Source organism: Wolffia australiana, chromosome 4, assembly GCF_029677425.1.
Source record: "Wolffia australiana isolate 7733 chromosome 4, ASM2967742v1".
NCBI lineage: Eukaryota > Viridiplantae > Streptophyta > Magnoliopsida > Alismatales > Araceae > Wolffia > Wolffia australiana.
In genome coordinates, this window is record NC_135838.1 from 20,645,336 (window position 1) to 20,785,453 (window position 140,118).

At 42.7% G+C, this 140,118-nt stretch overlaps 14 protein-coding genes across 18 annotated transcripts; 4 read left to right on the forward strand and 10 right to left on the reverse strand.

The window, feature by feature from the left end:
- Positions 1-2,151: 2,151 nt before the first annotated feature.
- Positions 2,152-7,205, reverse strand: LOC144702310 (flavodoxin family protein / radical SAM domain-containing protein). The gene is made up of 9 exons (XM_078574314.1): positions 6,381-7,205; positions 5,638-5,753; positions 5,386-5,561; positions 5,123-5,313; positions 4,609-4,695; positions 4,091-4,248; positions 3,817-4,024; positions 3,600-3,748; positions 2,152-2,571 (listed from the first exon to the last, which is right to left on the reverse strand). Exons 1-9 carry the CDS (start codon positions 7,203-7,205, stop codon positions 2,568-2,570), a joined length of 1,914 nt encoding a protein of 637 aa, XP_078430440.1. The 3' UTR covers positions 2,152-2,567.
- Positions 7,206-7,255: 50 nt separating this feature from the next.
- LOC144702309 (S-adenosyl-L-methionine-dependent methyltransferases superfamily protein) lies at positions 7,256-12,237 on the reverse strand. 2 transcript variants are annotated; one of them, XM_078574313.1, is made up of 9 exons: positions 12,105-12,237; positions 11,260-12,004; positions 11,051-11,200; positions 10,716-10,986; positions 10,533-10,625; positions 9,701-9,875; positions 9,384-9,629; positions 7,575-7,769; positions 7,256-7,499 (listed from the first exon to the last, which is right to left on the reverse strand). In XM_078574313.1, exons 2-9 carry the CDS (start codon positions 11,989-11,991, stop codon positions 7,301-7,303), a joined length of 2,061 nt encoding a protein of 686 aa, XP_078430439.1. In that variant the 5' UTR covers positions 11,992-12,004; positions 12,105-12,237; the 3' UTR covers positions 7,256-7,300. The 2 variants fall into 2 exon arrangements, with proteins under 2 accessions (XP_078430439.1, XP_078430438.1); XM_078574312.1 differs by having other exon boundaries at positions 7,256-7,769.
- On the forward strand, positions 12,185-13,414 carry LOC144702311 (Leucine carboxyl methyltransferase). Its single transcript, XM_078574315.1, has 2 exons — positions 12,185-12,620; positions 12,700-13,414. The coding sequence occupies exons 1-2, from the start codon at positions 12,185-12,187 to the stop codon at positions 13,290-13,292; spliced, it is 1,029 nt and encodes a 342-aa protein (XP_078430441.1). The 3' UTR covers positions 13,293-13,414.
- Positions 13,415-13,746: 332 nt separating this feature from the next.
- On the reverse strand, positions 13,747-20,742 carry LOC144702312 (plasma membrane fusion protein). The gene is made up of 6 exons (XM_078574316.1): positions 20,524-20,742; positions 20,246-20,353; positions 20,023-20,150; positions 19,784-19,884; positions 14,325-14,384; positions 13,747-13,988 (listed from the first exon to the last, which is right to left on the reverse strand). The coding sequence occupies exons 1-6, from the start codon at positions 20,717-20,719 to the stop codon at positions 13,904-13,906; spliced, it is 678 nt and encodes a 225-aa protein (XP_078430442.1). The 5' UTR covers positions 20,720-20,742; the 3' UTR covers positions 13,747-13,903.
- A 446-nt stretch (positions 20,743-21,188) lies between these two features.
- On the forward strand, positions 21,189-24,786 carry LOC144702313 (uncharacterized). The gene is made up of 8 exons (XM_078574317.1): positions 21,189-21,329; positions 23,321-23,399; positions 23,609-23,662; positions 23,754-23,845; positions 23,926-24,039; positions 24,292-24,359; positions 24,443-24,554; positions 24,627-24,786. The coding sequence occupies exons 1-8, from the start codon at positions 21,276-21,278 to the stop codon at positions 24,720-24,722; spliced, it is 669 nt and encodes a 222-aa protein (XP_078430443.1). The 5' UTR covers positions 21,189-21,275; the 3' UTR covers positions 24,723-24,786.
- Position 24,787: 1 nt separating this feature from the next.
- Positions 24,788-25,526, reverse strand: LOC144702315 (uncharacterized). The gene has a single exon (XM_078574323.1). It carries the CDS (start codon positions 25,524-25,526, stop codon positions 24,864-24,866), a length of 663 nt encoding a protein of 220 aa, XP_078430449.1. The 3' UTR covers positions 24,788-24,863.
- Positions 25,527-25,559: 33 nt separating this feature from the next.
- Positions 25,560-27,443, reverse strand: LOC144702314 (Ribosomal protein L2 family). Of its 4 annotated transcripts, none has more exons than XM_078574321.1 (4): positions 27,286-27,443; positions 26,388-26,449; positions 26,261-26,322; positions 25,560-26,175 (listed from the first exon to the last, which is right to left on the reverse strand). In XM_078574321.1, exons 2-4 carry the CDS (start codon positions 26,408-26,410, stop codon positions 25,625-25,627), a joined length of 636 nt encoding a protein of 211 aa, XP_078430447.1. In that variant the 5' UTR covers positions 26,411-26,449; positions 27,286-27,443; the 3' UTR covers positions 25,560-25,624. The 4 variants fall into 4 exon arrangements, with proteins under 4 accessions (XP_078430447.1, XP_078430445.1, XP_078430448.1 ...); XM_078574319.1 differs by having other exon boundaries at positions 25,560-26,179; XM_078574322.1 differs by having other exon boundaries at positions 27,282-27,437.
- A 3,931-nt stretch (positions 27,444-31,374) lies between these two features.
- On the reverse strand, positions 31,375-34,515 carry EMB2219 (Mitochondrial transcription termination factor family protein). The gene is made up of 6 exons (XM_078574325.1): positions 33,437-34,515; positions 32,961-33,366; positions 32,670-32,885; positions 32,211-32,318; positions 31,843-32,117; positions 31,375-31,747 (listed from the first exon to the last, which is right to left on the reverse strand). The coding sequence occupies exons 1-6, from the start codon at positions 34,120-34,122 to the stop codon at positions 31,528-31,530; spliced, it is 1,911 nt and encodes a 636-aa protein (XP_078430451.1). The 5' UTR covers positions 34,123-34,515; the 3' UTR covers positions 31,375-31,527.
- Positions 34,516-36,563: 2,048 nt separating this feature from the next.
- On the reverse strand, positions 36,564-69,373 carry LOC144702316 (AP-1 complex subunit gamma-2-like). The gene is made up of 18 exons (XM_078574324.1): positions 69,156-69,373; positions 68,764-69,066; positions 68,476-68,617; positions 67,392-67,565; positions 64,439-64,618; positions 63,093-63,247; positions 60,457-60,547; positions 48,856-49,019; positions 47,690-47,744; positions 46,609-46,731; positions 46,434-46,529; positions 45,522-45,649; positions 38,174-38,278; positions 37,802-38,079; positions 37,437-37,697; positions 37,163-37,338; positions 36,984-37,088; positions 36,564-36,881 (listed from the first exon to the last, which is right to left on the reverse strand). The coding sequence occupies exons 1-18, from the start codon at positions 69,185-69,187 to the stop codon at positions 36,786-36,788; spliced, it is 2,664 nt and encodes an 887-aa protein (XP_078430450.1). The 5' UTR covers positions 69,188-69,373; the 3' UTR covers positions 36,564-36,785.
- Positions 69,374-91,764: 22,391 nt separating this feature from the next.
- LOC144702321 (FAD/NAD(P)-binding oxidoreductase family protein) lies at positions 91,765-108,572 on the reverse strand. The gene is made up of 16 exons (XM_078574328.1): positions 108,156-108,572; positions 107,907-108,068; positions 107,652-107,831; positions 107,470-107,527; positions 101,654-101,704; positions 98,443-98,525; positions 98,147-98,234; positions 97,616-97,657; positions 97,459-97,533; positions 97,259-97,327; positions 94,891-95,006; positions 92,916-93,028; positions 92,443-92,522; positions 92,230-92,350; positions 92,081-92,147; positions 91,765-92,005 (listed from the first exon to the last, which is right to left on the reverse strand). Exons 1-16 carry the CDS (start codon positions 108,428-108,430, stop codon positions 91,867-91,869), a joined length of 1,719 nt encoding a protein of 572 aa, XP_078430454.1. The 5' UTR covers positions 108,431-108,572; the 3' UTR covers positions 91,765-91,866.
- A 130-nt stretch (positions 108,573-108,702) lies between these two features.
- On the reverse strand, positions 108,703-112,707 carry LOC144702320 (putative LRR receptor-like serine/threonine-protein kinase At2g16250). The gene is made up of 4 exons (XM_078574327.1): positions 109,975-112,707; positions 109,764-109,886; positions 109,656-109,678; positions 108,703-109,593 (listed from the first exon to the last, which is right to left on the reverse strand). The coding sequence occupies exons 1-4, from the start codon at positions 111,771-111,773 to the stop codon at positions 109,019-109,021; spliced, it is 2,520 nt and encodes an 839-aa protein (XP_078430453.1). The 5' UTR covers positions 111,774-112,707; the 3' UTR covers positions 108,703-109,018.
- Positions 112,708-113,505: 798 nt separating this feature from the next.
- Positions 113,506-114,378, forward strand: LOC144702323 (glycine-rich RNA-binding protein GRP1A-like). Its single transcript, XM_078574331.1, has 2 exons — positions 113,506-113,717; positions 113,811-114,378. Exons 1-2 carry the CDS (start codon positions 113,604-113,606, stop codon positions 114,204-114,206), a joined length of 510 nt encoding a protein of 169 aa, XP_078430457.1. The 5' UTR covers positions 113,506-113,603; the 3' UTR covers positions 114,207-114,378.
- LOC144702322 (uncharacterized) lies at positions 113,810-117,124 on the reverse strand. The gene is made up of 9 exons (XM_078574329.1): positions 117,020-117,124; positions 116,496-116,567; positions 116,295-116,369; positions 115,485-115,568; positions 115,158-115,227; positions 114,987-115,078; positions 114,860-114,901; positions 114,609-114,689; positions 113,810-114,512 (listed from the first exon to the last, which is right to left on the reverse strand). The coding sequence occupies exons 1-9, from the start codon at positions 117,047-117,049 to the stop codon at positions 114,438-114,440; spliced, it is 621 nt and encodes a 206-aa protein (XP_078430455.1). The 5' UTR covers positions 117,050-117,124; the 3' UTR covers positions 113,810-114,437.
- Positions 117,125-117,232: 108 nt separating this feature from the next.
- Positions 117,233-123,866, forward strand: LOC144702318 (uncharacterized). The gene is made up of 9 exons (XM_078574326.1): positions 117,233-118,193; positions 119,114-119,319; positions 120,080-120,206; positions 120,284-120,352; positions 120,857-121,006; positions 121,215-121,316; positions 121,401-121,675; positions 121,903-123,076; positions 123,187-123,866. The coding sequence occupies exons 1-9, from the start codon at positions 117,330-117,332 to the stop codon at positions 123,727-123,729; spliced, it is 3,510 nt and encodes a 1,169-aa protein (XP_078430452.1). The 5' UTR covers positions 117,233-117,329; the 3' UTR covers positions 123,730-123,866.
- Positions 123,867-140,118: the final 16,252 nt, after the last annotated feature.

Here is a 140,118-nt window from a genome sequence, read left to right on the forward strand (position 1 = left end):
TTATCCAGACCCAAGTAAAAATATGGTGTTTCATTCATGTTATATATTGTGACACAACTGGAGTATCGAACGTCAAATAGTCTTCTCAAACTGGCATTATTTCTGGCTGAGACTGATTGAGTGGTAATATCATGGTGTTTTCTTGTTGATTTAATTTAATATCACTCAATATAGGAAATGCATTTAATATGTCATAAAAATTTTAAATATGAATGGCTTCTATCCATTTGAGAAAATATCCTACTACCATACAAGTCCAGAAACGAGTTGCATATTTTAGGGATGATACGAGCAACATGACACATAAAACACAAGGCTTTATTTAATTATATTCTCCAAAAACTCAGAAGCCATTGTAATTTTCAAATCATGATGCACTTCGTAAAAAATATAAAATATTTTTAGGTTTTTAGACATATAAAGCACAAATTTCTGTTAGAAATTTTGAATGCAGGTACTTACCTTTAAAGATCAGTTCTGCTAAAAAACTGATTACAATGCAATTCTACCATAACTTTTAAAAAACTGATTACAATGCTTTACTTTCAGATCCCAAAATAATTTTTTATTTCACCCATCAGAGCTTTAACTTTTAACAAGCACTTCACTACATGTGCACACCCTAATATTTTTCTTTTTGCACGTTATTAATTACTCATCAAGACAATTTTGATAAATTAGACACATTGAACCTCAAAATGTAATGAAGACAAATAGCAATCCAATAACTTGCACAACCTCCCTTATTTATAATATCTAACTTTAAGTTCGTAAAAAAATAAAAAACATTCATTTTGCCCCCATTAATATTTGAACTTATTAGTATCTAACATCAAAATCAAGGTATAGCGTGCAACCTTCCATCTCCTATCTTGGGACTACAATGCAATTCAACCATAACCTGTACTGCAATCTTATTGTTCCAATACTCAGTGATTTGCCAGAACCAACATTCTTGCAGATGATTCTGCCATGCATTATCTTCTCATTCAGAGTAAGAGCTGTGTAGTCATTACACCCTAACTTTCAGGCCTTTGGTCAGTCACTAGCCAAAGCCCTCCGCACAAATAAAACTACAGTATTACATTTATTTTGGTGAATGTTAAGCTTCATGATCCACCATTAGAAGGCTTCCCCCTCCTACATACATATTCTAAGCATCTGACCATCAATTAAAATACTGTTAGTTATTCATAGCCCCATCTAGTGTTCGCTGTCCCGATATCCGTCCGATATCCAGTATCGGCCAACCGATATCCGATATCCAGAAAAAATGGGACAGTTCCGGATATCGGGCGATATCTGTCTATCAGGGGTTAGACAGATACCATCTGACATAGCATTGGATAGTTTATATCACATAAGTGGATTTTAATTTGTATTCAATGCTCGTTATTATATAGTAACAAAATTTTTTTATCTTTCCATATGGGATAAAGGGATCCGACCACAAAACCAGAATCCCTTTATCCCATATGGAACAAATAAAAAAAAGTAACGTGTATATAATAACTTAGTTGTATAACCAAATAATTATTTCTTCTGGTGCCCCCTTGCCAACGTTACCCTGCGAAATATGAAATATCAGTCGACCATATTTTTAGAGAAACATGGTTTCCTGTGCTTCTCATATTTTTAGAGAGAGGCATGAAAAGCTAGAGAGAGGGGGAGGGGGAGAGGGATAGAGCGAGAACTAGAGAGAGAGAGGGGGAGAAAGGGAGAGGGAAGAGGGCGAGAGAGAGAGAGAGAGAGAGAGGGAGAGAGGGAGAGGGAGAGGGCGAGAACGAGAGAGAGACTGAGATAAGTGTATACGATGCGGATATCGAAAACTGATATCTGCATCCGATATCCGGTACCGTCATCTGTCCCCCTCAGACGGGAGACGGATGCCGGTATCAGACGGATACCGGTATCGGATATCAGCACTGTAGCAACTGATATCCGATATCCGGATATTGGAAAAAACGGATACCGGAAAATTCATTTCTGGTATCCGGTTCAGCATCCGTCCCAATACCGGTATCCGATACCGGCATCAGGACGTTATCCTCATCATTCAAAACGTTATCCTCACATGGCCTCTCAGCTGTCACATCCAAAAGCAACCTCTCTCTCTCCCCATTAGAAGAGGATAGGGAGCACACATAAACCTGACGTGGAATCATCCTGTAGGCCAGCCTCTGAAAAGCTTAGTCATAACTGAAAGTGAGGGAAAAGAGAAGGGGAGAGATGAGAAAGCAGAAGCAAGAGGGGCAGATAAGCCCAGTTCAGATGAAATTAAAGAGGAAACGGGGGCGACCCAGGAAGATGGTGGTGGAGAAACTGCAAGAGCAAGAAGAAGAAAGGGGGGAGGATGAGAAAGAAGTTGAGAAGAAGAGGAGAGAGGAAGAGGGGGAAGGAACGGAGCAGGCTTGTTCGTTGATGGCGGGGGAGGAAGCAGAGGAGAAGCCTCGGACCCGAGCCAGGAGGAAAGGGAAACCTCGCAAGTCCTCCTGACTGAACTCTTTCTTTTGCGCTGATTATTGCTCTTAATCCCATTTATCTGCTTGTTCTTGTGAGCTCCTCCATTATCTGCTTCCAAAGAAAGGAGACGTGAGAGGCGTTATCGAGGAACAGTAAGAGGGCGAGAGAGTGAGGGAGGGAAGAATAGGAATGGAGAAGGCGAGTGGGCGTGTGTGGGAGGAAGAGAGACGGGGGAAGAAAGAGGTGGGAGGGAGAGAGAGAGAGACGGAGAAAAGAAAACGAGAGAGAGAGAGGGGAGGGGGGAAGAGAATGTGAGAGGGAGAGAGAGAGAAGGAGAAAGAAGAAACGAGAGAGAGAGCGAGAGAGAGGGAGGAAGAGAAAGTGAGAGAGAGGAGTGGGAGGAGGAGAGTGAGATAGAGGGCGGGAGATAAGAGAAAGAGAGGAAGTGAGAGAGAGAGAGAGAGAGAGAGAAAGAGAGGTAGAGAAAGTGAGCGAGAGAGAGAGAGTGAGAGAGAGAGGTAGAGAAAGTGAGAGCAAGAGTGAGAGAGAGAGGTAGAGAAAGAGAGAGCGAGAGAGAGAGAGAGTGTGAGAGAAAGAGAGAGCGAGAGAGAGAGAGAGAGAGAGAGAGAGAGAGAGAGAGAGAGAGAGAGAGGAAGTGAGAGAGAGAGGTAGCGAAAGTGAGAGAGAGAGGGAGAGAAAGTGAGAGAGAGAGGTAGAGAAAGTGAGAGAGAGAGAGAGATAGAGAGAGAGAGAGGGAGGAAGAGAGAGGATAAAGAGAAATAGAGGAAGGTAGAGAAAGTGAGAGAGAGAGAGGGGGTGGTGAAGAAAGAGAGAGCGAGAGAGAGAGAGAGAGAAGGGGCAGTCGAGAAAGTGAGAGCGAGAGACAGGGAGGTGAAGTGTGTGTGAGAGAGAGAGGGCGGTCGAGAAAGTGAGAGAGAGAGACAGGGAGGTAGATAAAGAGTGAGAGAGAGGGATGTAGAGAAAGTGAGAGAAAGAGGGCGGTGGGGAAAGTGAGAGAGACAGGGAAGTAGAGAAAGTGAGACAGAGAGAGAGGTAGAGAAAGTTAGAGAGAGAGAGAGAAAAGGAAGAGACTATGAGTTAGAGAGAAGTAAGAGAGAGAGGGAGAGAGGAAGAACCTGGAGCCGAGTGCGGCAGCTCCATGGCGGCGTTCCTTCCTAAAGCGACGTTGGAGGGGGTCGAAGCCGCCCTCCTCTGCACCATAAACAGCCCACGAAGGCGTTGGGGCCATATAATCCGCGCTACTGAAACTCGACCCAGAAGCCACCTGCAGCTTTCGCTTAGATCAGCTAAGAAGATCAAATCAAGGGTCAACGACAAAACGGTCAAAATTACCAGGTCTTGGAATTTCTCGTAGTCGATCCACGTGTGCCACTGACCGTTGACTTTGAACTTGTCCACCCTGGCTAGAAGAACGCAGCAAGAGTGGACGTGCTCGCAGGCGACCTCGTAAACGCCGCTCTTCAAAGCCAAAGCTTCGGAGAAGGACTTCACGTCCGAGTGCCAAGGGACGTTCTCCATCGTCAGCTTGGAGGTGGCCGTGCTACCGATTTAATCGTTAATTAAACAGAATTAAGAGATTAAAGGGAGAGAGCAAGAAGAAGCTCACGATCCACAGTAAGTGACGCCTTTGATTTCGATGAAATCGGGCTCCCCAAGAGCCAGTAACTCAGAGTAAGCGTCAATTTCTTCTGCATTCCAGCCTTTGACCAACGTCAAGCGGTAGACAGTCCGTTGTTCTTTCTGCCGAAGAGCTTTCAAAGATTCCTGCCATTTCAATAGGAATGAAGAAATTTCAGCGTCTGCTGATGATGACGAAAACCATATTCATCATTGAAAACCCAACATTATTTTCAGCATCTTCTCTGCAGCTTGGGAGATGGTGACGATTTTGTCATCATCATCCTGACGCAGATGAATGACAATGACGATTTCGTCATCGATTCTCATCATGAGAGCGAGTTTCCCGAAGGAACAATGACAAGACAAAATCGGCATTTTCATCCGGGAGAGGACAAGAGCCGGGGAAAATGAGAGATAACTTGCTATCTTTCATCATTGTCCTCTGGTCTTCATCATCAGAGCCGGCAAACACTAGTTGAGGGTACAACGGAAGAGATGACTCACTGTGAATCGCTCCCAGAAATCAGCGAACAGAGGCCTATCAATGGCCTTCAGGCTATCCCTTGTAGCAGCATCCACGCTGACATAAAGCTGTAAAACAAAGACATAGATGGGTAAGTGAGAAAACCTCCTAATAAGGGATATTGCATTGACGTCAACATCATCCGCCAACGTTTGAAGTTGACGATGATGTCGAGGAGCTTTAGGGTAGTTGACGATGATGTAAGTTGATATTGACAGGGTGTCATGGACGGTTGACGCCGTCCTTCAGCCCTCAACTAAGTGAAATTCTAAGTTAAAGAAATCTTCAACCTAGTTAACTTTAGTGTCAACCGGCCTAGTTGAAGATGACCTTGATGGAAAAGTAAGGACGGTTAACAGTGACGGCAATGTTGACGCCAAATGACGTTCATGATGCCATTGACGCACCATCAACCAATATCATCATCAATGTCAACATCAACTGAATAGCAAAAACACCTGAATTATGGGGCAAAATTTTGGGTAACTGGACAACCTGAGTAATGGGCCTCAAGTCTCTGATTTTATCTGGGAACTGGGCATTGGTGACGAGGAAAGTTGAGATTTGCCTGCGATGCAGCTCATCAACAAGGGAGTTGATCTCCGGATACATAATGGGTTCGCCCACAAGAGACAAGGCGCAGTGCCTGGGAGAAAGACCCTCCAAGAATTGCTCCTCCCTGACCCCTAAATAGATAAATTAAGGCCACAAAATCTTAGCCAGGGAACAAAGTTTCAAAGTCTTTAAGAGATATTTACCTGGCACCCCCTTCATTTGCCTTATCATCTTCGTGTGTTGATCCAGGGCCCCAGCGACGATTTCCAAAGGCCCATCCATCTCCCACAGCCAACTCTTTCCCACCGGATTCGTGTGATGTCTCCAACAGAAGACACATTTATTCGCACAAGCCAAACTCGGAGTCGCTTCCATGCAACTAACAAATATTGCAACCAAAATGTCAAGAAATCCAAAGAAAAAAGGGAAGAAAGAACAGGGAGGAGAACTCTCACCGATGACTTTCTATGCCATAAAAGGAGTGCTTGTAGCATCCACCGCGGCCTCTGAGCTGTGACTTGGTCCATCTGCATAGTTTGACTCCACTATGTGAACCAATAATCTTGTACCCCTGCATGTATGAAATAGGCATGAGATGAAGATCATGAAAATCGAATCAAATAATGTTCAGATAATTACGCGCGTGTAAATAACTACAAACGGCCCCTCTGTCAATGAGGAGTTTTGCCTCCCTTCTACCAAAACCCTTCCGATAATTACGAAATAACATTCAAATTAACGAGGCATGTTTAAATCACTACAAAAGACCCCACTTTTTGGGAGTCATTTGAGTAGATTTCGAACGCTTTACATCTCCACTACGAAAAATCCTTTAGATTACAACCGAATACTAATCAGATTAATGAGTCAGGTATAAATTACAACAGACGACTCCTCTCTTAGGGAGTAACCTGAGTAGTTCTGTACACTTTAGATGATTACTACCAAAAACCATTCAGGTTACTACCAAAACATTACTGAAGACTAAATCAGGCATGTTTAAATTACTATAGACGATCCCGCTCTAAGGTGCTAATCGAAGGAGTTTCACAAAAACTATCTTCACATTACAACCACAAAAAACCCATCAGACTACTCACAAATAACATGCAAATCACCAAGGACACTCGCCTCTCTTCCGATTTCTACAACCAAAAACTCTTCCAAGTTGAAATTCAGTGACGTAAAAGGAAAATACCTGTTTCTCCAAGTTGGTTCTTATGATCGGAGTCACCATCACTTTCCTTCCACCAACCAGGGAGCTCTTCTTCCCATTTCTCGACGTCGCCGAAGACTGCTTCCTCGACGGCGCTTTACCAGCAATGTCCTCAAGATCAACAACCGCAGTCTCAGACACCTCGTCTTCATCCTGCTCCTCGCTGTAGTAATCCTCCTCCGATCCTGCAAGAGAAAACTGAGAAAAAGAGACCCCCGGATCGCCTCCGTTCAGCGATCGAACCACCTTCCCGCACCAATCCTCGAACACCAAATCCACATCGCCAGCGTCGACGTCCCCCTCGCCGAGGGGAACCATCTCGAGCGCGCCGAGCGCGCCCATCCACCGCGCGAACCCCCGCGCGGCGGCGTTGAAATCACCACCGTACGATCTCGATCCGACGCCGAACACGGCGAACCGGCAGCGGCGGAGCAGCATCGATCCGACTCTGAAGTCGTCGGCGCTCTCGCTGAGCCACCGCGCGAGGAACGCCGCGTTCGGCGGGGGCTTCCCGTCCTCCCATGTCGACGCCACCACCAGCACGACGCTCTCCTTTTGAAGATCCTCCGGCTCGTAGCTCCGCGGATCGACGAGGTCGAAATCCTGGCCGTTGGATTCGAGAACCGATCGAAGACGCCTGGCGAGCGCCTCCGAAGTCCCCGTCTCCGACGCGAAGAAGATCTTCCCTCTCCGCTTGCTCGCCGCCGCGAGCCGCCGCTGGCGCGCGCGGCGGTACTTGCAGAACAAGTAGACGGAAGACAAGGAGAAGACCGCCACCAGCGCCAGGCGCGCGGAGACCGGCCGCATCCTCGGAAAAACCCTAATTCCTGTTTTTTCGTTTTTCAGAGAGAAGAAGACATTAGAATTTAGGACTTTGAATAAAGAATTGACACACGAACAGTTCATGGCCGCCAGGCGGTCTTCTGCGCGCAGATCAGGCCTTCGCCATCCATGGCGTAGGTCATCCTGATCTCCCAGCGGAGGGAGCGGAGAAGGCCTTCGAGCGGGCGAGAGATCTCGACCTTGTCGCGGACGATGATCCAACCGCCGGGCCTCAAAATCCGGTCAATTTCCGCCACGATCGCGACTGGCTGCCTGCATCTGAAGAACACCAAGAACAGGGATTGAGCGGGGAGAGAAGAGGACGGATTTTTTTGGAGGAGAGGGCAGACGAACCTGATCTTGCGCTGGGAGAAGAGGTGATCGGCGTGGAGGAGATCGTAAGATCTGGGGAAAGAGCTGAAAGGCTCGCACCAGTCGTGGTAGACGCCCAAGAGACCACGCTCGAAGATGATCGGGAGGGTTTTCGGGGCTCGGACGGGAACCACGTTCATCACCCACACGCTCAGCGGCTCCAGAGCCGCCGCGAACCTGCGAAGAAGACGGTCAGCGAAGCTGATGACGACTTCGGTTGACGATTTTGTTTCGACGACCGTTCATGAAAGCTTGTAAAGGGATGACGGTTGACGGAAAGACGGCACGGAGAAGTATGCTAGGAGGATGGCATTAAGGGACCCAAGGGAAGGAAGGCATGGGATCTCATTCTCCGAGGTCAGGACGGATGACTGATGCCGGTATAGTGCAGGGACGCAGACGGGACAATTTCTTCGTCCCAAGACGAAAAAATTGTCCCATCCAAGGATACAGACGAATTTTGGGACGAAAATTCGTCCCAGGGACCACCGAACGGGACGGTTATTGTCATGTGGGATGAAAAAACCGTCCATCCAGAGGTCTCGGACGATGGACAGACGAATCTGGGTGGAAAACCACCGGATTCACATCCGACGGTTGAGATGTTGCCATGTGGCCTTGCAATGACAATGTAAATCAAAGTCCCTGTATTTTTATGTGTGTGCAAATGAACGCCCCTCAGAAATAATTGTACATATGTCCCTTTGCGTTCTGTCTTCTCAGTAATTCCCTAAAAAACTTCAAAAAAATCCATATTAATATATTAAAAATATAAATTGAGTTTTTTTCGTCCGGGACAAATTTTTATCCTGGACGGGACAAAAAACCATCCCGATATCACTGGACGGGACGGTTTTTATTGTTGGACGAAACACCGTCCCGTCCTTCGTCCCTGAACTTACTCTGGGTGTCGGACGGCACGAAATTCGTCCCGTCCCGTCCTTCGCCCACGTCCAGGACGATTCGGAACTATAGATGCCGGCAAGGGATGGAACAGAAGGCATGGGCTTTCGTTCTCCAAGGTCAGGACGGATGACTGATGTGGGCAAGGCACGGAACGGAAGGCATGGGCTTTCGTCCTCCGAGGTCAGGATGGATGACTGATGCAGGTAAGGCACGGAACAGAAGGCATGGGCTTTCATTCTCCGAGGTCAGGACCGATGAGTGATGCCGGCAAGGGACAGAACAGAAGGCATGGGCTTTCATTCTCCGAGGTCAGGACTGATGACTGATGCCGGCAGGGGACGGAACGGAAGGCATGGGCTTTCGTTCTCCAAGGTCAGGATGGATGACTGATGCTGATAAGGGACAAAACAGAAGGTATGGGCTTTTGTCCTCTGAGGTCAGGACGGATGACTGATACGGGTAATTCACACATGGGCTTTCCTCCTCCGAGGTCAGGATGGATGACTGATAAGGGACGGAACAGAAGGCATGGGTTTTCATTTTCCAAGGTCAGAACGGATGACAGATGCTGGTAAGGAACAGAGTGGAAGGCATGGGCTTTCGTCATCCAAGGTCAGGATGGATGGCTAATGCCGGTAAGGGGCAGAATAAAAGACATGGTCATGACATAGAACTGACACTGGTAACTGGTAAGGGCCATAATGACGAATGACTGATACTGGTAAGGGACGGAACGCAAGATGGATCGTCATCCAGCAGCTAGTCAGACAAAGATGAGGGATGGAATGGTGGCATGATGACGATTCGGGTTCCGTCCCGATCCGTTTGTCATCCGTCAACGGACCTTGTCGAACAGAAAAGAACGACGGAGAAGGAGATTTATACCCGCCGAAGTTGGCTGTCATGTCCATCACGTTCCTGATCCTCGGCCAGTCGACGCCGAGCCCGGTGAGGTAGGACCGGTTGAGGGTGGCTCGCCACCGGTCCGTGTCGGCCAGGATTCTCTCCTTAGAATCGGCGAGCCACTCAGGGAAGTGATCGAGCCGCTTGGGCCACTCCTCGGGCCAGTCCGAGCCACGTTCCTCAATAGCAGTTGGGATCGTGTGTAGGCAACTTCTGATTGGCTTATACCTGAAGACGATCAATGAGCAAAAATCAGAGATAAAGATTGCGAAATTAATTAACGGGTAAGTGAGGGTTACCATGCAGAGTCTGGCGCTTCGTCTGGCGGACAGAGGGGAGGCTTCTTCGTGCCTCGTAGCTCGTACACGTCGTTGGAAGAAGGTTTCTGGTAAATTTTTATTCCAAATTCGTTTTCCTCGTCGTTTCTCTGTGCAAGGACGTTCCAGCTCAGCGAGGCAGTCCGAGCTGAGAGGCCTGAAAAATCAAGGGATGAAGATTGCGGCATCAATTAAGGTTTGCCCGTTCTGACAATCGTGTCTGATAAATATTAGAGAATTCTCAGACGGATGAAAGATCGTCATCCTGTTCCACCAAGCGGCGTGGACAGCGGATCGTCTGGATTCTAAACACAACCACCGACACTACCCCTCTTACAATAATACCATCCGTTCCACCCCGTCCCGTTCCGTCCAAAGGTCAGAACGGTGGACAGTCCAAACGGTACCGGTACCGTTTGGGACGGAAAAAAAAACCGTGGACGGATGTGTCCCGTCCGGGCCGTCCATAACGGTTCCCTCCAACTTTTCTCATAATGATAATCGATACCGTTACTGTAGATATCATTATCCGCTATCCAGTGCAATCGTATTGGTTGAAGATAAGATTGATAAAATGATTATTTTTAAGAAACAATGACATGCTGTTAATTTGAAATGAGTAATCCTGGATCTACATAACCGTTGAATTCGGTTGAGTCTTCCCCTCAATTTTGTTCATCGATATCCGGTTTCGCTATCGTCATACTTGGAGGATATCTCAGTCCGATATCTATAATTGCATTTTTTTCAGATATCGGATACCGGATATCATCATGCATGAAGTTCAGAGGGTAAGTGAAGGGTGCGAGAAGACCTTCCTCGACGGCGGCATCGCCTTGCTTCAACGACAAGAGGAAGTAGCCGCCGGGTCTCAGAACTCGGTTCATCTCCAAGAGCGGCTTCCCACCTGAATCGCCATCAAAATCCGGCCCCATTATGAAAAAACCCAAGGAAAAAAATCGCAAAGAGAAGCTCCAGATAGATATATGATAGATACCTCTTGAATGCCATGACACACCGCAATCCGAGCAATGTATGGCGTCGAAGACTGCGCTTGGGAAGGGAAGCCGTCTCCTGGCCAAGTTTGCGACTATGGCAGGGAATCCACGCTCAAGGGAGAGCTGGGTCAAGTCTGTCTGATCTACCATCAGCCCTAGAGAAATTGTGAGGACGCCCTTGTCGACAAGGGCACCCACGAAACCAAAGTCGGCGCTCTGAATGTCTAAAACCATTCGGATGTTCTTCCCAAATTCGATGTCCGGTGCTGTCTGACGACAACGGAAGAAATCTTAGAAAAATCTCTACTAACATGGTAAAATAGAAGAAGCTCACCTCTTCGATGAAATCAATGTACCGGGGGCCGGCATCCTCTGGAACTGAGTCGTTGCGGGGGAACAGAAGAAGATCGCCTTGGAGTCTGAGCCATTGGTGAGATTTGATGTAGGCGGAGAGCATCGGATGAGCCACGTTTGGGAAGAAGATCTGCAAACAGCAAAGTTAATCAAATCAAGCAAAAAAGAGAAGAATTTGGCGAGAGTTACCTGAGAACGGCTTTCAGGCCAAGAGATTGGCGGCTTGTAACCGGGAGGAAGATGAACAAGGCAGAGAGGAGTAGGCCTCGGGCAACTCCTCTCGTGGTGACGATGGCCTTGAAATTTTCCAGATCCGGGGACTTCCAGATCGACGCAGGGAATGTAATGCGGACCCTTCTTCGGGCCGCAAGATCTCCAACTGTATCTAGCAGATGGATCGAACACCGGCCCAGGTTTCCCAACGGGCTCCTCCACTGTTTGTTCTTTTTCTTCTTCTTCTTCATCTTCTTCTTCTCTTCCAATCTCAGCGTCGTCGCCGTCTTCCGATTCTTGTTCCCCGATGAATTCCTCTTCACTGACAACTTCCTCGGCTTCTTCTGTTTTCTCTTCTTCTTCAGGGGGGTTCTCTTGTTCTACATCGACTTGGACCGCTTCATTGGGCTTATGGGTATTACCACCGCTCTTGGGAACGTCTTCTCTTTCCTTCTTCTTCGCCGGGGGGGGCTGATTACGGGAGGAAATCGGAGTCTGAACGGAAACCGACGGGCCTTTCACAGCAAGCTGTCCTCGCTCGCCGACATCGCCGAAGCTGCTTCTCCAGCTCGAGACTGCAGAAGAGGGAGACGACAGCGCAGACCAAACGACGGTGAACACAAGCCCTAGAAGGACGGCCACGCAGACCTTGGCGGAGAATCCGACCCTTCTCCGTCTGATCCTCGCCCAGAATTTCGCGATCGCCATAGCTCAACAACACCTACAGAGGAACTGCGGAAGTCAGCCAAGATCTCAAAGACAAAAGTAGACGCCAGATGAAGAATTCAGTTCGGGCCCGGAAGAAAACCCGACCCGCTTACCCAGATCCGAAGCTTCAGCCTCCAAAGCATTTCGTGGCTCTGTTTCTCTCCTCTATCCGCCGCGCAAAGGCCCACCAGCCATGGCTATCTCCTCTTTGAAAAAGATGAACGGGGGAGGGCTTCTCGGACACGCCGCCAGGGAAAAACCCATGTCGGCGGTGGCGGTGGAGCTTACTTGGCCGGATGAGTTGGAGCTTCCCGGACTTCTGAAAGAGGAAAAGGTGAAGTCTTTGTTCGCCACCATTAACAGCGAGTGGAGCGCTCTGCTGCGGTCGGCCTGCCAGACCGCCGCCGGGCGCGCGCTGTGGAAGAAGATCGTCGGCGACCCGCTGGCCGAGATCCTCGCCGGCGAGGACTGCCTCAGAAACCTGCACAAGAAGATCATCGATGATCAGATACGCCGTTCGAGGGAAGTCTCCGGCGTGATCATAGCCGTCCGAACTCTCTGGTTCGACTCCAAGCTAACCTCTGCCGTCGATAACTTCGGCCCTGCCCAGGTCGTCCTCCTCGGCGCCGGTAAAGAACCTCTTTGTCAAAGAACTGAAAAAAAAAAAACCAAAAGAATTTAGGCGAATTAATCGGAGTTTTTCTTCAGGGATGGACACGCGGGCTTACCGGATGGGCTGCTTGGAGCTCTGCAGCGTCTTCGAGGTGGACTTTCCTGAGCTTCTGGAGACGAAGGAAGCGCTCTTAAGACAAGCTCTGGGCTCGGGCGAAGATTCTAGAGTTCGACTGGCAAGAGTTGCCGCGGATATTACCGAGGGAGGGTGGCTGGAGAAGTTAAAGAGAAGTGGGTTCGACCCGGAGAAGAAGACGGTGTGGGTTTTGGAAGGGATTCTGTACTACCTCTCCAGCTCTTGCGCGATGGAGGTGCTAAAGTTGATAGCGGGGAACTGCGTGGCGACTCGGTCTGTTCTTCTGGCCGACTTCATGAACGAGTCCTGCGGATCGCTCTCCGATTCCAACTCGTTTCAGTTTCTCTGTGACTGGCCTGATCTGTTGCTGCCAAGCTTGGGTTTTGCCAAGGCGACCGTGTCGCAGATTGGAGACCCGGATGCCCATTTTGGGTTGATGTATGATCCGGAGAATCTGTTCAACAGGCTGAGGAGGGTGCCGAGGACGTTGCGGACGAACCCGGATGACGGATCTCCTTGTCGAAGGCTTTATCTTGTGGAGGCTTCTGGCTAGGCCACGTGGACTAGCCGTTGAGTCTTGGAGGGGGCCGCCCGATTTATACGCGTCTATACTGCTTCTGGTTCATTTGTAACAGAAAAGATAATTTTAATTATCATGAAAAACATTCATCTTGATGAAGAGAAATCCAACAATAAATTCTTAGCTAGGAAAACTTGCCTCTGGGCGTTGCAGTTGGGCGTCGGTGGTCGAAGGGCTTTGCTCCCGCTTGAAGTAAAGTGATCCAATAAGTAAAAAAATTAGGGTATCAACGAAACCGATTTAGGTAGACCCTTTTGCTATTGAATCTTCATTTTGCAGAATGAAAGATTAGTCGCGTAAGCGAGCCATGAACACTGACCGCAGTATGATTAATTAGAAAAAATAATATTTTCCCAGAGACGTAATTAATATGTTAAAGAGGATAAAGGGGAAGAAGTTTCTGAATAGAAGAGACTGAAGGGCTCAATTATTCGAACGCGGCTGCAGTTACAGCATTTTTCTTTCTTCGCGGTCAACCACAGTAATTGGCATGACAAATGAACATAATCCATGCAGGATTAAAAACCTCAGGAAAAATAGCAGCTATAATACAAGCGAGTTGAAGTGGAAACAGTGAGACGGCTTCAGGCGCCTAGGCAGTCTTTAATACTTTCCTCAAACTTTCCCAGCGCAAAAATGGTATCGTTTAGGCCGACTTTGACCTTCTCCCTGCAAAACATAAAAACAAGGGTCATGTGTTGTTCAACTGCGAAGGTGCTTAAGTTCGAAAATAGCAATCAAAGCCAGCTAAATCTTAGTTTTGCCAGCATAAATATGACACTGGAAAAAGAATTGGCAGCAGCATCAACTACTATGATGGTAACGTAGATTGCAAGTGATTTCAACATAGCTAAATGGGAGGCCATGTCTCGGTGCATCTTAAAATCTTAAAAAACCCCGCAATTTGTTAACTACCAGAACGTTTGATTCTATTATCACATTAGAAGATGAACTAGCACCTGAACAAGAAGCGAGGAAAACCACTGCCTTGGGATTCAAACGTACCTGTCAGTCTCGATTTGCAGATCAGCTTCATTTATCATCTTTCCAAGAAGTGTGAAAGACCTGAAAGAAAAAATTAACACAATGACTGAGCCATTTATTTACATTAATATCTCCGGACAAATCGAAACTTATTCTGAACACAAAATCAAAGTTGCCTTAATTACTGAGCAGTGCTCTTTCGCTTCTTCAAAGCAAAGGTTCCCTTCTCCACTTCATTCTAGTATTATTTGAATGATTTTGATACTAACCTGGATCTAGGCTCGTATCGGAGGGACAGTAGTGGACGAGGCGAGATGGAATTTCCCGGGGTAGAGAGGTGAAACGGGAAGGATCGGAGAGGGGGTCGAGCAGAGGGATAGGGATCGGCCGAGGACGAGCCTCCTGAAGACGTGGTGAGGTAGAGACGATCACGAGGGCAGGGGATTGTAGAGGGAGAGAAGGAGACCAGACCCAGACGAGGAGAGGGGAGACAAGAAGACCTTACTTCAATATACTTCCTCTTCTTGGCTGCCCTCCTAAGGGGAGGGCATCCCTATTTAAAGGAAATACATAATCACCAAATGACTGAAATGCCCCTGCGGGCTAACACGACTAATTTACCCCCTAGGATCCTATCAGATTTCTACACACATTTTTGGATATCGAGGGTGTTTTAAAGAACGATGGGGCTGATTGCCAGGAAGTTGTCTTTGATTCCATTGATAGGAATCTGGGTTGTGTCGGGGAACATGAGATGAAGAATGATAAGAATTGCGATTCTTATCAGAGAGAGGATGGAAAAGGAGGAGAAGATCCAGTAATGAGCATCAGTAGAGGGAGGGTGATACAATCCCCATCATATATAGGGGCAGTCTCGTCATGTTAATCCATAAGGGGAGTTTAGTCATTTGGCACAAATGTATTTCATTTCAATAGGACAGGCCTCCCTTTAGGGAGGCAGCGATGAAATATCAATGCATGGCATTTAGCTATCTGACAAAGTCCATTCCACCGCTATCTTTCCTCTGCCGACGTCCACCCTTTAGGCGACCTCTATTCTGCCTGCCTCTCATCATGTCATAATCCAATCCAGTTCCTTGTCTCTGTGCTGACAACAAATCCCAGCGTCTTCTTCCTCCTTCCCATCCTCTCCCCAATATGAACTTGTGATTTTTTATTACAGGGAAATGCCGGGATGGACGTCAGCTAGAGGAGAGGAGAGGTCCCAGCAAAATGGATGTTGCTCAGGGAAAGGTCACCACAAGCAGGATGGACATCCAGCGGGGCGGACAGAGAGGAAGACCAATTTTGATTAATCTCCTAGTCCAGCCTCCCAAGTGAAAAGCTACAACAATTCAAAGAGAGAAACATTCTAAAACAGTAATGACAAAAACGCCCTCTGAGGGCGAGATTACAAACGAAATTTTACATACAATGGGGATCTTATCAAAGAGGTAGCAGGGAACAATGGAAAGCAGGAAGCTCTTGGATGAGTCTAAAGGGAGAGGAACTGTTAGAATCCTGATGAGATAACCGATTCTTGAAATTGTAGGGTTATAAATACCCCCTTGTAAGGTCATTGGAGGGACTTTTGATGAATGATTACCTTGTGGTTTCTTGGCACAAGTAGCTGCATCCGGCTTTTGTGAGGGCAAGAACTCCCAATTCGGAGGTTGTTGAGAGTTTCTTCACCTATCGCTCTCTCTTACCTCTTCCATCCCTCCTATTTTCCTCTCTATCCCTCATCCTGTTTCTTGATTTTGTTAGATCTCCATGGGGATCGTAATATTGGTATCAGAGCAGAAGTTCTTGCGACCTGTAGCAACAGAGCTGGATTCATATGCCAGCATCCAGCGAAGTCTGCAAACTGTAGAGCAATTTTTGTTGGAATTGATGCAAATGTATCGTCAACCTCAACTGATCAAGGAGGAAAAGAAGATTGCAGCAATCACTGCTGTTTCTGCCGTGTCGGCAATTCCAGCCACCACTGATCCAAGATTCGCAGCTGTCAACACTTCATCTGCAGAAGCTGCATCAGGCTACGCTCCAAGATTTGCCACCGCCAACACGTCACCTGCAGAAGCCACATTAGGCGAAGCTCCAACAGCCGCTCCAAGATTCCCTGCCACAGGCACATCCTCCGCAGAAGCTGCATTAGGCGATGATCCAACAACCACTCCAAGATTCACTGCCGCAAATGCATCACCTGCAGAAGTCGCATCAGGTTACGCCAAAACAGCCTGTGCCGCTCCAAGAGCTGGCACCACTGAAGTTTTCTTTTGGAGCTGCCACAACTTCTACAGACGCTGGCATAATTAATGTTTTATCTGCCACTGTTGCATCCTCTATAGACGCTGCATCAGCCGCCACTCCCAGATCTGCCCCTGCAGAAACTACATCTGTCGCCAATTCAACCACCGTAGCAGTGTTGTCTACCCATGTTCGACCGTGGCCCAAAGCGGATGCCCATCGTGGGTTGATCGCGGTCCGAACGCCCTCCATCGCGGGTCGATCGCAGACCGAATGCCATAAACAGTGGGTTGACAACGGCCCGGCCGCGCGGTCACCGCAGGTCGACTGCGATCTGACCACGCTTCCGCCAAGGGTCGACCGCGGCCCGACTGCACTTCCACCGCGGGTCGACCGCGGTCCGACTGCCAGGCACCAACGGTCCCAACGGCTGCGAGCCCACAGGCCGCCGCCCCGACAGCTGCAGCCCCAACGGACGCAGCCGTGACGGCTGCCACCCTGAGGGTCATCGCCTGGGCTGCCCTGGGGACATTTCGACTCGAGGGGAACGGCGACCACCGCCGCAGCTGTGGGTGCCACGGGCAGTGCCGTCGCAGCCGTGGGCACCGCGGGCGGCACCGCCGCCGCCGTGAACCACGCGGGCAGAGCCGCCGCCACCCCAGGCTCGCCATGGGTGCCCCTCGACCAGGGTGTCTGCCCTAGGCCGAGTCGGGCCTCGAGGTTGAGCCAGTCCTGCCCGGCCCATCACAAGAAGGCCCGCCAGCGTGAGCTAACGGGCCTGCTCCAGGGAGAAACAGGCCGGACGCGGGTTTCCCTTCCCCAGCCGGCCCGACCCTCCCTCAAACGGGCCAAATGGGGCGGGCAACTCAGAAAACGGCCCAATACAAGGTCTCTCCCCAAAACGGGCCCGTCCCCGGCTTCCCTGGACAACCTGGGCTGTCCTAAAGAAGCTACGGAATGCCCTCCATCGGGCCCGATCAGGCCCAGTCATGGCCGCATCGCCAAGGGTCCAGCAACGCATGAACTAGCGAAGCGTTCCTGGCGCCGGCGACCACCCAATCCAAGCAGCACTGCACCAACTTCTGCCTCATTCCATTGCTTCCACCATGGCTGCCGCCTCCGCTGTGACTGCCATTTACCCAGCAGTGCCGCCGCCTCTGCAATGACTGCCGCTTCCTACCATAGACTCTACATCTGCCATGTTCGACGCCCTCCGCCATGGCCTCTGCCTCTAGGATCGATTGGAGAACCCTAAAGGATCTGCCACAGACCACCCTTGACACCATAACGGGTCAGCCAGGGCTGGGAAACTGCTGCAACTGCCGTGCAGCCGCAAATTCAGCAACAGCTTGAGAACAAGCTGTGTTTTCAGGGGGGAAAGTATTGATACGACCCCAACGTATCTAGGGTCTTTTTCATCATTGAGCCCAATAGGGGCATTTAGGTCATTTGGACCTCTTTGTAATTTCTTTCCCCGCCCTCTGTGGAAATCAAGTTGCCAAGCCACCTTCGTCAAGGCGCCACCACCATCATGACGACCGGCTGCTTTTACTGCCACTGCCACCGACACACCTGTAACAATGACTGTCTGTCACAAATTAAGATTCAGGAAACCCATCTGAAGGAACGGACTGCAAAATTGGCCCATGCGCTAAACTTCGGGCCAAAGCAAAGAAATACCTTCACTGGCGACTCAAAGTTGGGGCCACCTCTTGAGGCCCAACAGGGGAATACAATCCATGACCCAGGGCCACAACCGACCCAACATTTTCCTATCATGATCCAGCTGAGATGCTACTGCGGTTAGCTGCCTCTGCACCGCACGTCACTCCATCTACTGCTGAAGTCACCATTGCACAGCCATCTTCTTCCACTGTTGCCACCACTGTGCTACCTGATGTCATCTACCTCCGCCGATGCCAAATCCATGTCCAATTTTGTCTGCCAAGTCTTTCATTTTTGTTGTGGCTGCCACCATGATACACGATAGCACTGCCACTGCACTACCAGGTGGCACCATCCCTGTGGGAGTCATCTCTCTCTATTGCCAGTTGCCACCCAGTTGCCATGGTTGCCATCTTCATGCCACCAGCCAAAGACAGCAATGCTTTCTACATCAATGCCATAGCTGCAGCTGTCTCCATTGAATGCACCTCCACCGAAAACAACACCATTACCACCTTTGTTTTCAAGGCAGCCATTAATGCAATCTACGATTCCAGCTTGACCCATTCCTATGTCAACTGGCAATCAAATAATGGATCTAGGGGATCCTTTTGAACCGCTTGAGGACAAGCTGTCACCGAAGGGGGAAGTATTGTTAGAGTCCTGATGAGATAACCGATGCTTGAAATTGTAGGGTTATAAATGCCCCTTTGTAAGGTCATTAGAGGGTCTTTTGATGATTACCCGGTAATTTCTTTGCACGAGTAGCTGTATCCGGCTTTCATGAGGGCAAGAACTCCCGATTCGAAGGTTCTTGAGAGTTTGTTCACCTATCGGTCTCTCTTACCTCTTCCATCCCTCCTATTTTCCTCTCTATCCCTTGTCCCGTTTGTTGATTTTGTGAGATCTCCATGGGGATCGTAACAGGAACCCAAGAGAGAGGATGCAAAAGAAGGAACATTGGTAATATTTCAACTACTAGCACCCTCAATCACTGAAGAAATGGAGTATAGATTCATACTTCCGAATCAATCTGCTACTGTAAGCTCTCACCTCTAGGCAGAGAATTGTCCCTCACTCGAATATTCATGGGAAGCTGAGAAAGCCGTCTCCCAGGAACTTCTGAATTTTCACACAGAGGATAAGGTGAATCCGCAAGGGGGAGGCGATTTCCACAACAATCCATCCAGAGGTATTCTTTCATTGCGTCCGATTTATACACAAATACCATTAGGCCATTGCCTCTCATCCTGGATTAAACTAAATTATTTTGTTTCCCAAATTGAACTTGGACATAGCCATACAAACTTCGGTTATACCATACAAGAGGTTTCTTCTTCCATAAAATAGTTTATTAATTATTTGATTTCGTCTCACACATAATAAGATAAAGAGAGGGCTTCAGCAGATACGTGTAATTCATATGGATTTATGTAAGCAGGCACAAAGATGAGGTAGGAGCAGTTGTGCTGGATTTTCACAGGCAACTGTAATATATGATCAATATGCTCAAATTTAAGGTGGAGAATTAGAAAGGAAAGCCAGCGACAGAGAATAACGAGAACCTTATGAGCGTATCAAGCTTTGTCTCGGCTTCCAACGTAATAGGATCATACTTATCAAGCAATGAGGCAGCATTCTTCAGAATCAAACGAAACGTACAAACCTGATAAAAAAAAAGGTTTTCGCAACTTGAACTTACGCTCAGAATTTGCAGCATGAAAATATAAATGTAATAAACAATGATGACCACATGAATGATTTGAATCGAACGAATGCAGGAATCCATTGAAAAACAAAAGACCTCAACTCCTGTGCTTGCTTGGAATGCCACAATCGAGCTCCGATCTTCAACAACGCAATCTCTTGCCGCCGCGCTAACTAAATTGCGCACCTGTCCAGGATCCTTGAACGGGGATTCGGGATCTCTGGCTGCCAGCGGAGGACCAAAAAAACTCATAATGATTGGTCGACAGACTTCGACGAGAGCAAGAGATAGCTGGAAGTCAAGTTATGATAATCCATACAGAGAAAGAGATAGGCCGACTGAAGGCTTCGACGAGAGGCATCGATAGGAGCGAGGACGAAACGAGCAGCGTTCTTCTTCTGATCTTTCAACCATTCCTTCGGCCCAGCTGACAAAAGATACAACATTGACATTCAAAATCAAAACACTATTGAAATTCAAAATCAAAACAATACTGAAATTCAAAATCAAAACAATACTGAAATTCAAAATCAAAACAATATTGAAATTCAAAATTGAATCAAAAGGGAAATTGCCATAATGTTATGCAGACTTAACGGATGCCGAAAGAAATGGCCGAAGCTTGAGGACAGCATTCAGAGATGATCAAAGGAACGCTAAGAGAGAGCAGCCATGCGGAGGCACTCCTGCGCCCTACTTCTACTGGAAGAAGAGCTTCTCTTTCGCCTTTCGAAGCCCGGCGAGGTGGCAGCGGAGGTACACTGATGGAGGAGACGACTCGAACTCCACCCATTTCACAATCGATTTGACGTTTTCTCTGCAGAGTTCATCGATTTGACTGTAGCAATGGCTCGGCGTTTCGATCCGATCGACCGAAATATCGATAGGATCGGGTGAATCGCTCATGGAACAACCCATTCCTGATCCGACCCAATGGATCGATCGAGAAAGTAGATCGAATTGATCGATGGGGCCCACCAGAGTTTTTAAAATATAAATATTTGTGAGAAAATCCTCGATCTACCGGTTTACCACGTGGCATAATTCGATTGCATAAACGCCGACCCGTTCGAATGTTCCCATCCGTTCGATCTGTTCGACGATCATGATCTGACCGTTTATTGAATTGTGATCTGGGAATCCAGATCGATCGAATCTCTCGATCGTGTCCGGTTAGTGTCAGAATAAGCCCAATCGGCCCAATACATAAAAAAATACCGTTATAAATATATATATATATTTAAAGTGTAAATTTATGTTTTCACTCCAGAATTATATCACAAGGCCTTCGCATCTTCGGCATCGCGTTGAAGACTCTGTAACAGAGGGGAAATTGGTCTTCGCCTGCCATGGCAGGGACCTTGGCTCGGCAAACTCTTCTTGCCTTACGCGCCCGTCAATTGGTAAGATCTGGATGTCAATCGATGTTGTAGATAATGGATGGTTCCGTATTTCTCCAACTGTTTTCATTTGATCGAGAAAACCCTAGCCATTCTGGATGCCCCTGCTGTGTCAGTGGTGTCTCGGGTCTTTTGTGAATTATTTGATCCAGATAGTTTATGGATAGTTGATTTCAAAAAGGAAATTTGAGCGGGCAGTTCTCCGGTTGTTATGGTTTTAATCATCTGAGAGGGATATCATTGTCATTCCAGCTTGGAGACCTACTTGAAACTTCCTTTTATAATAATTGACATCAGAGATGTTAATTTTTGATTCTATGCGTCTCGTACAGATGCACAATTCTCAGCGTATTCCGCGTTCTCCGTATGTTTCGTCATTGTGCCACCCTATTCTTTGATAATTAATTTATCGGCTCTCCACCGCGCGTTGGGAGACTGAGAGCTTTCTCTGCGTCTTTTCTTGGTATTTTGGCTGGGTCAGTTCACTAGGCATCAAGATCAAGACAGATTGATTCCGCTTTCTTAGGTGATGGCATATATTATTTTGAAGCATCATATAAAATTGTTTGTTTTCTTCAAATAATTCGATATACCCAGTGTATGAAACGTACCTTGATGTAGTTTCGTATTGGGAAAGGTGGAGAAAGGGGAAGGGTAGATGTCCCCGAGGTTGGAGATAGAGTGGAAATGACCGAAGGAAAGTTGGAGAGAGCGTTCTCCGCTCCTTGCTTGAGAATTAAGCAACTTAACCTAAAACACCAATTGGCTAAAATGACCCTAATGAGCTAAATTTCAAAGATACCTTTGGGGGTAAAGGATCGTCTGTGTATTTATTCCATCCCATAGTTTTCATACTTAAAATGATTCCTCCTATTCTTCTGCCCAATTCTCCTTAAACTACCCGGATTACTTTTTACCTTTTCACAAAGTCAAGTGAAACTCCGTGACACTTATCTTTCCCCTCTTAAACTTTTAAATAAAATTTTCTAATATCTTGCATACTTATCCCTAGAATATTAACTGAAGCTTTACCTATACTTGGGAGACCATCCGTTTATACTTGTATTTGTGGGAGTCTGATTCGCTTATTTTTAGAAATAAGAATAGAAAAGAAACCGATTGGGGGGGGCTAGGGATCAGATTGGAGGGAAGCCGGCTAAAGATCTGGTGAGGTGATATCAGGGTTAGGGGATTGCTGGATGGTCGAGGGGACTTGACCTAGATGGAGAGGATCAAGACAGTGAACCAAGCTGCCGACCTTACCTTGATTATTGACTGCCCTCCATGCATGACAAATTAAGCAACCTAACCTATAACACCAAATGGCTACAATGACCCTAGTGGACTAAAATTTGAAAAATAACCTTGGGAGTAAAGCGTTGTTTCTGTGTATTTATTCAATCCCATAGTTTTCATTCTAAAAAGGATTTCTCCTATTCTTCTGCCCGATTCTCCTTAAATTACCCGGATTACTTTTATTTTTTCTCAAAGTCGAGTGAAACTCCGCGACACTTACCTTTCCCTTCATAAAGTTTTAAATAAGATTATCTAATATCTAGCATAGTTTTCCCTAGAATATTAACTGATGCTTTACCACCTATACTTGGGAAACCTTCCGGTTATTCTTATATTTGCGGGAGTCGGATGCGCATCTTTCTAGAAATAAGAAGATATGGGTGTTTTTTCCTTTATCAGATAAGGAATTTTTTGTTAAAGTTTCTGTTCCTTGGGCACTACTTTGGTACCATTTGCACAAGAAAGTCGTTCTATCATGGTAAGACCAATTGATGATGGTGATATTATCATGGTCAGTACAAGAAATAGCAAATTATCTAATATCGTGGGATGTCGCTGAGGGTATTACAGAGGCGTTTAGTTTCTAGAGTTTCTGGTTAGCTGTGAGCAGCGTTATTGCTTTATGGGTCCCTTTATGACTACTGGGGATATTACGTTTTCTTAAATCTAATAGCAATTTTCCTTTACTCATTTCATAGGCCTTAGGCGGTCCGTCTTCGCAGGCGCTGGCTGGTTCTTGGCATCGGTTTGAAGCCCAGCGGTTTTCAACTTTGAAAGGTTGGTCTAGCTGTCTCAATTTTCGTCTGGTTTTATGTTTTGTACTCCGAGAAGTCCAGTTTCGAATCACATTGCTTACTGATCTGATGTCTTAAGCACTTTTCTGACTTGCCGATAAGTTGTGTTTTGCTAAAACGAAGGCGTTTATTTTCCATGGATTTTATTAATGCTTCCCCATATTGATCTGGTTTATACTTGCAATTTCTCAGAAGATGAAGAGAGAGAACAGCTTGCCAAGGAGATATCCAAAGACTGGAGCGCCGGTACTTGTCATCTGGACTAATATTCTCTGGTACAATACATTATTTTTCCTTTCTTGTATTGACTGCGACTGGTGCTTTCGAATTCTTGCAGTTTTTGAGAGAAGTATAAACACGCTGTTTTTAACTGAGATGGTCAGAGGCCTGATGCTGACGCTCAAGTATTTCTTCGAAAGAAAAGTCACTGTAAGATGCATCGCCCACTTTAATATCAATTTTTAAACGGATTTCACGGAGCTTAATCCCAGTGATTGATCTATGTTTAGATCAATTACCCTTTCGAGAAAGGACCTCTGAGCCCCCGGTTCCGTGGCGAGCACGCCCTCCGCCGCTACCCCACTGGTGAAGAGCGTTGCATCGCTTGTAAGCTATGCGAAGCTGTGAGTTCCCTATATTTAAATTTCATTAATCTTTACTTGAAATCAAAAGTCAATCAACAATTCAAAATTCCGTAAATTCACGGTACGAAGTGAACTCAGTTTCCATCTTTCTTTTACAATGTCATTTAAATTCAGATGAATCTTCCGGAAGTCATTTTGTGTCGGATAAACATGACATTTTTGAAAAGGTTCTGGAATGAAGAAACCAAACATTGTAAAAGAAGAGTTAACCATTCTTCTCTGCATGATCAGGTCTGCCCCGCGCAGGCCATCACGATTGAGGCCGAAGAACGTGAAGACGGGAGCCGCCGAACCACGAGGCGCGTACTCTTGCATTTTTTCCGATCTCATCAGGCAAACCGAACTCAATTTCTCTTTTTTCCCTGTATTTTTGTCTTCGCAGGTACGACATCGACATGACCAAATGCATCTACTGCGGATTCTGCCAAGAGGCTTGCCCCGTCGACGCGATCGTGGAAGGCCCCAACTTTGAATTCGCCACAGAGACCCACGAGGTGGGTTTAAACATTCAAACCTCTTCTTCATCATCAATTCCCCATCATTCCAACATCAATCTCTCTACCCAGGAGCTGCTCTACGACAAGGAGAAGCTTCTAGAGAACGGGGACCGCTGGGAGACCGAGATCTCCGAGAACCTCCGATCCGAGAGCCTCTACCGGTGAGACTCACTCACCCTTTTCCCCTTCCAGCCAGCCGCAGAATTAATAAATCAGAACCGTTTCTTCCCTTTCGTGAACTCGGAACTCGGATTCATCCAAAAAAAGAGTTTAAAAAAAAAAAAAAAATTGTTTCTAAAACATAAACTACCCGTCTCGGGGGGCGAAGCGGTAGACGACGACGCCGAGTCTTGCGCCGGGGGGAGGGGGGTCGGCGTGCAGAACGGAGACGTGGAAGGCCTTCCTGGCCTTGCGGAAGAAGACGGCGTCCTTCTTCCACCTTCTCAAATGGGCCATGACGAGCACGGCCCGGCCCACTACCAAGCGCCGAAGAGTCGTCAGCAGAGGGTCGAACAGATGCTCGTGGTAAACCACGTCAGAGGCGAGCACGAGGTCGACCTCTTCCTCGACCGCCAAGTCCTCCTCTCGCCCCCACTCCAGCCGCCGCACCACGGCGGCGCCGCCGCGCGCCGCCACCGCCCCGGCGTTGACCTCCACGTTGAACCGGAGGTTGTCCAGCACGTGGCCCATGTCCGTCAGGACGACGTCGCCGCCGAGCAGCGCGGCGGCCGCGATGCCCACAAGACCCGTTCCCGAGCCCAGCTCGAGGATCCTCAGCCGCGGCGACCGCCCCCGGCCCAGTGACGTCAGCACCCGGTCCGGGTCCCGGTCCAGGAGCGAGACCAGCGACGTGGCCGCCGGCCAGAGCTGGAACGACAGCCCCTGCGACGGCCGCTGCCGTATCGTCAGCGTCTCCCCCAGTGACGTCAGCTCCTGCTCTATCTCCGCCGCCGCTTCCTCGCCCTCCATCTCCGCCGCCGCTCCCTCGTCGAGTCTCGGGGAAATATATAAAGGTAGGAGAAATAAAAAGGTTTTTAAAGTAATGGGCTTGGGCTTGGGCTTTATTGTTAATGGGCTTTTTTACGGATGACGGTACGGTAGCCGGACTTGGTGGGCTTGCCCCAGGGGGTGACGGAGGGGCGGCCGCCTTTGGTGCGGCCCTCACCGCCGCCGTGGGGGTGGTCCACGGGGTTCATGGCCACCCCGCGGACCACGGGCCGGCGGCCGAGCCAGCGGCTGTTGCCGGCCTTGGCCAGCTTCCGCCGGGCGTGGCCCGGGTTCGAGCCCACGCCGACCGTGGCTCGGCACCGCGAGTCCACCTCCTTCTCCTCCCCGGACGGCAGCCGCAGCCGGCACGTGTCCCCCGGCTCCTTCACCACCTTCGCGAAGGTCCCCGCCGCACGTGCCAGCTTCGCGCCCTGCCCCGGCCGGCACTCCACGTCGTGCACCCACGTGCCCATCCGCATGCTCCGCAGCGGCAGGCAGTTCCCCACGTGCGAGTTCGGGTCCAGGATCCCGTGCCGCTGCGCCGCCCCCGGCGTGACCTCGGCTCGGTCGCAGTTCATCACCACCGCGCCCACCTCCACACCGTCGCTCGCCAGTATGTACGAGTACAAATCTTTCTGGCACCCAAATTAATTAAAATCAAAATACCCAAATTAATAAAAAACAGTGAAGTAGTGAACGAGGGAAGAAATCTTCACCTCGAGTTTGGCCTCCGGAGTTGACTCGGTCAACCATCGGCGCGCCAGAGCGCCAGAAGGATCTGAAATCGCCAGGCAGGAGATGAGAAAGGGATTTATTTGATGCGATGCGGGTGAAATTACTCGCCTTTTGTGATCAACCGTCTGCATATCGACTTTGATAGGTTGAACATGGTGATTGCCTTCGGGCTGTTTGGGAAATCAGACGATACGGATTAAGCATGACAAAATGAATAATGGGTTTGTAGTTTTGCCCTTTTGATTCGATGACTATCTATGGCACATCTATCTAGTGGAGGGTAATATACAATGCGAATAAGTCGAGGATGGGAGCACAGCGCAGCCCAATCGAGATTGATCTAAGAAATGAAAAACTAGAAAGAAGGAGAAAAAAAAAGTCATGGATTTTGCGGTCTAGATGACACAGGATGTACTGTCCCACAACATTATCAGAATGCAGAGAAATTTTTGATGACGAATCGAGATTAAAGTAAGAAACTGAGTATTCGTTGTCCCTTTAAATTGATAAATTTCCCTTCTTCAAGAATGAATTGACAAGATTGTTGAACAACATGCGATATAGAATCTAAATCAAGAATCAACACAAGATGACTTAGCAGAAAATGAGTTCCAACACCTGACAAGAATAACCCAAATTAACAGTGCAAACGGAGACTCCCTCCACAAATAACTAAGTTCCCGAAACCATGAGGTAATGCATTGTTTTGAAATAAATGGGATAAAACAATAGGAGATTGATAGGGCTTCCACGGATTGAAAAGACATTATTGAATAAATCAGGCTCCGATGACGAAAGAGGGCTCTAGACTTCAGGATTCTGATGAGAGTCACAAAGAAAATGGTAGAAACAGAGAGGAATGAAAGAAAAAAGCCGACAGGGCAATAGAGAGAAACCCTCGAATCAAACACACACAAGCCGCGGAAGACGAATACAGGCCTCAACCGGAAAATGCTAAGAACAAGAAAGAAAGAGGATCTTCGAAGTCCACGAGAGATTTACCCACCACTGTCGAGTGAAGATCAAAAGATAGTTGAGACCGCTGGAAGACGGGGCAGGCAGTAGTGAAATCGAAAATCGACAATTTCCAGTACCCCGACGGGAAACCTGCAGAGAGCCAGAGAGCTACGAACTTCGACGGACGAAATCCAGTCCAGAAATCGACGATTTGAGAAGCCCCATCGCGAGCCTATTAAGCCCATTAATTAACGGCCCAGTCACAAGGATGTAGCGCTAACGAAGTTAGTCATAAATATCATTATTCTTCGTGAAAGGGATGATGATAATAATAATAACAGTATATTAATGTGTAATCTCTCAAACGAATAAATCCTATCTTACCACTTATATTTTTTCCTTGGAGCAAGTGGGTGGGGTACATTGCATTGCTCTGGAGTGAGTAGATCCAGTTTTCTGACACAAATGTTTCTAAAAATGTTCCAAGTGACATTGGCAGTGAAGCTTCGCTGGGAAAATTTTTGGTTGTAGTTTATCTATCAATCTGTCTATTGTTATAAATATTCCTTTAAGCATGTGTTCTAAATATTCCTATTAGAAGGATACTTGAGAAGGTCATCAAAGTTTCCGGTTAGGATATGACTATGTAGCCTCACTCATAAGATGAGTATGGCTGGTCCCAGAGGCATTAGTGTGGAGAAACAAAGGATAGATAGTGGGTGTGCTTCAGTGGAAGAGTTCACTTATAAATCCCTAAATGGTTATAAATTAAACTATAAATCAGGTTGGTTCACTTCATGGTCATGGAAGTGGTCCTTATACCTGAGACACCAAAGATGTCTTATGGATGGACTGTTGTACTTTGACTGTCTAGTTCAAAATCTTATAATTCAAAGTAGTATTTATTGGGGAGCAACAATAATTTCAGGAAGATGATTGATAAGTCAACATGGTATCCCACTCCCTTAGTATAAGAGGAGACAGCTCAACCAAGATGATGTAATGAAGTCCTTGACATGTATCACTCAAGGTGCCAAGAAATCACAGATGCAATCTCTGCCCATGCAAGTTAAATCATGGTTTCATTGATGTCCTTTTGATTCCATTTCAAGTCTTTCATGGCAAGAATTACATTTATTTCATCCATATCAAGGACCTATAACCCATAGTCTCCTCTTTTGGAAACTTTTCATAGAAGCCTTGTAATTTGACTCAGTACACCAATGTTAATAAATTTTATGTGCGCGGCCATCTTGCTCCATTGGTCAGTCTACTTAATAAATTTAATGGATCAATAATATTATTTGGTTTGATTAATTAACTTTACCAATATATGGATTAAATAAGGAAGGATTTATTTACCCTACTTGATAGGTTCAATCAGTAACCCTTGGTACCAAGCTGCACTTCATGCTCTAGAAGTTATTGAGTATCATATAATATCTTTTATGGACCATTTACCATGATAATTTATTGTGTTCATATAATCCTTCATCCACCCTAGACTACCTAATGGCATAGGGTATGGTTTGCCATCAAACCCTAACCCATCATTCTAGTTAGTACTCACGCATATTGGAAACCAATTTAGGACCCTTCCTCCAATATTTTACACTACCATAATGAGGGAATTAAATGCATTTTCTTCCTTGAGTCAATCTCCTCTTCTACCGAGGGCAGATAATCCCATCTTGACCATCCAACCACCTTTGTTGACTACTTTTGATATCTGAGCTAAGACAGATTTAAATCTCATGATTTGGGATTTACAAGTCATAATGAAAAACAATTATCTATCCCCACAATGTCGTTGGCCTCTCATGTCATAGGGCCACTTACACGACTATGACATTATTCAACCTGGTTACTACTTAGATATATATAATGAGTGTCTCTATAATACTGAATTCTTTCCCTAAGTGAACTCTTTCCTTAAAAATATTTTCTCATCCATCATTAGTGTCTCTATAATAATGGACACATGATTTACCATGCTTATTTTAAAAGTATTTGATTGTTGTTATTTCAATTTCCATCTCAAATATCCTCTGAATAGAAATATTTAAGCATAGTTTTAAAAACTCAGGCCAATGCATTATCATATCATCGTAATTCACTTTTTCATAGAATATATTCAAGGACTTCATTATACGCATCACATGAGAATAATAATAAATAAAGATTAAGTTTAATGACCTTAAATGGTACAGAAAAGTGTGATTTTCTTGAGCTGCACATAATATCCATCAATATGTACGGATAAACTAAAAACAATTTAGTTTTGCCTATACCTTCGGGACATGTGATGGAGATTGGTATATCATTTCCTATTGACATCTTCTATTGGTTGGTTTAAATATATTAAATATTAATTTATCTAGGTATTTGAATTGGATATTTAAAAAGTTAGTTAGTAAATACTATAAAGATTACAGAGTCCTAAACTAGACTGGTACATGGGCTCAAAGGGTCACACACACAAGGTTCGATAGACAATGAATGGTATACTTAAAAGTATGAAGGTTTTGTGAAAAAACTTCATTAAACATATGTTTACGTGCATTCATAATACTCATTTAGATTTAATTTTTAATCATTACACGCATCGAATATTTTTTGAAAATTCATCATTTAGTTTATTCATGATCAATCTTTTTTTTAATTTTTATAATTAAATATCAAATAATACACATGAAAATAAATATGAAATTATTGAAGAACTTTCCTTGAGTCTTATAATTTTTTGGAATTTATTTTTTTTGCATTTTCAAATACCTGCTTGTCAATAAATGTATGTAAGGCTTTGATTTGTTGACTTATTTTGAATCTTATCATCGGGTTGTCAAGCAGACTTAGAGGACATAAAGTGCCAGTGGAAGCAGGCTTATGAGTTGCTTAGCGAGTCAACAGAGCAGGAAAATTGCTGGATCATTGGTTGGATCAACTCAACCTGGACTCAATCAATGTGAATTTAAGTTTGTGAGTGATATGGCTGATAGTTATGGGTCACATCTCCATGGAAGTTCAAGGATACAGAAAATCCCTATTGAACAATTTGGATCAGGTTCCCAGATTAATTTCAATGTAAAAGACTTTATCAACCCTATTTCTTCTTCTCACTGTGGTTTATCTAAATAGATCGAACCTATGAGATGAAAGATCAATATATTTTGTTTTGTGGAAAACTGACAATTAGATGAATACAAAGTGTAACATTTTGTAAATTGGTGCTTTGAGGAGGGATAAAAGTGAACTTCAATCAATAGCTCTACAAGTTGAGGTGGAAAAAGCGAGAAGTCGAGATCTGACAACGATACATATGTTTTTCAGTGTCTTCCACATTTTTTATTTATTTCTAAGTAGCTTGCCATATATCTTGAGCCTTAATTTCAATTATATGCATATTAGATTGGTACACAAATCCCCATATTTTCTGCACTTTCCTTATTTTGTACTTGTAGACTTGGGGGACTTAAGTACCTTTAGTATTCAACCATATGTTATAAAATGTTTTTAGTTAAATAAGCTCTATTTTTTAATTAATTAATGTAATTACAAGCTCATAGTATTAAAATTATGATTCTAAATAATATAAACATATTTAAAATTATATATATTATTGCTACTGGTGATAAAACTTCAAAATGTTAGCTAACTAGAACATGGACTGACTGTCAGTAAAAGTGATCAGGATTGTTCAGGGCCAGAAAAATTTTAAATATGTAAAAGGTTATCAATTGAAAAAGGGAAATAAATGTATATACATTAAGATAAATTTTACTTGGAAAATTTCCCATAAATTTGCATCGTTAAAGTCATCTTATAGTCATCTATATTGCTTAATTTAGAACATTAAACTCATACGTATAAAACATAAAAACGTAACCCTTAACTTCAGTATTCTCTTACCCCAGTTAAGATTTTCTTTTTTCATAAGTTTGTTTATTTACACATGTCTTACAGTTCTCAATGATCAAGTAAAAAGATTCAACTGACAGCACTTTAGAATAAATTCAAACTATTCAAGGTATATCTTATAATGAACAAATAACAATCATTTAAGTTCCAAGTGTTTTTAACGTCACATTTTCGTATACGCATTGTATGCGGCGTATAAATTAGATCCTCAAAATTCAACTTACAGCACAATGAACACTACTTTTATTTTTTCAATTTTTGTACCATCAATGTCTATATTATACCAACATAAACACAATCAATTACAGTGGCCAACTGCTCACTTATCAAGAAGGCTCTTTCCCGGGAAAATTTCTGGAAAGTATACTGAGGATCAATCAGCTGTCGTTGACTTCTGGGTCAACATTGGGCAGGAGACTTCCCCTGCGCCGAGTGATTCGAATCTCTTGCGCTTCTCAATCGCCTCCCTCACTCTCTGCTCAAACACCTCGTCAGAGCCCGGCAGCATATACCGCAGCTTAAAGTTAATCTGATTTGCCACCAGACTCTTGTGCCGTGGTATAATTCTTCCTTCCAGAGAGTAGCTGAAGAACCTGTCCAGAGAAGAGAAATAAGAAAAGATCCAGAAAAAAATGACAAGAAAATAAATGGGTAATACAAGGCTGAATAAGATATGAAGAACACTAGCCTGGGGAACTCAATGAGATCCTGCAGGGGCCGGACCATGACCCGTCTCAGGTACCGGTACTTCGGACGAAGAACATCGAGATTATATTTCAGCAACATTGGGAAATCGGCGATCATCTCCCCCAAACTTTGGGGGGGAATTCCCAAAGATAAGAAGTATTTCACGTTGACGTCAAGCTTCTCTGTAATGCTGCACCCAATCAGCTCCGGCTCCAAAGCCAACACCTTTCCAATATTCTCTCTGCTGACCCCGGCTCTCGTCATCAAGAACACAACCTGCGGTATAGAGAAATTGACGGTCGAGATCATCTTAAAGAAAGGAATTTGTGATGGGGATGAATAAATCCACGTCGTAGAGAAATGACAGACCACTGGCTGTATTTTCCTGTGGAGATTGTATGTAAGTATTGGTGGAAACTTGACGATTACCCCGCCGAGAGCTTCTGACCGGACGCCCATGTCCTGAAGAAATCTTACCTAGAAACAAAACAGGACAAAGAAAGTCAACTAGGTTGATTTCTAAGTGGGGGATCGTTGACCCATTAACACAGACGCGCAGTAACAATTAATGGGTCAATTATGTGGAGTGGGCAGATGGGGAGGGAGAGAGAACCATTTTTTGTTCACGGTTTTTCTTCAATACACATAATAGTTCTAACGATAAGTCCATAGCTATTTGATTGAGAAACCGATCTATCAAACTTATAAGTTTTTTTTCAACCCATCGAAAACTGCTTGATCCATTTAAGATCCTCCCAGTCAAGGAGGATATTAAAAACAAAGATGATCAAGAAATAAGAACCCAGGTCAAAAAAAGTGAGGAATTACCTTGGGCGAAATTGTTGTCTCTAGATCAGCGCAAAAAACCATAGGTTTGATCACGAGTATTCTTCTCATGCCATCTCGTCTGACGCCGAGGTAATACAAATACTTAACCAGTGGTTTCCATTTGTCCTCAATGCTGCAGCCCATCAGCTGAGGCTTATGAGCGAACAACCGACCAAGCTCTTCAGTATTCAATCCGAATTCTCGGAGATAATTCGCCTGCCACAACATTTAAATAGTATATTAATCTATACGGATTAATCAAGTAAAATGGTACGTTTACCTTGATCTTACCTTTTCCTTCATTTCATCAATGGTGAAGAAACCCAGAGCCTTTGGATACTCGTAAACCATGGTGCCAAAGTCGTTCTTGCTCATGCCCATTTTCAAATAAAAATCTACGCGTTGCTCCAAGCAGTCCATGCTCAAAGACAACAGCTGCGGGCATCGGCCGATAACAAAACCCACCCAATCCCTTCTCACTCCGTTTTCCTCAAGATATTCAACGATTTCTTCAAGTTCTTCCACGCTACGATTCATTAAATTCTCCACTCTCGATAAAACAACACCGAGGAAGCTTCCCTTCACATGAATCGACTTGAGCCACCCTGCCATGAACTTCAATCTCTGCAAATCACCTGCGCACGAGCATATAGTCTTTCCAATCTGAGGGTACGACAGAGAATTATGCTTCAGCCACCTGACGAACACCAAAATCAAACATCACGACCAGTTATACCCATTAAAAAATGATAATCAAGAGCTTTTACTTGACCAGAGGGATGACGCCGGAGCTGTCGATGTAGATATTCACGCGAGCATTGAAATTCAAGTGCGAGAATTCGGGGTTTCTCTTCATGCGGGCCGCCTCGATCAGCATCTGATCCACAAATCCTGGCAATCGAGAAACGAGACTGGCGGAGTAGGTCAGGCTTAACCTGGACGAGCGCATAGCCTCCTTCAACAGCTCGGCGGCGACGCCTCGCCTGACCTCGATCGCTCGACGCAGCTCCCTCTCATCGCCAAGAACGAGACTTTCTACATCAATTTTGGGGGGGGCGATGGCGCCAGGGAAGCTAGGGTTTCTCCGGCCCAAAGGGTACACCTCAATCATCTCTTTTTTCGCAGAATCTTCACCATTATCATCATCATCATCAATCACGCGAGATTGAGCTGGGGATTCGAGGTAGCTGAGGACGGCTGCCGACCTGGCGTTGTGCGTTCGGGATTGCTCGTCGTCGTACGCTGATGGGTCCGCCGAGGCTACAGCGGAGGCCGCGAGAGGCTGAAGAACGCTTCTCCGGTGCTCGGAGGAGGTTTGATTTAGAAGGGGGAAGCGGAGGGGGATTGGCTGCAGTCCGGGGAGTGGCGCAGTCTGGGTGGTACGATGGAGGAAGCCATTGCTGAGGAGAGACGAGATGGCGCAAGAGCGGGGGCAGCGCCCGCAGTTCAGCATCCGAATTTCCCCCGAAAGACAGAGATGATGGATCAGTTCAGTTGTTCTCCTCTTAGTCTTCTTTAATCTTTAAAAGCTGGGCTCTGCTCTCTCTCTCTCCCTATCTCTCTCTGCTCCTCTCTCTCTGGTTCTCTCTCTCTTTTCTTCTCTCTGCTCCTCTCTCTCTCTGGTTCTCTCTCTCTTTTCTTCTCTCTGCTCCTCTCTCTCTCTGGTTCTCTCTCTCTTTTCTTCTCTCTGCTCCTCTCTCTCTCTGGTTCTCTCTCGCTTTTCTTCTCTCTGCTCCTCTCTCTCTCTGGTTCTCTCTCTCTTTTCTTCTCTCTGCTCCTCTCTCTCTTTTCTTCTCTCTGCTCCTCTCTCTTTATCTCTCCTCCTCTTTCTAGTTTTATCTCCCTGCTCCTCCCTCTCTTTATCTCTCCTCCTCTTTCTAGTTTTATCTCCCTGCTCCTCCCTCTCTTTATCTCTCCTCCTCTTTCTAGTTTTATCTCTCTGCTCCTCCCCCTCTTTATCTCTCCTCCTCTTTCTAGTTTTATCTCCCTGCTCCTCCCTCTCTTTATCTCTCCTCCTCTTTCTAGTTTTATCTCTCTGCTCCTCTCTCTCTTTATCTCTCCTCTTTCTAGTTTTATCTCTCTGCTCCTCTCTCTCTTTATCTCTCCTCTTTCTAGTTTTATCTCTCTGCTCCTCTCTCTCTCTCTCTCTTTATCTCTCCTCCTCTTTCTAGTTTTATCTCTCTGCTCCTCTCTCTCTCTCTCTCTTTATCTCTCCTCCTCTTTCTAGTTTTATCTCTCTACTCTTCTCTCTCTCTTTATCTCTCCTCCTCTTTCTATTTTTATCTCTCTGCTCTTTCTATTTTTATCTCTCTGCTCCTCTTTCTCTGATCCTCTCTCTCTCTCTCTATCTCTCCTCCTCTCCCTATTTTATCTCTCTCTGCTCTTCTCTCTTTATCTCTCTCTGCTATTTTCTCGCGCTATCTCCATCTGCTCTCCTCTCTTTCTCTCTCTATCTCTCCAGTATTTTCTCTCTCTCTATCTATATCTCTCTGCTCTTTTCTCTCTCTTTTTCTCTCTATCTAGTATCTACTCTTCCCTCTCTTTCTCTCTCTATCTATATCTGTCTGCTCTTTTCTCTCTCTTTTTCTCTCTATCTAGTATCTACTCTTCCCTCCCTTTCTCTCTCTATCTATATCTCTCTGCTGTTTTCTCTCTCTCTCTCTCTATCTCTCTAGCCTTTTTCTCTCTCTATATATCTCTATCTACTCTTCTCTCTCTTTCTCTCTCTATCTATGTCTCTCTGCTCTTTTCTCTCCCTGTCTATATATCTATCTCTCTAGCCTTTTCTCTCTCTCTCTCTCTATCTCTCTGCTCTTCTCTCTCTGCCTATATCTCTATCTCTCTAGCCTTTTTTTTTGTCTCTCTCTCTATATCTTTGTGCTATTTTATCTCTCTCCATATCTCTATGTCTCTCTCTATCCCAATCTCTCTCTCTTGTCTTCTATATCTTTCTCTCTGCTCTTCTATGTCTCTCTCCCAATCTCTCTTCTCTTCTATATCTCCCTGCTGTTCTATCTCTCTCTCTGTGTTCTTCTATCTCACTCTTTCCGCACTTTTATCTCTTTCTCCCTGCTGTTTTATCTCTCTGTTCTTATATCTCACTCTCTCTGCTCTTCGCTCTCTCTCTCTCTGCCCTTCTATCTCACTCTCTGTGATCTTCTATCTCTCTCTCTGCCGTTGTGCCTCTCTCTCTCTCTGCTCTTCTATCTCACTCTCGCTCTCTCACTCTGCTCTTCTCTCTCTCTCTCTCACTCTGCTCTTCTCTCTCACTCTCTCACTCTCACTCCTTTGACTGAGACCCACCTCGCGGATTTGATATTTATTAAGAACATTAACACACTTCTGCATTTCTTGGGTCTGTACTCATATAATAACAAGTTATCTCTGTCTCTGATGAGCTGAAAACCCAGTTCTGGCGCTTCTGATATCTAGAAATCTTACTTTATACATGCCCATCATATTTATGCATTTAGTGGTTTATAACACGTAAAAAATTGCACAACGGATAATGTAGCTTAAAGTCCCTGCTCTTCTCTCTTTCTCGCCCAGACTGAAACCTACTTCTAGCTAGGGTTTGACAGTCCCAGTCTGGGTTTCTAGAGGACCTGAACCTCATCTAAACTTTGGTCTGGTTATGTCCGATCCAATCCCCGGTCCGGAATGTTGAACCCTACTTCTAGCAATATTGATACAAATATATCCTAATTTATATACCATTAACTTCTACATTTCTTGAGTTTAAAATACATATAATAGTAAAGGGATTCGTGAATATGTACTTGTAATAAATCATATACCATAATAATGTATGATAAAACACCCGCTCCACTCTATCTATCTCCGACTGAAACCCTCTTCTACTGCTTTTGATAATCATAAACATTTACTTGAATATAATTCAAATATTTCTGCATTTCTTGGGTTTATACTACATTAACAATAAATTGTGTCACATACTAATGTATACCAAGAAGGGACATTAAAAACAAGTGAAGAAGAGCCCCTCAGCCAATTTCGCATCATTCCAGGAAAAAAGAAAAAGAAGGAAAAAGATATCCTTGGATACCCACGAGTAAAACCAACCACAGAAGATTCATTAGCTCACAAAGGATGTTCTCACAAGCCTGGAGGGAAATTACTGATCTGTCCTTGCTCCATCTTGTCTTGGTTGTTAACTTTGTAGGCGAGGCGTATCCGCATAGCAAGGGCTTTCTGGTAAACAAGGATATATGACTTTCTTCCCATAAGAAAAAAGGATAAACTAGGAATAAGGGGGGGATTAGATAAAACAAACAATCAAGCTGTGGAAGTAACCTGGCCATGAAGGGTATTAGTAAGACTCAGGCTCTGTGTCACTGTCCCCCTCCCGCCCCCAGGAAGAACATTGCTGCTCGCCGGATCCAAATGGAGCTGGATAAACTATTGACCAGGAAAAAAAGAAATCATAAAATTGATTGAAAATGCCATGGCCCAGTCATATCGTGACATGTCACCTTAGGAACAGCTGCTTGGAAGAGGAAGTCCGTGTAGTCATTAGAGGACAAATTGAAGAAATCGGCTTGTATCAGAGTCACTTGTGGCTTTCTGGGCTGCTTCGAGAACTTGAAGGTTATCCTCAGAGAGCTGCTCTGGAACGCAGTGATGGAAGGAAAAGTAGCCGCTTCTTCCCCTGGTAAAAAAAAGAAAGTATTAAGTGTTATTTATAAGAAAATAGGAAAGTCACATGCCAAGGAAAATAATAGATGAAAAAAATAATGAAGGGGTTACTTGGTAATATGTCATTTGAGTTTAAGCCCTCCAAGAGATCGATAACAGGAGATAGCCCAGGAGCACTGGGCGTTGACTTTTGGGTCAAGTTCGTGAAGGGATCCACAGATGAGAGAGATAGGCTCTCAAATGTGATTGGTTGTGCTTTATCTTGTGCATGCGGAACACTTTTAGGGGCCAACAAGTCAGCGGGAACGGACGACGATGATGATGTTCCAACAGATAACAGATCCATAAGCAGATCTGCTCCGGCTGGTTTTCCTGGATACATAGAGACACAATATCAAAATATGTCATATATATGATTGTTTATGTGATATTTAGGCATGTTTTAAGCAATAAAGGTAACTTATTACAAACAATACCAGTTGTGGAGGGTGCCGTCAAATCCATCCCTAGCAAGTCAGTCAAAAACTCGCTAGTTGAAGAACTTGCTTGAGGAACGTCGTCAGATCCTAGGTCAAGCAAGTCAACCAAGGGGGCAGAGGTGTGATTATTGACTCCATTTGGAACCTTGAGAGAAGCTCCTGAAGAAGCAGCCAAGGCTGGCTTTTGGCTTGCCATGCTTGCCGGAGAGGACGCAGCTCTCTTTAAATTGTATGCTGATAAGTCGAGAACTGGCATTCTCTCCACCACAGATGATCTGACGTATCAGGAAAATAGAGCAGCTATATTTGGTTAATGCCTGAGATGGAACTTGAGAGAAAGACAAAGAGGGTAAGAGAAATGTGGATTGCCTGATATTCTGATGCTTCTGGATTATAGAGTTGAATTCAATCGATCTCTGTTGCAACTCTAGTACAAGGCTTCCTTTCTGATGGACGATGATTTCCTGTATCCTCCTGAAATTATATTAGAGATCGGTCATTCTTGTCCAAAAATCATGTGATGAGCTTCCTACGAAGAAGCCAAATGATCATCAATAAATTTGACAACATTTTGTATTTTCTTTATCGCGTCTTCTAAATTATACTATCAAGACGGCATGAGCTATTGCATTCATAAACGAAGGATAAACTGCTTTTTTCACAACCAAGCAACAAATGTTAAAACACTTTCTGTCACTGATGACGAGAGGATGAGGATGAGTCATCAGCATCCGTCATTAGTCCTTGCCCGGATGACAATGACAACAACGGAATTACTGTTGTCTGTCATCCAAAGGTAGGGGGACTAAAGGCGATTATGTCTCATCGCCGCCCCTCCTCTATCTCCCTGGTGTCCTCGGTAAGATGATTTTTTTTTTTTGAACAATAAAGAAGATCACCCAGCTTGGTGATCCTCCGTACAGGTGGACAGGAGGGATCTAGGCCAAAAATAAATGGCCAATCATGCCCCCCATACCCTCCACCTCAGCCAGGACCAAACCAACAAAACACAAGTCTCTCCACTTCATTAATAGCCCTGTCCACTGACATTGCCTTCCCCTTGAATAAGACCTCGTTGCGGTGGGGCCATATCGCCCAAAGCACTGCGAATCTCAGCCCCCGTTCCTTGTCAAACCCATGTTGACGCCGCGGCAGTGTGGCCCATAAGACCGAGCTCGACGTAATCTCTGCTAGCCCCTGGCTAGCCCATATTGCCCGAGCGAGCCGACATTGGAAAAAAAGATGCTCACACTCCTCTTCCTCCTTTGTACACAGAGAGCATAATGATGATTCTGCTGGGAAAAACCTTCAACGTCTCACGCAGGTCATTGTCCGCTTCCTGGCGAGCATCCAGGCAAACACCCTAACCTTTAGAGGTATCTTTTGCCTCCAAATTGAGCGACATGCCCCTAAGATGATTGGGTCCTCATTGTGGTGTGTTCTCAACCTCTGGTGTACTCCTCGGCTGGAGAACGGACCCGACGCCCATACCCACCCATCTGTCATCCCCTCCATTGGCCTCTAGTTGCTAAGTGTTTGCTGAAAGCTTAAGAAATCCTCCACCCACTGATTAGATAAGATGGCCGCAAAAGTTGGACACCGCACACCATCCCAACACTCTTCCACCAAAACTTGCCGATGACGGGCTAGGGCATACAGACGAGGGAACAGGTCTCGAAATCGTCCATCCGACATCCAATTATCTATCCAAAACCTAAAGCCGGCGCCATTACCCAATTGGGCCCGGAAAAACTCCCTGATCAAGGGAAACACCTTCCTCATCCCTCTCCAAAAGGCCGACTACCCCCTCACCTTGTCCATCAAATTCTCCCAACCCAAATTGGAGCCGTATCTGTCCCTCACTACATCCTTAATCAAGTCATCCTCCAGTCCCACGATCCGTCTAACCCATTTCGTCAGTAGAGCCACATTCAGTGTATCTAGATGAGGCACTCCAAGTCCACCCTGTTTAGTTGGCGTGCAAATGTCATTCCATGAAGCCAATGCCATGCCACGCCTCTCCCCTGCATTGGACCCCTTCCAAAAGAATCTCCCCATGAGCCCGCTTATGCGTTTCTAAACACCCACTGGAAGTTTAAACACGGATAAATAAAAGGTTGGTATTGCTGATAGTACTGACCGCAATAGCACTAGTCTTCCTCCTCGCGATAAAACTCTCTGTTTCCGTCCCTCCAAGCGTCTCTCCACCTTCTCCACCACTGGTTGCCAATCTGTTTGTAGGTTACCAGCATATAGGGGTAGCCCCAGGTATCTCATAGGCAGTGATCCCACTGGCATTCCAAGCGCACTAGCACACTGGGTCTCCTCCTCCGGCCATAGACCAAAACCCACAAATTCTGATTTTCCTCTATTGATGAGCAGTCCCGAGCAATCTGCGAACATCCGCAGGAGTGCCGCCAAATTTTTGGCCTCCTCCACCGATCCCTCGATGAAGAACAGTGTATCATCGGCATATTGTAACAGAGGGATGCCCACAGGATGGCTTGGCGTCTGGAACCCTCTAATACTTCCCCTCCCACATACCAAGGATGTACTGATGGCTAATACATCAGCTGCCAGAACAAAAAGCATCTGTGCTAAAGGACACCCTTGTCTGATCCCTCTCTGCGGTCTAATCCACCCCTTAACGGGGCATTCATTTACCAGCACCGCAAAGGACTGATAAGTCACGCATCGCTTCACCCATTTGATCCATTCCTTCAGGAAACCCCTCCTTAAAGATGCCCATAGGAATCGCCAATCCAGAGAGTCATATGCCTTCGCAAAATCTACCTTCCACATGAATCCCTTGGTCCCATTCTCCTTCCAGGAGGCAATAATCTCCCCCGCCAAGACTGCACTATTAACTAGCTGTCTTCCCCGAACAAAGGCAGATTGAAACGGACCAACCAAGTTCCCAAGCACCCCTTGTAGTCGATTGGCCAGTACCTTCGCAACTATAAGATATATGGAGTTGGATAGTGATATGGGCCGGTAGTCGCCTACATTTTCTGCCCCTTGCCGCGTCGGTAATAAAAATAGGAAAGATTTATTAATCTTTTCCATATTTGCTTGAGGGTTTCTCAGCTCCCCCAATGTGGCCATCACGTCCTCTTTGACCTCGTTCCAGAACTCCTTGTAGAAAAATACCGGTATGCCATCCGGTCCCAGGGCGCCTTCGCCATTCAAACCTGCCATAGCTGCCCGAACCTCCGCTATATCAAAAGGCCATACCAGATTATCTCTCTGGTCCTGGGTTAGTTGTGACGCCCCCTGGCCCGTCCACCGCCATCTGTTCGGGGCCCCCTGCCGTGACATCGAATGAAAATGCTCCGCCATTGCTCGACCCACTGCCTGCGTGCCAGTAAACCTCTGTGATCCGACCTTCACTGATAGGATCTGATTCACTCTCTGTCGTCCATTTGCTACAAGGTGGAAAAACCTCGTGTTGGCATCACCCTCCTTTAGCCAGAGCTGCCGGGACCTTTGTCTCCAATCCATTTCCTCCTTCCTATCTTCCTCTGCCACTACATTTCTCCACCTCTTTCGTTCCTTAATCTCCTCCACCATTAATGTCCGATTGTCCTCCACCTCGTCCAGCTCTCTAATCCTTGTTAGGGCCTCGATTCTCACTCTACATCTCGCCTCCCTTATCCTCCTTCTGTAGCTTTTCAAGTGATCTCTCAGCCCATCTATGTTAATTGCCAATCTATTCGCCCCTGGCTCCTGCTCCGAATGTGTCCGCCATATATCCTTTACCTCCTCTCTGAACCCCCCATCTCGTAGCCATGACTTGTCAATTTTAAAATATGTGGTCCACCCATGGCCCTCATGAGACTGCCACATGATCAGTGTATGGTCCGATATAGGTCTGGACAAGGCTCGTACATCTGCCCCCGGGAACCTCTCCATCGACTCCACTGAGCATAGGAACCTATCCAGCCGAGACTTATAAGCCGCTCTCTCCGAACTCTGCCATGTGTAGCAACAATCATTTGGCCCCATCTCCTGCAAACCTGCTGCCAACAATCATTTGGCTCATACATCTCCTGCATCCCTCGAAACTTATCCACAAGTTCCGCCAGCTCCACCCATAGCCCCTCCCTCAGGCTGGCGTTCACTGGTCCATAAACTGAAGCTATGACCACCCCCAGACCATCACTCCTTGTCAACCTTACTGCCACCGTAAATTGACCACGCCATGCCTCCTTTCTAAAGATCGCCTCGTTCCAAGCAATCACCACCCCTCCTGACCGCCCATTTGCATTCACCGCAATGAAACCCTCCAGCAAACTCCCGCCAACCCCATGCCAGTCCCCTACTCCACAATCCTCCAACATCGTCTCCTGCAAACACACCACCGTGGCACCCCACTCCCTTAAGTATTTGCCCACAATCCCTCTCCTCTTGGCATCCCGAAGCCCCCGCACATTCCATGATATGCATCTCATGGAACCTGGCACAAACCCCTCCCGTCCTTTTGAGTCTCCGCGAAGCCTCCGAGCACACCCACAATTGTGTCTCGTGTCGCATCGTCATCCTCATTCGCCACCGCCTCCCTCTCCGGCTCGAGTGTCTCCTCGATCTCAATCTCCTCCATTGCCCTGCTTCTCGATTTGTTTGCTTTCCTCTCCGTCTTGTCGCGCCTTGTCTTTCCCACTCTTACTGCCATCCAGTCCCAGGGGAAATGCATCCTCCCACCTTTCCCAACCTTCAGCCATATCTTCACTCCGTCGACATTCTTGATACAAACTTGCTGCCTCTCATATCCAATGCAACGATCCAATATGTCTCCCTTCAATAATCGCCTCCCTCTTGGCAACCGAAGTGTGCCCTTTCTCCTGGCCCCTTTCTGCTCGATCGCTCCCACGCTTTGTGACTCCATCCTGTCATCACTTGCATTCACATCCTCTGATACCCGCAAGCTCTCCTCTTCATTATTCCCCTTTGCCTCCAACGTCCTGGTTCCTGCCTCCGTCTCTTCCACCGCACCTCCGCCAATCTTCGCATCCAGCGCCATCTCCCCTTCCCTTGCAGGCAACCTCTCTCGCCTCCCGCCTTCGACCACCTCAGTACGGGGCTCATGACCCTCTGCATCAGGTGGGGCTGGTTGTTGGCGCTCCAGTACTCGAACATTATATGTGCCCTTACGACCCTGAAGCAGGACCCGCGACGATGTCACCGCATCTTCCTTCACCTCCACATCCAACACCGCCAGATCTGAGTCACCCGACTCTAGGCCCGACGAAATGGCCCATCGCAGCCTCCCAAAGGATCGGACTAATGCCTCCATGTTCCGGGTGGATCGATATGCAGCTGGTACCCCCCTGACATCAATAATAGCCGGCCTCGACGCTCTATCCCTGACCTTTCCGGTCTAGATGATGCGCTGCCATTTGATTCTTGCTTCACAATCACCTGCCTCCACCCACACACTGCGATGCATTCAGTCACCGGAACTTGTTGGACCACTACCTCTCCCGTCTCCAGTCTTTTTACCTCCGACCCCTCCATCTCCAGGAATTTCCTCACCAATGCCTCTCGTACTTCCTCCTCTCTCACTTCACCTGCTTCAATCTTCCCAACAATGCACACAGCCTGGGTAAAACTCACCCGCCTCTTTATCAGTAACTCCTTTGCCTTTCTATGGTCGGAGGCCGCATCTGGGCATTGCGCTTGTCGATGTCCCACCCCCCGACATCACCTGCAAACGAACGAATTAGGAAAATCACGTTCATGATGCCCCCACCCCAGACACCTGAAGCATTTTTTCCCCGTCTCTCGTCCCCTTTCCTCCACCGCCTCATTCCTCCTTCGCCATGGCTGTCCACGGCCACCGCCATGCTCCTCCCATCCTGACAGTCTTCCCCCCCGCTTTCTCACCTCCGTCCACCCCTTCTCTTGCCCTTCTTAAACCTCCTTGCGCGGAGTTGGGGGACCCTGCGGGCTCTGCACCACCCTCTTCTGTGTGGTCCTCCTCCGACGTCCCGAAGCCCCTCCGACGATTCTCCTCCTCAAACGTCCCAGTCCTCTCCTCCAACGATCCTCCTCCGACGCCCCTCCTACGACGCTCCTCCTCCGACGGTCCTCTTCAAGCTTCAATTTTATTTTATTTTTTTTAATGGATGCTCCTCGAGCTCCTCCTCCGACGCTCCTCCGCTCCCCTCCGACGCTCGAAGGAAGATCCATAAGCCGGAACTTCGAGTTCCTTCGATCTCCTCCGACGCTCCTCCTCCAACGCCGATCCTCCTACAGAGCTTCTCCTCCTCCTCGAGCTTCTAACCTTTCCTCGGGCGCTCCTCCGACGCTCCTCGACCTCCTCCTCTGAGCTCCCCCAATGGTTCAAGCAGGGGCTGAGATTGCGACCGCACACACTACTCTAAGCTCCTCGACCTCCTCCGTATAATTCCTTATTCTTTGATCGCCTCGACCTCCCCCAAGCTCCTACGACCTCCGTTTGATATTCAACTATTCTTTCTGACGGTGATGTTTTCCTCCCAATCTCTCCCTAAGATCGCAAATCGCCATCCACCGCAGATCGCATAGCGCAGACCACCCTTCTCCCTTCTCACAGATCTCCCTTTTCCCTTTTCGCTGTTCCTTTTCCTCCTCCGATCTCCTCGACCTCCGACCTCCGCCGACCTCCGACCTCCGACCTCCGACCTCCTCCGACTTAGCAAGATGATAAGAGATGATAAAAAAAGCATCATCGTCACCATCGCTGCCAGGATGACTATGACCACAATGAAATCACCATCGTTGCTCAAGCTGCAATAGGTCACTATGACGATGGCTGGTTTTGGATGACAACAAAGGTGATATGCTCCAGCAGCGGGTCTATGCTCGGAGGAAGACACGGGCCGGGCCCATCACGCACGCACCATTCTCCTTCCCTACTTCCCTCACCGGGTTTTCCCTCACTCTCTCTCTCTCGTGGCTTGTAGGTCGACGCACCATCTTCGACACGGAGCCAACTACCGTCCTACCCCAACCATTCCCGTTTCTTCTCTTTCTACCCCAGGAACCTTCTCCTCTCTTCCTCTCCTATCTGTTATCAACATTGGATCTTGAACAATTTCTATTGATCGTTGAGTTACAAGTGTTCTACAATATGTTCTGGAGTAGGATTGTATCAACTAGTCTCAGAGCATTGATATGCTCCGGCAGCATATCAATGCTCCGGCAGCGGATCTATGCTCGGAGGAAGCCACGGGCCAGGCCCATCACGCACGCACCGGCCCAGCCGGCATCTAAGCCTACTTAAGGACCTCTTCCGTGACCGGGGGAGGCAGGCATTCAGACAGTAAGGCTTCCATTCTCCTTCCCTACCTCCCTCTCTGGGTTTTCCCTCACTCTCTCTCTCGTGGCTCATAGGTCGGCGCGCCATCTTCAACGCGTAGCCGACAGCCGCCATACCCTGACCATTCCCGTTTCTTCTCTTTCTACCCCGGGAACCTTCTCCTCTCTTCCTCTCCTATCTGTTATCGACATTGGAACTTGAACAATTTCTATTGATCGTTGTGTTACAAGTGTTCCATGATACGCTCCGGAGTAGGATCGTATCAAAAGGCTCCTCATCATTATCGGAATATGATAAATAGATAAATGCTCAAGTGGAATTATAAAAAACATAATACTTCTGAGGCAGAAATTTTCTCAAAATAGCTGCGTGCGGAAAGTATTAACAATAGTTGGCAAATAATAAATAAATTCTTACTCAGATAGAATGGGAAAGCGTGAGGAGAGCTTCAAGAGGGCAATAAGAGACATTGCCCGAGTAGTGATATCTGACGAATGACGTTTCAAAGCAGTCTCTACAACGTCCACTACATCAGACTCCTTTACCTGCACGTAAAATGTTTTCCAAATAAGAGATGCACATCTGTCCGTGACATAAAAGCCCATGTCCACTAGAAGATGTTAAAAAGTAAAAACACTTGTGGAAAGAACATGATTTTGAATGAACATGGAAGCATGATAAAAGGAGTTTAACTTCATCATAGAAGGTGGTGAATCCAGGTAAAATTTGAGGTGTGAAATTCAATCCCTAACAGAACCCCATTCAACATCACCAAAAAAAATCACTAAAATATGAGGTGTGAAATTTGTCGATGTAAGGAGAAAAATATAGTTCGCCAATGCGTCGGAAGTATAAAAATTGAGGAAGAAGAACCCTACTGTCTTTCTTGGTTCTGTGAAATGTTTTACCTTTTTTTAACATACATAAATGATCTGTGGGTACATACAAAATAAGATAGACATTTGTTTCCCTGCCGTTCTCTCTTCTGGTGACTTCCCTCCACTCTAGAATTCTACACAATGAACAAGGAGGAAGAGCTAAAAACCCTAAAAGTATTGAACATAGTTCAAAATTATGACATCCAGGGTTTGAGTAATGTAAATAACTCATGCCATAAAGTTTTGAATAATACGGTAACATTATTTTCACACTATTTTTTTTTGAAGAAAATAGGGAAGACCACCTGAAAAGGCAGCCAACCTGATCATTTTCACATTATTAAAAGGTTCCAAGTACCCACAAATTACATAAACAGAGTCCGGCCTCGGTAATGTCAATTGAAATGTCGAACAACATTGTCAGAGGGAATTTAGATTAAGAAACACTTACAGTAATCAGCTCCTCTTTTGCAAGCACATCAACGTTCTTGACCAGCATATCACCGTATTCGCCAATGCACCACAGTGCGACTCGAACTAGGCTTTTCTGAGTATCCCAGGCATAAAATTCAAACGAAGATACTTTTTTGGCAGATAGATGAATCTTAGAAGAGTAATGCTCCAACCTCTTCGCACGATGTATGCAGGGCCTTGAATAATGATCTGACTGTATACCCATGAAGTTCAGGTGCATTGCTAATAACGACAATCAGCGCATGCCATACTTCATCCTTCACATAATTCCCAGCCTAGAAGCATAATTAAACATTGGAAAGGAGAAATTTAATGCTCGATTGAATTAATGAAACATGATAGAAAATTTCCTTCGAAGAACTAGCTAAAATGTTTGAGCACACTGACTGTATGAGGTCCTTGATAGAATAAAAAACCCTTCTATAAAAATCGAAAATTATCTCATGGAAATAATCACGAACTCAGATGTCCTATTAGGAAATATTATGATGCAAAACATCAAAAACAGATAAATCATGCAACTCGACACATCTTAAACTGCATGCAGATAAGTTATTCGAAAAGCTCATTACACAACTCCAACAAAATATACAGAATCTGCAAAGAAGAAGTCACTTTCCCCAAGAATCCTTCATATGATGAAACTGGATAGAGACTTCAGATTAAATCTCCGCCCAAATTGGTCAACCATTTTGATAAGGTCCTTGGAGGGCTTATCATCAACGAGGCAAGGTAGCACACCCAGGCCTGGCAGATTGGAACCATCTGACTGTTGGGCAGGGCTGAGCCTAAAGGCCCATTAAGTAGCTTTCTATTAAGTAACTTTCTATTTTGGATTTCAGTGCTATAAGTACCCTAAAAGGACGTTTAGCTTCTCTTATGAACTGAATGGTTGTTTTCTGCATCTTCAAAGCTGTATCAGCCTAGCAGGCGCCCTGCTGCATACGGCAGGGTTGAGACCACCATCTACCTTCGGTTCCTCCTCCATCACAATATCCCTTCCGGTAGGTCAATTCACAGGAACTTATCCCATTTCAACATCAAAATTCCTCTTATTCATCAGAACACTTTAGCGAGTTACACGCAAGAATTCCACACTTAAAACATGCGCATTCAGGGGGTGAGAATTAGTGAATTCTATATTATCTTGCCTTAGCATCAGACTGAAGCTGCACATGGAAAGCAAAAGACAAGCGATTACTGAAAGCTAGATTGCATAATAGACCAACCCACCTCAGACAAAACCTTGAGCATTTGATCTATGTACCACAACTTCTCCGGAGAAAACCTAAAGGAGTAATAACATGTTAGCAGTGAATGATAAAATTAAATTATCTCTGAATGATACGAAAAGTCAAATCCATGAAATAACAGATGTTAGAATCAACGAAGTAACGATGACAACAAATACTTAAGAAATAGAATTTTCTCTTCTCTCCGTTGGTCTCTTTTCCAGGATTTTTTTAAAATAAAAGAGGGAAGATCGCCCAAAACTGGTAATCAACCCAAAAGTAAAATTAATGTCTGTGAAGATTACATGCCCGGCCAGCATGGCCTCTTGTCTAGGATTTTATCACATTCTTTTTTGACCCAAGGACGCCAACAACCAAACTACATCAAGTACTCCAGAGACTTCCAAATGGAATCTTCCCTCAACACATCTAAATTGGGAATTAACGTGGCTCCCTCTATTCATCTACTCAGATGCCATGAGGGCCTCAGCAGCAATCAGGTGTGATTCAATAATTAATTGTGCCGCAATTCGCAACCTACCACCCTATAATTCGATCATAGAATTGAATCTATCAAATTAAAAATTACATCGAAGTTATTGCCTTCACTTGAACCCCTCACCATAAAATCAAAAGAAAGAAGAAATGCCCCAGCCACACCATACGATTAAGGTGAAAAAGTTAACAAAGTGCCCAGACAGATGGTAGTCTATTCAAACGTGATATACTATCACCAACTAACTTCCAGTTTTGGGATCCATGGAGATGCTAAGTAATAGCTAGACGGAAATCAGGAAGAAAACAAATCCAGCATAGTTTTTTTAAAAAACAAGGCTTTCACTGAAACTATTCTATGATCTAAAAACTAATTTGCCCACACCCCCATTCCCTTTACAACATAAATAATTCGTATAATCCTCCTTCCCAGTAACCTCGCAACTTTATTTTGAGCACATCAGGTGGTCTCCTATTTTGGCGTTGCTCAAATCAGAGCCATAACAGGCCAGAAATATCACATGCGATGGACAACAAAAAAAAAGCTAATTTGGGGAAATAGCTGAATTGCACTTGAATCCACTGGAGAGTTCAGCCACATAAAAGACAACGTAAATAATTGAGAAAAATCCAAATAGCGATTCAGCTGTAGGGATATGGAAAGTGTCTTACTTCTCAACAATCGAACAAATCTTTCCAGCAAGATCTTCCTTGAAATCTTGGTCACTTACTTCTAGATAATCAATGAGTTCCTTAGTTAAAGATTGTACATTTGTTTCGTTGACAAGAAGAAAGATAAGCTCCAGGGCCCTTTTACGAATTGATGCATCAGAGTCCTGTAAATTAGGACGCATTTATTGAGTCTTAAATCATGAAAATCATGCAAGGTTCCACAGAAAATTCACAGATCGAACAAATATTTTAAAGAATTTACCTTTTATCTGACAATTTTATTACAGAAAATTTGTTCAACTTGCTTCATTATTAAACACTAATGTTAAGAAAAAAGAGATATTTAATCATCTTTATATATGTTACAGATAGATCAACATTTTTCATCGAAGTCCTAAATGAGAGGTACCGAAGCCTAGATATAGGTCGGTGATGCCTTGATACTTGTTGTCTTCTGGTTCGGTGAAGTCAAAAATTAATAAACTAAAAACTGTATTTATGACCCCCAGCCTCAAGTGAGAATGCAAGCTTTTTTGACTCAACTGTATAAGGGATGGAAATAAGTTTTAAATAGCCCCTGGCCTAATGGATGTATTGTTTTTCCAATATATCAGGTAACATCTACAAATTTATTATTGCGGCACGGAGAATCCTTTCATCACGTAGTTCCGCATGTGCTCAGTCTTGTAGTACCCTAAATGAATAACAGATTCTAAGGACATCTTTCCAGGAAGCATTAGCAGGCGATCCCAACACAAATTTGAGATTACCATTCCAGGCAGAAAAGACAGTTTTTATCTGCTATGATACTAATGGCTACTCATAAGGGGAAACAATTGAGAAATAGAAAGAAGAGGGCAGAAAAAATGACGGGAAAAGGAAACAAAAAGTCACATGCAAGAGCACGTGCTAACTAAAGAAAGGGGCCTAAATAACTTCCCTCCACACACATGAGGTATAAATATGGGTTGGGGTGGACATGATAATGCATCAAACAAGAAGTTGGCTGTTTCTTAAAAGTGTGAGTTCCACAGTGGTAGCTCAGCTTGCAGAGATCAAAGCACAAGTAGAGACAAGGGGGAACACGATGATCCCTGAAGAAATTATGGCAACTGCTGTGAACACAGAGAGAAGGCACAATGATGCCATGCATGAAGCTGGGAGCTCGTCTGCTACTTTAATCAACAAATTAGAGGAAGATATTGAAGGATGGCTCAGAGTAGTGAAAAATATTTTTGGTTACCTAAAGTTCTGTAAGATGAAGCCAGGGAGGACAAGATGGTACAAAGCTTGGAAGGGGCAGCTCTGCGTTGTTTTTTTGGATTGAAGAAAGGTATGCTTTTGAGGATAGGAATGATTTCATGTCTCAATTTGGACAACGGTTTGGGAGGAATTTGTCAGATAATATTCTCCATCAATTTTCTGATATTATTTTGTATGCGTGGACACCGCACGCATCATGGGTGGTGACGGCCCACCCTGATCTTTAAAGCCAATGCCCACTAGGTGCTTGTGCTCGTCGGCACGCAAGCGAGGCGAATCAGGGCAGGCCGCACGCACAGGCCATTGGCGTTGCACGCGCCGGCCGCCGAAGACATGTGTGTGCTGGCGCTGTGTGATGCGTGCACAGGGCAGCACAGGCTGTGCGGCAGAAGAGCGGGCACTGCACGTGGGGACTGCGCTGCCGTGCGGGTGTGGAAGCTAAGCGCCATGCAGTCCGTGCACGCAAGCCGCGCGTGGGGCGCGGGGTGGGAGACATTCCGCCAAGAGACAAAGGCATTGGACATGGGCATCTCAGTCGCTTAGTGCAGGTTCTTCTCCCTTTCCTTAAAGCAACTGGCCAGCACAGGTATTCAACATTCTTAATTAGTGCTTTTGAATGTCTAAACGCTGTTTCTTCTGTACCAGACTCAGGTGCTTTAAAGGGATTGCAGTTGTTCGGGTTCCTCAGGCTAGGACACCTGATTAACATCCAATTCCCCTCTGGTGGCAGTCCCTTCTAGTGGATGGCATTCAACATTCTCTCTACATTGTACTGAGTTGACATGAACTGTCTCTGTTGACTTGGCATAAAACATCTGCTGCTTATTGGAGGTCATATCAGCAGAAATGAGGATCTTCTTCGGACCTGGTAGAAAGCACCTATAGACATTTTTGAGTTGACGAATAACCAACAAACACACACTTTTCTGACCTTGGGTTGAGTTTGCTACCTGGACTGTGTTCATGAGCAATGCTACACATCCAGATACTCTCATTGGCAACTCATTCTTCAATCTCCTGTCAGGGTAGGAGGACATCTACTTCATTGGGCTCTCGTAACCCAGTTTCCTTGAAGGCAGTCTATAGATTAGATAAGCAGCTGAGAGGAGAGCCTTGGCCCGTAAGTATTTAGATATGTGTGCATGAATGAGCACAGTTCCTGTGGTATCAACCACATGAGCTATTTTCCTCTCTGCTACCCCATTTTGCTATGGGGTGTTCACGTACGATGACTCGTGAATTATGCCCTGATCAGAACAGAATTTTCTCAGCTCTTAGTCAAAGACATTTTAAGCATTATCTGACCAACACTTCTTTGTGGCAATCACATATTGGTTCTTCACCCTGTGGTAGAATTCCTGAATGATATTTGGTACTTCTGTTTTACTCTTGAACATATGTACCCACATATTCCTGGTAAAATCATCAATTAAAATAATGAACCACTGTTTGTCTGAGATAGATGGAGTTCTACATGGCCCTCACACATTACTGTGAATCAAGGTGAATTATCGAGCACTTCTCTCACTAGTACTTCTTAACGATGCTCGCTTATTCTTCCCAAAAACATCAAAAGAAGGATGACCAAGTCTTGCACACATCATCTCTAGCCGCTCCATCCTTTCAAGTGTCTTTTCCTGCTGCCATCATCACCTTCCCCATACCATCATCCAGCTGGAGGAGGCTATTCTTTTCTTTAATCGATCCAAACTTCATATTTGGTGCCTTATTGAACACAAAACATCCATCAGATCTCAGGATAACTGAGCAATTAATGCCTTAGACTAATTTCTGTGGGGAAATCAATTGTATCCTCAATAGAGGCACATGAAGGACATCTCTCCGGAGTCCCAATTCTTTGATATATACCACACCGATGCCTGCCACTTGGAGAATTTCCCCTTCAGCAATAATCACTTTTCATTGATTGTCACAACAAGAGTATGAATAAAACTTTGGATGAGCATGGATCAAATGATCTGTTGCTCCTGAGTCAATGATCCAGCTCATTCCCAGAACAGATGCATAGAGAACAGAGGAAATATGATAATCACCTGTCTGGTCATGGGGGCAGATCCAACCAAGAACTTGAGTCTTTCAATTTCTTCCTGAAGAGCAGATATTTCTTCCCATATATTCCCGGGCATCGTTCTGGGTTCTTCAGGAGCAACTGGTTCACAATCTTTCTTGGCGCCAACCTGGACCCCATCATTCTGGGTACTCTTTCTCGGTTCAATATCTGGCACTGCATACTCTCATACTCAATATTAAGACCCATAAGGAATTTGTAGAGACAATCCTTTGTATACTGTCATTCATCCGACTGTGGGTTGTTGAAGGCCTATAGTGATCCGTCTCTCACCAGATAGCTTGTGGCTCGTTGACATGGACGATGAGCGCCTTATGTCCTTGGACCAGACTGACTGCTGATACGATCCCCCACAGGGGAATGTATCATGAAGGACGGGGGAAGAGTTGACCATGGTGAGATGGACAACACAGGGAGGGACGACGGCGACGAATGAGTGCCAGAATGGGCATCGCCGGAGGGGAAGAGACCCAACGGAGTGGACGTCATTGAGTGAGGTTGTTACTATCAAGGGGAAGCACTAACTTGAAACTTCATGTCCTACCCTCCAATGAGGAGGGCTACATATTTTAAGGGAAATGCAAGACGTGAATGCAAAACGAGAATGCCCCTTCTGGGCTTACTAAGGAAAATAGATCGTAACACTTCCCAAACAATCAAGCTGTATATTCTCCAATATACAGCTTCACACTACTCCAGTCTTTGCACTTCCTGATTTTATGATACCCTTTATTATTGAAGCTGATGCATGCGGTATAGGAGTACCCGCGTTTTTAATATAAAAAGGAAGACCAGGCCAAACATGAAGAACGATGTTAAGCAGCATGTGGACAGATGTCATAACCATCAAACTTAAAAGGTATTGACATTGACCCCAGATGGACTTGTTCAACCATATTCCAAAATGAGGAAAAATGTCAACCGATTTTATTGAACGGTTTCCACTGTCACACGGCTTCAACTATAAGATGGTCTATTCATACTGCCATTTTATACTGTTAAACATCCTTTTGGCGCTCCCTCTGTAGCAGGAACTGTCAGCCGAAATATTATCCTTTCAGTCATTTCCTTTTTTTTGTTGATTTCCATTTCTGGATACTTTCTTGTATTGGGCCTCCTATTATTAGTCCACGTGGATGTACAACTTGGCCTGTATATAAGCCAAGGAACCCCGTCAGAAACAGTTAGTTATGTTTGCTTTCATTTTCTTGAATCTCGTGTTCCTCTCCTCTCTCTCCTAGAGTGTCATAGAGAAATTGTGAGAAAAGAGAGAAGAGTGAATTCAAGGTATATTGTTCAACAGGAACATTTGCGAAAAAAGTGGTGATAAGATATTTCAATTGGCTTAGATCAAGATAAGATATTTTCCAGCTTGTTCCAAAACGTTACAAGCTCAGCAGGGGTCTATGCTCAAGGTGAGTTCATTGTATCAACCTCAAGTGGATGGTATAACAGAAGTGATCACCAGGTGTCTGGAAGGATATTTAAGGTGCTTCACTTCCGAGAAACCAAAATATGGTCTAAATATATTTGGGCTGATTACTCCTATAACGCCTCATACTATTCTGTGTCGAAGAGAACTCCAGTTAAAGTGGTTTATGGATAGGATCCTGTTACGATCCACTAAGCCCACTAGGGGCATTACCGTCTTTCTGCATTCCCTTGACATTTCCCTTTAAATATGTAGCCCTCCTCGTTGGATGCCAGGACATGAGTTGTTAGTTGAGTTTCCCTTCCAGTAGTCTCTCCTCTCTCGACGACGTCCACTCCGTCGAACCCCCTTTCCTCTGGTGACGTCCACTCCGCTGCTGCCTCACCGCTCTCCGTCCCTTTGGTGTTGTCCACTCCACCAGGGTTAGCTCGTTCCCGAAACGATCCCGGCTGGGACCATACCAGATCATCATAAGTTGTTACATTATGGGACAAAAGAGTCAATGGATAGTCTGTTGACAGAGCGAGATAAAATGTCAATCACTTTGAAGCAGAAATTGTCACAAGCACAGCTAGTTATGGAGACAAAACCAGAAAGACAGCCCATGTCTGCAATTTGTTGGAGACATAATTTACCTGAGACTCAGGCCATATTGAATGAGATCCCTTGCAAAGCGAGTGAATAAAAAACAAGCCCCAAAATTTTTTTGGACCCTTTACAGTACTGAAGAAGGTTGTTACAGAATATAAACGGGATATTCCGACCGACTGCAGATTGCGCCCAGTCTTCTATGTCTCTCAGTTGAAAAAGGCTTTGGGCAAGAATGAGCAAGCTCAACCTACTCCCCATGTTTATCAGAACAGTTAGAGTGGCCGATGATACTAGAAAAAGAGCTGAATGTTTGACAAAAGTTGGCGAATGTTTTTTTTTTATAAACTATAACGAGGGATGAACCCGACGAATCGGTGAACCTCCTGTCAGGACCTCACAGGCCCTTTACATGCTTATCATTCATCATCAAAACCTCCCTTCGCTTCCCGTCGCTTGCAAGGACCATGCTGCCTTAAGTCCTTCTGCTTCATATACAGCTCCATCGGTAGAAGCCCATCTTCCTCTGAACAATACCTCGTTTCTATGTAACCAGATGGCCCACAACACGGTTAGTGCTCGGCCCCCTTGTTTCTTCTTCCCACGGCTACAGTAGTCACATGGAACGCTAGCTTGTGACGTCCTTGGCAACTAAACAATAACCTATACGGAAAATTAATGTCCTTACTGTGGTTCTTTAGGCCACGTTGAAGAGTAAAGCTAATTTAGGGACCAAAGGTAAGGTTTGATGAAATTAAGCATATACAAGTGTAAAACCCACAAACAGTACTGAAAAGTCTTTGCATAATAAATCATGGCAGCAACGCCCTTGATAGCGTATGCAGTCAAAGCACATGTCATCATCTGTGGAATGTCTGCAATGGCTCGGACTCTAAATGATGAGACATTGACGGGAAGTGTGGACTACCAGGATTAGGAATGCAGGAGAGATGATAGCACAAGTTGCAAGGATAAGGCAAAGGAGTGAGCAAAGAATGGATAATTTTGTGGGAGAAAGAGAGAGAGAGAGCATCGAAGTCCTTCATAGTTTCTTAGTCCTTGGTGAAGGGATAGAGAATCTTCCTATATATTGGGCTGGCTGCCCAACATATTGTGGTATCACAAGAGAACCAACATTTACCTTTTAGTCACAAAAGAAGTGGTAATGGCAAAAAGCCTGGTCATTTACATCCCCTTGTTGTTTCTCTTGATGCTCTTCTCGTCAGCTTTTCTGGTGAGGATTACTCTGATTAGAAGCAAGAGTCTCTATGCTCTGCATTCACAGCACACCCGACACAATTTTTTCATGATGCAGAATGACTGCCACTGCAACCTTGTGCTGTGCGAGCAAAAGAACATTCAAAGAAAAGATGGTTGCAATCTTCTTCCCCATTCAAACACAGCACGCATTGCGACGAAGTATCTGGGTATAACATTTTGCAAAAGACTTTTGTCATTAATCGTTTCCTTGCTAGCAGCCACCCAAAAAACCGCACTTTCAATGGGACTTTTTGACGCCATATGAACCTGCATGTCTTCCTCTTGTCCTTCTCATATCATCGTATAAGCTTTATGGACCGAGAAGGGGCCATTTGTCCATGTCCAACTATCTCGTTCTCCATCTTCTGGTCGTAGCTGGAATAGGGATTGTTGCATATCTATGTAATCCGACACACGCTGGTCGGATAAGGCACCTTGTATGATCGGGTTCCACGCGCCCTCCCAGCAGTCATGCACGTGGGCATTCTGATCCTGGACAAGTGCATACAGTCGGGGGAATATCGCACTAAGGATGCCCCGTGGCGACCATGCATCTCTCCAAAATTGGAATGTCTTCCCGTCGCCTAACTTGGCTGAGAAAAAACCTTGCATCCTAGGAAAGACCTGTCTCAGCCCTTGCCAGAATGGCGATGCTCCATGATACATATCCGCCTTTCTGTCCCAATTCAGACCCTTACCATAGATGTCACGCAATAACTTGACGACCAAGTCCTCCCGTGGATTCATAATTCTCTCCACCCATTTGGTTAGTAGTGCCGTGTTCATGCTCTGCATGTGTAGGACCCCCAGACCTCCCGTCTTAATTGGGCAACAGACTTTATCACATGCCACCATCGCCAAGCCCCCTCTTTGTCCGGCCCAGATACTCTCCATAGAAAACTCCTCATCATGCCTTCTATTCTCTTCCTGACTCCAGCCGGCATCTTGAATACAGAGAGATAGAAAATCGGAATGGTCGATAAAACTGACCTCAGTAGCACCAATCGTCCCCCTCTAGATAACACTTTTGCTTGCCATCACTCTAGTCGTCTTTCCACCTTCTCAATGACCAGTTGCCAATCAGCTTTCGTCATCCTCCCCTTCGTTAGTGGTAGGCCCAGATATCTCATTGGAAGCCGCCCGATCAGTGTTCTCAGAATCTCCGCACACTGTGCATCTTCTTCTTGCGAGAGCCCGTTACTCATAAAAGTTGATTTGGTCCTGTTTATTTGGAGTCCCGAGAAATCTGCAAACAGATCAAGTATGATGGATAAGTTCCTCGCTTCCCTCACCGAGCCTTCGATGAAGAAGGTGGTGTCATCAGCGTATTGAAGCAGGGAATTCCATTTGATTGCTCAGATAGTTAATAGCCTTGCAGCAATCCCTTTGAGCATGCTTGCTCAGTACATACTGCGAGTGCATCCACTGCCAAGACAAACAGTAACGGTGCCAATGGGCAGCCTTGTCTCACTCCTCGTTGAGGTTGTATTCAGCCACCTTCTGGGCGTCAGTTTACCAGCACCATACAGGAGTGCAATGTGATGCATCTCTTCACCCAGATTACAATTCCTTGGGAAAGCCCCTCCTCTTCATGGATGCCCATAGGAAGTCTCAGTCTAAAGAGTCGTATGCCTTGGCAAAATCGACCTTCCACATGAACCCTCGCGTTCCCTTCCTCTTCCATGCAGCTATTATTTCCCCGGCTGTTATTTCACTATCCACCAGTAGCTTGCCAGGGATAAAGGCTGACTGAGCAGGTCCAACTAGTTCACCAATCATGGCTCTCAGCCTGTTTGCTAACACCTTGGTAATAATCAAATAGATTGAATTTGACAATGAAATGGGTCTAAAATCTTCAATTTTTTCTGCCCCTTGCCCTTTCGGCAAGAGGAATATATGCAGTCTATTGATCTTGTCCATGTTTCCTCTTCCCTCTCTAAATTCATCAAATGTGGCCATCACATCTGGACCGACCAGATTCCAACAATCACTGTAAAAGAAGACTGGGATGCCATCTGGACCCGGAGCCCCCTCCCCATTCAACCCTTTAATCGCTGCCTTGACCTCGTCTTCTGAAAAAGGTTGGATCAATTCCTTTTGATGTTCAGGGCTCACCCTCCTTGCCCCTGTGCCGCACCACCTCCATCTACTACGTTTTCCCTTTCTGTAGAAGGATCTGAAATGGTCTGCAATGGCTTGCCCCACTGCCTGTGTACCAGTGTGTTCCCTCTGTCCCACCTTTATTTTCAATATTTGGTTTGTACGTCTTCTGCCATTCGCCACCAGAAGGAAAAATCTCGTGTTTGCGTCCCCTGCGTGTAGCCATAATTGTCTTGACCGCTGTCTCCAATCCATCTCCAATTTCTTGTCTTCCTCCGCTACCACGCCCTGCCATCTTCTACATTCTTGAACCTCTTCTCCCTCTAGATTCCTGATGTCTTCCAAATCATCCAATTGCTTTACTTTAACTAGAGCATCATTCCTCCTCTTTTTCCTGGTATCCCAAACTTGCTTCCGATACCCCATTAAATGTTGCCGCAATCCTCTCAATTTCTGGGCGAAGGTCTCTATGTCGGACCTTGCTCTTGGCAGTGTAGTCCATGCTTTTGCTATCTCATCATTGAACTCTTCTCCATGGAACCACGATTTATCCATCTTGAAATATGTGGGTCGCCTGAAAGCCTCATTGGTCGCCCATACAACGGGAGTATGATCCGATAACGGCCTTGGTAGTGATCTCACTTCGGCATTAGGAAACTTCTCTGCCATCTCTACTGAGCATAGAAACCTGTCCAGTCTAGATTTCATTTCACCTCCCGCCATGCTCCTCCATGTGTACACGCAGTCTACTGGCCCCATTTCTTGCAGGTCTGCTTCGGCTATGAATGACCAAAAATCTGCTGAGTCAGGGTCTAGCCCTCCCCTGTCCTCTGACCTGTCCCCAGCCTCTAGTGTTGTATTGAAATCTCCCCCGAACAACATTGGCGATCCTTGGAATTTAGAAGCCACTTCTGTCAGCTCCCCCCATAAAACACTCCTTGCTGCATTTTCTGGGCCATACACTGATACTATTACCATCTCAAAATCATCGCTTCTCCTTTTTAGTTTAGCTGCTGCCGTTGCTTGCCCTGACCAGGTTTCCACTTCATCAAACACTGTCTTATTCCAAGCTATTATCACGCCACCAGATCGTCCAACTGCATTGACCGCGAGGAAGCCCTCAAGAAAATCTCGACCAACTGTGCTCCACACTCTTTCTTCACAGCTTTCCAACATCGTTTCCTGCAGGCATACTACTGTGGCTCCCCATTCTTTCAGATGGCTTCTTATTACCCCACGTCTCCTTTCATCCCGGAGCCCACGAACATTCCATGAAATACACTTCATGGAAAACCTTTGGGTCCCCTTATCCCGTCCTGGGTCTGTTGCAATCTCACTAAAAAGTTGGGGAATGTTGAAGTATGCATTACATGGAAAGGTCTGCTGGATGTGTTACAATTCATGGAAGACTTGTGTAAGAAGGAAGACGAGGAGTCGTGCTGACTCCAAGGGTTTTAACATCCACTAGGGCGGGAAAAGGCACCGCCGAGGAACCTAGAAAAATAAAAGGAAGACGGGGAGAATAGGTATCGTCCTCAAGGGAGTTACAGGAGAAAGAATAAAGGGGGAGGAGGATTGAGGTGAAAGAGCAGGCTGAGAAGGGGGCCAAGGTCGTCTGTAAAAGAGACACCATCTGTGAGGCGAGAGGCTGTATCCGGCTCGCTCGCTCAAGGAAACTGTACCAGTCGACGACGAACGTCATTGGAAGGCCTATTTCTAGCGTCTGGAGGAGGTTATATGTTGTTGAAGAGCGATCTTGAATCAGTTCATACTATTACATACGATACATAGTTGGATTCTTGCCGAGAGTATTTGGGGTGATATGAACCTGCAAGTTTGTATCGGGAAGAGGATGGAAAGGGAGGGAGAAGATGCTGGGATGGTCGTCAGCACAGGGGCAGGGAATGACAGGGTAGACTTCGGCATGATGAGAGGCAGGCGGAGTGGACGTCGCCTAAGCGGAGGTCTGACGGCGTGGATGTCGTCTGAGGGAAGATAGTGGCGGGATGGACATCGCCGGGAAGCCAGACATATCTCTTGATACTTCTCGGCTGCCCTCCTCAAGGGAAAGCTGTCCTGTTCAAAGGAGTTACATAAGGTCCAGTTTTCCCGAATGCTTCTATTGGGCTGGATGATGAAAGAGACCTAGATACGCGCAGGGTCGTACGAGGGGGTTGCATCCGAATGCAGATTCTTTTTATCAACCCTTATCCACCATAAGACATCAATTACCAAAGTTACGCCCTGGGAACAAGGGGTTAATGGATAGGGAGGAAAATGTATGATACCATTGTCTACCTAACAGAGGAAATGATTAAAAATAGAAAGAAGAGGGCAAAAGATATGTTGAGAATAGGAAATGAACAGTCACATGCAGGAGCATGTGACAACTAAAGAAAGGAAGCGACCTAATTAAATTCCTGCTATAAGCAATAAGTACAAATATCGATGGGGGTGGACCCAAAAAAGGCATCCAACAGGAAGTTGGTTGTTTCTTTAGAGTGGGAGACTGGAAGCAGTAGCTTCAGTCAGCATGGATCTCTGCTGATGGCTTGTGATCAGGAGGAGATGTACGGGTATCGATAGTGTTGGATCTACATGTTCTTGGAGGAGTAGACTGACGATGCCACTTGCTGAATAGTTCCTCTCCACGAAACTCAGATTTGACTTGTTGAGGAGTATCATTATCCTACCAGCAACACAGACATATATACCATTCCATTGAAGTATTGACACTGCATTATTTCACATGAATAATGAAGAAATAACCATAAATAAGAAAGAGGACTTAATTTAGCATGAGGAGAACACAAAATACATATTTAGATGTCTGTACGATAGCTCTGAAACATCTGAATCCAATTAATACCTTGACACATTCTAAAATTGTGGCCCTATGTCTCTGTACCGCTTGAGAATCAACTACAATAGCTTTCATGAGCATATTTAGGGCAACATATCTGGAAATTCAGGAAACAAGAGGGTTAGGTCCATTAAAAAAAGATTCAAATCGATCAAGCATCTACATTACATCACATGTGATCACATGATTATTACAAGGCACATGGATAAAGAAAACAAAATTAAGTGAGGGCAACAATATAAAACAAAACGAGTGTACAAGGTAGATATATAAATTATGAAAGAGATATATTAAGATAAAATGAAAGCTTCTCATTTTTGGAAAACGGGGATGCAAAGCAAATAAGACCACCCACATGTTATTCCAGTGAAGCACTTTTTTGGGTGTTGACTCTAATAATATTCACCTAAATAATACCGTCTATCAGTGACCGCCATGATGGCTCAATTAGGAGACTGTTCGTAATTGATTCTGAAAAGAATCAATCATTTATTAAGATGCGATGGGTTAGGAGACATGAAACAACAGAAGTTAACAGAAAAATCGAAACGTAACTCCACAATGGCAGCAACAAGGAGGCGTTACAATATGGTATGAACCTGATATGACCAAATTGGTGATAGCAAATCAATGAGGGAAACTCACTCAATATCATATCATGAATTACGAGATCAAGTCAGATATTTCTGATCTGAGATCCAAGTAAAGGACACTGAGAGTTCTGAAAGGAGCAGAAGGAAAAGTCAAAGCTAATGGAGCCTCCTGATGGAAGGCTTCTCCTATGGTCAGCAGGCCTGATTCTGCTGCTCCAGTCTCTTGGTCGCTTCCAGCAACCATCTTGACTTGACAAAATGACTGAATTCCAACTCCATTCCCATACGTTTTGATTTGGAAGCATGTGTTGCTTCATGATTGGTTTTTGATAGGGACCTTGGTCGAGGTCTGTATCTGAAGGTGGAAGAAGGTGAGACGAGAAGGGAATTCCCAGGGTAGAGAGGTGGAATGGGAAGGGTAGGAGAGGAGGCCGAACTGAGGAGATAGGGATCGGCCGAGGACGAGCCGCCTGGAGACGCGGTGAGGTAAAGGCGATCACGAGGACGGGGATCGCAGAGGGAGAGGGCCTGTAGACGTAGGAGAGACGAGAGGGGAAGGAAAACCAATACACTTCATAACCAAATGCCAGTCTGCCCTCCTTGGAGGAGGGCTGTGCTATTTAAAGGCAACATAGAAAGAAGAGCAACATATTAAAATGACGACAATGCCCCCACATGGGCTGGAAATCCTATCAGTTTTCCACAATAGTCTCCTTCAATGGCTTTTGAAGAAGAATCAATTTGTAGCAGAACCTGATGTGCTCCTTTGGAGGATATTGAGTAACTTCCATAGAAAAATCCCTAATAATTTTGATCTTCAACAGAATCCAAGAATTTCCCAAAATAGCAATTGTTCCAAATCGTGGAATGTAGGCAGTGGAAGAATGTCACGAGGATCTTTTCAAAAAAAATAATGTCACAACGATCGGAAGAGATCTAGGAGGATGATGAGATGGACATGTGGGAGACAAGAAGTTGATAGACTGAGCAAGCCGGATTGGCCTTGTCATCCCCGGATTGGAAGAATCTCCAAGCTCCAGATATTGTCACCTTCAGCAAGTGTCATCAAGAAAAGCCCTCTTTCATTTATTTATAGGCACAGTCCCAGCCATCTGTTACAGTTCCTGTGAAACAGTATACAAGGAGGAATCGACAGAAAGAAAAAATAGAAGGGGAAGTGTCACGTGCAGTAGCACGGGACAATTAAAGAAAGAGTAACTAACTTCCCATGTGGACGGGAAGTATTAAGAAAGAGGAAGATGAACAAAGAAGGGGAATTTCTCCGGACATTGAGGGAAGGACGCAAGGAAGCCCGGCTGCATTGGGCGAGAGTTCTGCGTGGAAAGACTCAAGGCAGGGGATTCGTCGGCGAGTGGGAAGCATCGCAGGATTATTCGTCCAGGCGGGGCTTCAAGGGCGCATTCAAGTAATGATTTCTTCTTGAAAGATTACTTTTAGATCTTGGGGGTATATCGCCATCCTTCCTCTCATGTGGCTAGAAGATCCACATGTCAAACATTGCTTCTTCTTTCTTCTTTCAAGGTACGCGTGGGAAGCTCCGTATCAGAACCCAAACCGAAGTGTATTTTTCATGCCTCCCCATAGAGTATGTAGCCCTTGTCGTTGGGGTCCAGCAAACAACAATATGGTTAGTTGGTACCCTCGACAATGTCCATCCAAACATGACCCTTACAGCAACATCCACATCCCACCGTGGCTCTGCCCCTTCCTGGCGATGCAAACTCAACCAAACCCTCTCCTGGAGACGTCCATCCCACAAATAAGCCTCTCCTTCTTTCCACAATCTGAACTGTATTGGTTAATATCACGGCAGAGCTTTTCAGGCTACAATTTCAGATACAACTTCAATCATAACATGGATATCGTGCTTTTACTTTTAATCAACTGTGTTTTTGGTGAATTTTTCTTCATAACGATGGAGCTTACATTATTCATATTTATTGCTATAATTCGAAAAGAAATGCAGGGTGAAACAGAAACTAGTAGGGATAAAGCTCATTTTTTAAGAATGGATGAAATGAAACTCACCGGATATTGTTGTCGCGGTTGGACAAAAATCTTCCCAAAATATTAATTGCCAGAACTCGTAAGCCACTCGTAGCCTCAATACCCATAATAGTCTCGACGCACTCATATAAAATAGCATTTCCAGCATTTTTATTAGATTCAGTTTTGGTTGCAACCTATCCATAAAATTAAATATTTTCAAGCAGTATCTAGTCAGAACACAGTTACCACCAGCTGTAAAAGCAGGAATATTTTTTATCATGAATATAGAAGAAAAGCGGAATAGAGGACACAGTCCTCATTAAAAATAAATCGTGAATAAATTTAGCACATTACAAATAATACTTTAAACTCTTGGATTAAAACGTGAATAATAATTTTCTAGACCCAGATTCAAATGATTTTTGCCAATCGTTAGGAGAGGATTGGAGCACAAAGAGGAAGAGATGTTTCAATTAAGTGCATGTCGGCATGGGACTACACCAAATATCCTAATAGGTATCTCATGGATACCTATGGAGGATCAAGAAAAATGGAGGAAGATAGGATAAGGAAGAGACAAGACAAGAAGAGAAGCTAGGGTTTAAGCTCAAGAACAAGAAGTCCTTGCCCCACACGATCAATAAGGCCAAGAAGAACCTCACTGACCATTCATCTGATGTGTCCTTCAATAAATTATTCCTAATTATAACCAACTGTTGGCACCTGACAGTAACAAAATCCACCCCCCTACTTAATAAATGGGCCCCTATGGGCATGTCTGGGCCTTCTATGAATAAGTCCTTCACAGGATTCTATCAGATCCCCGGGTATCTTCAGCTAATTTCTCAAAGCTAATCGAGAGTAATTGACTCCGACTACTACGTTATGCATAACCAACAGATGTACCACGGCACAGGTTAAACCTCTCCTAAGTAAAATATAAATACAGAATGTGAAGAAATGCCGTGAGGACAAGTACAAGTTTCTCCAGTTGGGAATGTATTTCTCAACAATTCAGTTTCACATGGCACATGCAAGAAAGTACTTTGCCCCCTATTCTTAAATACCTTCTTCCAGAAAATTTATTACAGATTAATTTATTTATTATAAATAGTTATCTGTAATTAATAAAAAAGAACTTATCTGTAATAACCTCTATTTCAAAAAAAATATTACAGATAAGTTCTTTTTTATTAATTCCAGATAAGAATTTATAAGAAAGAAATTTGAGGTTTCACCGTCTGAAAAGCACAGAAAGTCTCAGGCGGAGAAAGTTTTTAATGCCTAACTAAACCAGCATCACCATTCCCACAAACCAATGACGATTGGAGAAATTCGTTAAAATAAAATAATAGTTGAGAAGAAATAATAAAAGTGAAACTTACTTGTGCAAGAATATCATTCATGTATTCACTGGTGTCAGCATCATCTTGTCCCAAGATGCGCATGAGTCTTAGGACTCGAATGTGCAAGAAGGGGTCAGTTATACCAGATACATCATACTCTGGAGCATATGCGCTATTTGAGACATCTCTTAGAATCCGAACAGATACATCAGTGCAGTTCTGTTTTTAACAACATAAATTGAATGAAAACGAAAATTGATTCACATTGTGCTTACAAAGTTAAAACAGAGGCATCATTTTCATGAAAGAAATTCGAAATTGAGGAATTAAATCCAGCCAACTATTTGTTTGAAGAACTTGAAACACAAAAAATCACATCAACAAATCATGTTTGCTTATAAGAAGACAATGCGCAAATGCATTGTTAGCTTCCTTCTGCAGCAACCACAATGATAAAACTGTTGTTACAAAGAAATACCAGTGATATAGTTTTGGTTCTGGGTTTTCCTGTTCGATGGGTAGTTAGAGTTTCAGAAAAGATAGTTAAAATTTTATTCAAAAAATAAAAAAAGTAAACGAATTAGTGAATTCTGACAACACTTGAATTACACCTATTTTAACCATGACATTCCCATTTCTAAAAATTGTGGAAGGAGATAAGAGGAAACACAAGATAAATTGAAAAAGTTTCAGGAGCAACTGAAGAAAGTATTCGTCCCCATGGATGGTAAGCAAAGTAAGTAACTTCCTCAGGTTAATAAAATGACATGAGGAAACCAAAGAAAATTTGGAAGGGTCACACTTGGGGGACTCTTTCAATTTTTTGCACACCACTTGGGGAATGGTGCTATATTCCAATACTGGACAGCCAGAGACAAGTTACGAGAGGGTTTTCCCTGTCTTTTTGCGCTACCACGAAATCCCCAGGCCTCAGTGAGCGATTGTTGGGATGCCACATGGAACCCGATGGGGGATTTATTGCACATGTATCAATCGGTCTGACATCTACGGCCCACAAACAGAGTATAGGACAGCTGGACGTGGAGTGGCACATCATTTTCAGTTCAAGCAGCTTAAAAAAGGATCAGAGGGGATGCAACAGAGGAGGAATCTAGTATTACTACCCGTCGTCGGCTATGGAAGCAAAAGGTCCCAATAAAATCAGGATTTTTGGCTGACGACACAAGTCCTGCGTAAGCGCCCACTACCAGATATATTGGCCGTATGTGGCACATGTGCACACAAGGAGAGGAAGACTGCTTGCACATGTTCTTTGAATGTCCGTTCGGCCAGGCCATTTGGAGCTTGGGGCATCCCATCAGAGTGGATGTGATATTTGACAAAGCATGTTGGAGCTCATTTCCGGGGAGGCGCATGCAGAGGACGATCGGGGCAGAGAAGGATCTTCGTGGTACTATGGGCGATATGGCTGCATCTTTGGGGGAAGGGTTGTCACTACTGGTCGATCCGGGGGGTGAAGGACAGTAACAGGACCAAGTTGGTCAGACATGTGCTCACGTGCATATATATCATTATGCCTGGGTCGATCACCACTTTTGGGTGTTCTTCCCGTTTCTTTCTTTAAAAAAAGAAGGAATTCCAATTGTAATCCAAATACCTTCAATGAATAAACTTCAATAAATTCCTTTTCTATGCATGTCAGTTTGCCTAAGCGATACAGGCCTCACAGCAAATCCCATGGGTGGATGGCTTCTCAGATGAAGCCGTCTGGTGCTCTATAGGGGGCATTCAGCATATTTAGCGTTGATATATATATTAATAGCATCAGGTTGATCACCGCTCTCAGGAGATCTTTTCAACTAGAACGAAGGTCTTGAAGTAATTTATTCCATACGATTGGGTGAATCCCTTCACTACCAGTTGGGCCTTGCACCTCTCCAGAGTAACATCAACCCTGCACTTGGGTATACACACACACTTGCATCAACCCTGCCCTTGGGAGACATAGTGGAGAGGGCCGATCAGTATGGGAGATGCTCCCTATGAGAGCACTGTGTGATATGGGAGGCTAACAGGTGCTGACCGAGCCTGTACTGCTGCTGTATCGACTGTACTCTGCATCTTGATCTCAATCCATCAATCTTTCTTTCTTTTTGTCTAGGATTTCCTTCCTTGATGGAGACCTATGTCAAGTTCTATAACAGCATCTTTTTAAATTCATATCTGTACAAATAATGGCCCACCAGATTCATCATGAGAATCATTCTCAGGGAGTGATGTTTTCTGTTGAATGACAAAAACACGTGGAAGAATGGGCTCTCAACACTTCTAGACCATAAAAATCATGCTGAAATTCGGCGGGTGAATACTGAAAAATGTAAATTCAGAAGTACTTTTGAATGATATGAGGTATCTTTAGTGGAAATCGGATATACCAATATTTTTGGATTAATTATTCAAATACTTATGCCCGTTGTTGCAAAGACAAACACACAGAGGATCTGTGTTCCTTGCAGCCATGAACGGTTGGACTTTCAATAGTACATTCTCAAGAAGAAATTCACCATGAGTACAAGGTTGGATAGACCTCTTCCCTGTAGGACTCTATCTATAGACAGTTAAATTTCAACGATTATATCAAGCGGGGACTGGATGATTCTCTCTCACCAGCTTGGAGGAGTGAAAGAACTTTATGGATAATTCTTTTCACAAAAAAAGAAATTTATGGATAATTGCAAACAGATTCCCTCTGATTTTTGTGTTTACTGTTTGTATTAAAGTTGAATTAAGCGGCCGACTCTTTGACGTGGCTATATTAAAATAGCTGAAAATAAGACAAAATAGAATTTATTTTCTTTTCTCAACTCCTTACTCGTTTAACAGTGAAGTTGCGACTTCTACTCTTTAAATAGTGGAGCCGTCACTTCAAATAAAGACTCTAAGAGCATCTCACAAAAATCTTGGAACCATATAAGTCGGAAAAAATGTATAAGAAGAATTAACTAAACATTACATACCGTCCGAGTCTTACCTTTCTTAGATATTCCAGGGCTTTCGCACTTGCTTTGCATAAATCAGTACAGAGCTGAACTCCAGCTATAAGGACACCGTGATGCTTTTCCTTGAGCAAAGATGCTGCGGGCCCCATGAAATTCTCAGCTAAGTCTGCTACTTTCCTTATAATTCGTATAGAGCATAAAGCAGCCTGCATGCAAGAGAAAAATCATAACCATTCGTAGAGCATAAATCTGAGGAAAACAAAAGGAAGAAAGCACCATGTTATAACTGGGAACAGGTTAATCTGATAAATCCCCAGCTCTAACCCAGAAATAGCTATAAAGAAAAGGAAAATGAATGAGTATCATCGGAAAGTTATGGCCTCATGTTATTTAATTAGATCCACGCAGCCGAATGAATATAAAAGCCTTAAGATGTCTCTGTGAAGCTGTGTAGGTGGCTCCACTGTTATACTCTGATACAAACTTCAGCAAGAGGTACTTAAGGAGATAACGTTTCAAGAAGGGATTACTTGCAGGGCCATATTAAGCGTATTCCACTATGAATAACAGGGGAATAATCCTCAAGAGGACATCCAAGAATTGACCTTCAATAGTACCCAAATTAGCAGGAGCTTCTGGAGCTGTGGAGATCCGCCAAGAGCCGATTCGGCGACCTCTTCGAGTGAAGACCTAGTGATCCTATGTCTTGCAACAGGCGAATGGGATTTCTATTATCTCTCTTTCTTGTGAATTACGAATTGCCATTCTTGGATTCGTTGTGGCACAGAGACTACAACATTTGAATTATTAAATTGGTCTTTCTGAAGTTCGTTCGTGCCGAGATCTGACTCTATCCGAGTGGAATCCTTGGGGTCCCGCATCATAGTCATAATTTTTTTCATATCCTGGTCAACCACGTTATTCATCACACACCAATTTTGGAAAAATATTTCTGACACATTCAATACAGGAACTAGAGATGAACTATAACAGAATGGTAAGTCTGTATTTTCCTGTCATCATTTCTCATTTGTATTTAAACTTGATCCATCGATCTATAGGTCATAAGAGAGCACAGTTGCATTCCTCAACCACGGTGAAACTTTCATAGCTCACCTTCTTCTTGATGTTTGGGTCTCTCGATTGAAGTAGCCTCTCCACTTCGGGTGCTAGATCATGCGCCATTTCCGCTGAACATATATTTCCTAGAGCACAGAGAGCAAGGCCTACGATATAGTGGTTCGAATGATTGAGATCTCTGCACAAAGGTCAAGGCTCCAGGAGAAGAGAGGTCTATTAATATAAATGATACCCAGACGAAATTTTAAATATCTCAAAGAAAGATAAAATTGAAAGAGAAAAGAAAGTTGATGCCAAGAGTGGTAGTCAAGATCAAAAGGATACTGTTTCAACGAATTAGTAACCAACATGAGGACCTCCTGTCGTTCATCTAGCAGCAACATTAGACCCAGATAGCCAATTCTTTTCTCAGGAAACCCTGCCGCTGCAATTAATTTGAGGCACTCCATCTGACCAAAGTGAGTAGGATATCCGAGCATATGAATGAACATCAGTTTCGCCAAATTCCGATGCCTGTAATCTTGATCGTTTTCACTGATGGCAGCTCGTATCGCAGCGCACTCCTTCCTCACAACAGTACGCTCCTCCGCCGCAGTCTTGCAGGCGCGTATAGCCCGAATCATATCCCTGCAGATCAGAAGTTGATAAGCCATCAAACCCATCATCGAATTGACATTAGATTCAAGACATCAAGCAACGGATCAATTCCCGGTTACCTCAGCCGAGTTCCTGACGAGAACGGATTCATGATTCCTTCCGCGGTGAAATCTCTATTCCAGTTAGATCAGACGTTGAAATGGAGGGATAATGGCAGCAGATTGCGACTGAGAGAGGCGAAATGCTTAGCTCTGCGGCGATGTCCGGGAATGGGAACAGGAAGAGCTGGATCTGAGCGAGAACGAGACCGTGTTATGTTGCCATGTTCTTCTCTGCGGTGTGCTTTATCGATATTATTAACATAGAAGAAGTAAACATTATTTACTGTGCACATGGTATTCATTTACTTTTATGCCACATCTCTTATTACTATGCATTTTTTTTATTATACAGACTAGTCACGTTTCACCAAAACAATAGATGTTCTGAGTAATGAGTTAGTAGTAGAAGCTAACTGCTATGATACAAAATACTGATGTGGACCGCTTTATGTTTTCTGGGTACGTATTTTTTGAAATTAGCATATTTCTCCTGCAATGCATTTTGAAGAAAAATTCATCTAACAATTAATCTTTGATAATATATCATAATTCCCCCAAAACAGTATATGCCTATGAATTTATAAAATACACTCATTGTCCTTGTGATTTTTTTGTCCTCTTGATTTCACCCTTTGAAAATGTATACATCATTAGGGAAAAGAATTAGGTCCAGGGTTCACTACATATGCCTGCATGTTCTTAATATTGGATGGATGAAATGGGAGTCTTTCGCACAATAAATGTAACACAGTGTAATGAATAAATCATTTATTGAATGAAGTTGTCATGGCATGAAGGTTTAAACAGATGATAGATTTTTTAAAAACATTCTCCTCCTTTTCGTGATAAGGGTTTTAGTTATAAATGATAATTTTGTGAAAATACATTTTTAAACAACAATAAGAACTCATAACTGATGGCTTGGCTTTTTTTGGTGATCAATGGAAAAGATTGATCTTCTAGTTAGATGTGAAAATCGCAAGGTAGAGTGATTGGGTTACTCTGGTGTGGTCTGAACATATTAGATTTGCATACCAAAGGTGCATATAGGCCTTAGGAACCATGTTTGACTAGGCTGATCTGGTGACAACAAGGGACATTGACACTAAGAACATCCCAATGCATAGCACAATTTACATGCCATTTATCATCATTGTTTGCATTAGATTCATTGTAATAATGATTTTTTAAAAACATATGATCAAGTAACATGTGCACAAAGCATATCCATGTTTTCTTTGTTCCTCGAGTGAGACAAGTTGAGTTGTTCATGTGTACACCTCTAGACATACCCACGTAATCACCAACATGTTGAATATCCAGCTCCATCTTGATGAGGTCCGTTATCATTACATCGTTTTCACAACGCCCGATTATATGAAAAGGGGAGAGGATCTAAGGGGAGAAAGAGGTGGGTTGACTCACTCACTGAACCTTTATGCCATCTATCACCATGTGTAGTCCCTCATTCACTTGATGCTCCTAAGATGACTTAATGTATGGTTAATTAAACCCTAATTGGTCTCCCAAGTTTGTACTGACTTGTATCATTGAAGAACTCCTCTGATATTCCTTTGCCTTGGCCAAGGACTTCATTGCATCATCTTCCTAGAGCTTTCTATTATTATATCAAGGGTGACTAATTGCATCTTGACCACCCAATCATCTTTGTAAATTTATTGTTTTACCTGAGCTAAGGCTGGTTTCAATCCCCTAAGCTTGTAGGTCATATTCAAGTATAATTTTCCATACACAATACATATTTGGTGTCATTGGTCGAGGCACTACTTACGTAAGTGTGATGTGAATCAGCCTGTTTGAAAAGTATGTATAACAACATTTATATATTCATATGGATCAATTTAGTAAACCCTTTTCACCAAAGAGCAACCACCATCTATCTTTAGTGTTAATAATCACAAATGACATGTTATTTTTACTAGTAATTCCATATATATTATTATATGCTTATTCAATTTAAATAGTTATAAATGCATGATATTAAACCTTAAATAAAGCATTGCATTTTATAATGAATTTCTGAATTTTCTTTATCTTATGGTATTTTAACATGCTTTTTTGAAGTTAATTTCGTGAATAAAATAATTTTATACGTCAAAGTATATTTATATTTATTTAAATAGTTTTAGATAATTATTATATTTTTATAGTGATATTCTGATTTTTCTGATATTTATGGAATTTTTATAAGGAATTTACGATGTTAAATTCATAAAAATAATGCCATAAGTATGAACGTATGAAATTGAATTTATTTAACTATTTTTAATGGGTTTTTTTTACTTTTCATATATTACTGGATTTTATTGACATGCTGGAAATCCATCACATGGATTAGATGGGAGAGAATATCAGATGTCCAAAGTTCTCCAAATTCATAAGGTGATATCTAAAGTTTAAGAAGTATTTCATGCTGAATTTTTTAGGTTAGTTTCATCTTTACCTCCTCTATCCATCCACTATTTTGGATGTATAAGTAGAAACATATATTCTTTAAAAAAGACACCCTTGGATTTGGTTCCTAATTACGATTAGCAGAGTGATTTGCTCATTCAAAATCTCCTTTGGGTCCTTTCCTGCATTCTAGTAGTGAAGGATTTAAAGAGTGACCATAAGATCAGGATGCAAAGACAATGCACCATTCAGCCTGTTGCACATGTGACAACGAGATTAGTGTGATCTTCGTTTCTCCAACTCACGCCTTCAACCTTTTCCTAAGATATAATCACCAATAGCATACATTTTCACCATCCCACACATTACCACCAATCTCTGATGCTCGTTGATGTGTATCCCCCTCATCTTCATCGCCACCAATGGCCATAAATCCACATCACTTGCCCACGCTCCACCATTCACTGGTGTGTACCTGCCTCCATCTCCCTCACAGAGTGGTGGTATTTTGTCCATCTGATCTATAAACCATCAACTGACACTGCCAAAACATCAGCTAAGGCATTTAATTAGGATTTCTCATTAGAAAATCCCAAAAACCCCAAAATTATTTTTTCATTAGATAAATTATGTTAATTAGGATAAATATATTTTTTCTTTGAATATTTATTTTGAATTAATTTTTTTATTTTTTCATTCATTTTATTCGGCATAATTTATAAAATAAATATAGATATCTAAAATTAAATAAATTAAAATATTGTAATTCACATAGTCAATACTTGCTACCCTATGGATTTGACCCTTGCTCGTCCTATGCTCGCAAGGAAAATTATCAATATTTTTTCATAAAATAAAAACTTTAAATGTTGTATTTAGCCCCAGTTTCTAATTCACGAAGTTTCTCAACAATAGTGCCTATATGATCGTCCATACTTATCATATGAGTGAGACGATACAATTTTATTGTATCTAGATACATCGATGTCCTTCTTGAGTTTTGATAACCACAAATTAGGGTTAGATATGTTGTTTAAGGCTTTTAGTTTGTACAATACTATTTATAACTTACTCACAAGCATAGATTAAGGGTCAAATCTATAGGAACCAAGTATTGAATAACCAAAATTTATCTTTAATTTCTATTTTTTTGGAATTTTATACTTATTTTAAGAAGTAAATTGAATTGAACAAAGCTAACTGGGGAAAAGTAGTTCAAATAGGAAGTTCAGAAAACATTAATCTTATTTGACCTAATTTCTTCAGATTTTATAGAATACTTTTCAGAATTTTTATACCATTTTATTTTAGGAAATTACTAATTAATTATAATTAAAATACCTTTGCCAGCACTTTGGGAGTTGGGCGATGGTAAACAAAGATGGATGTGAGTGGGGTGCAGTATATGAAAGATACATCGTGCTGATTGAGACAGATATGATGGCAGATGCGCGCTGACGAGCAAGGGCGAGTGGCAATGGTTTTACCATTGCTGGTGTGATAAAGATGGAGTCGGATACACACTGACAAAAGATGGAGATGCAGGTGGTGTGCCTGACCGGTGATGCTTACTGATGCAGGACGGACATTGTCGACGTCGTGCGGCGGGAGCGTGCAGTCCGTTCGTCCCTCTCGGGGACGTTCATCTTGGGCGGCACGCCTGCCTTGTTGGTGGGTGTCCCTGAAAGATCTTGTCCTGGGCCCTCAATTCGTTGGAGGGCCGAAGTAGACTCTATCTCCATGTGGTATGTGCTCCTTGGGTAGTCTTCAAGGCGTTGACGGACCCGATTACCGGTGGAAGCGGATGTTCAGCCGGCCGGAGGGCGAGGACGGCGGCGAACTAGCAGCTGCATAGGACGGCCATAGGCGACGTCGTGTGGCCAGCGGTGGAGGCCAGAGATGACGGCGACAGGAGATGGCGGCGGCCAAAGGTGGTGGCAGCGGCGGTAGCCGGAGATAGCGATGGCGGCGGCCGGAGATTGCCAAGATAGCGGGCCGCGGTAATGGCCCTCCTTCGCGGTTATAGGCCTCGGGCTTGGACCAGATCGGGCCACCGAGATTTGCGGCGGCCCACTAAAACTAGGCCCGTGATGGGTGTACGGCTGTCGTGGCATCCTCGAGATGCGTGCATGGCGATTGGGCTTCCCGGAGAGTGGTTTGAGGCGAAGGCTGGCGGCTGGACTTCGCGATTCGGAGGCGGCGACGCGCCTTGAGGCGCGAGATGCGGCACCGCGGACGCGAGCAGTTCATCGAGTGGGCCTTGGACCGGAATAGAGGCACCGACCATAATGCTCGGCGAATGGCGAGTCGGCACTGGCGAGACTGACCAGTGTGGCGCGCGGCGGGCGGCCGTGCGAGGGCGCCTTGCGACTCGGTGCAGCGGCAACGTGCGCGGTTCCGGCGGTTGCGGGTGGCTGCGGTGGCTGCGGGCCGCTGCGGCCGCTGTGGGTTACCGCGGCCGATCCGGCGGCTGCGGCGCCGCGGCGGCTGCGGGCGCTCCAGCAGTTGCGGTCTGCTGCGGCGCTCGGCGGCTGCGGCGGCTCGGCGCTGCGGCTGCTGCGGCGGCGACCTGGCGGCTGCGGGCGGTTGCGGCGCGCGGGCTGCTGCGGCGCCGGCCGCTCGCGGCGGCGGCGTACTCGCGGCGGCGGTGTCGGCGGCTGCGGCGGCGGCGGCGTTGAAGCGGTGGCGGTCGCTGCGTCGGGCCTGCGGCGCTGCGGCTGCGGCCGCTGCGTCGGCAGCGGCCGCTCGGTGGCTGCGGCGCTACTCGCGGCGGCTGCAGGCGGTTGCGGCGGCTGCGGCGCTGCGGCTGCTGCGGCGACCAGCGGCTGCGGGCGGTTGCGGCGCCGCGGGCTGCTGCGGCGCGCCGGCCGTCGGCGGCGCGGCGGTACTCACGCGGCCGGTGTCAGGCGGCTGCGGCGCTGCGGCAGCTGCGGCCGCTGCGGCGCGGCCGCTCGGCGGCTGCGGCTACTGCGGCGGCGGTGCCGGCGCTGCGGCCGCTGGCGGCGGCGGCGCTGCGCGGCTGCGGCGCTGCGGCGGCGCGGTCGCGGCTGCGGCCGCTGAACGCTGCGGCGCGTCGGCTGCGGCGCTGCGGGCGGCTGCGGCGCGTCGGGCTGCGGCCGCTGCGGCTGCGGCGGCGTCGGGCTGCGGCGCTGCGGGCCCGCTGCGCCGCGTCAGCTGCGGCCGCGGCGGCTGCGGCGCTGCGGCGTTGTGGCGCGGCGCTACTCGCGCGCGGCCCCTACTCGGCGGCGGCTCCGTGATCGGCGGCGCTCCACCGACCTGGGACCGGCGGCGGCCGCCTAGGGTTCCGTCGGTCTGTCCTGGCAGGCGGGGAGGTGGGGCGGGACGGGTGGCCAAAGTCGGCCCGTCCCGTCCGCCCTTCACTCTGTTACTCTCTTCTCTCAAAGCAGGCAGGATCTTTCTTTCCAAAAATTCAAAATTAGACTTGTTCTTACTCTTACCTTAGGGGTCCTATATATAGGCCCCTTGGGTTACAAAGGAAAAACCCTAAGCGAAAACAGGAAATTTTAACCTAGACTTATAAAAACAAAAAAAAAAATAACTAGATAACTTGAGGGCTACGCCATCACTTACCTAGGCAAAAGGACACAGACGTGAGTTAGAAAAAGGTGGAGATCAAATGTCGTCCTCACCTGCCCAATGGACTGAGGGGTGATTTTTCTTCACATGTCTTAATCTAAACGTCACTCTTTCAATCTGTTGCTCGTGGACTACAAGAAGGGACCTGGACGAGATTTCGAATAAGCAAATCACTCTAATAACCATAATTAGGAATAAAGTCCAAATAAACCTTTTTTACAATGATGGGGGATCTATTTATAGATCCAAGATGGTGGATGGATAGAGGAGGAAAATATGGAGCTACCCCAAAATTTTCAGCTCGATATCATCATTTGAATTTGGAGGAATTTAAAAGCCATTCAATTTTGTCTCTCCTCCAAATTGTATGGTGGATTTCCAGTGGGGAACAAACTTCTAGGAGTAAAAAGTCAATTAAGTCAATTTATTTTTTATCTTCTGACATATAAAATTATTTTCTTTATGACTGCATATAATACTAGAAAATTCATAAAAATCAGAATAGTATATTAAAAATATAATAAACCAATTAAATATTTAAATAAGTCTTAACTACTATCTTATTCTTGAAATTAGTGTCTGAAAACTACGTTAAATACCATAAAATAAAGAAAGGTTAGAAATTCATTCTAAAAGTGAGATAATCATTTTAGTCTTTAATAACATGGATTTTTGATAATTTCAATGAGAATAAACACAAAGTGCATGAAATTACGATGAAAAATGGCATGTTATTTGCGATTATCAAGTTTTCTTTGAATATTAATATTTAGAATGCATGCTTAAAGATTACTGATCTTTGTATTAAGATCTCGTCATAATTTACTATGTTGGATCTTGTATTCACGGACTTCATCATAAATATAACAACATTCGATACAATGAATACATTATATTAGTGAACTTTGATTGAGATATGTTATGTGTGACTGGCATATTGTTCACATTTATTTCCATCATTAAGAATAAGTGTGGAGTTGAGATGCAACTATGATATATAAGTTTGTAGTGGCAACCAGGTTATTTCTTAAGCTATATTCCTGGTCTCATCATTTTTATTGGATTATTATAAACTCATGAACATACATAGATCATATTTTTCACTCATCACAATTCAGTTTTATAAATTATTATGATAGATTATTCTAGCATGCAATAATATCAAAAAAAATTTAATTAATAAAACATCTAGAACATCGGAGACTCTATAGTAACAACTTTAATCTTAAAGACTATGAGCATAACCGATAGATGACCGTCAAATGTTAAACACTAACCATATCAAAAGCTACATCTAAGGAATCAGGGAGTCTGGTGATGTTTCACTAAAAGGACAGTCCATGATCATTCATGTCTAGATTATTACCTGGAGCTAATAAATCATGTTAAAATATTAGTAATGTTGCATAGGGACACTCAATATAATATTGTGATGAACTTTTTTTGTTGTGTTGTCTCTGAAGAATAGGTTGTGGATCAAATTAACAATAAGCACATTAGAGAATCATCGATATTGAATCATCAAGTTTATTGGCGAACTTTATGAATAGTCAACATCTAATCAAAGCAAAATTATATTATCAGACTGAATTTAAAATGATAATATTTATCTCAGACTTATATGCATTACTTAATGGATGAAAACTAGAGTTTAACAATGCATTAATCTATGTATAAAAAACTAGATTGTGTGTAAAACTTTGACCCCATATTCAAGAGCAGAAATATTGATAGCGTAAATCAAAAGTAAGCGTCCAAGTTAATACTGCATCCATAATTTAAATATAAAAGTTCTGTAAATATCTAATTTATACTTGATATAATATTAGTCCACACGTTATAATTTGATAATATTAGACGTTAAAGTTGTGTTTCAAGATGTAAACTTCATCTAAAAGTTACCTCTGGGTTTATCGAGTCATCGTTTGTAGGAAAATTAGATGAGCTACATTTATTTAGTTCAAGTGATTGAAGTAATGCATGATATAATGTAGTTTACACATATTTATACAATACACACATTAATATGTTAAATTTTTTTGTATTAATTTGAATAATAACACAATAATATTATGCATGAAACTTAATCCCAAAAATATTCTAGAAGTTTTACTGATTAATGATAAAAAAACTCAATGTGAATTTGATTCCATGATGGAATATCAAATTGATACATATATACACACTGAAACATATTGAACCAAAGCATAACCTTTGGATGGATTGAATCCATGATGTCATGGTTCCTTGAATGATCCCCAAATGTATCCACATGATATTTAGGGTGGTGGATCTTTTCTTCTTTGCTCAAACTGTGCGGTTACAAATTTGGTTTTCTAACTGTATAGTCTCACTTGATGAAACTTAAAAGGTGCATCCTCTTTTTATACTCTTTGGAAAATTTTAATTAAAGTCTCTCATAAAATTTCATAAAGCCCTCATCCCCATAAAAGTGTAATAAAAATCCCAAACTTAGAGTCTATCCACTAACATCCAAAGGTATTATTCTTGTGACCATCTAGACCCATGTGTCAATCTAGTTAATAACTTAAACGGCCAATAACCTTTATTGGGATGTCCTTGTTTGTTAAATATACCAACAACCAGATTAATTAATCAATTATTTATTTAACCTAATTTATTACTTTATTAAATGGCTTGTGGGGTGCCAAGAAAAACCTCTTGCCCTAGAATATACAAAGAAGTATGCCAATTCTCTCATATAACTTTTTTTGCCATAAACTACCATGTATGTATATAATCCCTCATCTACAGGAAAATCCCAAATGGTGTAGGGTATGTTTAACTTTCAAACCTTACTCGATCATTCTATTTAATACCGAAGATTAAGGTTCACTATCCCCACAGTGATAGCAGAAAACTTTGTGACATTCCCCACCTTCAACTGCATTTTGCCTTTTCTCATATTTCTCCTACTTGTTAGCATATAGAAATCGTTACAAATATGAGGAGCACATCCATTATCTAATACCCATGTCGTAGAATCTCTATAGGACAAGAAAGTATCTATCAACATAGATACCTCAAACATCAAAATCCTTCTCTTGAGCAATCACATTGAAGTAATTATTGTAGTTCTTCTTCCAATGACCCTTCATCCCGTAGTGGAAGCAAGTGCCCTTTTTTATTGTCCTTTTCCAGAGCTTCTTTTTATTTCTTATTCCCCTTCTCTCTCTCTTTAAAATAGACATCATTTTTCTCTTCTTCTTGGTCCTACCCAAAAAGAGTACTTAGAGCTTGTCCGTCTAAAGGTTGCCCTTGGTAGCAGTACACACATTCAATAGTACAGGTAGAGTACTGTGAAGTTTGTTCATGTTAAAATTAACAATGAACTGGGAGAATAAGTTAGGTAAGAATTGAAGGTTTCCCTTGGTAGTGGTAAGCATATTAGCAGCTCCGGTGGAGTACTCTGAAGTTTGTCCATTTTAAAATTAACTAATAACTGGAGAATGAATCAGGTAACAACTAAAGAATAAGGTTCGTGCTCATCTCAAAATGGGAGTTCAACTGCCAACACTGACCTAATCATCTTCATTACATAGCCCTATATTGATGATGACTCCACCATCAGAGCTCTTAATGGGCTCCTTGATATCTCATATCTTTGAGTCCTACTCTAATAAAAAAATAAGTCCATCAGATGAAGAAGCATTGGCCTTGGCTCCATATCTTCAGGTTGCCTTAACAACTCATTGCACATGGAAGCTAGCATTTAACACTAGATCGTGCTGGAGTCATCTTTCCACTTCTGATATTCTAACATCTCCCATTCTGTTGCATCTGATACAAGCTTGGATGGGCCATCACTCTCTAGAAGGTATGTTATATTCTCAGAATTAATAAGGACCTTCAAGTTTCTAAGCCAGTTAGTAAAGTCTGGTCATTCAAATGGTTGGCATCCATTATGCCGCATATCAGGTTGGTTAACAACATCTTTACTTGTGCAAGATATTTTTTCAATAAATCACTAATTCAAGAAGATATCAAGTTCACAAACAAATTTATCTCAGACTAAAATTTATCATTCTGTGAAACCCGTCGTCTACAAAAGCAGAGAAACCGATTATCTCCTAGAGGGCATCAAAATCTCATTATAAGTACTATGACTTGAAGTATGCTTCACCGATCATAATAAATATAATCAGGTACACATATCATGGGATTTGAAACTTGATGTAATTTCTAGTCGTGGTTCAGTCCTCGCCCCTCATGTAGCCTGGAGTACACCCAACCATCAACACACCTTGTTTTGAGTTTTCCCCTCATTATTGGGGGGGAATAGATTTGTGTGTAACCCTGAGGTACGCTCCACCAAACTACACTTTTCCTCTACCCGGGCCTTGTGTCACACACTAGTCCTTAACCCCTCTTCCAAATAAGTGAGAATGGAGAACACTCCACAAACTATTTAGAATAATTTGAGTTCTAAGTTAATGACAAGGGAGGACCACAATCAATTTTGTTACCTTTGCGTTGTGACTCAGAGTTTTCATAGAGGGGTTTTAAGAGGTCTTATTGATGAAGAATGGAGTGTAATATCTCCTATTAACATACTCTTTCAACTATGTATGATACATGTTCTATATAGGTTTTCCAAGCTTAGGTTGGCTATGTTACGTGGTCGCCCCGTAGTCTAATCATTCATATAAAACTAGGGGTACCTACATTAGATCCATCTAGATTTCCCATTTTTAACCCATGCATCATACCGCATACTCATATCACAATTGATAATCATATGTACAAGTGTAACAAGATGCAAATTTTAAATACTTTTAAATTGTCCAAAATATGCATGAAACTCATGTTAAAACTTCAAAATAAGTGATTTATAGAAATTTAATAGACCTCAAATAATTTAACTCTAAAATTACTCAATTCAATAAATCCATAAAATAATATTTCATAATTTTATCACGATCAAATAATTTTTTATTTTGATTTATTTGAGTATCTAAAATCATATTATGTTTTTCCAAAAGTTTCAGATTTTTCAATGATTTATTTCAGCCTTAAACAATGTATAACTTAATTATATAATTTAATAAATCAAATAAGAAATAATTTATATATATGATACATATATGCACAGCGGTAACAACCCCTCTTTTTTATAAAGAGTGGGATCCAAGAATACTGGTTACTGTATTTTATGTAAAATAAATTCTTCTCACGGTCTGATTTTATCTTATCTATTCTAGTTAATCTGGGGCCAACTCAGTTCAGACCCAACCAACCTAGTCGATCGAGTCGACCTAATCAGGTGGCCCACCTGCCCGAAGCTGATCTGTATTGACTCGATCCCTGGGCCACCTTCCAAGTTGTGCACGCAACCATGGGATTTTACAGGCCATTGCTAAGGGACTTGGAATGATACAAGATGGGGTCTGATAAAACACATTTTTAATAGCTTAATATGGTAGTTACATGTTTATTTGCATTTGCATTTAACTGATAACATGACCGTGTTATCAATCCTAAAATGACTTTAAAAAAATACATGAAGTTTTTGAATTTCATGGATTTTAAAGTATTTTTACATAATTTGTTTGAAATTATATCGTGAGAGGAAATATTTTTGTAGTTAAAAATTATTTTTCATAATTTTAGATGAACTTATTGTCGAATAATGATGAACCATGGCCTTCCCCATTGATAAATACATTAATCACTAGGAAAAGCGCACTTATGGCATCACAAATCATTATGCCATAACAACCAATGAATGATAATGATTTTCATTTTTTTAAATTGCAGTGATGAAGTGGTTCAATAAATGATAGAATTCTTCAATAAATGCAACATGGTGATCGAGGAAATATGAATAAAAAACTATTGTTTTATTTTTGCTTTTCTTTTGACCTGTCAAAAATTGTGGCGCCAGCATGACATGTAACAAGACACATGGCACCACATGTGTAGAGGGTGATGTCCTGTTAAAATATTACTGGTGCATAACTAAAAGTGCGAGGACGTGGGCGTACTGACATAGAGCCACAACATACTCGTCTTTCTCATTATTATAATAATATACGTTTTAGCCCCTTTTATATTTTTCCTACACGGACATGTGCCATGATAGGGGCCATCAATGGAGGATGTGATCGGGACCATCTAGCACCAAAGACTATTCTCAGGTAGCTCCAAGAGCATGGGTGGAAGTGAAAGACCCCGTATTCGGCCTAGTCAACATGCCCCCGGAGGTTGAGATCATCTTCGTTCATGCTTTTATGGTTTGTTTTTTTTGTAGGCCTTGTATGCGGGCCATAGTATTCACTATGTGTTGGCCCTATGTAATCGGGCCCACGTGTTTGCATATTCGGGCCATGTGTTTGGGCCCAATTGTGGGCCTCTCCATCTAGGGGGGGTCCTTAGGACCCTCTCATGTGGGCCTTCTCCCTCTTTCCTAAGGGGAAGGCCCATATTTACCCCCTATGTAAGGGGGGGGGGCCTCGTCGAGAGAGGAAAAAAAAGAGTTGAAAAAAAAGAACCTCTTTATTCCTATGTTTGATTATTTTATTTTATTTTTTTGAGTTCATCTTATTTATGAAATTGGCATCCTACCCGAAATCCTAATTAGGTCTGTGTCGCAGCCACCGTCGCTCATCGTTGTTGCTGCCAGCCAGGACGCCCTTACACCCATCCTAGTTGTTGTCCGTGCCTGAGCCGGCCCCGTGCACTCCTGGTTGCACCATGTCGGGCGCCACTCTGCCGTATTGCCTAGCGCGACGCTCTGTCTCACCCACGCGGCCACCCACCCATGGTCGCAGCGCACCGTAACATTCACGGGCAACCGCCCATTGTCACACCGTTGCCGCCACCCCACGCTGCTGCAGCCCCACTCTCACCCACGTCGTCACAGCCTGTGCTTGCCTACGCCCCGCAGCACACACTGTGCAGTGTGCACTATCCGCGTCACCATAGCCTGCGCTTACCGTGCTACCGCAACCCCACACTCCCCCGCAGCGCCACAGCTCTGCGCTCGCCCGCTTCACTCTAGCCCCACAATCACCCACGCCGCCCTACCCCCCCCACTGCTGCACCACCTCCGCGCCGTTGCACGCCACACTACCTCTGCGCCCCCGCTATCTTTGCATCGTTGCGTCATCTCCGTGTCGCTGCACCGTCTATGCGCTGACTCGCTGTCTCCACGTCGCCTTCGTGACATCACGCCCCCTTTGTGCCATTGCGCCACCTCCGCGCCGCCACGCCATATCCACCGTGCTCTGATACCCGTGCCATCGTCTGCCGCACTATTGTTGCACCTGTCCACATCTCTGATGGGTCACCAGCCGGCTCCCATTATTGCTGACATTGACGATAGGGTCACAACTAATCTAGTACGCTCGCACCTCTTCCCTTTTACTCATTCCTTTATTTCTTTTAATACCTCTTGATCACGTCTCCACCGCCGGGGTTAGGTTAGAGGTAGATAGGGTTATCGTTCTGAGTGATTGGATTTCTATCGATGTGTCCTTGGTTGAACACGTCAAGGGTACACACACTAGCGGTAGGAGCTGTGCTCACACCGCTTTCCAACATCCATGTCATTTGGGAGCCTCGTAGCATATCCACGACCCTCTTACTATGATTTATTGGTTGCCGCTTTCTTTTGACGCTGAGTCTATACTTCTCGTTGATTTTTTTACGAGCATCCACATCATCATCCACTTGCACTACAATCGTCCACTTGACGGGGGAACAGACAATTTATTCCCTCCTTTCATTTTGCATAAGGATCGCATGGAATAATCAAGGTCAATCATCGCATTTAATGCCAAACCAAATATAAAAACTCTAAAAGCAATGTAACGACGATGACAAGGATGAGGAGAGAGAAATCTTTTGATTAAATCAATGGCTAGGAATCATTGAACTTCAGGGCTTGATATTTGATGATTCAAAAGGTTGATCGAGCTGAGATTTTAAGGGTAGCTTTTTCTTTCTCTCCTCTATACATCAGTATGGTTGAATCTATAAGTTGGTCCTTGGAATTTGTAAAAAAATCTTTGAACTCAAGTCCTCTTTGAGTGGAAAATTGAAAGACACTGAGGTTTTTTAAGGTCCATCATAGTTTTCTTGGTGTCTTGAGTTCTAGAAGAAGGACAACAAAGAAGAGAAGATGCCGATCTGCATCAAGAAATTGTGTTTATCTTAACATAACACATGGATCTTTTGCCCTATGTCATCATTCTCCATGACATACATTTGTTAGATCCATATTACCATCATCATCACCTCTACTCTATTCCATCATCACCATCACACATCATATATGTCATCACAATCTTGTCCCTCTTCTCCTCCATTTTGATCATAAACCCTAGACCAATATCTTCCTCTATTTCCCTTCTCACTCAGCTCCTACCTATACCATCTTTCCCTAACTTCTTTGTCTATTTTAATCCCTCAATTACAACCATCTTAATCTTCTCATCCTTCCTACTCCTGTATTATCTCACCGTTACCATCCTATCACTACCTCTTACCCTATTCGTATCCCTTCTCATCGTAACCTAATCACTATCTAGATCTATTTATATCCCTAAGGTCGATTCCCTATGGAGACAACCTGTATTCATCCACTGGCTAGAATTATTATGTTAGTATTGGTTGATAAAGTTTATTGATTAAACTCAAATAATCAAGGACATAAATTTAAGCAAAATAAACACAGCTGCGTGTGGTGGCTGCCAGCCTGGCCTCGAACCTCTATAGGGGATTCCTAGAAGCCCCTTGCGGATAGGTGGTTGACACCAGCTCTAGGTTGCTTTTGGCTTTAGCACCGACACTAGAGCCCAATGCTATAGCTGGCTCCGGAAACACCCCAAATGACATCCAAAATCAATTTTTTTGGATGCCATTTTGGGATTATTTATTTGTTTTTCCTTCATGGCCTTCAGAACCTTGCTCTCATACCAATGTTGGATTCTAGTCCATGAATGGAATTTGGAAAAAAATTCCATGTAATGAAAGTAAAAAAATCATGGTAAACTTTATGTAACTCATAGGTAAGTTGTTCCACCCTTTATTTGCTCCCTGGGGGAGTATCTTGAATTTGTTCACATGCCTGGCCTGTATAAGTATCCACATGATTTGAGGGCTATTGTATTCCTCTTCTTCATCTCTAAATCAGAGGACTCTTGAAGACCACATTTATGATTTGTAGGTCATCAATTTATATAAACATTGTTTTAGTCATCAACATAAAATAAAATAAATATTTTTACTTTACATAAAATAACATGAAGACTATGATCACAAATGGTGACTTAAAAATGGTTATATTAAAAAGATGAAATATTAATTAAAATTTTATATATTAACATAATTGATAACTAAATGAGAATATCCCCTTTTAGATTGTGATAAATTTTATGTTATTTAAGGAGCTTTAGGATTTTCTTACTCCCTTTTTGGAGCTCCATTTAGTTTCTCAATTATTTTTTGAAATATAAAATTTTAAGCCACCAATTAGTACTAAAGAAAGGTTGTTACAATTTTTATCAAGAAACCATATCTCAAGATAAGATGGCAGTTTTGGGGAATATCCCATGAAGGGGGTTATTAAATGAATCTGTTCAGTGGTAAAAAAAACTGGGGTTGGAAATTAAAAGAAACATGAAATTTGATGTAACTGTTTTCATTAAGTATTTCAAATACATCATAGATGTAATTCTAAAAGTGTTATAAAATACGAGAAGAGAGATAGTGGTGTTGGTTTTTACTTTCTAGGGCCTTGATGTGGATAAAACACAATGATACCTTGCAGGGGAAGAGTTATAACAGAATCATAATGACATCAACAAAACTATGAAATGAATCACCTGGACATGGATCACATTTATGATTTCTTCAGTCCTCTAGTGAGTCTTATCAAGCTTCTCATGTGAAGAGCATCTAATGTGCCGAATCTCTTTCTTTACCTTACCAAGCTCTGTTCATGCTCCGTCATCATTGTTACACTGCCCCGATCACATGAGGAATGGAGAGAAGTGATAATAATAAATATCATGTATTTTTAGAAATAATTTAATGCATTTATATTCTTATTCTCATTTAAATGATCATAAATGCATGTCATCAATGATTAAAATGATTTATTACACTTTGAAAATTAATTTCCAATATTTATTGATTTTATGATATTTTTAATATAATCCTTTGGCATTAATTTCTCGAATAATATAATTTACAAGTCATAAATATTATATTTTTAGAGTGTTATTGCGATTTTTTGGAATTTCTTGTACTGTTATGGAATGTTTGGAATTTAAATTCATAAAGAAAATAATTTTATAAATTGGAAAGTATAATTTTGAATTTATTTAACAAGGCACCTCTAGATTTGGTTCCAAATTACAATTAGCGCTAGTGACTTGCTCATTCGAAAGCTCATATGGGTCCATTCTTGTAGCCCAAGAAAGAAGGATAGAAGGAGTAACTTCCAGGTCAAAACACATGAAGGAAAATTACTATTTGACATGTTGGGCATGTGAGGACGAGGTTAGTGTGGTCTTCATCTATTTCTAACTCACATCTTTGTCCTTTTTTCTAAGTTATCATCACCTGTCGCCTAGGTTTTCACTTTCATGCACACCACCTTGTACTCTGAAATTCATCATCGCATATCAACCTCCATCTTCGTCACACAAGTGACGTTAAAATTGTCATCACTCACCCCCTCCCTGCTGCCTGTCAGGGCGTACCCGCCATTATCTCTATTTTAATCATTACGATAACTCTTTCATCCACTCCACTCCACTTCACTAATGTCCATCTCTCTCTACCGTCACCCGACGCTCCTAAAGCACCGGCTAAGATATTTCAAATTAGAATTAATTAGTAATCTTATTCTATAAATTTGTATAAATTCTTACAATTATTCTATAAAATCTGGATAAATTAGGTTATGACATAGGTCATAGTAAAAGTACAAGTATCCATTTACAAGATGTCTTTGTTATCTCATGTCTTATGGCCAATTACACAACCGTGATGTGAATCAATCTGATTGACATTTTGGTTTATTACCATTCAGGAATTTGTACGGATCAATTCAGCAAACTCTATTCCCCGGTAACGGCGCCAATTGATAATCTCAATTTTAGGGTTAAAATTTTTCGTTGGTGATTGAGATTATTCAATAAAATATATTTAACTGTACTTAAAAATACTTAGTTAGTGATGAGTACGGATCGTCTCCACAGGGAACGATGATTAAGGAATTACTTTCTTATACTAGTGATGATGGACGAGAGGATCGACGAAAGCAAGATTTGAGGACGCGAGCTAGTGATATAGATAAAAGATACGTAATTATAAGCTAATTTCACTTAAAGAAAAGAGTAAGTGATTGTGATGGATATGATGATGAACGACGGTGTGAACGAGGATAGTGGTTCAATATGGAGTGGTACGATGGCAATGATGGAGAGATGAGAGAATGGGGACGTAAGTAAGTGAAGTGATAACTATGATAACGATGATGTTGGGAGAGAAACAACGTAAGGCGAAGACACTTACCTTAGATCCTTACATTCCGCCAGGATCACAGCGATTTGCGAGTGCCAGTAAGCTCCCCCTCTTCTCTTTTGTCTCTTCCCACACACCCAAGACACCAAGAACACTCTTGATGGATCTCAAAACTCACTCTCTTTCAATTAGCCCACAAAAGTGGGAAGCAAGTTCAAGATGATTTTTACAATGATCCAGGCCTCTATTTATAGATGAGAGGGTATGGATAGAAAGAGGAGGGGAAGATCAAAAGTTATGGCTGTTGGAAGTTAAGAAGTCAAAGCACTTGGTGTTCTATGGCTTTTCATATTCCGTGGCTTTTTGTATCCTGTGGCTTTTCGTATTCCATGGCTTTTTGTATTCCGTGACTTTTCACATTCCATGGCTTTTCGTATTCCGTGGCTTTTCGCATTCCGTGGCTTTTCGTATTCCATGGCTTTTCGCATTCCATGCCACATGTACATGACAAAAAGACAAAAAACAAAGAAAAAATATCTTTCTAGATGCTGACGTGGCGGCACATCGGCGCGCCACGTCACCCTATGCCATAAAAAAACCAGAATATTTAAAATTTCATATTAAATAAAATCAAAGCCCAAAAAATACGCATAAATATATATTTTGACTCAGAAAAATCATATCTTTCCAAAATTATCATCAAAAAATTCCAGAAAAATCATATTCTGTTTCAAAAGTTATATTCTTTTAGAATATCTTGTTAGAAAAATCCTAAAAAATGCAGAAATTTCAGAATTTGTTCTAAAAATAGATTTAATCATTTTAAGCTTGATAACATGCAAATATGAGTAATTTAATGAATATGGCCCAAGGAAAGGTCATACTTAGATATCCAAATTCACAACAAGTATATCTAGATTAAGAAATCATATTTGAACATGGGAAAGCTTTTAATCAATAGATTTCTAAGTTGCTACCTTAAAGCTTAAAGCTAATTGTCATATAAATATTATTAGGTGGGGAATCAGTAATTTAATTTAATTTTTTTTTGACAGCCCACATGTCCAGATTCGTAGTCAGCTCATACGCTTGAGTCATTCACATTCTCATTGATGATGTGGTGACCTATCTCAATCATGGAAGTGCGATAAGGAACATAATGTCCAGTCAACATGTCACTTCCATAGGTAGACTCATAATAATAGAAAAATAAATTCAAGCATCGTTAATTTAATAAAAAAATATTATAATTTTGAAAAATAACAAGAGCATTAATTTAATTAATTAATAATCCTAGTCATGGGTAAGTAATTTAATTTATTAATAATCATAAAAAACCCTAGTCACGGGTTTATTAATTAGTTAATTATATTTATAAATAATGCATTAAAATGCAACTGATTGAATACTTTCTCAAGGATTGGAAGATGATGAATTCTTAAGCATTAATATGATGAAACACATATGACATTAAATGAAATTTCTATTAGAATGAAATTTCTGTTATGAACACCAGTAATAATTATTTTCGCGAAGAGAGTAAGAATAATTTCTCCATGGACCAGTATCTTAGTCCCATATCAATGAATTTGAAAAAAGCTGAAAGGGGAATGTACTTGCATGTTGGATTTCAATCAATGAGGTTAGCCCAATATTAGATAATTTGTTTTATTCATTTGAGTTTGAAGTGGGAGAAAGCTCGCAGGACTGATATCTCTTCTAGGGGCACCTGGAAGGTTCCAAGTAACCCCCCAAGTATCTACTTTGACATTCTTTGGACGAACCCCAATAAAAGAGGAGGGGTAAAACCTAAAGTATCATGAAACAGTTCACTTATAAAATCTAGTGAAACAAGGCCAAAAAATGGAAAGAGAATTTATATTAATCATGAAAAACATTAATTTAATAATTATGAACAAAAATATTTGTAGTAATATAAAATAAAATTATTATTAGTTTATGAGAAACATATCATGAATACAATATAGAATACACAAATATTTATACAATAATAGGAAAATATGAATTAGAAAGAAATAATCATGATCTTAAAATGGTACTTGAATCCATGAAACTAAAAAATTCAAGGGAACTTTAGAGAATTTTCCCTTGTTTATTTAAAATTTATTACTGTTATTTGTTTCTAGGATGCTATGTGCCCTTTTAGTCTTGGCTCTTCTTTTCACTTCCCATGATTTAAAAGCTTCTCTCTAGTTTCCAAAGTTGAAATTTCAGGATAGGATGCCATGTCTGAGGAATATTTGGATTGTGTGAGGCATGCAAGACCTTTGATGAATGCCTTAATAATTTCCAGGTTTAGAAAGCCGGAACCATGGGTTGTGGGAACGGAACATTAAGAGGGAAAAGTGGAACATGGAAGTGGGCTGATGGGTTGGAACAATGGGCATGAATTGGCTGGGTTGATTCAGTTCAGGCTGAGTGAACCTGGATTAAGGTTACCATTCTAGATGTGACAGAGAGTTTCAGGGCCACTTCACCCTAAGAGCTAAAGTTAACCAGATATGTGGTATGTATGTTTTTGATGGGATGGACAGATTTATTTATACATGTGTGAATAACCCTCACATTTTCTTCCTCACTTTCTGATAGACTCTGACTATATTGGAGCACATATAAAGTCTGTATCATGACAATGCATGTATGTGTACTCATTAGAAAACTGATATCTGAACAAATATAATGATTTCAAAATTATTTGAGTTGATTAAATATTAAATATTTCTGCCAGAACTAAAATCTCTACCATTTGGAGTTCATCATATAAAGCAAGATAAAAAATTCAAAAATGGTTCATCTTTAATTTATTAAATTAAAGATGAACCATTTTTGAATTTCAAGTATGAATATATCTAGGAAAAATGGTTCATCATATAAAGCAAGATAAATTTCAAGTATGAATATATCTAGGAAACCAATTAGATTATTAAATTAAGCCTCATTTTCTGCATTTTCATCATTTCAACATCTTAAGATTTCTTGCCATTGAAGGACCTTTAGTGTTTAGTTTTTCTTGGTTTTACTTCGCTTGATTTTCTTAATCAATCGTTGATGCACTTTTTACTAAAAAAAGTTTCAAATACAACTAAAAAATCATAAAATTAAATGCGACAATCTCTACTTGCTTGGATGTAAATTTGATTTTGTTGGATGATTTGGGTAATATAAATTTAATTAATTTAAGCTAAACTATTTTTAAAAATTCAAACCACAATACTCTAATTTTGAAAACGGATTGACTTAGGGCTGAGGTGAAAAATTAGTTGAAAGATGGAACTTGATGTTACTGCCTGCAAGAGGTTTTTAAATGCATCGTCATACAGATGATTTTAGAAACATGTGCATAAAAAAACAGAAAAGGAAATATGTTGGTAGAAGGAATAAACATTTATTAAAAATAATATTTTTATACCATATTTCTATTTTAGTAGTCATTAAAATCCTTAAATGGTTCACAAAGATGAGCAATGTGCATCAATTGGATTCTGTACATCACCTCAAATAACTTGGATGCTTATACTAGATGAAATATATGAATAATCCAAATTTAATAAAGTTAAAAAAATACACATATTAACTACCTGATGGTCATTATTATTTCCCTCAACATATTTCTAGTCAAATTATATATTCGGCGTGGTCACATGTTAATGACTTCTTAAAGATGAGTGTAGTTCATTGTGATTTCACATTTTTTATTTAGTATTTGAAAAATAAAAAATAAAAATGGAAAATTTATTGTTTCAAGTACTATTTCAATTAAATATTGTTGGCACATTATATTCAAACAATAAAGGAATATTCTCCAAGATGATTTATGCTGCTGAGATCACTTATTTATCCATAGGATTTGAGAGAAACAAGTCCCCTCATATACAACTGAAGTTATAATATGGGTAAATTATGCAAATTGTCTTTCTTGGACAACCATAGGACAATGTTTGTTCCAAGGTAAAAATGAGTCTTGATACGATATATCTATCTTTAAATTCTTGAATAGATTTTTTTGAAAACTCAGGAGATTTAGGTACTGACATGGTGAGTACCAAATTCATACTTTTTACACCTTTTTAATAAATCAAGATTAGGGAACAGCAAATGTACTTCGTCATGTCATTTTTCATGGTGACAGAGGCATGATAGATGAAATAATGTTGACTGATGATGTTTTAGAAGGGTGTGACAGTGATGGAGGGTCTCAGATAGATGACATGATGGGACGGTGGTGATGGATGACAGAAGTAATGGATTTTTAAATTACGAAAGAGAGAGATAAGGTGGAGGGAGAGGGACCGAGAGAAAGAGAGCAATGAGAGAGAGACATAGGGAGTGAGAGAAAGAGAGATTTAGATAAAGACGAGGGAGAGAGACTGAGAGATAGAGGAGAGAAAGAGAGAGCAAGAGAGAGAGAGGGACACCAATAGAGAGAGAGACCGAGAGATAGAGGAGAGAAAGAGAGACCAGGAGAGAGAGAGACCGAGAGATAGAGAAGAGAAAGAGAGACCAAGAGAGAGAGGGACACCAATAGAGAGAGAGAGACCAAGAAATAGAGGAGAGAAAGAGAGACCAAGAGAGGGACACCAATAGAGAGAGAGAGAGAGACCAAGAAAGAGAGGAGAGAAAGAGAGACCGAGAGAGAGGGACACCAATAGAGAGAGAGAGACCAAGAAATAGAGGAGAGAAATAGAGACCAAGAGAGGGAAAGCGACACCAATAGAGAGAGTGACCGAGAGATAGAGGAGAGAGAGGGAACGCTACACCAATAGAGAGAGAGACTGAGAGATAGAGGAGAGAGAGAGAGCGACACCAATAGAGAGAGACTGAGGGATAGAAGAGAGAAAGAGAGACTGAGTAAGAGAGAGGGGGAGAGAGAGAGAGAGAGAGAGAGGTACAGAGAGAGAGAGACTGATTGAGAGAGAGACAAAGAGAGACAGAGAGAGAGACAGAGATTAACTTAGTCCTCTTCAGTCTATCACTGATACTAACCTAATCCTATCCTCCTGTCTCTACTCATACATGATACCGTATGATTCATGCCCCCCCTCTTCTACACCCTCATGATTATGTAGACACTCACCCCAACTTATTATTCGACACGGCCTTTTTATATTAACCAGTCCATGATTTAAATACTTCATTAGTTTCCTTAAAAGGTAGAAACATGCAGTAATTGAAATTAGATTTTCACAGGAAGATCAGATTGTCACTTCAAAGACGATTTCTTCCAGTCCTGGAGGACAATGTGCGCAGCATTGCGGCCAGGAGCCCCCATTACGCCGCCTCCTGGGTGAGTCCCACTCCCGCAAAGATAGAGGCCCTTCAATGGTGTTCTGTAATCTGACCTGCCACATTTTCAAAATTCCAATTAGAAACTTAAATAGTAGTTAAATATCTCTATTCAGAGAAGTCTGATGCACCATCCTTTGACCGGGCGCATTAGAAACATAGAGTCCAAGCCCATGGCCCCATGAAAGATGTTTCCTCCTACAAATTTTGATGGAAATGGGAGATTCAGGTATAGATGAAACTTCTAGAAAGAAATAATTTGATTCCATGAGTGCTTTACCTGTGAGACCAAACTCCCTTTCAAGATCAGGCGGAGTCAGCATCTCATACCCGATTATTGAAGAGCTGAATCCAGGGGCATATTCATCGATCATGGAGAAGCATCTTTTGGCAAATGATTCCTGATTGAAATGTCATATCGCGGTTGCATTAGAAAATACTTAAAAATTCAGTCCAAGAAAGAGCCAAGTCCAGACAAAAAGAGATCACTGACCCTGATGGATAACTCTTCCCAGCTACCCTCTGCAAGCTGGTAGGGAGTATATTGGACAAATAAATTAATGACATGCTTTCCTGAGACATGAGAAACATCATCCAAGTTCAAGAAAAATATGTTAAAATATTGGAAAAAAATACATGAAAAGATGGACCCAATGATCTTATACGGTGCACCAAATATCAAGCAGAATAAGTTTCTTATTTATGATTTTTCAGTATACCCATTCCTCATAATGCAGGATTTGACAATAGAAAAAATCTGGAAGGCCATTTTGTATACCCATTCCTCATTTTGCAGCTGAATTTATATTCAAAATAATTCAAATTAATCGCGTTCCTAAACTGATTAGAGTATTTTGATTACATAAGAAATGGAAGGTTAGTCATTGAAAAATATGCTACGTACTGGATTCACAGAAGTGAGCATGCATAAAATGAATTACACAAAAGATAAATGTCTTTCCCAACCAGGTGGGGAAATGGTCTTGTCCAAGACTGACGGAATAGTCATCTCTATAATGGGCCTCATAGATGGTACCCCCTTCAAAGCGTCTCTGCAGGCCTCATCAATATCCTCCATACTTAAAATAAACATACGAAAAAATAATCAGCCAATCAATAAACTCATGGGCCCACTCAGTAAAAGAATAAATCAAGAACAAGTCTCTATCACAGACTATCAAAAAACAAAAAAAAAATGTCTCTTTTCATTATTCTCCTCATTGTATCACTATGATGGGATCAAGCTTTAGATTTTTGCCAATGTTTAGACAGAAAGGAAAAATAACTTTTATCTTACTAAAATCCATTTACCAATCTTTTGGAAATTCAGTTTCTGATAATTTAACACTATTCTAATTGAATTTAACATGCATTTGTCTATTCCAATATTTCAAATCACCGTACCACTCAGGTAATTGGAATAATAACATACGGCAAACAAGGCCTAAATCATTGACATGACTGCCCTCGAACTGTTTCTTGGTAATTTAAAAATCAGAGGAGAGCTCATGGCATTCAGAGGAGGAGGAACGCCATGGACTCTCCCCTGAGTTTGACATCTATCTTCTCTTCCATCTTCCACTGAGTTCATCTCGTTGAGGTCTGATTTTGTATGCCTAGGACTGTTTCAGCATTGGATATTATGGGCATTCAGCGATTGATTCAAGATGTCTTGAAATTGAGATTTGAATCGACCAATGTAATATTGATTTTCCCCTTCCTTCCGGATCCAGGATCATATCAATATGACAGGGGAAAAAAAAGAGGCGAGAAGAGATCTGGGAAGTAGCTCTGGTACCAATTGATACGATCTTTGATGTAGGATCGTATAGAAGAAGGGGGCTCGACAAGAACTGTTTAGATGTTCCCGGGGTTGCAGAGTAGAACAAGAATGATCAGAGGAGAGGTCAAACGGAGGAGGCAGGGACCGACCAGGGATGAGCCGCCCGAAGACATGGTGAGGTAGAGGCGATCACGAGGAATGGGGATTGCAGAAGAAGAGAGGGGACTTAGACATCGAGATGAGAGACAAATAACTCTAGCTTCATTATCTGTGGCTGTCTTCCTGAAGGGAGGGGATCCCTATTTAAAGGAAATACATAGGGGCCAAATTACCAAAATGCTCCTGGAGGGCTAACTTGACTGAACTAACCCTAAATAGGATGGGGATCGTAGCAGACTGCTGCCAGAGATATTTGTCATCACAAGCTATTCAAATCAAGGTTTCTTAGAGATAATGTGATAGAACTTGGAGTAGTTAGGTCATTTGAGGGGGTAAGATGAGTCTTTAAATACTAATGGTAAGCATTGGAGGGGGCAGGAAGAAGTCATGTACTAAGTACTTAGCTAGATAGTTTGTCTTGTATACTCTCTTTCTCTCTCCTCTCCTGTCTCCCTCTCCTCCCATTCCCATACCATTACAGATTGATCACAATCATCTTAAAGGGGTACTCGTTGATTAATTGTTGTACATGGACATAGGTCCACATCTCCACTTCTCTCTGTCTTCTCCTTTTTTCGTATATGCAGCATTCACAATGAACTTTCCTCAATGGGAATTTTTTCCACATGGTGATAGGCTCAGGAAGTTCTTTCAAAAGAAGTTTATGAAGTCATCTCCTGATCGCTATCTCTTCAGTAATTCAGCTTTTGGATGTGGTCATGAGAGCGCTTCCCAGCCCTTGCATGGGGTTTCTATGTATCAAGCTCAATGCCTATGATATTGAGGCTCTAGCTAGAGGCGACTTGTTCTGTGTCTTGATTTACATGGACTATGAGTCTACTTCTCTTCTCTCTTTTAGTACCATTCTCATTGGGACATTTTTTCCAGCAATTGGAGAAGTTTGTTACATATTCATGGAATTCAAAGCGACATTATCATCGTACTAATAAATTAACAAAAACCACTTAAAAATGGAGAATATGCATGATGATTTCACACCTTTCTGATCCTATATGAATGGTTCCAACATGCTCTGGACCAGGCTGTGAAAGAGTAGATTGACAACTCTGAAAGAGAGGCAACTTATCCACGGCAAGGTTAATTTTTGTTGTTCCCTGTTCCAAAAGAGAATTAATCAATGGTAAATCGGGGAGATTCTAGTGGAATATGCATTTTGCCTTACAGCAGAAATTTAAAATTCTGGGAAAACTTGACCAGAATACAGAATTATCACTAGTCTAAAGACAATCTTGCTTAAAAATTTTGCATGTTTCAAAGCATGGGAAATTGACCACACGCACATCAAGATGACAGAATAAGACTGAAACTTTTCATTGCTAGGTAAGTATGTGAAATCTGATGTGACACCCAGAAAATTCTCATGGGAAGGAGAATGAAATACTTATAGGCCTGAAGTTAACTCAAGGATTAAAAAAATCAATTATCAAAGTTAATAAAAATACTCAACAGATGAAAGAAATGCAGATTTTGAAGATGATACTACCCTGATCAGAGTTATATTTTGAAAGGTTCTTTAGTCGAACCAAACAAAGGAAGAAGACGTCATACCACACTGGCAGCAGCACGCGTGCACAAAGGGGCCCCAACTGTGAGCCTATAAATAAGAGCTGGGCAGGAGCATTTGAAGCACAAAGCATTCAAGAAACTGGTTCGCTCTTTGGGAAAGTTCGAGAGTGACCAAGGCTATCTGTGGAGCAATCCCATGGCCAGCGGGAAGGGAGAGTCAGCATCAGGCTTCTCCAACTTCCATTTGTTCTTGCTTATTCTTTCCCTTCTCATTGTGATTTGTTCAGGACTCTCTTTGTGGAAAGTTTCATTATTCTTTCCCACGAATTACAGTGATTCTTCCTCCCCAGGAGACGATCGATAGTTTACTTCTATCATATTTGAATGCCCAAAGTCAAATATTTCCTCAAGTAATATTGTTTTCAAAGAGTTCTCAGTCACAGGTAAAAAGGGAAGGAACAGAGTGGGGGAGAAGAGCGATAGAAGGCAGAGTTGATAGGATTTCTGGCCCTTGTTGGCGGCATTCTCGTCCTTTGACCATTAAGGGCATCTAGGCCCCTCTCCTCCCATGTTTCCTTTAAATAGCGCAGCCCTCCTTCTACGAGGGAAGACTGGAAGTTGTTCCTTAAGTGACTGTTGGTTTCCCTCCTCTCTTTTCTTCTTATATCCATGCTCCACCTCCCTCTACAATCCCCCTCCTCGTGATCATCTCTACATCACGGCGTCTTGAGGCAGCTCATCCTCAGCCGATCCCAACCCCCTCTGCTCGGCCTTTTCCTGACCATTCCCGTTCTTCCCTTCCTCCCTGGGAACCTCTCTCCATCTCTCCCTCTCATCTGCCTCATACAACTCTAGTTACAGCATGAAATCGATTCGATCTTGAATCGGGATCATATCAAGAGTAGAGATCACCAGGAGACTAGGGATGGGTGGATGGCGTAAAGTAGGTAGGCACTGCCTTCACCTGCACGAGTGGATATCTGCATGGTCAAGCAGGGCCTGAGAAGGGAAAAATATTTCTTAGGACGAGACTCACTATGTATTATTTTATTAGCTTACTCTTACGAGAAGGGTGATACAACTCTTCCAACTCTTCCACGCACGTACGTGCGAAGGAAGAAACGCCTCTGACTTGCACGTGCGGAGCAGCGCAGGGAAGAGGAAGAGATGCAAGTGTGATTCATAAACAAAAGAGAAGGAGACGGGAAGGGATATGAAGAGACTTCCTGGTGGGAGCTGCGGCACTCCACAGCTGGCTTGGGAGATCCTCCCACTCCTTCAAGAAACGATCGACCGATTCAGTGCGATCGTGGTTGTTTCCTTTTATCTTATCTTCTACAAACGCTGTTGTGGGTCTTTGTTTGAGTTTCAATCCGAACTAACTTCGAAGTTGGTGTTTCAAGCTATACCAATATTACTCGTCTATTTGGGGGTTGTAACAAAGGGCAAGGTGGGCTCCTGTCCACTGGGTTTGTTGGGGTGGTGCTTTCATGAACTCAACATGTGATGGCATCAGACAAGAATTCAAAAGTTCTTATTCAGCAGGAAATCCCATGAACGGGATCAGATTTGATGGATCCGCATCTGCTGATTTCCATCATTCTGTACTTGGTTTCTTTAATTAAATACTTGAGTTTGGGTTATTAGGCAACCGCTACACTTTAGTCCCCCTTCAAAATGGGCTCTGATCGAAATCTTACAGGAAAAGGTAATGTTTTCTAAGGGAATTTTCATTTCCATTGAAACAAATATGTGCGCATGAGAATTACTTAATTGTTTTTCATTTCGGCACATTCCAAATGATATTTTTAATAAAAAACAACAAACTATAGGTTCTTACAGAGCTATAATCAGATCTTTTAATGTCATGTATAAAGTCTTCAGGAAGAATAGTTTCTGGAACAAATTCCTGCACAAGATGAAAACCATAAACTCTTAATAAAAATTTCAGCATTTTTCCCCAACTTTTAATTATCTCAGTAAAGCGTTCAATCGCAAAGTTTCCTTGGTATACTGTGAAAACTTGATGATAATAATTACCACAAAAGTCCGGTAAGGTGTGGCATTTGACAAAACACATGAAGCATTCACTTCTGTTCCGTCAGCCAAAAGCACCTGGGAAGCAGATTGGCAATCAGAAGTCTTTAAAGTGCTGAAGATTTTTAAATCAATAAAACCTGATTCAATAAATACTCACCCCAGATACTACACTGCTATGGTCCACCATCAATTGAGAAACCTAAGTAAATGCCATATGTGTAAGTTTAAAATGTTAAGGTGATAAAGTAAAATTAAAATACATCACACTTCAACAAAAAGGCTTTGTATAGATATTCCCTACAATCCAAAGAACTGTTTCATTCATGAATCAAGGATATGTCATGGTATATAAAAACACCATATGTATGATCCACATTAATAACTATAGTAGTAGGTCCACAATATTCAGCTGAAATTTAAGCATCAAGTCAATTGATACCAAATCTGTAAATTTTAAAATGACTCACGCCATTACGAACATTTTATAATCCAGATAAAGAGCCAATCATTTCAAAATCATGAAAGAATAGTCATCAAGCATTCCACTGAGTAAGACAAGAGCGTTGCAATCAACACTTTCATTCTGTCCCATTATCGATGTCCCAAACTTGTTTGATTTACATTATTTAGGAAATAAAAAAATGCAAGAAATGTAAAGTTTTTCTCTGTTTGAAACAAGATAAAATACCTCAGTGTTTGTTAAAATGACAGCACCAGCTTCTCTAGCCGCACTAGCTAAAGCCAATGAAACGGATCCCATCCCACCTTCCACATACCTTAAAAATTCAGATTTCAATTCGAACTGGCAAGAAACCCCTTACAAAGTCATATTGATGAAGAAAATTCAAAATATTTCTGTTAGTGGTCACACTGTCGTAACTATACATGCAGCATATGAATAAATCAAAGGAACATGAAAGCCCCAGAGAAACAAAAAAATTCAAATTCAAATCTTAAAATCAAGATAACAGGTAAGAAACATACGACCAAACTCCTCGATCACCACCCGATTCGCCCATTACATGATGTAGCAGGACATAACCAGTTCCGGGAGTGTTAACACTTGCCTGAAAATTAATTTAATCAATGCTCGTAAGAATGGTATAATGAGAAAGTATGCATCTTCATTTTGTTTTATCAGTGGATTAACATCATCAAGTATAATAATTCGCTTTATGTTATTCCTGATCATTCTGCTTAAAGGGGAGTTGAGATTCAGGGAAAAATATTCTAGATTATAAAGTAGGACAATATTATTTTGCTAAGAAAAGACCGGGAAGTCCATACATATGACATACACAATGGGAGAAAGATATGTGAAAGAAGTAGAGAAATGTGCCCAACAGACCCAGGCCCATATTCAAATAGTACGAATTAACAGCCCCCCTCAAGTTGGATGATAAATATCGTGTTCACCAACATTGCCACTAAAGAGATTCACAAAAGCATTTTGTAAAGCCTTTGTAAACAGATCAACAATCTGTTCAGCTAAGGAAGTCCAATGAGGAAGGATCACGTGAGCCTGGATATGAGAATGATATGAGCCTCCCTATCACAAACTTAAGAAGGCAAAGAAGAGGGTTAGAAGCGAGGCACGTGCGGCACGAATTCACGACGCCCACGAAACAGGAGCTTAGACCAAGGAGGAAACATTAAAAATAAGAGAGGAGTCTCCAGAGGAAGGCAGAGATCCTCCAATCCATAAGAAAACATCGCCGATATTGCAGCGTTTTGGTTCTTTTCCATTCTTGGATCCCTTCTTGATCTTGTTCTTCGAATTGTAGTGCTTCTCCAAAACATTGATCTTGGGTGGAATTACTCTTTTTGAATACTTGAATCTCACTTTCATCATTAAGAATTATCTGGTTCATATCACTGGTATCAGAGTGTTACGATACTACCGAGTTACCCAATTGTCAATAGTCTTCGATGAGAAATAGAGAAAACAATAACTCCTTCGGCTGATTTGATAATTCAGTTCAAGTCACTCCAACGAGTAGACAACGGAAATAAGAAATGGAAGACACTTAGGAAGAAACGAAGATAGTCCACGATGGCTGGATCAGCTGGCCGTCGAGTCGAAGAAGGCCGGATTGGTACCCCTTTCTCTTCAACCGAGGAGGATCTCCTTGGTTGCCTGCTGCTCCAATACTTCTTCAAAATTGTCATTCTAGAGGGTGTTCCCCTCTTATTTATAGTGCCGCAAACTCTAATTTTAGCAAGGATTCTCAATGGGCCTTGCCGCTTGCCTCTTTCGTTTATATTTCCGAATTTGGCTCGTATCACAGAGCCAGAAGATTCTTGACCTAGGAGAAGATAGGATCAAGATCCATAAGGTAACCAACCCGACTTGGAATTTGAAAGAAGAACACCAAGTTTTCTTGACAAGTTGATGGAGCAAATCGTCTCCATCAATTTAAGTCTGAATGTCATTCAACCGTCCAACAGTCCACCTTGAGAAGTCGAAGGAGTTGCCAGACCAGTTCCGGGCCAACCACACACGCCACCACATTATACGATGTCAGAAAACAACCACCGATTCAAAAGAGGAGACTTAGCAGTTTTAATGGAGCTAATGCCAACGATCAGATTAACTGTGCGTGGCAATTTTTTCGCATGCATCAGATGGCCTGCTATGACAAGATGCAGTTGATCTCCATTCATCTGGATAATGCGACACAAAATTGGTTTATTTGTATGATTTGAATACAGGTTTACAAGAGGAAGAAACCCAGGCAGAAACACACTCTGGGCACGTCAGCCAAGCCCACTACCAGGGCTACTTAAACCCTGCCTTGACGGAGGCTAGGGAAGGAATTTATTTGTTGTCTCTCCTCTTTCATGCTTGGTTATAATGTCCTCTCCTTGTGCTCGCAGGTCTGATAACGTCTCCTTGCCAAGCAATGACCACTACATTGGCGATCCTTCGCCATCCCCATGTCATTTCCCTTCTTTTCTCCCCCCCCCACCCACCAAAGCATCTCTCATTCTCTCTTCCTCTCTCTTTGTATGTTGGAACAGTGAACAAATATATTGGATTGCATTATCAAAGTTCAAGGGTTACCAGGAGATTCCGATACGATTCTCCACGATAACCTATCCTTGGTATCAGAGCCATTTGCCTCACCTTCTGCCATGATAGCGATGGAAACCAAGTCCAAGCACTCCTCCTCAATGACCGCGGATGATGTGTCATTGAAGGCCTCACCAATGCCATGGAACACCATCTCCCTCTGGTCCCTAAGAAGCTGTGAACCCTGACATTCATTCTAGCAGCAGCATACAACAGCATCAGGCCTTCGCCTGATGCTGCTAGGGCAGGACCGTTCTTCTAGGCATGGGGAGAGCCATTTACTGATTGCGTCACCCTGGACTCCATCTCTGATGATGACGAGGTCAGTCTCCTGTCATCGCTCCAATGTAAGTGGCCCTCTCAGAAGCCTGAGACATTTATCCCCACAAGGGAATAAGTGGCTTAAGGCTAATGAGCCTTGGCCCGTTAATCTGTAAGCTGGTATTTAAACCAGCAGCTGGGTTAGTGAAAGTGCTTTTCCGCCCATCTGTTTCTGAATTCCTATCTTCAGGCAGCGCCAGGAGAGAGAGAGAGAGAGAGAGAGAGAGAGAGAGAGGAGAGATTTGCTGGTGCCAAACTAACAGTTGTGTTGAGAGGTCAAGACAGCATAGGGAATATGATTGGAAAACGGCATGCCCAGGGCCTGTCATTCCCTTAGAGATCTGATACAATGAAAAACATTGGAAAACTATTCATCCTCTAAGAAATATTTTGGAGGACCATATATATTTGATATACAGCATTGAAAAAAAAGATGAGAAGATGGCACAATGGATCCAGGCTGATATACATATAATGATACTTAATATCAACAATGTTGTACTTTCTCCTTTATAGAAAATAAATTAGAGGCATGAAAACAGTTTCTTTAAAAAGTCACCATCTTAAACTGAGTGGTAAACCCATGTTTGATGAAAACTGAAAAGGGGAGCCGTAATTGTTTTGGTGCCTTGCATTTATCAAAAGAGTAAAACATTATAAATTAAATAGTATGACAATAAGTAACCTAGAAAGAATGTGTGGGGTTTCTGTATGCAAAGATGCATTTTGTTTCATATAGCGTACACTTAGAAAACCAAATTAAATAATGTTTGACCATCTTCACGCGAAGGTAAGATTTACCATTGAGCCAATAACAGCATCTGTAGCAAGTGAGGCCTTCAAAACATCACTCTGTAGATGGAAATAAAAAAAGTAAATATTTTTTGAAGAATGACTAAAATAATATTTCAAAATATACATTAACAGAACTTTGATTTAAGTGCCATCTCTAGGAGCTCAATCATTTAAGGTTTCCCATAAAGGTAACACAAAGAAACCTCCCCACTTATAAGATGAATGGGTCTATGTTTCATCACGGAGATGTGTTAGATGAGATAAAGTCATTTCTAATTTGGTTTCATGTTTATTACCCCTAAAAGTGGCATAAAAGTAGCTTCTATAACCCTTTGTGAAATGCCATTTCAGTTTCAAAGAATGTGCTAATAGAGAATTTATTGATAACTTAAAGAGGAAACTAATGAGTTTGAATTTAATTCAATATAGATTGAGAGAAAGAACAGTGGATCAGTTCCCTGTCAAAAGAAGATCAAGCTCAATATGGATTGAGAGGTTTATTCAGCATGCCAATCTTCTCAAAACAAGATGCTTCTCAATATATTCAATATCACATGGATTAAAAAACTGAAAGAAGTAGAAGCATGATAAACATCTACTAAGAACCTATCAAACAAAGAGGAGAAGAGCTGATAACCCCACACGTGGGAGAATTTGAATTATGGTGGGAAAGGAGCATCACAAGGAGTTTCAAGATTGCTATAAATAAGGAGGAAGGAAGGCCGAGGGGAGGTAATCAGTTGCAGAAGCCCTCTCTGGAGATTCTCCTCGGAGCAGTGTCGTCGTCCGATCAGGTTGGCAGCCGTCCACCCTACCACAAGGATCAAACTCTACTTCTTTTCGTGTGATCTTTGATTTCTATGCCGCCACCTCTCAAGACTTGATTTCATATGTTGTTTGTCTTTCTCTGGAACTCTTGGATCCATACTCATCAATCGAGGAATCCCCGAGGATTACTGTCTATATTGTTAGATATACCGGTGTTCTAACAAAGATAGACTGGATGAGAGGACCAATTGGGTAAGATTAAGACAACAAAGAGGAGGATAGTGGAAGAGATGAAGCTAATCCCCGAAGACTCAGAAGACAATGGCAAACTAATGGCAGATGTTGCTAAGACATGAAATCTATGGAGCACTTCAGCAGAATGCAGACCTGATTATGAGTTTCCAAGACACCAACAGAAGGACAAGGGCAGGGAACCGGCTGAGGTAGCAACGAATGATGAGGTGTGTGCCGAGGATCGGATTAGCCCGTACATACTACAAGCTAGAAATAAGATGGAGGCACTAAAAATTTAGAGACAAGGATGTTGAAGGTTGAGAGAGAGAGATGGAAAGGTTTTTCCAAGTGCAACAGGCGTCAAAGGAAGATTGCATTGATGTCACCATGGCCAATCAAGAAAATGAAGCATTATGACAGTATCTATGGAACACCGACAGGTACCTTCTGCAGGCTGGGATGACTTCAAGATCCAAATCGAGACACTGGTGGACAATATCAAGCATCAATTCATGGATATCAAGCAGACAGGGATGGAAAAGGAGTAGTGGAATGAAATTGAAAGGTTACTTTGCACTTGCCACCGGTGACAGAAGAGATAGTGTATGAATTCTTGGCCCTCGGATGATTGGACTTGGCACTGAGGACCCAGAAGCAACTCAATGGTCTTTGGCAGGCCTGCGAAAATCACAGTCAGATAGTTGGATGACCATCTAATGGCTGATGATCTTTCCAGGGAAGCTCTAGTCACTTAGATTGCCCTCTGGGATAAGGAGGAGGTATCCAGCTGCCGACTACATTTAAACTACAAGGTGTCACCGGGATTCTCTCATCCAAAGCCGATATGTTATTAGAGCTCGCCATCAGTGGAGAGCACATGTCTGGGTGAAGGTACACCCGGTTGTCTTGACTGTGTCAAGGCCGTGTATCGCTTAAGGTACCCTATGACTTCCGCAAAGCACCAAAGTGGTGTTGTGTAGTCAACACAGTATCAAGTTGTGTTTCGGTCAAGAAGAGTGTGTATCGTCAAGAGAAAGAAAGGTGACATCGGTGTGGGTGTTGCAGATTACTGTGAAGCTGCAATATCGGAACCAGTTGGTAGAGGTCTGCTCTCCTCACAGGTGACGTATAAGCAAAAGAGGGAGCAAGTGGTGCCATTGTTGGTTATCTCAGGGTGGAGGAGGACTGGGTAACACGATCAATAGCTTTAGAGAAGACTGATTCAAATGATCTCCAGCTTACTCAGCAGGAGCAAGTAAGTATCAGTTGGGATCAACCAGGGGATACCCGAGACTATGAAATACACAAGACACAATTTACTACACTGGACTAAATTTGTTGAAATGATTCTGGAGGGAAGAAGATTGGGACACCATTTGACTGAAGAGATGACGCCAACTAATCCACACAATGTAGGGTGGAAAGCTGAGGATGCTACTGTAAAAACTTGGCTCCTTGGCAGTATGAGAGGGGACCTGATTCCCAAGTATTTGCTGCTTCCCATGGCAAAACAAGTCTGGGATAAGGTACACAAGATCTGCTTGCAGAAAAATAATGACTGGCATATATATGAGCTGGTTACCAAGGCAGCATTCCTCCAACTAGGCAACAAAACTGTGCAATTAGTACGTGTGTGAGCTTCATATCTGGCCAGTTGTGGAAGCGGGTTGCCCGTGCCAACATTACACTATGAAAGATTGACTGTATAAGTTCCTTATGCGACTTAATACAGACTATGAGCATTTCTGGTGACAAATTCTCAATAGAGAGAGAGTTCCAAGTCTGGAGCAGAATATACAGCTTGTCCTTGAAGAAGAATGTCGCATACTCCATTCGTCTAATAGATCTTTTCATGAGCTGATAGTACCACTAATGGTACTAACAAGCAGCCCTCCAAGAATTATTCACATGAAGGAAATGTCTGACAACAGAAGGAAAAGTCTAAATGGCAAGCCAAAGAGCCGATTGTATGCACATATTGCAAGAGGAAAGGGCACAAGAGAGAGACCTGTTGGGATCTCCATGGTAGATCACCCAGACAGTCTCAAGCTCATGTGGTGAACACAAAAGACACAACTACAGGTGGGCGGTCACCTAACACTGGGGATGATGTCTATCAGCTGACATCTCAAGATATCTATGCACTCAAAGAGGAACAGGAGAAATTGAAGAACCTTATTTTGTCCAGAAAACACGTCAATGACATGCACCGGTGAGCATTATACTTTCTTTAGCGTTGGTAATTCATAACACACTACAAGGTGGATCATTGATTCTGGGGCAACAGATCACATGACGCCTTATTTTTATAAATTTGTGGAGTGATATGTTCTCGTGTAGGGGACGGATTGATGACCAAGTGAAACGCCCAAAATTCAGTGGAATGCCCAAAATTCAGTGGAATAACAGAGATTGTTCCAAAGTAGCAGTAACACGAGGGAGGGAGAGGAACAGTAGAGAGAGAGAGAGAGAGAGAGAGAGAGAGAGAGAGAGGGAGGATAGGTAGAGGAGTTCCCGGGGTGGAGAGGAGAGAAATGGGAATGACGAGGAGCTTAGCGAAGGATCGCCGGAGAGTAGTCAAGGGCTCGGCCTGGTTGGGAGGATGCAGACCTACGAACCACGGAAGAGAGGGTCACGACCGATGACGAGAAGGAAGAGAAGATGATCCTTCGCTGTGTGAATTCCTGCCTAGGCTGCCTCTAGAGAGACCTTTAAATAGGAAATGCTGCGGGTTGGGCCTGTGATTGCGTAATGGGCCCAGATTGGGCCTTCCTCTGAACATGTACCTGCTGCTGGATCATATCATGGAGTATTCTACTCATGTGGGCAACCGCCGAGTACTAACTGCAAGGGGGGAAATTCTCCCAGTTGTGGGTATTGATACTGTTAAAGTTGAAAAGCTAGGACTTCTCAAACATGTCCTACATGTTCCTATGCTTAAAGCCCAGTCAATCTCCCCTCAGAAACTGGTTAAAGATTTGTCACTTACTCTTAACTCTTGATTCTTCTGGTTGTTTTGTATATGACAAGAAGCTAAACCAAAGGACTGGACAAATTAAGGAGAAGAATGGCTTACTGTGCATGGAAGATGGTGCAGCTGCAGTGCTGATGGTGGATGGAGGACGCCATAATGGAGAAGACAATCTGCCCTAAATAGAACAAGTTTAACTGTTTCACTCATGTCTGGGACATCCGTCTTTTGAAATTTTGGGAAGAATGTTCCCTGTTTTTGCTAGTAATGTGGACTTGTCCAAACTTGTTTGTGACACATGTCAGTTTGCTAAACATAGAAGATCCTTGTTTAAAAGGAAGAGTGAGAGAAGTGATTGTCCCTTTGATCTAATGCATAGTGACATTTAGGGACCATCCACTATCCCATCATTACCTGGGCCTAGATGGTTTCTCATAATTGTTGATGACTGCACATGACTGACATGGGGGTACCTTATAGAACCCATGTCAGAGATAACTGACATCATCACACATTTTATTGTACAGGTGCAGACACAATATGGGGTACTGGTAAAAAGGTTTAGAATAGATAATGCCCGAGATTACTTCAATGCAGCAGTCAGAGCATACTTTCAATCTCATGGAATTATTCATGAGGCTTCATGTGTCGATAAATCACAGCAGAATAGTGTGGCAGAAAGAAAGATCGGGCATATTGTTGAGCAGGAGGTACCCACGTTTCTCTGGGGAGAAGCCTTGCTAACAGCTATGCATCTCATAAATTGGCCACCATAAAAAGTCTTATGTTATAAGAGCCGTCTGGACCTTATGACTGAGTGCTTCCCTTCTGCCCCAACGAGAACACATTCGAAACCTAAAATCTTTGGGTGTACTGTATTTATTCATATTCATAACCCTGCCAACAAGCATAATCCAGATGAGGATAAGAACATAACCAAGAGGATCTTTTCAACCCATCCGAGACGTTATCATATCCAAATCATGGCATTTCTCATCACAAGGGACACTCAAGGAATTCCCATCCTTCCAAATTACATCAATTTAGAGCAACGATTTTGGGCCTTTGATACAAGGGCCAAACAACGACAAAGAGAGGGGAGGCGGCAAACATCCAATGTGAGCTGAGAATCCTCTTTGACGTTCCAGTGAGGTATTCGCGGTCTTAGTTCATATGAGTGATACTTCTGTATTCAAATTGTCAATCAGAGCTAGGATCAGTGGACAATCACAAAGTCATCACCGTCATCTCTCCGTTTGTCATGGTCATCTTTAAGTGGCTTGGAAGATGAAGACTGCATCATTCTTGATGGTCGGATGATGAATCTAGGAAACCGAAAGATGATGAATAAGAGGAAATGGCATTGTTGGTCGGCCATCTTCATTGGTGATCCATGATACAGATGAACCGATGCAGATATCAGATGCCATTGCCTCTAGAAATGAATGAAATGGATACAATTAAGTACCTCGAACCATTTGAAGACTACATCATTCTTGATGGTCGGATGATGAATCTAGGAAACCGAAAGATGATGAATATGAGGAAATGGCGTTGTTGGTCGGCCATCTTCATTGGTGATCCATGAAACAGATGAACCGATGCAGATATCATACGCCATTGCCTCTAGAAATGAATGAAATGGATACAATTAAGTACCTCAAACCATTTGAAGACTACATCATTCTTGGTGGCCGGATGATGAATCTAGGAAACCGAAAGATGATGAAGATGATGAAATGGCATTGCTTGTCGGCCATCTGCATTGGTAATCCATGATACAGATTGCCGATGTAGATATCAGACGATCTTGCCTCCAGAAATGAATGAAATGGATACATTTCAGTACCTCGAACCATTTGTTCAGAACTTTTGATGGAGGAGAGACCAACAGCTCCATAAATTCCCTAAAATGGGTGCAAACACCAGATTCAATTTTCATGGATATGCGTGCTAGCCAAACAATGAAAGAAGATTTCCTCATTTCTTCATCGAATTTTTGATTGACAAGCATCGGAAAGGGGCACTCACACGGAATCTCTCTGGCCCAGACGAACAGCTTCCCTGAAACAGCGGAACCAGAACGCGGACTTCTGCAATTTATCCTTCATCCTCGACGCGATCGACGGATCATCGCGGATTATTTCTGGAGTCGGCTTGTCCAGGAGAGAATCCATGAAAACCGAGAATTTCTCCAACTGTTCTTCGTACCTGAACACCACAGCAACAAGATCAAGCAGATGCAGAATTCAATAGATTTCTCGCGCAGCAAGTTTCTCGAGGCACCTCGGGTAGGCCAATGCGTCCTTGGCCGAGAACTTGAAGATCTCCGAGTGGTTCAGAGCGGAGTCCGGGCCGAGGAGGAGGTAACGACCGTCTAAACATGGCGTGAAGGAGGACGGATTCCTCTTCAGGAGCTTCAGGCCATGGCGGCCGAGCTCGAGCTCCCTTTTCCGAGCAATCGATTGCGCAAACCATCAATTCTTGGAGAAAACGGCGATTTTCCGGCTAAACACAAGAGAATTCGTGACAAACCTGATGAGAATGGGGCGGAGGAGGCTCTGGAGATAACTGCATCGCGAGAATCGGAAGCCAGGAACGATCTCCTCCGTCACGGCGGCGCCGCCGACCACGCGGCGTTTTTCCAGAACAGCGACGTCGAGTCCGCCGCGCGCAAGATAAGCCGCCGCGGCCAGCCCGTTGTGGCCGCCACCGACGATCACCGCGTCCCATTTCTTCCCTGCGACGACCGCCGACGACGATAGCCCCCTGCGCAAGACAACGCTCGCTCTCCTCCCCCTCGTTAACATCGCCTTCTCCAACGAGCACCCGATCTGACAACTTAACCGCTTTTTAAAATCGACGCGTCTAGAATCGCCACTTCCGATTTCTGCGAGGAATCAACATCGCCGATTCGGATCAGAAGAGATGAATCTCAGCAGAAATCCACAATTCAATCTGCTTTACATCGGCCAGGTCTGATAACTTCTTAACCGCTTTTCAAAATCGACGCGTATAGAATCGCCATTTCCGATTTCTGCGAGGAATCAACATCGCCGATTCGGATCAGAAGAGATGAATCTTAGCAGAAATCCACAATTCAATCGGCTTTACATCGGCCAGGAGCACAAAAAATTGGATCGGCTACACGGTTGACAAGCGAGATAAACAGGACGAGGAAGAGGAGGAAGAAGAAGAAGAAGATATCTCCAAGCAAAGAATCAGTTCCGGCGGTGTGAACTGGCCACAAACCTCGATGAGCTTCGAGAAATCGGAATCGCGCGAAGAAATGGCCGCGGCGCTCGAGCGATTCCGATTTCCCGCCGTCCGATCTCGGAGCTCCGTCGCCGGCGATCAAACAGTAATCTCTGAAAGAATATCGATCGACGCCGCCATCATCAGTCGGCGTGGGGGTCGGACGGCTCGGGGAAGATCTCCTTGGACGGCTTCCGTCGCGAAGACGACTGCTCTCCGCCATTGCTGCCTTGAGAGTTGCCGGAGAGCTTCAAGCTCGGTCCCTCCTTGGACGGCCCGGGAAGAGACGCCATGTCCGACGAGCTCTGCCGCCAGCTCCCGAACAACGCAGCATTCCAAGAACCGCGCGAGGAAGTCGTCCTCAGACGGCCCGAGGTCGACGGCGGCTCCTGCCTCACCACCTTCAGCGGGTTCTCCAGCGCCTTCAATATATACCTGATGAGCGGGCGCCTGCTCGGCTTCGGATTCAAGCACGACCTGGCCACGATCGCCATAGCCCAGACCTCCTCCAGAAGATCGTCGTCCACGACCAGAGAAGGATCTAGAATCCTCGTCACGAGCTCCTTCTCCTCGATGTTTATATACGGCAGAGTCTTCTCCAGCCAGTCGATTGTGCTCGCGTCGTTGGAGCCGCTGATCCCGAGCTTGCCGGTGACCAGCTCGAGCAGGACCTTCCCCAGACAGTAGACGTCGTACGCGCAAGTCGACGACGCCGCGCCTGAAATTTTCATCGATTTTCAGCTTAAACGAAGCTACGGAGAAGAAAGAATCCCGACGAACCTGAAGATGCTACGTCGGACGTCCTGCAAAGTCGCGAAATCAATGAATCGTCGTCAGTTTAGGCGATGATCGGCGGAAAAGAACGCGAGAATTTCGCTAGAAACTCACTTCCGGAGGAATCTGGTGATCACGCTCTGGTGCGGTTCTCCTTCTTGAGGGCAGACCTCGCTCAGACTTCCCAATCGGACTTCAAATCTCTCGTCGAGAAGGATGCTACTCGCCTGAATATCCCTGATTGGAGGAACAAACAAGGAAAAAGGAGTAAGAATCGAGCCCTAATTTGAGGTAGAACATCGGGGAACGATGATAATTCTCCGACCTGTGGACGAGGGGAGGCGAGCACTCGTGATGAAGATAGCAGAGAGCCTCTGCAACTCCGATGGCGATCTTCAGCCTGGTGATCCAATCCAAGGACATCAAGCCCTCCCCTTCCTGCCCCGATTTGAGGAACAGCGAGCTGGACAGATCGCCGTGGGGCATGAACTTGTACACCAGAATCTTCTGACTGCTCTCCGTGAGACAATGCCCGATGAACGGCACGATTCTGGAGGAAGAATGCTTGGCGAAGAAATCGAGCTCGGCCAAGTAAGTTTCCTTCTTCGATTCCTGCGTGAACACCCTCTTCACCACGACGGGGACTCCTCCTTCCAAGAACCCGCGGTAGAGATCTCCGGAATGGCCGTGCTTGATGAGATTCCCCTCGTCGAAGTTTCCCGTCGCCAGAAGAATCTGATCAAGCGTGAAGGAATCTCCCACGGCGGCGATATTTACAAGGACGGCGGGGAGGGGAGATTCCCCCGGCGGTGCGGTAGCCTCTGATTCCTCCTTCCTCTTCGCGGCTCCGGCGACGCAGCAAGGCTTGCGGCAGAACACAAAGAGAAGAAGAAGAAGAAGGAAGACTAACCCGACTCCTCCGAACACTCCGCCCAATATATACTTGAGATTACTCCCCTTGCGAGATCGCTCCGATGGCTTCGTCGCGTTCGGAACGGGGATGGCCGGACGGAAGGGAAGCCCTCTCGCAGCATAAAACTCGCTGCAATCTTCCGAGCTTCTCTGATTCAAGGTGTTGTTGAAGCAATTCAGCGCGAAGGAATCGGATCGGGAGGCGTTCAACGGCGCTTCGCCTTGGAAGAAATTGCCGGAGACATCCACGACGCTGAATCTCTGGAATACGCTTCCATTGCCGCTGTCCAGGAGCCCGAAGAGCGAGTTTCGGGAGAGATTGAGCACGCCGGAGATCTCGCCGAGCTCGGGGACGCCCAAAGGCAGAGCGCCGGTGAAATTATTGACGGAGAGATCGAGGAACTGCAGACCTCGCAACCCCCAAACGGAGCTCGGGAGCCGATCGGAGAAATTATTCCGGCTGAGATTCAGCGATCGGGGGGAGGAGAAACCTCGGAAGAGGCTCTCCGGCAGGGAACCGGACAAGGAATTTCCGGACAGCTGCAATGCGATCAAGCTCCGCAAGTTGCCGAGATTCTCCGGGACGCCGCCGGAGAGGAGATTATCGCTGAGGTCTAGGGTTACGAGCGAGGGAAGATCCCCGAGCTGGGGAGGAATTTCGCCGGAGATCTTGTTCTTGGCGAGATCGAGGGCGGCGAGGTTGGAGAGGCGGCCGAGGGAGGGCGGGAGGTTCCCCGTCAGCTCGTTGCCGGCGAGGTAGAGCTCGGCGAGCCCGGAGGAGCTCCCGAGGGAGAAGGGGACGGATCCGGAGATGGCGCAGCGGCGGAGGTCGAGGACGGCGAGAGAAGGCGGGAGAAGAGAGCCGAACCAGTCGGGAATGGGGCCGGGGAGGAGGAAGTCGGAGGCGTTGAAGACGGCGAGACTGGAGAGGTTCTGCAGCCCCTCGACCGCGAATGCGGGGGAGAGACGACCGAGCCTGGTCCGGCGGAAGCCGGAGATGTTGAGCGCGACGACCCGGCCCTGGCTGCAGCCGACCCCGAGCCAGGCCGAGCAGGGGTCCGCCTTCCGCGGCCAGTCCCTGGACCGCAGCCCTAGCGAGGCCCGCAGGCTGAACAGCGCCCGCAGCTCGACCCCGGAGAAGAGCGGCGGCGAGGCGGCGGCGCTCTCCGCCGCGGAGCGCAGGAGGAGGAGGAAGACGAAGAAGAAGAACATCCTCTCCTCGTTCACGGTGGCGGAAGGGTGGCCATCCTCTCCTCCCCCGTTCCCCGGGCGGCGGAGGCCCTCGAAATCTCGGAGAAGAAGGAAAATAATCGTGCCAGGGAGAACAATAAATAAAAAATTAAACAGCTTCGATGGGCAGCCGGCCAGGGAAATCAATGGAAAAAGGATTATCGGAAGAAGCGACGCAGGTAAGCGGGTTCGGTCGAGCCCGGCCAGCTCTGCTAGACTGCTACTGCCCTGTCACGGCGCAGAGACTGCCAAAGCGCAGCTACCCGGGCGAGAGCTCATTAAAGGCCCTTCTCTTCTTCCTCGGGGGGGTTTTAATGGCGGAAGAGAACACATTCCAGCCGTCGTCTCTGCTTTTCGGGTTTTCACCTCCCCACTGTTCTTCGTCAGGCGCTCTCTGCCGGCCCGATGACGGGCACGAACCAGATGGAGAGGTAATGGGTGGAACGGAGCAGGGTCGTTGACTTGCGTCTCGAAACCAAAAAAAAAAGGAAAATTACCCGGCGGACAGCTGGGAGTCGCAGAAAAAACACGGCTGCGATCTTCCTCATTGATTACCCTCCTCCCAAGATCTCATCTTGGAGATACCCTTTTAACCCAGTTCCCTATTTCGCTGCCGTTTTCCTCTAATCACAGGTTAACTACGGCGGAGTAAACTTCCGACTTCATCGGCCGGCTGGTACTTGCTTGCGGGAAAGAGCTTTGACGGAGTTGAAGACAAACAGCCCACGCGTTGTCGCAGGGAAGAAGAAAACATGATGATGATGATGATGATGATGATGATGGAGCATCATGGCCATCTCTCTCTCCGGCCGGCAGCTCGTGAGAAGAAGCCAAGGCTAGAGAGAGGGATGAGTGACGGGCTCTACAGCGAAGGTGAGCTGTGTAGGGCCGCGGAGTTTAACATGATTCAACAGGGCTTGTGAAGGGGAGGACCGACGCGCCAGTTCTCGGCCAATGTCACGTCACAGAGAGACACGTTCGCATCGATGACGGGTCAACCATCCCACGGTCGTTGACCCCAACGCGAGCACACAAGCTGCGAGGAAATCAAGAGGCCGACGCCCACCTCTTCCCCCCGGGTGAGATTTTTCTCTCTTTTCTCAATTTAATATAAGTATATCTTTCATCGCATCTCCGATTTACGGGCGATCTGTCGACATATCGAAGACCGTTGACTGGATCTTTCTGAAAATTGCATGTAAGAAAACGTTTTTAAGCTTTTGTAAAAAGAAAGACGCATACTCTTCTCTCTGATCGGGACGGGACGGGACGGGACGGGACGGGACGACTGGGTTTATGTGACTAGGTGGGCTGTCTTTTTTAAAAGGAAAACGTAGTGATGTAAGAAGGCAGCTTTCCGGCCCACGCGACCACTAAACGAGCCCAAGAGCGGGGATGCGAATTTCTCCGGTTTTCTCGCCCCAGGGGTATTTCTGTCTAATACAAATTTAGATATTTTCTCCCACCTGGCCGTTGCTTTATAGTTGTGGTCCCCACTACTGTCAAATCACGATAAGCACGGGTGGCCGGCCCAAGCCGAACGGTCTGCTACACTCCACCAGCGTTGATCCGCCCACGTGGCAGCCAATCAAAATAACGGAATCCTGATAATATTCCCCTAACCCGGTTAATTAACCGGGGACGAGGGCACAACTCTACCGAGCGCGACTTCTCCCCTCCCCCTCTCTCCAGATCTCTATAAATAGCAACCGGGGGGCAGCTAGGGTTTTTGTGCGTTCGAGGGGTCCTTCCCTCTTCGGTTCGGTTCGGTTCGGTTCCCTCGGTGACTTGGTTCTCTTTGTTCGTGTTCCGATGACTGCTTCCGAGGTTGAGTTTCGGTGCTTCGTTGGCGGTCTGGCTTGGGCCACCGACGATCGGTCTCTCGAGAGAGCCTTCAGCGAGTTCGGCGAGGTCATCGAGTCGAAGGTAACGCCTCGTCCAAGAGTAATCCAAGTTTTTTTTCTGCACCGTCGTTGATTGTTCGAGCCAGATCTGATGTTCGATCGGTGATTTCTGCAGGTTATCAATGACCGTGAGACCGGAAGGTCGAGGGGCTTCGGCTTCGTCACCTTCAGCTCCGAGCAGGCTATGAACGACGCTATCAAGGGGATGAACGGTCAGGAGCTTGACGGCAGAAGCATCACCGTGAACCAGGCTCAGTCCCGTGGCAGCGGCGGGTTCCGCGGCGGCGGTGGTGGCGGATTTGGCGGCGGAGGCGGTGGCGGCTACGGTGGACCGCGCCGGGAGGGCAGCGGTGGCTACGGCCGCGACAGCGGCGGTGGCTACAGCCGTGAAGGCGGCGGCGGCGGTTACGGCCGCGGGGGCGGCGGCGGCGGGCGCGACCGTGGCTACGGCGGCGGATCCGATCGCTACAACAGAGGCGACGGTGGCTCTGACGGCTACTGGAGAAACTAATGCTGACCCGGTCACTGCCTGGCTTTTATCGTGGAGAAGACTTTGATCGTTTCTGCCGTCCTAGTTTCGATGTTCTTTCCCTTTGATCGTTACCTTCTACTTTGCCTCGTGTATCTTCGCTATTAGCCACCGGTTCGGCATGCCCATGAATCTATCAATGTTTGTTTATCAACTGCGACTGTTCATCTGCCATTCACTGACAACTTTAAATCAGTAGATGTGATGGTTTTTTCAAATGAGAGATTTACGAATCAAATCCTCGGTAAGGGCCATCGGAAGTCCCATCACGCTGTCGGAGGCTCCGACCTGAGAAAATTAAATAAAGATATCTTCAAAAATATCTAAGGTGTCAAAAGGGATAAAATATGAAAAAAATCTAGGAATGGTGATAAGATTGCATACCACGGCTTCCACAAAACGCAACGTCAGCGGGTGTTCTAACAACAAACCACCAGCCACATTGAAAACAATCTGCTCCTCGATCTGACAGTGAAAGAAAATGTCATGGATAAAATGAGCAGGAGATGCTTCATGTAAATCACCAATGAATAAATAGAGGGTCGACTAAGAAAGTACTGAAGTATACAAAATAAATTGTGGACATAATTTGCTTGCAAACATTTTTTTCGTTGTAGAAGAGCCAGGAGTTTTACCAGTTTAGATATAATTTCGTCTGGTATGTCATGAAAATACACCTGCAATAAAAAACCATTCGAAAGTTAGTTCTACTAAGACGGCAAAGTTTAAGCCTTTCATCCCACGAAACAATAAAAGATAAACCTCCGCCGTATCCAACCCCTCCACTCTCGCCCCCGTTTTCAGATTCGTAATGACAACAGATCCAACAGTGGAAACGTGGCCCCCAGAATATCCTGGAAATTTGGAAAATAATTTCATTTTGAGAAAAGAATACCACGATTTAAGCGCACATGGAAACTACAATCCGAGTACCTCTCAGAAACGTCCAGGCCTCGTCCTCGCTGGATGGCTTTTCTCTGATCACTCCGTTATGAACGACGACCTGCAAATAAGAAGAGAAGAACTTTAATGAAAGATAGGAAGAAAATAAGAAGCTTGGTATTTGGATATCAGCCACTGTAATACTTTTTTTTTTTCATTTAGGACTCGATTTTTTCCAAGGGTAGTCTCTGATGTCATAGAAAACTACTTCCATCAGAAAAGAAACTGAAAAGAATCTTCAATTTTGTATATGAGATGAAGAATGATACTGATGTTGCATGTCGAAAGGCAAACGTCAAAAATTGGTTTCAAGCGTACAATGTCGGATGTGAGTAAGAGAGTTGGGTCTTTTTCTTCTGTTCTGAACTCCGCCAAATTCAGTCTTGATATGATTGCGTCAGCCTGAAAAGAAATGGTGAAAAAAGAAGCTGAGGAAACTGAAAAAATAAGGAAAATGAGAAAGCCCAAGGAGTCACAACCAAGTTACTCAAGATGGTGGAGACATTGTCAACGAATTAACATCCAGCAAGGGGAACGAACCAAAAGAATAAAGACTAGGAATTGAAAAATATTGCATCATAGAGTCCATAAACCCCCTCAAATTCAAAAAAAAAGTGAAGGTCTTATCTGGAGGTATTTCAGGTCAAAAGGAAAAATAAAATATAATAAAAAATGTCAAAAGGAGAAAAGGTAGCGTATGTATACAAAGGTCCTTTGCAACATATATATATATATATTGAACAATCATCTGCAACATATATAATCCAGAAATCACAAGCTCGAAATGTGGTAAATCCAAGAAAACTACTTTCGAGGTAATAAGACATTTCATTACCATAGGCATAATTCTTCCCAATAATTGGAGACATTAACTCGCAAAAGAAAAAAATGGACGATTATATAGGATGTAAAAGTTAATCCACAAGGCAGAATAAGCTCTGAATGTATTTTTTTGGCGACAACGCCATCACAAATTAATATGATTCAGCTCAAGCTGTAACGAATAAGGACAAACTTTACATTAAGCCTTTAACACTTAGAGACCATGTCTGCCTCAATATACTAAGGAAAAGGGGACATTTATTAAGATTGAGACTCCGAACTGTTATCATTGAGAGATTACCGAACCTTTGCCTTCGCTAGGACGGACACCAATTCCTCTGGGCTCTCCCTCCTAATACTCCTCTCGTCAATGTCGGCGGTCTACCCCAAAAAATCCCAAAGTCAGCACTCAAATATCCAGTCACATTTTCATGTAACCATGAAACAGCAAATTTTTAAGGGTTAATCACGGCGTTAGATAGCACGATAGTTGTGGGAGACTAAAACCATCACAGTAAATTGATAGCCCATGTCGGCCAGGATTTTCCGGCGAGCCACCGATTTTGATCCCAATATAATCTGCCACAGAGGAACATCAAAATGATCAATTCTAAGAGCAACAACAAAAACCGCAATCAGTTAAGGTGAGAACGAATTCGGAAATTAACGAAGTAATTTTTTTACAAGTATATCTTTAAATTCATCAAAATATGATATAAAAGAGTCAAATTTCCGGCCACCATCGTCACAAAGCCAGACAGGTAGGAGATAATGTCATTCCTTCAATTAATTTCCCGTCGGAATCTAAACCTCTTACCTAAAACTCGAATCCAGAACCGGAGAAGCAATTACAAACGGAAGAGAAAACCCCATGGTTCACAACAGAAAATCCGTATCCGACCAAGTTCGTCCTGTTAGATTTCTCCAGCAATCCGGAATTTTTAAACAGAAAATGCCCGATATACAATAGCCGCGACGATCAACAGGACGATCTTGCCAGTTCATCGAAAGATTGCGGAGAGGAGACTGACCTCGAAAGATTCGGAGTTCGCGCTACCCATTGCCTCGGTTGCCAACTGAATTCAAACGTCCGCCAAGAAAGAAGCCGCTCCAGATGATATCGCTATGTTAACGGGCCTGGAAAGTCTGGCAATGCCGGCCCATTAAGTCTAAGTAGTAGGTACAAGGAAGGATCCGATAAGGACCCGATTAGGATCCGCCGGGAGAAACTAAGGAGAACGAGGGATTCATCTTTGAGACAGTGACGAGGAGCGGAAGGGAAGAACGAGGACGGAGGGGGCGGCTCTCTTCTGCACTCCGCGAGCTCGATATCAGTCTTCGATGGCGGACGACGACGAGTTTGGAGATCTCTACGTCGATGTTTTCCGCCCCGTTTCTGCGCAATCGTTGCCATCAAGCTCCAGCGGAGCCGACATGCGCGATAGTTCAACGACAGGTGCTCTCGATCCCAATTTCATGTTTGAGGAAGAGGATGATGAAGACGGAGCCGACAAGGGAATTTTCGATCGAGCTCCGGATTCACGTTTATCCCCGGCTTCTAGGGCATCCTCTCAAGAACCGCCTAACGGGGCGGATGAAGACTTGGTTTTTGGTAGATCTTCGAGTCCCAAGAAAGAGCCAGCCTTCGTAGAAAGTGATAAATTTAGGTTTTCGATCGAAGGTGAAGAGGAGGCAATGGCGGGATTTATCGTCAAGGAGGAGAAACCGAGAGATGTAACCGTTGAGGTGCAGAAGATCACGAGAACTGCGGAGCTCGATCATGGTGTCGAAGATGCTGATCAGAAGCCTGTTATCCCGGGTCTTTCGGCCGTTTCTGCTGGGGTGATGAATGACAGCGATGAAAATAACTCTGGGAATGAAGATTTTGACAGTGAAAGTGATGATGATCTGCGTATAGTTCTGAATGATGATTACGGAGGTCGCCCTTTTGGTGGGAACGGAGACGGGGTCGGTGGTGAGGAGGAAGATGATGAAGAAGATCTAGTCATTGTGACCGATGGGGACCATCATCATAGTAAAGTGGAAGAGCAAGATTATGGTGATGAGTTCGCGCAGGCAACTCTGGATGGTGAAAAGAGTGAGGCCTTGGATTCTTCAAAAGGAATTGTTGGAAACGGGGGAGTTGGTATGAGGATTGGATATAGCAGTCATGGATTTCATGGCCAGCATCACTCGCAGTTCAAGGTTTGTCATTACGCACAAATGGCCCGTTGAATGATATGAACTGATCACGATTTCTGTGTAGCCCCTCTGTCTAATGTACTCCTTATCTTCCCTTTGTCTCAATTGAAATTATCTCCAATAAGTGAAAAGCATCCCTGATCCATTTTTTGGGGAATGTTTTTGTCTCTCCAAATGATAACATGTTGGGCCTTGTTTCTGCTTGGGATTCTAATTTATGGATTAACATTAAACTGTTGGGCTTTACTTGACTTCTCATCCACCATTCAATAGATTTCAATAAAATGTCCTAGGTTTGTTTATTTTTATGGCGCTTCACAGTAAGCTATCTGAATCACTTTCCACAAAGAGATATTTCCAAAAACACTTCGACTCTGATACTAATGGAAGAGTTTGATGCAATATATGATGCATGAGGTTTTCAGAGGGCTCCCCTAGCTGAAAGGAGTTTTTTGTTGACATTTTGTATCATGAAACGATATGTTTCAAGCAGGAATCCTTGAGATTAATTTAAAATTGTAGGAGTCAACTTCTTTGAACTGTTGGGCATGCCCCTTAACATAATAGTTGTGAGTTCACATATCAATTTATTTGGAGATTATTTTGCTGATTCCTCCCGACTTTGAAACTGCTCCAGCACGCTAATTTTTGATATTCTGAACTTTACCTTTTTTAGTCCTCGTAGCCTGCTGGGGATTCTTCTCGGCGTTTCTTTTTCTTTGGATTGCATAATTTTTTTTAATCGCCAGCGTTAGGTTTATTCACATATGTGCGTTAAGGATAGCTTACTGTGAACATCATTCCTTGCATTTACATTAGAGATACAATTCGATTAACTTTTAAGAAACATGTTTGCTATTTTCTCCTGACCAATTTACAAACTTATAAAACATAGTTGATTTACTTACCTCTTTTGATGGCAGTATATCAGACCTGGCGCAGTGGGCCCTACAGGTGGGACTACTGCGAGTGCTGGCGCAGCTCCAGGGCAAGCCCGTCCTTCTCTACCAATGGGTGCAATGGCCGCTCGTACCCGAGGCATGCAGAAAGGTTACGGAGCGCCTGTTTGGGGTAGTAATATGTCAGCAAGGCCATATAGCGGATTGGATTTCGCACTTCCTTCACACAAGTAAGTTATGTTCAAAGTGTTTGGCAGTGTCATCATCTTATCCATGATTTGTCATCTTAAAAAAATGATGAAGACATACAATATTGGAACCATACAGTGATAACCATAACATTAACGAAATCATTGGGGCGTTGACGTAATCTGAAGTTTATATTTTGGATATTTAGTCAAAAGGAGTTCAGAAATTCCTATTTTTATTTCCTTAGAAAAAAGAATAAATATATAATAGAGTGTATAATGGGTAGTCACCAAATGTAGGGCTTCTAAAATTTCGATTGGCTCTAATTTTTGGGCCGAAACTTACAAATTTTGGTTTTAGCCCCGGTTTTATTGGCATTCATACCTGAACGTCAATTACTAAGCATTGACGGTAACATATAACGGTACTGGCTTCTCAATTTCAACAATCTGGTATAGTACTTGTGTTATACAACAATGATAATGTTGACGTGTTGTCCTCATTATCAGCGGCAAGCAAACCCGAGTTTATAGTTACCTTCACATTACAATCGTGAGCCCTTTTTTGATAATCACCTATAAACATGGAGCCATATTAGGTCCCTGGCACCAGGAATGAATGTTAAACAACTTAGGATTCCCCATAGTTCTCCGGGAAAGTTTCCTCTGTAGGAAGGTTTCTTTTGATTCATTAATTCTTTGATTGTTTTCCGCTTACATTTAAAAAAACTGCTGCTGTTATTTCAAAAAAAAAGCTTCTGCTGTTTGATGCTGATAGCTATTATTATGGCGGTTGTTTTAGGACAATATTTGAAGTTGATATTGATGGCTTTGAGGAAAAACCATGGAGAATCCCTGGAGTTGATATATCTGATTTCTTCAACTTTGGACTCGATGAAGACGGTTGGAAAGATTACCGAAAACACTTGGCAAGTATTCTTTTTATTTTCTGCTTACATTCTGTTCATTTGTCTCTTACTTTCTAGCGTTGTCTTTCTTTCTGCAGGAACAACTCCGTGTTGAGTCCACCATGCAAAGTAAGATACGTGTATATGAGAGCGGAAGATCCGAGCAGGTAACCATGCCTTAATACGAAAGTTTGCATGATTCCTCTACTTTAGAGTTTGGCGAATGGATCGAATCAGATCAGGTTGCATTTTGATTCAGATCTGATTGGATCTTCATTGGAACCATCTTCTGATTCAATCCACAAGGCTGTTTGGCCATGGATCGCTGACCGGATCAGTTTTTTTTATCTGATCAACATGGTGTCCCAGTAAACCGAATGGCCATGATAATTCAACCTAGGGCTGTCATCAATTGGGAGGGATCTTTTAGTGATGCTGCCCCCCAGAGGCCAGAAGGAACTGGAGATTTTGGGTACGGGGAGGGGGTGTGGACTGATCAGATCATGCATCAGTCGACTCTACAAACCAATCCAGTGATCCCAATTAGGGCATGCAAACAAAATATTGGGCCTGATGGTGGACCGGTTTGTTTGTGGATCCAGACGATCAATTGATCAGAAGATCAATCTCAGAACCCTACTCTGATTTCATAGTCATGCCTTTTGCTATAGGAGTATGACCCAGATCTACCTCCGGAGCTAGCAGCTGCTACTGGGATTCAAGATATTTACTCAGAATGTGCTCTTCATGGAAAAGCAGAAGGCGGAGCTATAGATTCATTTGGCCCAGCATTTGGGGTTTCACGGTCCAACCAACACTTAGTATGACTTTCTCAATCTTTCTTTTCAATTTTCCTTGAAGCTATCCATACTTCTTGAAACAATCCATCTATTTGTTCTATTTGCCTTTTGGATTCGATACAAATATTTCTAGAAATAGGGTTTCCATTCAGTGGTTCCCCATACGATGAATCATGTAGATATATATGAATGCCATTTTTTTACAAAAGAAAGGTGTACGTGTATGCAGCCACTGGGGAGGGCAATACAAGTGGAGGGTGGTTGTGGCGATCGTCTTCCGTCTGTTGACACCAGAAGACCACGAATACGTGATTCAGATGCGATAATAGAGGTCATTTTTCTACTCGTTAATTAAATTTAGTTTTTAGACTTATCATATTAAAATCCCTTATTGAATGCTCTCTTGCAAAAACAGATTATTCCGCAGGATTGTTTTGATTATTCAGCCACATCCAATGGGAGTTATGCACATGAAGGGAAGGATTCTGGAGCGGGACATGAAACAGAAAAGGCTCATAGCTTTGCGAATTCAGAGCACTTTGATGGGGTAGACCCTGCGTACTGTGATAGGAGAGAAATAGTAGATAAAAACCAGGAGTTCGATGCAAAAGTTGCCTGTAACCCTGAAGTCAGTAATTCCAAAGGCCCTATTCATGATGATGACCTTCGGGGTTCACGCCCTGTTGCAAGGTATGCCATAATTGTCTTATGAGGTTTTTTATGCCCCCCAAAGTATTGTCAATTATGCTTAAAACTTAATCCACTTAATCAACTAATCCTCCTAATCCTCCGAATCTCTTAATGATGCCATAATCTGTTTTTCTTTTCCTGGCTTATGTTTATGAGGTTATTGGTGGATGTGCAACTACATTGCTTTAAAATTTGTCTCATGATTCAATTTCTTCCTTTTTTTCCAGCGAGGCCCCAGTTTCAACAAGCGAAGGTCTTTCCCAGCCACACTATGAAGGCAAAAGAGAGAAATCTGATGCTAGAGAAAGCGATAGAGACTTGAAGTTATCACCATCCCAACAAGAAACATCTGGTGACGCCCTGTTTGACGGCGAGGCCGATGCAAATGAAAAGCTTGCCCTGGATGACGGTGATGACCTTGAATATGAAGAAAGAGCTTCTGACATGCAAGACTCCGGTGAAGCACCAAAGGATGATGGCTCTCACAAGTCAACTTCTCGCAAAGACCAGTCTACTGTCCAGAGCGGTGGGGCTGACTACAGGGGGAAATCCGAGGCCAGAAGCAAGGACCAATCCAGGAAGCCAGCTGGGGACTCAAATAGGAGGCCTGACCAAGAAAAACGAAACACACGGAGAGATGACCATTCACGCGATGCAGGGTACGTGGATAGACATAGAGCTGGTTCTAAGGGAAGGCAAGATTCTTCCAAGGGTTTTGAGAAATCAAAGGAGAAAGATGATCGTTATAGTGGAAGACCAAAGGTGGAGAGCACAAGGCGAGACAACAGCGATAAGAAAGCTAAAGACGGGGATGTTCACTCAAAAAAGCACGATGATTCAGATCGCAGAGCTCATTCTCGAGATTCTGGATCCAGGCAAAAGGACAGAGATGATGTTAGAAAGAGGAAGGACGAAGAACAACGGAGGAGAGAGAAGGACTCTAAGGAGCAGTCCCAGAGGAAGAGGGAAGATCCATCAAGAGACAGTTCCAGCGGACACAGAGATGATAGCAAGAAGCAGAGGGAGAAGCAGTCTAATGAAGAGCCACAAAAGCGCAAGGAAAGAGAGGATCGGACTGCTAGGCCTGTGCAAGAGAGAGCTTCCGGCGAAAGTGGGGGAAATTCTTCCAAGGATAGAAGACGATACCCAGACAAAGGTGCAGATCATGCGGAGAAGCAAAAGCGGGAGGAAACTCGATCCCATGAAAATAAGGAGAAGAACAGCAAGCAACACAAATCGAGCACCAACAACGATCATCGTAGGAGCGGGGAGTCGAAGAAGATCGGTGTTGAGGCCCGGAGAGAGAGTTCTAGAGAGAAGAAGGATGTTGAACGAGGTGAACGGAAGCAGACAAATGGAAAAAGAAAGCGTGGTGATGGTAGCAGCCGCCACTCCGAAAAGGTTATTCATATTCAGCCTTTGATTTTCATCGATACCATGATTTCACATATAATTATTATCAAAATTAATGTCACTTATGTTACATGCACTAAGAAAATCTATGTCCACAGACGGGCGCCTCAAAGAGCACACGGGAACAGCAAGTAGAAGTCATGCTTCCTCCGCCACCTCCGCTGCCGCCACTGCCACCGCTCCCGCCATTGCCTCTCCCACCAGCAGTCCCGGTGGAGGACACAGCAGGCTCCGATGAGGATGAATCTCGGCGGGCCAAGAGAGGGCGATCTAAGCTGGAGCGGTGGACAAGCCTGAAAGATGTAGAATTGGGTGGGACTCTGCCATCGGAGAGCGAAGATGGATCAGTGCTGCTTGAATCAACAGGGAGTGGTGGCTCCCAGGTGGAGGCCAAGCAGTTGGAGGGCAAGGAAAAGGAAAAGGATCGGCATATGGAGACTGTGGCAAAGCTAAAGAAGAGGAGTGAAAGGTTCAAGGTTCCTTTGGCGGGGGAGAAGGAGGTGGCACCGACAGCAGCAGCGGCAGTGGAGACAAATAAGACGGAAGATGAAGTCCCACTGGCCCAGGGCACAACCTCTGCTGATGCTGACATCAAGCAGGAGAGACCAGCTCGTAAAAGGAGATGGTCCAGTAGTGGATAATAGTCTAATAATCACTCTCTTGCGTTCTCTCTCTATACTGGGAGTGTTCTTTTTATGGAGAACAAGCTTGTGAGAGGTGAGGAACAGGAGAATGGAGTCAGTTTGAAAAATGGTGAATTAATTTTGTAATTTGTACATTTTTTGGCATTTCTATCTGCGGAAACAGGAGGATTAGAATCAGTTCGAAAATTGGAGGAATAATTTTGGAATTTGTACATATTTTGACACTTCTATCCATGGAAAAGGAGAATGGAGTCAGTTGAAAAGGTGGTGGATTAGTTGTGTGATTGGAGGAGTTTAACCCATTTCTATCCTCGGAGGAAAGTGACGAAGCTTTTTGTTTAACTAAAGTTCATTCTGAGAGGAGTTTCATAGTTCTCTCCCAACCTTAGCATTACATTTCATTTAAGATCGAGGTAAAAATAGAATACCAATTATTAAATCCTATTTCTGATCTCTATTGATAGCCCGTGAATAATTGGGTTATTTCTAGGCAATTTACATATTTTTAAGCATTAGAATAAAGTGTATGTTATCATATTTAAAATGATCAAATCTATTATTAGATTTGATGGTATTTCTAAGGATTTTTTTGACATCATATTCTTAAAGAAATAAAGTTTCTGATGTGGGATATATTTTTATGAATTTTTTGACATTATATTTATGGAGATATTAATATTTTAAGTTGGGATATACATTTAATGACTTCATATTTATTATAAAAAGAGTAATTATGGGCTTAAAATCGGTCTCGCCACATGTTGCCATTTGATTCGATTAAATGGTGACCAATCATGAGCTTCATCAATGATTTATGCAGCTAATCATTGCAAAAGGGGCCATCATGCCATCCCAAGTTATAATGTCATAATGACTAATCATTCAGTGACACCTGTTACCTTTTTTAAAATTCTTTAGGATGGAGATCGCAAATGTAATGATTGCCTTTTGATGGGTTTCTCCAAGCTGAAAAGAAAAAGAGACAGTACATTGATGCGGTGTAATCTTATTGACAGAAAAAGGAATAAAGATATGATGTGGTTTGTGAATTTGCCTGGCCACATCATTCCTTGAAAGTTGTCAATGACAAGTGTCAGTGTGTTAGTGACTGAAGTAATATAAAAGATAAAAGGGAAAAAAAGGTTGATGTGGTGTGTGACAACGCGTTGCCACGTCATGCAATGATTGGAAGGTTATTCCCTTTTTAAATCGACGTACAGTGTCAATGTGCCAAGTAAAAATAAAAAAAGGTACTTTTGTCTTTTTCCTCTAATTAGGGGCATGCGGCACTCTCTAACTAGCCAATCGTGAAAGAGGAATCAATCACACTAATCATTAAACAAATGAATGTTAATATTCTAACTATCAATGGAAACAAGGAAGTGTCATCACCGATGACAGAGAGAGAGAGAGAGAGAAATAATAGACAGCCAAGATTGCTCCAACTTCAAACCTTCATATCTAACAATCATATAGACCAATTGAGCAGAAATTTAGAGAGTTGCTTCAATTTCATCCCCTCTTTCTATCTATCCCTATGATCAATAAATAGATGTGTGGATATTTTTTAACTACGTCCTTCAACTTGTTTCATACACTTAGTGGGATGATCGAAAACTACTGAGCTTTTGAGATACATCAAGCTTGTGCTTGGTGTCTGGGGTGTGTGAGAAGAGGCAACAGAAAAGATAGGAGCTTACTTGCACTCACAAAACATCATGATCATGGTGGAACACAAGGATCTACAATAAGTATCATCACCTTACATTGGTTATTCTTGGTATCATCGTTAGGTTACAATCATTTCACCATCACATTCCACCATTGAATTACATCCTTATACTCTCTGATCACGTCTTACCACTTTCACTTCCCATATCATCATCCATTTTACAAAATTCACTCTTTTCATCATGTTGCCTCTATGTATTTTATTATAACCCTCCCTCTATTCTCACTCTCACTCGCTGTTCTAAAATTCATTTTATCACAAATACTATCTAATCCGATCATCTCACCTTACATTTTCTTGTCACTCGACCATGTATACATATCTCATGTGATCTGCTTATTTAAAGAATAATAATTATGTAATTAAAAATCTTTGTGGAGATGATCCGCACTCAGCAATTAGAGAGATAGATGATTCAGTTTAATGGGCCAGGGTGAGTCATCAAAGTCATAGTCAGCCAGGTTGACTCTACATGGAGTTTGTGGTAGATGATTACAGATCCACGATACTACAACGGATCAACAAGAATAAATATGTCTATCTACAATTTTGATCAGATATGTGTACCCATTCATTCATATTTGAATGAAATACCTCTTCAAATATGTGTATTTAATATATATATATATATATATATTAAATACAGATTCCGACACTTTTTCTTCACCTGTCGATAGACAATATCAACAATATATTGTTCCTAAGATTTTTTTCTTGGGATTTTTTGGAAACCTGATATGGAGAAAATTTCATAGAATCCTAACACAAGTAAATGGATCAAGAAATGAGGGAAAAAAATCATTGTGGGAACCAAGGGATGTGGCACTTGGAGTCCATCATCCAAAGAAACAGATGTGGCACAACATCAGAGTATTATATTGGGAAACCAGGTATCTAGGGATTAATTATTGATTTGAACTTAGTTTTGAGTTTAATATAGTAAGGTAACAAATACATATTAACATAAAACCTTATATTTATACACTTGTGCAATTCCGATGTTTCTCACATGCGAAATATTGAAACAGCTTAACCCTGCATGAAATTTTTTGAGAATCATTGTCATCACCCATCCACGATTGTTCCCTACAAAATATTTTCATCAAAAAAAAAACTTAAAAGCCAACATTGTAAGTTTTTTCATCAATAGCCAAAAGAAATATTGAGAATTATTGTCATCACCCATCCACAATTTTTCCCTGCAAAATATTTTCATAAAAAAAAACTTAAAAGCCAAAAAAAATATTTTTTTAAATGAAAAGTATTAAATTTTAGCTTCACCCATGTTCATCAAGTTTAATCTATCACTTCCACATTTGTTGGTGCTTTTTTGGGGTCATGAAATGGATACATCTACATAACTATTTGATGTTTTGTTATTAAATCAATGACTTGAACTCCATATAACGCATCTAAATCAAGAAAATTGATAAACTCAAAATTAATTGTAATGATATTAGGGAAAGATCTCTCTCTATCAGGTGAATTGGAAATGGTGAGAAGGATTATGTATGGTGTAAGAGGTAGTGAATGGGTGAAGATAGTGATCACGATAGATGAAGATGGGATGAGTATAGTACTAGTAATGGATCATTATCAAGCTAGTAGGACTGAAGCGTGAAGCGGTGACAATGAACCAGATGGGAATTAATGATAAGAGATATCCAAGTTAGGGTTTTATGAGTTAGGGTCTATAATTTAGGAGGAGGGAAAGACGAGATGGGATCATGACGCCGCAAGTGACACGCGAAGTGAGTGATAGACAATAACAGATAGGGATGATAACAGATGAGGATGAGTGTTGATGATGGATGGAAGTGGTAGATGTTGATGATAAATGCACTATTTAAATGTGTGCACGAGCAATCAATGTAAGGCAAGAGGCTAACCTAAAATCCCTATGTTCCATCAGGATCAAGGCATCTTCTCGATGCAGATCAACCTCCCCACATCTCTCTTGACCCTCTCCAAGCACTAGTGACACCAAGACACCCTTGATGGACCTTCAAAACTTCACTTCTTTTCAAGATGTTTCATTAGGGGAAATGAGCTTAACAGTATACTCAACGGCTCTTGTCATGCCACGTGTCCTCCTAGAAAAAAGGCAAAATAGGAATAATAGTATATTATTAAAATATATTATTTCAATAGCAAAAGGATGCGTGACATGGCAGCGCATCAGCGGGTGCCACATCTGTTTTCTCTCTTAGATTCTCTAGTGAGAGAGTGACACATAGGTGCCACCAGCACACATGGTGCCACATGTTGTGTGACACATCATCTAGGGCCACTATATTTGACCAGACAGAAGAGAGAGAGTGGATAAAGTGATACTTTTTTAATTTTTGACTTTGCCTTAGTCCATGCATCGCACTTATTACAAAAAAATACATCTTTCTTTTATTTGGCCACGTCACCCTGCGCTAGAAAAAATTAAAAAGTAAAATAGTTAAACTTAAAGCCATTGTGGCATCACTAATCGCGATGTCATCAAGGTTATTGAGTAATGATTGGCTGACACCAATAATTTACTAGGTTTAATGATTAGTCATCGCCAATCATTATCCCTAACCATGATTGGTCGCCGTTCGACGAATCAAACGCAGACATGTGGCATCGTAGAAAAAAGAGGCTTAAAAATATTCAAAAAATCATATTAAATTAAAAAAGGCCCAGAATTTATAAATAATATGTATTTTGACTTAGAAAAATCATATCTTTATGAATTTAATGGCAAAAAAATTCTGAAAAAATATATTTCCGACTTAAAAAATTATATTCTTTCAGAAGTGTAAATGGCGGTGGAGGTTGAAGAAGATGATGTTACGCGGCGTTCAGAACCAGCCGTCGAAGTGAATGAATTAGAAGGAACGAAGAAGTAAGGAAATGAGACGTGAACTATTTCATAAACAGATCCCCCCCTCCACACCAATCACGAGTTTTTTTCCATTCCTATCGTATATCGTCGTCACGCCCTTAATTATAGGTTTTGAAAAATACTTTTCATGTCATTCCCATTTAGGTCCGATTCGGATCCCTCCATTGTTTCCCTTTCCTCCCGAACCTTTTCCTCGAAATGATAAAGAAGATGGTACATTCGAATTGTATTATTTAAGTGTTTATTGCTTGCCAAAGATCCCACTTCTACAATTGGTAGGTCACCGGGTTATTCAAATAAGTCGTGTTTTTCGTGGTTTTCCCATGTTACAACTTCCATACCAATTCGATCGATCCGGAATGGATCGGTTAAACATTCCATTAGGGAATTTGACGTCAGGAAACTCCTTAAAAATACGTAAAATGCATAAAATTCAGAATATGTTTCTCAAGATAAAAATAAGCATTTTAAGTCTGATAACACACACATATATACGCAATTAAATGCACATAAACATGTAAATATGATCAGATTAAGCTACTAAAAGTGTGTGTTATCAGTGAGTAAGATAGACGAAGATGTACGAGTAAGGGGATGGGTAGAGAAGAAGAGGAGGAAGGAGAGGAGAGGGAATAAGTGATTTAAGTTTTTGGTTTATTTAATAAGAAGAGAACAAAAGATAAGATGGGGATGGGGTATAGACTGCGGGATGATGATATATTCGAATAGAGATGAAGAAATACTAAGGATCTAACTAGAGGATGTGTTGGAGAATCACCAATATAAGGCAAGAGACTAATCTTAGACCCCTATTTTCTGCTAGGACAAAGGTGATTTCTGACTCGAATAAGCCTCACCAATTCTATGTTGATGTTTTCCAAACACTCAAGACACCAAGACGCCTTTATGGATATCCAAAAACCTCACTCTCTTTCAATCAACCTCTCTAGAAGGAAGCAAGGTAAAATATTTTCTGCCAATATCAATGGCTTAATTTATAGATCCAACCAAAAAATGGATAGAGGAGAGAAAGATGAAGCTAATGATTTAATCTAATCTTATGATTTTGATCTAATGGCTTAATTTAATCTAAATTTTTTTCTCCCACATCCTCATCACCACTGCCACATCGCTTATAGGTTTTTGTCTTTAGCTTATCATTAAACCCAATGATTGGATATGGATCTTTTGTGTCATCGCCTATCAATGGCATGCGTGGAGCCACATGTGCCTCTAGACAAAAGACAAAAAATGACAAGAATAATGGTATCGATTGAATAAAATAAGGCAGAAAGAGAGTTGATTAAATGAGCCTCATTGGTCCACCCGAACAATTTATTGTAACTGAAATTCTTCCTTTTATTGGACTACATCATCACTGCAATTCAAAGAAAAAATCATTAGCAATCATTATTCAATATGACATCGTGATTTGTGGTGTCATAATGGCACTTTTGGCAATGATTAGTGACTTAATCATCATGAAAAAATGATTTGTCACTTGATGGTAGTTCAGATCATGCCATGTCGTGCGATTGATGATTAACCCCATAGTACATTAATAATTTCATATAAAATTAAATAGATGGGCAAAAATATAAATAAATATATTTTCTGACTTGTAAAATTTATATTTTTGTGAATATAATGTCAAAAAATACAGAAAAAATCATATTCAACTCAAAAAATATTTTATTAATATAATATTAGAAAATCCCTTCACATATATTTAATCTTTTGAGGATTGATAACATGTATGTATAAGTAATGCAAATAAGCATGTAAATAGCATCATACTGTAATATAAAAATGTGTGTAATCATTTTCAGGTCATGTTTACCACTATAGACCACTTGATTATGTTGGGTTCTAGAGGCCTAGATCTAGATAAAGACAAGGATTCCATGCAGCATAAGACTCATAATGTAATTGAATGGCATCATTGAAATCATTGAAACGGAGTACCTTGGCACGGATCACATCCGTGATTCCTTTTATCCTCAAACAAGTCATGTCGACCTGCTCATGTGTGAAGCCTCTAGAAGTATCCACACAATCCTCATCACATCGTATCTCCTCCATCTTGTTGACGAGCCCCGTTCAATCTCCGTCGTCATCGTTACGTCATCCCGATCACATCGAGAGTGGAGGAGAGGTGTGGGGAGAAAGGAAAAGAAAGGGAAGACCCTTGAACAATTCTGGCCTGGGTGAATTTCATTCAGGGCCTTCCTCTATTTATACTAAATGGGTATTTTTCATAAGAACCCCAAAGACTTAAGTATATCTTTCGACATCAAAAAGACCATTTGTGTGTGACCCTCTAGGCACATGTATGAGTCTAGTTAACGACTTCAATGGCCCAATAACATTTAGTGGCCTTTGAAATTAATGAACTATATCATCATATAGATTAATCAATGTTGTATCGATTTGCCCAAACGATAGATAGAGTCTCCAACATGTGGGGTGCCAAGCTTCACCTCGTGTTCTAGAAGATACAAAGGAGTGTTTAGCAACTAACTCATGGAACCTATTCGTCATTGGTTACCGTGTATGTAAAGTTCCTCATCCACTTGACACTCCTAGGATGACTTAGGGTATAGTCAATTGTCAAACCCTTATTGATCGTTCGAGTTAGTACTAATGCGTTCGAAAATCATCAAACAACTCTTCTCTTATATTTCACTACGTTGCCCAAGGACTTCATTGCATCATCTTCCTTAAGCTATCACCTCTTATACCGAGGGTGGATGACCCCATCTTGACCTCTCAATTGTCTTCGTGAACTTTTTGATGCACCCAAACTAAGACTATTTGGAATCCTATGATTAGGGACACGTAGGTCATAATCAAAGTACAATTGTCCGTCTACAAGATGTCTTTGGTGTGTCAAGTCTAAGGACCATTCACACAACCCTGACGTGAATCAACCTGATTGACAGTTTGGTATAATACCATTCAGGGATTCATATGGATCAATTCAGTGAGCTCTTTCCACTAAAGAGTACTCACTATCTTTCCTTAGTGTCTCCACACTAATGGCTACAAGAATGATCATACTCATCATATGAGTGAGGTTGGGTAGCGTTATTCTATCTAGATACTTTGGTGTCCCTCTCGTGTATCATTCGAATAGGAATATCTGGAACACATGCTTAAAGACTAGTGATCTCCATAATGGTCTCATCATAATTCACTAAGGCTAATCACGTATTCATGGACTTCAGTATTAGCATCACATGTGAAGTATAATGAATATGTTCTATTAATGAACATGGAATGAGATATGGAATGTATGATTGGCTTGTTGGGCATACTATGTGGGATTTTTTTTATGAAGTCCCCAAAACTAAAGTATATATTCCGACGTCCAAAAGACCCTCTAGGCCCATGTATTAATCTAGTTAACTGCTCCAATGGGTCAATAACTTTTAATAAACTTCTAAAGTAATTAACTATATTATCATATATATTAATTAATGTCGGGTTGATTTAACTCAATCGACAGATTGAGTCTCCGACTCGTGGGGTGCCAAGCTAAACCTCATGTTCTTGAAGATACAAAGGAGTGTATTGACTTATGGAACGTGTCTGTCATTGGCTACCATGTAAGTATACCCTAATGGATATTATGTGGCCTTCAAGCCAATTAACACCACAATGTGTTATCTAAGTTCATTGAACAACGTATTCATCCATTATTATTTTAGTATGATGTTTATAATAAATTTCATGAATGCATGCAATGACCTAGTGAATTATGATGAGATCAAATGATTCCCTAACCATGGGATTCAGATAAGTTATCGCTTGGATATAGGAAGAAGCCCACGGAGATGATTGAGTGATTAAGATGGGATCATCCGCCCTTGGTATAAGAGGAGATTGACTCAAGAAATATGATGCAGCTAGATCCTTGGCCAGGGTAGTGAGGATATTCGAGAAAGGACTTTCCATGATCCACGTTAGGCATCAGTATAAATCGAATGATATATTAGTGTTTGATGATAAACCTTACCCTAAGCCACTCGGGAGCCTCATGCGGATAAAGGATTATACATATACGACAACAGACAATGATAAAGGTTGTGTGAGAGAGTTTGAACACTACTCAACATCTTCTAGAGCACGAGGTGTAGCTTGGCACCCCACGGGTTGGAAACTTAACCTATTGATTTGGTTCAATCGATCCTTAATTAATCAATAGGTTGATATAATTAATTAATAAGGTTGACTAATAATTATTATTGTGCCATTAAATTTATTAACTAGAAGGATACGTGGGCCTAGAGGGTTGCACGCATAAGATTATAGGGGCATTGGTGAATACATTTTACTTGATGTGTTTTGTTTGAAAAAAATCCTAAGCACAGTATAAATAGGGGAACGGGCACCCATCTTAGACACCTAGGCCAACGAGAGTTGGGCTCCTCCCCTTTTTTAATTTTGAGCTTTTCTCCACTCATCTAAGAAAATAGCGTTCATGGTGAGAAGGTTTAGAAGATTTTCAAGAAGAGTTGGAGAAGAAGAAATGGAGATCGAAGAGAAACTTGATCGCATGGATACGTTTAGAGGTCGGGCACATTAACGGCTTCAAAATAATCTCAAAGTGAGCAAGTCAAAGGTGGAACAAGTTTCCCACAAGGTACATACGATGTATTAGATTTCAAATATCATTTTTGAAATGATGAATGCTTCAATTGCATAAAAACATGTTTATATCATTCAACCAAGTCACTAGAACCCATCATACCCCATATCCAATCGATACTCCTACGAAGACCTAGGATAGGATCAACTATCAAACCCTAAATGGTCATCCGAGTTAGTATTGATGGATTTTGAAATCATCTGAGTCTACATTCCATTGCCTTGGCCAAGGACTTCATCGCATCATCTTCCTTAAGTTGTCTCCTCGTATACCAAGGACACATGATCTTATCTTGACCACTCAATCATTTTTATGAACTTCTTACTTCACCCAAACTTTTATGTCATAATCAAAGTACAATCGAATATCCACAAGATGTCTTTGGTATCTCATGTGTAAGGACCACTCACACAGCCGTGACATGAATCAACTTTATTAAAAATTTGGCATAATACAGTGAGGGATTTTTATAGATCGATTCAGTGAAATCTTTATTCTATAGAGTATCGATAGAATAACAAGAGTTAAAGGAAAATAAAATAGAGAATTACTGTTTCTATATTTTATAAATATAGAAATAATAATAGGCCTTAGCTACATTATATTGGAGAGAAGAAGAAAATAATTCATTGTGAGATTACATTGAAATAATTTGTGACCAAAATTAAATCCAATCCAAGATAAGCGAAACATCCTCCAAGAATCATACCCTCTAAAAAGGCACATAATATCATCATATTTTCTCTAAGAAATTTACTTTGAGGGTTGCATTGAGGCAAGGCAAAGTTCAATAACCTAAATCTCATAATTAAAGTCCAATAATTCACACATCCATTGTAAATGTGTCATTTATATTCACACATTGATGGTAAAGCTCAATAACCTAAATCTCACTTATTAAGGCACAAAAAAACTACACAAAAAAAAAATGAATTAGAAGAGGCATCATAGTCATTTTTGGGTTGTGCTTCTCAATGTCTCACTTATTCTGACCCATTATCTATCTATATATTTAGGGTTCATTATTTTAGTTTATAACAGAATCATGTATGGGGAGATCTGAATCAATTTCAAAATGATATTTTTTCTAGTCATATTTATATATTTGTTGTATTCCTAGGCGAAAATATCATACTAAAAATATATCCAAAGTTACTTGATTTTATGCATCCAAATTTATCTTTTTATCTATATTTATCTTTTTATCTATATTTATCTCTTTGAATCATTTCTCTTTCTGGCATTGTGTTTATTCAGGGTTAGTCTTTAAATGAAGAACAAAGTGGTTCCATGAGACAAATAAGATAGTGGAATTCAGTTTAAAATTAATGGATTTGTTTATTTGAAGTTAGAAATTTGCAGTCATTTATGTGTACCATATGAAAATGATACATAAGAAACTTTACTCCAGGTCACTCCGACTACACAGCAAGGCTTCTAAAATGATGATAGTCCTTCAACCATTCTATCCATCGCCTCCATATGTCACCATCGTGACCTAGGAAAATAGAACAAAAGCTTCATGCTTTGCGTACCATCTTGTTTCGTCAGCGGGGTGCCAACATTCAGGCTTTGGCATGTCCTAAATGAATTTAAGGGTATAATGAGATGGATAACAATATGTGTCAAGATGGAGCATGACAAATAGTTTTCATGTCTCCCATCACATTGCATGTTCCCAAATTTTAGAAAATTCCGCAACATTCCATGATGTGACATGATATCATGTCACATCAATGTCCTCTCTCTCTCTCTCTCTCCCACCCTCCCTCCCCCCACCACTTGAGCTGCCTTCATGCCAAAGAATCCATTGCATTTCTCTCTTGTGTGCCACCTTTGAGACAGTGTGCACATTCGCTGGAGCCAACAGAACCATCATTTCCTTTCTCTCTCTCTTTAAGTGCCTCCTTTGTGATTTGTCCTCGTTGGAGCTGTCATTTTTGTAGTTGATTTATTGATTAAAGCTTCCAATCCCTAAGTTCTCATAGTTTCTAGAGCCTTTCGAGCTACCTTATCTGACCCATATTTCCCTTGTTGCAGAAAAAAAAAATTAAAGGTGAGAAAATGAGGTATTGGTTATTATTAGTATACTTTCTTTAATTTATGAGTGGGTGTAATCCGTATGAAGTAGAATCAATGATGGGGTTGGGGAGTCAGGAAGGGTGTGGGTATTTTTGGTAGCTCTAACAACATTATGGGGTGGGGGGTTGGTTGCTGACAGGTAAGGGAAGGGATCAATAATAGGGTGGGGTGAAGGTGATGGTTGGGGATTACAAATGAGGAGTTGGGAGTATGAATGATGGATGCAGGAGGTGTATTAATTCGTTGTCTTTTTTATAAATTTAGATAACGTCACAATCTGACCTCTTTTTTAACAAAAATTTAAACCAAAGCCTGAAACTCAGTTCATCCTCAGATTGGTCAGGTTGACAATTATATCAAATAAATTCATAATTTAGAGATAAAATTTAATATTGAAAGATAACTTTTTAGTTTTCATCTAGGAACTAATGGAATCAATAAAAAAATGTCATGAAGTTAAACTATGAGGAATAATGTAGTATAAAATAAATTAAGTCAATCTTGGAATGCATGATGTTCGCTTTTCAATAGATCCCACTAGATTGGGGAAAATATAGAGGAAGGGTTAAAGAGGGAGATGTAAAGTTATAGAGGGAGAAAGAGTAAGAAGGAAATAAAGAATTAAAGAGGAGAGAGTGGGAGGGAAAGACATAGTGTTAAGAAGGGTAGAGAGTGGGAAGAAGACAAAGATTTTGAATGGGAAAAATAGCGATTGATAAGGGAGAGATTAAGGCTTGGGTTCTAAGGACATGATTGGCATGATACTTTAACAATTAATTCAGCAAAAGACAGAACAGAATTGTAACCTGCCCTTAAATTTTATGATTAAATCACCTTTGTAAAGATCGTATATGTGATTTCTTGGCTCCCTAAGAGAATTTGGTTAAGATGTTCAATTATCCAACCTCGAGATGTATGGCATGATCATTCATATTGTTGAGTGCCATTATTGATGTTAAGGTAATATCATGTCTAAAAGACTTGAATTATAATGTGTGTCTTTGTGTTTGATTAATAATGTAGGTACATGTACTGATTCACATAATATAAATGTATTTTTTTATTTTTCCAGAATTTTACATGCTTTACGCATAAATGATTCAGTAAGTAATAATCTTTCCATTTTAAGTTGCCTACCTTTTTTATTGGTAATAAAATTATAAATTAAAAGAGGGTTTAAAGCTGCTGCTGCTGCCAACATTCACAAGCTTCATCCAAGCCCCAGACGGATCAGATGGGCATAAACATTGGGGTGAACCCAGTAGCATCGCAAGGCACAACTGAACAGTCACATGATGCCGTGAAACAGACACCCAAAAGTAACATAAATCATGCATGTTTCTCACATGCGCACGTAGGAGTCAGGCCTGATGATTGGATTCAGATGGAATTTTGTTTAACATTCGTATACTTGTTTTGCTTTCTGAAGTTCCATATAAGATTAACCTTCTTGAAATCTCAGTTGAAGTGCAGGCCGATGAAAGCCTCAAAATTAAGGGTAACATTATGTCATTGTGAATTTTAGTTTGATAAATAAAATGTATAACCTTTACTCATGAATAATTTGATTATGTAGTGATGAGCAAGGGTCGTCTCCACAATCGACATATATTAGGGAATAGCTCTCTCGATAGGGTGAATTTGAGATGATGAGAAGGGATATCTATAGGGTAAGAGCTAGTGGTAGGATGAAGGTAGTAATAAGAGATTGGGATTACTCCTATTTAAGGAGAATGAGACAAGTGATGCATGAGTGGTGGGTCATGATCAAGCGAGTGGAACTAGAGAGCAAGATGACGAAAGGCGTGAAGCGGTGATAGTGAGACAACATGAGAATTAATGATAAGAAGTATCTGGTTTAGGGTTTAATAATTTATGGTTTAATAGAATATAGAAAGGGTGTGAAGGCAAGATGGAGTACAAATAACATGATGAAATATGGTAATGATGATTATCGTAGTACTAGTCGAGTGATGAGTGAGATACAGATTTTATATTACATTTCTCTGCCCAATGAATGCTTTCAGGAACCTAATCAACAGGGTTCTTGGTTCGTCAGAGCGCTAACATTTTTACATGATTGTTATATTATGTGTGATCCTTAATTTTACCAGAATCATTCATTTTTAGATTTTCTATTTTAAAATACTAGATTGGTAACATTTCAATCTGGGGGAAGGGGCTAATAAATGACTCTGGTAAAATTACCTGATTGCACAACTATAACACCGAAAATGGTGTTATAGTTTTATGTACACAATAGAGAGGGGAACATGCAGTAGGATCGTGACAGTGTAGGCAATACATGATGTGAATGGTAGATGATGATAGATGGGGATGGATGATGGATGATGGTTGAATAGTGATGATGAGTATGATCTACCTAAATGTGATCAAGAATGACCAATGTAAGGCAACAAACTAACTTTATATCCCTATTTTTCTTATGCAGATCCGCCTCAACACTTCTCTGTTGATCTTCCCAGAGCACTCAACACACATAACACTTTTGATGGAATTTGAAAACTTCACTTCCTTTCAATCTGACTCTCTACGAGGATGTGAGCTTAAAGATGTTTTTTACAAAGATCGAGAGTCAATTTATAGATCCAACTATATGAATGGGTATAGTACATAAAGACAAATTTACAATTAAAATTTCAGCGTAATCAGAGTTTTGGATCGTCAGATATCAAGCCTGGAAGTTGGATGATTCCTAGTCGTTGATTTAATCAAAATATTTATCTCTCCCCATCCTCATCAGAATCACCACATTTAATGTGATCATTGGCCCAGATTTATCCTTGTCCTTGTCATTTCACCACATGTTGCTTCCTAAAAAGACAAAAAGGTAGGAATAATGATATATTTATAATGATGATATTTATACAGAAGAGGATGTATGACATGGTGGTGTGTCTGCCCATGCCAAGCCAGTGTCCTCTCTCTACCTCTCTAGTTAGTAAAAGACACATAAGCGCTACATCGACATGTGCATGCCACGTGTATACGTCGCACCGTGTGCCCATGAATCATCATCAGGTGCATCTACTTTTGACCATTCAAAAGTGAGAAAATAATGATTTTAAATTCACATTTACCTTGGTCCTCGCGCTGCATTTATTTCAAAAAAATACCTCTATTTTTTATTGGACATTTTTTATTGCAATTGGCATTCCCACCCCTAATCTTTGATTCAAGGGATTTGGTACTCTTCTTAACTTCATTTGGATGAAATTGAGTGTATGATCATAATAGCATTTGTAAATGTTAGTTTGATTCGAAGATAAACCTTATTTCATCTTACTCTTGTGTTGTGGCCACTTTGAGGCATTTTGTCGAACACCTGCCAGGTGTCAACTGGTTTATCCGATTTTACCTTGATTTTCTCTTATTAATAAACACCTCTTAAATACATTTACCTGTATAAATATTATTTCTATTATTGTAAGATAACCATAAAAATTCATTCTAATATTCATTTAAATCATCTTCTTAATCCTTATATTTTCTCTAAATCCGTCTTAATCCTTAATTTTTACTTAATCCTTCTTAATCCTTAAAATTTACTAGAATTAGTAAATCCTTCTTAATCTTCTTAATCCTTCTTAATCCCGAAAATTTACTAGAATTAGTAAATTTAAGTTTGATTCGAAGATAAACCTCTCTATCTATCTATATATCTATCTAGTTAATTAAACAATTTCAAATATTCTCACCATATAACTATTTAATTCTTATAAAGATTTGAAAATTTCTATTTTATCATATATCTCTGTTAAGCAATTATTATTATTATGATCATCATCATCGTCATTATTATTATTATATATATTCAATCTACAGACAACTAAATAACTTATCATTACTATATACATCTCTTATCTCATACATAAGCTACTATTAATTAAATAAATAATTATAACATCTTCTACTAAGAATAGTATATTGTTATTCTCCCTAGCTTATTAATACATATAACTCTTCCACTATATATCTAATACATCTTTTTATTTTAAAACTATAAAACCATTTCATTGTCTTACTTGCTTACTACTTTGAATATCTATGAAAAATATTAATCATAATAGGTGATATAGTTACCTTATCTTATCACTATCTCAACTCTCCCTTTCACTACTACTCTATGTCATTACGTATTATTACTTAATATCATAAATAGTTTTAGTTTCTCCACTTCCCTATCTACCTCTTTTTACTTACTCATCTTCACCTTTCACTATCTTTATTATTATTTCTTCTCTTACTCAACTTATAATTAACCTCTGTAATTACCCCTATTCTCACCCTAAATTATCCATTAACCTAAGGATTAAATTCACCTCTAAGGGCAAGTCCCTGTGGAGGCGACCTTGCTCTCATCATACAAACCTGACTGAGTTTTCTATGATTATAAACTATATTTTATTTGGGCAAATTAAATCACAAAAGCACTAAAATTAACACCGTAATTTGCTACCATCAGCATGGAAGCACTAAAATTAATATAAACTTAGAAAAGATAAATAAATATGTATTTTGACTTAGAAAAAACATATCTTTATGAATATAATGTCAACAAATGCAGGAAAAATCGTATTGTTACTCTAAAAATATTTTTTGTAGAATATTGTGTTACAAAAATCCCTAAAAATACTTCAAATGCATAAAATTCAAAACATCATTATAAAAATGGATTTAATTCTTTTAGGCTTGATATCATGCATTTATGACTAATTTAATGCAAATAAAAATGTAAATATCATCATATTAACCTATCAATATTGTGTGTTATCAGCCAGGCCTTGGGCCAGTTAAGGAGATATCGACCATAGCTCGAAGGTTGCCATTTGAGGTAAAGGAGAGGAAAAAGATATGTGGGCTTCAAGATAAACCACCTCAAACCCCGTCTCAAAGAAGGATTTTTTCAAAGGGCCAATATAATCGTGGTTGTTTAATATTTTAAAATAATTGGATGGCTCAGATTAATTCCTGTTCTTATAATTTCTTCTACCTTTCAGGTGGCAAATCAGAGAAGGCTAG

What these genes read in the sequence shown, in the direction of transcription:
- LOC144702318 (XM_078574326.1), top strand. Translation starts at nt 117,330, where the DNA reads ATGGCGGACGACGACGAGTTTGGAGATCTCTACGTCGATGTTTTCCGC. An exon ending in AGCATCACTCGCAGTTCAAG is followed by an intron (nt 118,194 to 119,113) that starts GTTTGTCATTAC and finishes TTTTGATGGCAG; the next exon opens with TATATCAGACCTGGCGCAGT. An exon ending in GGTTCACGCCCTGTTGCAAG is followed by an intron (nt 121,676 to 121,902) that starts GTATGCCATAAT and finishes CTTTTTTTCCAG; the next exon opens with CGAGGCCCCAGTTTCAACAA.
- LOC144702321 (XM_078574328.1), bottom strand. Translation starts at nt 108,430, where the DNA reads ATGTTAACGAGGGGGAGGAGAGCGAGCGTTGTCTTGCGCAGGGGGCTA. An exon ending in GACGCATTGGCCTACCCGAG is followed by an intron (nt 107,832 to 107,906) that starts GTGCCTCGAGAA and finishes TGTGGTGTTCAG; the next exon opens with GTACGAAGAACAGTTGGAGA. An exon ending in ATGCGCCCGGTCAAAGGATG is followed by an intron (nt 92,006 to 92,080) that starts GTGCATCAGACT and finishes AAAATGTGGCAG; the next exon opens with GTCAGATTACAGAACACCAT.
- LOC144702311 (XM_078574315.1), top strand. Translation starts at nt 12,185, where the DNA reads ATGGCTATCTCCTCTTTGAAAAAGATGAACGGGGGAGGGCTTCTCGGA. An exon ending in GGTCGTCCTCCTCGGCGCCG is followed by an intron (nt 12,621 to 12,699) that starts GTAAAGAACCTC and finishes GTTTTTCTTCAG; the next exon opens with GGATGGACACGCGGGCTTAC.
- LOC144702312 (XM_078574316.1), bottom strand. Translation starts at nt 20,719, where the DNA reads ATGGGTGGAGTTCGAGTCGTCTCCTCCATCAGTGTACCTCCGCTGCCA. An exon ending in GGCCATTTCTTTCGGCATCC is followed by an intron (nt 20,354 to 20,523) that starts GTTAAGTCTGCA and finishes ATCTTTTGTCAG; the next exon opens with CTGGGCCGAAGGAATGGTTG. An exon ending in AAGCAAGCACAGGAGTTGAG is followed by an intron (nt 19,885 to 20,022) that starts GTCTTTTGTTTT and finishes TTTTTTTATCAG; the next exon opens with GTTTGTACGTTTCGTTTGAT.
- LOC144702310 (XM_078574314.1), bottom strand. Translation starts at nt 7,205, where the DNA reads ATGCGGCCGGTCTCCGCGCGCCTGGCGCTGGTGGCGGTCTTCTCCTTG. An exon ending in ATTTCTGGGAGCGATTCACA is followed by an intron (nt 4,249 to 4,608) that starts GTGAGTCATCTC and finishes TTGAAATGGCAG; the next exon opens with GAATCTTTGAAAGCTCTTCG. An exon ending in ACGAGAAATTCCAAGACCTG is followed by an intron (nt 3,749 to 3,816) that starts GTAATTTTGACC and finishes CGAAAGCTGCAG; the next exon opens with GTGGCTTCTGGGTCGAGTTT.
- LOC144702309 (XM_078574312.1), bottom strand. Translation starts at nt 11,991, where the DNA reads ATGGCGATCGCGAAATTCTGGGCGAGGATCAGACGGAGAAGGGTCGGA. An exon ending in TGTGTCATGGCATTCAAGAG is followed by an intron (nt 10,626 to 10,715) that starts GTATCTATCATA and finishes ATGGCGATTCAG; the next exon opens with GTGGGAAGCCGCTCTTGGAG. An exon ending in GAAGCGCCAGACTCTGCATG is followed by an intron (nt 9,630 to 9,700) that starts GTAACCCTCACT and finishes GATCGTCTTCAG; the next exon opens with GTATAAGCCAATCAGAAGTT.
- LOC144702313 (XM_078574317.1), top strand. Translation starts at nt 21,276, where the DNA reads ATGGCAGGGACCTTGGCTCGGCAAACTCTTCTTGCCTTACGCGCCCGT. An exon ending in ATCCAAAGACTGGAGCGCCG is followed by an intron (nt 23,663 to 23,753) that starts GTACTTGTCATC and finishes GAATTCTTGCAG; the next exon opens with TTTTTGAGAGAAGTATAAAC. An exon ending in TCTTCGAAAGAAAAGTCACT is followed by an intron (nt 23,846 to 23,925) that starts GTAAGATGCATC and finishes ATCTATGTTTAG; the next exon opens with ATCAATTACCCTTTCGAGAA.
- LOC144702315 (XM_078574323.1), bottom strand. Translation starts at nt 25,526, where the DNA reads ATGGAGGGCGAGGAAGCGGCGGCGGAGATAGAGCAGGAGCTGACGTCA.
- LOC144702323 (XM_078574331.1), top strand. Translation starts at nt 113,604, where the DNA reads ATGACTGCTTCCGAGGTTGAGTTTCGGTGCTTCGTTGGCGGTCTGGCT. An exon ending in GCGAGGTCATCGAGTCGAAG is followed by an intron (nt 113,718 to 113,810) that starts GTAACGCCTCGT and finishes TGATTTCTGCAG; the next exon opens with GTTATCAATGACCGTGAGAC.
- EMB2219 (XM_078574325.1), bottom strand. Translation starts at nt 34,122, where the DNA reads ATGCTGAACTGCGGGCGCTGCCCCCGCTCTTGCGCCATCTCGTCTCTC. An exon ending in AGACAACAATTTCGCCCAAG is followed by an intron (nt 32,319 to 32,669) that starts GTAATTCCTCAC and finishes TTTTGTTTCTAG; the next exon opens with GTAAGATTTCTTCAGGACAT. An exon ending in GATCTCATTGAGTTCCCCAG is followed by an intron (nt 31,748 to 31,842) that starts GCTAGTGTTCTT and finishes TTCTCTGGACAG; the next exon opens with GTTCTTCAGCTACTCTCTGG.
- LOC144702314 (XM_078574319.1), bottom strand. Translation starts at nt 26,433, where the DNA reads ATGTTCAACCTATCAAAGTCGATATGCAGACGGTTGATCACAAAAG. An exon ending in CAGACGGTTGATCACAAAAG is followed by an intron (nt 26,323 to 26,387) that starts GCGAGTAATTTC and finishes TGGCGATTTCAG; the next exon opens with ATCCTTCTGGCGCTCTGGCG. An exon ending in CTCCGGAGGCCAAACTCGAG is followed by an intron (nt 26,180 to 26,260) that starts GTGAAGATTTCT and finishes TTTGGGTGCCAG; the next exon opens with AAAGATTTGTACTCGTACAT.
- LOC144702316 (XM_078574324.1), bottom strand. Translation starts at nt 69,187, where the DNA reads ATGAATCCGTTCTCGTCAGGAACTCGGCTGAG. An exon ending in CCCTGGAATATCTAAGAAAG is followed by an intron (nt 64,619 to 67,391) that starts GTAAGACTCGGA and finishes TGTTAAAAACAG; the next exon opens with AACTGCACTGATGTATCTGT. An exon ending in AACCGCGACAACAATATCCG is followed by an intron (nt 60,548 to 63,092) that starts GTGAGTTTCATT and finishes CTGAATTTCCAG; the next exon opens with ATATGTTGCCCTAAATATGC.
- LOC144702320 (XM_078574327.1), bottom strand. Translation starts at nt 111,773, where the DNA reads ATGTTCTTCTTCTTCGTCTTCCTCCTCCTCCTGCGCTCCGCGGCGGAG. An exon ending in TCGCCTCCCCTCGTCCACAG is followed by an intron (nt 109,887 to 109,974) that starts GTCGGAGAATTA and finishes TCCTCCAATCAG; the next exon opens with GGATATTCAGGCGAGTAGCA. An exon ending in ATCACCAGATTCCTCCGGAA is followed by an intron (nt 109,679 to 109,763) that starts GTGAGTTTCTAG and finishes GCGACTTTGCAG; the next exon opens with GACGTCCGACGTAGCATCTT.
- LOC144702322 (XM_078574329.1), bottom strand. Translation starts at nt 117,049, where the DNA reads ATGGGTAGCGCGAACTCCGAATCTTTCGAG. An exon ending in CGAACTCCGAATCTTTCGAG is followed by an intron (nt 116,568 to 117,019) that starts GTCAGTCTCCTC and finishes CCTCTGTGGCAG; the next exon opens with ATTATATTGGGATCAAAATC. An exon ending in ACGAAATTATATCTAAACTG is followed by an intron (nt 114,690 to 114,859) that starts GTAAAACTCCTG and finishes TTTCACTGTCAG; the next exon opens with ATCGAGGAGCAGATTGTTTT.